General features: G+C 53.1%; 2 protein-coding genes across 3 annotated transcripts; both read left to right on the top strand.

Moving 5' to 3' along the window:
• Nucleotides 1-8,086: 8,086 nt before the first annotated feature.
• PROM2 (prominin 2) lies at nt 8,087-21,608 on the top strand. The gene is made up of 23 exons (XM_060117498.1): nt 8,087-8,330; nt 8,998-9,047; nt 9,463-9,665; nt 9,761-9,881; nt 10,176-10,239; nt 10,464-10,553; nt 10,839-11,038; nt 11,435-11,509; nt 12,320-12,383; nt 12,853-13,012; nt 13,330-13,482; nt 14,471-14,594; nt 15,145-15,236; nt 15,364-15,448; nt 17,758-17,904; nt 18,392-18,463; nt 19,202-19,294; nt 19,430-19,483; nt 19,787-19,867; nt 20,091-20,159; nt 20,774-20,863; nt 21,090-21,196; nt 21,545-21,608. Exons 1-23 carry the CDS (start codon nt 8,087-8,089, stop codon nt 21,606-21,608), a joined length of 2,502 nt encoding a protein of 833 aa, XP_059973481.1.
• Nucleotides 21,609-43,398: 21,790 nt separating this feature from the next.
• On the top strand, nt 43,399-128,872 carry KCNIP3 (potassium voltage-gated channel interacting protein 3). Of its 2 annotated transcripts, XM_060117052.1 has the most exons (9): nt 43,399-43,413; nt 43,821-43,986; nt 120,620-120,744; nt 121,196-121,265; nt 121,524-121,594; nt 126,610-126,717; nt 127,454-127,558; nt 128,308-128,370; nt 128,825-128,872. In XM_060117052.1, the coding sequence occupies exons 1-9, from the start codon at nt 43,399-43,401 to the stop codon at nt 128,870-128,872; spliced, it is 771 nt and encodes a 256-aa protein (XP_059973035.1). The 2 variants fall into 2 exon arrangements, with proteins under 2 accessions (XP_059973035.1, XP_059973036.1); XM_060117053.1 differs by lacking the exons at nt 43,399-43,413; nt 43,821-43,986 and adding an exon at nt 93,835-93,937.
• The last annotated feature ends 11,356 nt before the right edge of the window (nt 128,873-140,228 follow it).

Raw genomic sequence — 140,228 nt, 5'->3', positions numbered from 1 at the left:
GGGAGGATCCCACATGCCGCGGAGCGGCTGGGCCCGTGAGCCATGGCCGCTGAGCCTGCGCGTCCAGAGCCTGTGCTCCGCAACAGGAGAGGCCACAACAGTGAGAGGCCCGCGTACTGCAAAAAAAAAAAAAAAAAAAAAAGAGTCCCGGAAAGGCAACTACCCAGTTCCCTCCTGCAGAGAGCGTCCTGCCCCCTAGAGGGTGGTCACTGCAGACATACTTCTCAGGGGCCTGCTGCAGGGGTGCAGGAGTGCCTGTGACCTCTTGGGTGTCAGGGGGGTTCCTATGTCCTCATCCACGGTCTAGGGGGACCCTGACGTGTTCAGCCCCATCGTCAGCCTGGAGGACACACCAGCAGCATGGAAAAGGGGAAATGCTGCTGGCGTGGAGCCCCGGCTGCGTGTGCCTGACCTTGTCCTCAGTGGCTGTGACCAGGTTCATGGCCCGGTCTGCAGCGGGGCAGAGAAGGAAGGAGACGGGGCGGGGCGGGGCTGGGGGGACAGGCAGGGCAGGTCTCTTGGTTGCTTCCAGCATGGAAGACTGGAAGCCAACGGGGTATTTTCCCTGACTCTCCTGTCCTTTCTCCTGACCTCTGGGGGTGGTCCTCTCCTGGGCACAGGTGGCCGCTCCTGGCTTGGTGCTCTGGCCTTGCCTCACCTACCTAGTTGTGGCTGTCACGGGAGGGAGTTAAATTTCCAGAGCAGGAAGGGCTGAGCAGGCAGGGCTGAGCAGCACAAGACAATGGCCCTGGGCCTCGGCAGGGGGGACCTCTGACCTCTCAGGCTGGCTAGCATTACAAAGGCATCTTCGCTGTCTGACCTCATTATTGAGGTGCTACCTTATGCTACCTTGTGGTCAGCTGGCCCATTATGGTCTTTTTGTTTCCACAAACAGTTATGAATCTAGGAATCTGTTTGTGAATTGCCTATTATTGTTCTCCTGGCTCCATTTCATGCTGCGGGTTTGAACCCCCCCCGGTCCAGTGGATCGAGATTCTTTCGAATCCTCACTCTGTTATCAGGACCACACACCATTCCTCCTGGTCTCGCGTAGTCGATGTTGAACAGGAGACAGGTTCTGATTCAGAGCAGGCAACACACCACCTGAAACTACCCTGTGGACTTTAGATATCACTTTTCAACTCTCCACGATGTAACGCATCTGCTGGTCATGGTTGGGTGGGCTTGTCTTTTGGGCTTAACCCCCCTCTCCCAGGCCTCCACTCCCGGGGGGCCTCTGCATCTATGTGTGTCCTCACAGACCTGTCTCAAGGGGACAGAGGGTGGAGCCATCTTTTCCGAGGTACGATATAGGATCTTGCTCTTTAAGACTTTGGGTCTGGACCTCCTGGGCACCTGAATGTGCCCAAGAGGAGACTCAGGGGTCAGCAGAGCTCCTGAGGGGCCGGTCAGTGGTGCTGTCACAAGCACCCAAAGGGAAGCAATGGACGCATGGCACCTCCAAAGAGGGGCCATCAACAACCTTCCCTGGCACCTACTGTGGAGAAGGGAGGAGGCTGCACCGGAGAATAGGGCCGGCGGCCCATCTCCAACCTGGGCCTCCTTCCCTTCTAAGTCAGGCTCTAGGGGAGGCGCAGCCGGCTCCCGTGGTGCTCCTGGACCACACGACTCCCCAGATGGCCCCCAGGTTCTGCAAACCAGGCCTCTGTCTTCTCCCCAAGAGGCCATGGCCGCAAGTGCCACAGGGTGAGGAGGGAGCTGATGTCAGTGTCACATGAGGCCTGGGCCCTGACCTTGGGACAAGCCCTTGTCCCTGACCTTGGAGAGAGAGGGCAGCCGAGGAAGTCTGGCTCAGGCCAGAAGATGCTGTCCTCCCAACTGACACAGAGGTCAAGCCTTGAGGACATGGTGACCCTCAGGTCTCAAGGGGACTCCCCTGGCCATGCTGAGCCCACCCAGGGGCCCTGGGCTGCAAAGACTGAAGTCTTCAGCTGACCAAGAACCTTCCTACGGCAAGTCTGCCTGGAGAATCTGTTCACTACTGGGCTGCCTCTTCTGGAGGCTCATCCTGCCATGGCAAACCAGAGCGCGGCCATCTCTGTCTGCCTGGGCCCCTGCCCTCCTGACTCTGACTGCTTCTGACAAAGCTGCCTGCCTGAGGTCCTAACACACCTGCTGCCTTCCGGCCACAGCTAGCTGGCCATGTTGAAACCTGCACCCGGCCTGCAGCAGTGATCACTGCGATGCTGGAGCACTTTGCTGAAAGCCCCACGTGCTTCCTGTGGCCTCCCTCTGGGCTGCGCCCCATCCTTACTGCTGGGCAAGGCTCATGAAGACGTTCCCACGGACACACTCCTCCCCAAAGAGCCTACTCCCGTTCCCCACCCACCCCACCCCTTCCTCGCCAGCTTCACTCACCACCACGGGGAATTTCGGTTTGGGGAAATTCTCCCACATACTCTTTTTTTTTTTGCCACACCGCACAGCATGTGGGATCTTAGTTCCCCAACCAGGGATCGAACCCGCGCCCCCTGCAGTGGAAGCGCAGAGTCTTAACCACTGGACCACCAGGGAATTCCCCTCTCCCATCTATTCTTTTTTTTTTTTTTTTTTTTTTTTGCAGTACGCGGGCCTCTCACTGTTGTGGCCTCTCCCGTTGCGGAGCACAGGCTCCGGACACGCAGGCTCAGCGGCCATGGCTCACAGGCCCAGCCGCTCCGCGGCATATGGGATCTTCCCAGACCGAGGCATGAACCCGTGTCCCCTGCGTCGGCAGGCAGACTCTCAACTACTGCGCCATCAGGGAAGCCCATCCCATCTATTCTTGAATCACATTCACTTTCGTACTCTCTGGCTGCAAGAAAATCTTATCTTTAAAGGTTTTGAAATCTGCTTTCCTCAAGCCTAGGGAAACATTTATGGAGAACAGTCTGTGTGCCGGGGACTGTGCATGGGGCTGAGGAGGAGGTGAAGGTGAATAAAATACAACCTGTTGGTACTTCCCTTGTGGTCCAGTGGTTAAGACTCTGCACTTTCAGTGCGGGGGCCCAGGTTCCATCCCTGGAAGGGGAACTAAGATCCCACATGCCGCATTGCACTGTCAAAAAATAAATTAAAAAAAAAACCTGATGAATAAATACAGCTTGTTTATGTGGGGGAGACAGACTGGTGAACAGGTGATAGGGAAGCAGCCTGAAGGGGCCCCCAACTCAGCCTGGGGGTGCGGTCTGGGGAGCCTCCTAGAAATGACCACCAAGCCAAGTCTTAGGGGATGAACAGAAGTGGGGTGCAAGATGGGAACAAGAGTGAAGAAGAGGGGATCCTGTGGCAGGAAGAGGACGGGGGGAATGTCACAGGGAGGGCAGAGTACTCGGGAAATTGCCAGGGGGACCGAGGTGGGACCAGTGGCCCAGGGCCTGGTGATCCAAGTGAAGGAATTCACTTCTATCCCGAGGCTGGTGCAGGAGCCATTGGAGGGTTTGACGCCAAGGAGTCACATAGCCTGATACCCACTTTCGATGGTCCATTCTGAAGAAATGCCCAGGAGGGGGCACTGGAAGGACACTGTTGAGTGGCTGGATGCAGGTATGAGGGACGAGAAGTCAGGGATGCTCTCGTGGGTCAGAGTTCACGATGGTAGAAATTCTCCAAAATATACCCACAGTTACCCCTTCTCCTCTCATTGAGTTCTGAACCAAAAGCGTTTCAGAAGGATACATTGCTGGCTTTTTGGAACCAGAGTCCAGCTCCCATGACTGGGACCAACATCTTTCAGATGTTACCTCCTCCTCAGGGGACTGTCCCCGCACACACCCACCAGCCACCGCAGTGGGCCCAGCAGCAGTGACTGGACCACGCAAGGCTGTCTCCAAGGGCCGGACTGCAGTGGCCTGGGGGACGCTGTCTCAGGTTGGCACCATCGGTTTCTTCCGGCTCTGATTCAGGATGTGGCGTGCGGTGCTATGACCTCTGGCACCAGCAGACCTGGGAGAACAGGTAGCCTTGGGCTGGCAGCACGGCCCTCTCTGCCCTGTTGGTCTGCAGAGGATACCGGCCAGCGTGCAGCGGGGGAGGCCTCCGCCCAGAGACCCCCTAAGACAGAGCAGGGGGCACTCAGTGGGTTTCCTGTTCCAGCCCCAAGCCCTCCTGAGACCCGGCTCCACCTCCCATGCTTGGGCTCCTCAGATGTCCCATATCCCTATAGTAAATGCTCACTTTTTAAATCCTTCAGCAGGTCCTTCAGCGACTGAAGTGGATCTCTGATTCCTGCCATCAAAAGGGCGTTGACTAAGGCAACGCTGTGCTCTAGCCTCGATGATCTGTTCCCTGGGGTTGACTTACATCCCATTCCCAGGGCACAGCATCGACTCCTGAGACCAGAAGGAAGAAGAACCAGCCCTCTCATCTGCTGCTTCCTTGCTGGATATCTCCTCCTCTCTGTTTCAAGGGCGGGCGGCGTGAGGTAGCCCAGAGGGCCGCACCTGGTGTCCTTGGGCCCAAGTGCTTTCTGAATCAGGGCAGAGTCCCTCTCCTCACTCCCAGGTCTCCAGCTCCACTCTCCCCTCCCTGACCTCAGGGCTGTGGGGTTTGGGACCATCAAACTTCTGATGATGTTTGAAGTCAAGTGTGGGAAAGTGGCCCTGGGAAGTGTTCCCAAGGTAACAAGGACCAGCTTAGCCTAGATCAACCAAAGAATTTCCATGGGGCTTCCCTGGTGGCGCAGTGGTTGAGAGTCTGCCTGCCGATGCAGGGGACACGGGTTCGTGCCCCGGTCCGGGAAGATCCCACATGCCGCGGAGCGGCTGGGCCTGTGAGCCATGGCCGCTGGGCCTGTGCGTCCGGAGCCTGTGCTCCGCAACAGGAGAGGCCACAACAGTGAGAGGCCCGCATACCGCAAAAAAAAAAAAAAAAGAATTTCCATGGATGGTAGCGGGGCCCAGGAGCAGCAGGAGGAAGGGATGTGCAGGTGTGCCCAGAAGGGCGTGACTAAAAGGAGGGTGCAGGATAGAACCTCCTTTGGACCCCCTTCCCAACATCTGGAAGCCCTCCAGCCCTGCTGCCTGCCAGCCCCATGCCCTTAGAGGCTGCTGCAGGGGTATCCCTGCTGCCGAGGGGCCCAGCCCCACACAGTCTGCTCGGTCTGTTCCTCCAAGGAATTCAATTCTAGCAGCAATTTCATCTCCTCCTCTGCCCAGCACCCAGGGCTGACCCCTGAGCCCCACCTGCTCTCCCAGTTAGGGCTGGGGTAGGGGAGGAGACTCAGGCTGACCAGCCAGTTTGATGATAGATTGTTCCATCAGGATCTGGCTCAGGAAGGAGATTCCTGGCTTGGCCAATGCCTTGGGAAAATCCCTTCTTCGATGCCTCACTTTGTCCACCTATCAAATAGGCAGATTCAGTATCTTTATCAACCCTCCTGGCCCTATGCTAAAAAAGAGGCTTGGTATGTTTTGTTTTTTTCTTGGGTGAACGCTTATCTTCAAAGTGCAGTGCTTTTATTAGAGACACAGGAAAACAATAGCAGTAGCAACTGATTGGCTTAATTACAACAGTTGAGAAGAGTTTGGCGGGGAGACAGGACCTGGGGGCCTGGGCTGCTTATTTCCCAAAGCTCCAAGGATTTCTAATCCTCCCCAGGAAGCTGGGACCTCAAACCTCCTGCACTCTCTTGGGTGCACCCAAGTCAGAAAATACAAAAAAGCCTAAATGGCAGTTACTAAACCACATAGGTGGATTATATCAACTTGGGAAAGGGCTATTTCCATGCTGCTGGTCACAGGACTCAAGTTATTGACAGAAAGTGATGGCCAGAGGAGCCATTCCTTCTGACAGCTCACATTGGAGGAGAGCGAGGCAGGGCGGGCCGGCTGTGGGGAGACCAGCCCTTCCTGATGGCAGCTTCCAGGAGGCCAAGATACCCCCAGCACAGCTGCTGAGCTCAGGTGAGTCAGATGGGAAGGGTGAGGGGTGGGCACGGCCTGCGTTTAGCTTTTCAGCACAGTCAGAGGGTGGAGGGGTCAGGGGCCTTCCTCCATGACTGTGGTTGGGCTCCAGCGGTCAGTGCTGGCCCTGGACTGCACCCCCCGCCCTGGACCTGAGGAACTCGCGCACCCCCAGCCCATTCCCCACTGCAGCCGTGACCCTCATCTCTGAGTCACCCTTTGATGAGGTTCCGATTCCCGTCTGCACCCCGTTATTAACTGGACTATTCTTTCCACAACTGCGTACCCTTATCCCCCGGCTCTGAGAAAACTGTGAGGGCAGCAGTGGGAAGTGTACGCACTCTGCTGCAGGCCCAGCCGTGACTTGAATTTAAATCACTTCCCCCCACCCCCGCCAAAAAAAAGAATTAACAATACGGCTTCCCTGGTGGCGCAGTGGTTGAGAATTCGCCTGCCGATGCAGGGGACACGGGTTCGTGCCCCGGTCCGGGAGGATCCCACATGCCGCAGAGCGGCTGGGCCCGTGAGCCATGGCCGCTGAGCCTGCGCGTCCGGAGCCTGTGTTCCGCAACGGGAGAGGCCACAACAATGAGAGGCCCGCGTACCGCAAAAAAAAAAAAAAAATCACTTCCCTACTGCAGACTCCCGTGAGCGGCCAAAAACCCCTGTGCCCCTCACACACCCCACAGACCAGGGCTGAGCTGGGGGGATGCAGGGACAGGCCCAGCCTCCCCCTCCAGGGCTCCCATGGGGGCTGCTATGGAAACTCACAAACTTCTAATACTTCTCTGAACACAACTAATGCATGCTTGTTGCACACACATTAGGAAGCACAGATGAGCAGAAGAGAATTAAAAATTGCCCGTGATTCCACCTGGAGATGACCGTCGTTTTATGCCGTCACTCCGTGTATTCAGCCATTTGTCATCAGCTATTCACACTTGTTAGTGCACTGTGAGCATCGTTCAGGTCAAAAGAGCCACTTCCACATCACTTTCTTTAATGACAGCCCAGTGTGTGAGGTGGTCATTTCACCAATTTTTTCACGGTAGTGCCATCAGGGATGCTTCCGGTATCATGAATAATGCTGCCAGGAACATCTTCCATCCATTTAGCAATATTTTCCCCAGAGGCACCCTCTGGGTACTGGGCTTACAGCCACTGACAAAACAGAGGCCTGTGCAGACACATCTCTGGGCATATTCTTTTTTTTTTTTTTCCTTTAACATCTTTATTGGAGAATTGCTTTACAATGGTGTGTCAGTTTCTGCTTTATAACAAAGTGCATCAGCTATACATGTACATGTATCCCCATATCTCCTCCCTCTTGTGTCTCCCTCCCGCCCTCCCTATCCCACCCCTCTAGGTGGTCACAGATCACCGAGTTGATCTCCCTGTGCTATGCGGCTGCTTCCCACTAGCTATCGATTTTACGTTTGGTAGTGTCTATATATCCATGCCACTCTCTCACTTCATCTCTGGGCATATTCCTGATAGTTCTTTCAGCTGATGACTGGATGGGACATTGCTGGGCACAGCTTTGCTGGGATTCACTCTCCCAAAGGATTGTGCCTGTCTCAGTGGCCCCTCAGAGAGCCGCTCTGGACAAAGCCCTGTGGCCTCTGTGCTCCAGAATGACCTGGCACGGGCGCAGGCATGACCCGAGGAAACAGAGCAGGCCCCAGAGGAAGCTGGGGGAGGAGCCTGGTTCCTGGGCCCGGTGGCTGGTCTTGCCGCACTCTGGGCCAGACCTTCACGGGGTGGTTGTTTTCCCAGGCCCCAGATTTGGCGGCTGCGTCTGGGCGCAGGATGTAATAGTTGAAATTGGGCCATCCTAGATAACCCAGAGGTACTGAGGTGCCTTCCCCACCCAGCTCCGGAGGCAGCCCTCCCAGGAGCATCTGGGGAGGGGAGAGGGCGCCCAGGCTCCCACCCCAGGCCGCTGGGAGCGGGTATGGACCAGGCCCTGCCCCCCACCCCGCAAACCCCACCCCCAGCCCAGGCCTCCGCCCCTGCCCCGGCCGCGCTCCGGGCGGGTGCCCAGGTAGCCCAAACCTGTCGGGCCGGTTTCGAGAGCAGCGGGACGGAGGCTGGTGAAGGATGCACGGCCTGCCCCGTGCGCGGCCCGCACTCTCGGCCGCCTGAGCCCCGTCCGCCCGGCCCGCAGCCCACCGGCCGACCCCATGGTGCGTGCGCCCGGCCTCCTGGCGGCCCTGCTGGGCCTGGGGCTGGCCGTGGCCCTGGCCCTGCGGCGGGCGGGCGCGGCGGACTGCGGGGCCCTCGGCCCGGCGGAGCGCCTGGCGTTCGCCCCGGCGGCCAAGACCCGCTGGCTGGCCCCTCGCGTCCGCGCGCCGGGGCCCCTGGACCCCCTCTACGGCACCGTGCGCCGCTTCCTCTCCGTGGTGCAGCTCAACTCCTTCCCCGCCGGTGAGTGCGCTCCTCCCCCGGGCGGGCCTCGGCGGGTATTGGGTCCCCACTGTGCACCCTAATCTCCTCTCCACCGAGGGGCGCACCCACCGTCGGCAGGCACTTGGAGGGCAGGGTCCCCAGCACTCCCCAGCCCCATCTTCCTCCCCAGAAGGCCCGGGCACCCAGGGCATCACCTTCCTGTGTGACCTTGCACAAGCCCCTTTCCCGCTCGGAGCCGCGGTTTCTCTGTCCTAAGGTAGAGGAAGTTACAGTCTAAGCTCTCCAAGAGGCGGTTGAGCTTTTTCTCTGGGTCTGGTGGCGCCGTGGAGGTTGTGAGGACCAGGGTGGCCAGCAGGACAGCTCCCAGCCTGTCTCCTGCCTCTTAGGGGAAGAGCTGCTGCTAGGCCAGGCCCCTTCTCTGCTTTTAACCGGGCTGCCGGCTTCCCCGCTGCAGGGCCTACCTGGGGGGCGCAGGAGGCGGGGTGAGCCAGGCCTCCCTGCAGACACAGCCTCCTGTAGCCCGGCTGAGGCACGAGGGCTCCGGGCTGTGGTGACGCAGCCTTCTCCGAGGGTGCCCAGGTGGTGGGAGGACCCCCTTCGGAGAGCCCACCTTTGCCTGGCAGCGGGGGTGGACTCAGGGGCAGGGCAGTCGCTGCCCCCAGACCCAGCTTGACTCTTTTCCTAGAGCTGATAAAGGCCTTGCTGAATGAGCCATCCTCCGTGAAGGCGGATGAGGTGAGCGGCTGGGGGCTTTGCTGGGGGAGGGGAGGGCGTTCATCGGGGAGCCTGAGAAGGGCCTCGTCGGCTCAGCCCACCTTGCTGGGTGTGCCCCAGGGTGGGGTTTCTGGCATCCCTTCCCCTTCTCCGTGAGCACTGCAGTCCGCGCACCTGATTTCTGACCATGGAGCGGCTGTGGGGTTTGCAGGGAGCCCTACAGCCTCCCTGGACTTCAGTTCCCTTGTTTGTAGGATGGTAAATAACACTAAGGACCCGGTGCCCCTCACAAGAGTTAAAGGAGATGCAAGATGTGTGCATAGTGCCCCCGCCCCCGAGCGTGCCTCCCTCCCCTCGGGTTTCCCTCCGGAGTCAGGCGGGAGACGGCTGGGATGGCAGGCTCAGGACAGCCCTCATGCCTTGCTGCCCTGCCCAGGTGGTGCGGTACGAGGCAGGCTACGTGCTGTGTGCCGTGATCACCGGCCTCTACCTCCTGGTGGTACCCGCCGCTGGGCTCTGCTTTTGCTGCTGCCGTCGCCGCCGGTGCTGTGGGGGCCGAGTGAAGACGGAGCACAAGACGGCGGCCTGCGAGCGAGGCACCCTCGTGGCCTTCCTGCTGCTGACCACCCTCGTGCTGCTGTGAGGGGCGCCCAGGTCAGGCGGGAGGCGTGGGCCGAGGCCCAAGGTGCCCACGGGCATCCAGCCAGCCCCTTCCTCTTCCCCCATCCCTGCAGGATCGGCGTGGTCATTGCCTTTGTCACCAACCAGCGCACGCATGAGCAGATGGGCCCCAGTGCCGAGGCCCTGCCGGAGACTCTGCTCAGCCTCCGGGGCCTGGTCTCCGATGTCCCCCAGGTGAGCACCGAGTAACCCCGCACGTGCCCCCATGAGCGCCAGCCATGGGCGGGACAGAGCAGGGTAGGTCCTGCAAATTCGTGCGTAGCCTGCGAATTAGAGAGGGTGCTCCTTCCAGCACGCACCTGACTGCCCCCTGCTGGAGAGTCACTGTAATCCATGACGGCACCCACGGTATTCTCAGGACGGACGCCCAGCTGTGGCGGGTAGTAGGGAATAAGGGCTGGGGAAGGGACGGGAGCTGGGGTGTCCAGTGACAGGAAGGAGCAGCCTCACGGCCCTGTGTTTGCCTAGGAGCTGCAGGCCGTGGCACAGCAGTTCTCCCTTCCTCAGGAGCAAGTCTTGGAGGAACTGGATGGTGAGGGTTCCAGCTCAGGCCTGCCTTGGGGAGGCCTCTCATCCCCTCATCCTGGGCTCCACCTGGGAACACCCTCGCAGAGGCGGGGAGAGGGTCCAGCTGGGGGGCATGGCGGCCACTCTGCCGCAAGACCACCCTCCGGAACCCAGGGGAGGAGGATGGTTGGGTGGGGAGGCCCCTAGTCTCCTGGGGGCCAGCCCTGCAGACTGCCCTGTGCTCTCCAGGTGTCCACAGGAGCATTGGGAACACGATCCACACACAGCTCAAGAGCACCGTGTATGAGGTCCTGGCCTCCGTGCTCAGCCTGGGCCAGGGTGAGTGTCACTGGGGGGCAGGCCCTGCCCTCGCCCAGCCCTGCATTTCTTACACTAAGTCAGCGGTCCCCACCCCTGACTTTCTCACCGCTTTATCCTAGGATCCCTTCTGGCACCTTTGCCCACTCCTGGCTTAACGTGCCCCAGGGCAGTTTCCATTATAACTACAGAGATTAAGGATCACCAGTCCCTTGGGTTTGGGAGGGAAAGATGTTCTGCCTCCTGCAAGGTCTCCAAGGATGCTGTAGCATTGGAGACCAGTCAGTCCAAATGTGGGTCTCGCAGCCCTGCAGGTCGCCGTGGACCACCTCCAAGCCCTGAACGCCACCTCCGTGGAACTTCAGGAGGGGCAGCAGCCCCTGGCGCCGGCTGTCCAGGGGCACCGGGAGCGCCTCCTGGCCCTGCTGCAGGAGCCCGGCTGCCGGGGCTGTGCAGAGGCCCTGGACAGAGCCCACGCCTTGGAGCTGGGAGCCGACTTCAGCCAGGTGCAGGCCCAGGACTGAGGCCCCTGGGGCGAAAGGGGCTGCTCTGCCCGCTACTCCAGGAATCCCTGGGCAGCCTCTGTTCCGGGTGTTTCCTGAAGCGGACTCCTGATCCCTTTCCCTGGGCTGCCCCTCCCCTCTCCACGCACCCAGGGTTAATGATGGTCAGCCTGGCAGTGGGGTGAGAGCTTCCCTGGGCCACGTGCTGTGCCGTGAGCCTCATGTGACTTCGCTTCTTGAGCTCTCACTGCCACCCAGGGCCTTCGGGGCTGTGGTGGTGCCCATCTTGCACACGAGGACACTGAGTATTCAGAGACCTCTGCCCCCATCCTTTCCCCAAGGACCCCTCCCAGGCCTCTCCGTGGACTTTGTCATAACAACCCCCTCAAACCATTTCAGGTGCCCTCTGTGGATGATGTCCTGCATCGGCTGAAGGGTGTCCCAGAGGCCAACTTCTCCAGCATGGTGCAGGAGGTGAGTGCCTGCCCCAGTCTACCCGACTTCTTTGCAACCTGGCTGGGAACTCTGATGTGAGGGGCCTCCGTTTTTCTCTTTTGGGGTGGGAACCCAGTTGAACCTAAGACTTGGGTCACATCAGGGCCTCGCCTACCACGTGGCACCCTGGGCTGGAGGCTCGCGATGCTGGTCCTTGTGTGCACGGGTCTGGTGGGGGAGGCAGGCCTGGAGCTCAGAAGGAAGAGCTAGGACCCTCAGGGGGTGGGGTCTGGGGTTGGCCAAGGAGCGAGCATGCAAGCTGAGCCCCAGACGACAGGCGGGCTCTCCTGGGTGGAGACGGGCTGAGGGGAAAGGTGTAGCATGAGTCAGCACCTGTGACCCAGGGCCTGGAAAATGCCGGGGTTGGGGAAACGGTGAGTCAGTCGTGCTGGGTAACTAGAGCAGAATGTTCCAGGAGGAGGGAAATGGGTCCTGAGGCTGGAAGAATAGACTGGAGCTGGGCTTCAGGGAAATAGACCTGGTGGTCCTGTGCAGAGTGGCTGGGAGAGATAAGAGGATGGCTAGGAGTCTACTGCAGTAGTCTAAGCAAGAGGGGTGGGGACAGAAAGGAGCAATGTTTGGGGGAGTTGAGTCAGGCTAGGCCGAGGGAGGGGAGAAGAAGGCACTGACCAAGAGAGCAAAGGGAAGCCTGTTTCCTGATTTCCTGATTTCCTGGGCTGGGAGCACCGACGGGGGATGCTCTCCCACTGGACCTGGCGATGCAGGGGTCCCCCAAGCTAGGACACCCGGGCGGAGAGCAGGAGGCACAGCTGCATTTGGTTCCGGCAGGAGAACAGTACCTTCAACGCCCTCCCGGCTCTGGCTACCTTGCAGACGGCCGACGTGATCAGAGGTGAGGCCCTGCCCAGGGGCCAGGCTGGCTGCCTAGGATGCCCCCCAACCCACCCCTACCAACGAGGCTTCTTCTTTTTTTTTTTTTTTTTTGCTGTACGCGGGCCTCTCACTGCTGTGGCCTCTCCCGTTGCGGAGCACAGGCTCCGGACACACAGGCTCCGCGGCCATGGCTCGCGGGCCCAGCCGCTCCGCGGCATGTGGGATCTTCCGGGATCGGGGCACAAACCCGTGTCCCCTGCATCGGCAGGCGGACTCTCAACCACTGCGCCACCAGGGAAGCCCCAACGAGGCTTCTTGAGAGACGAGTTGGGTCGTGGGGTGGGGGAGGTGAAGGCTGTCCTCTTGGCTGGACCTGGATGGACAGTAAACCATCTCTGTGCATCCCAGATGTTCTTCCTGTGCATCCATCTCCTCCCTGGGCCCCTGCGGGTTTTCCCCATCCCATAAGCCCCTGCTGCTTTGGGCAGAGCTGAAGAAGGTGGTGGCCCAGCAGCCTAGAGAGCTGAGGACACTGGCTGAAGCATTCCCAGGCTGGGAGGCGGCTTCTCGCTGGAGCCAAGCACTGGAGGAGATGGAACAGAGCAGCCGCCCCTACCTGAAGGAGATGCAGAGATACGAGAAATACAGGTGCCTGGGAACCCGTGGGGGGGGTGGAACGGGCAGCTCCGCTTCTCAGCCACCCTGGAACCAACTTCCAGCCCTCATCAACCCTCCTTATACTAAGTCTCCGCCTCCATTTAAGCCAAGACCCCTCTCTCATTGGGCCTCCGTGTCCCCACCTTGGCTGTGTGCCCTGGGGAACTGAGCCTGGGGACCCTATAGGAAGTCACACTTCTAAAGCCTCAGCCTTGGGGTAGTGGCCCCACCCAGCCACTAGGTCCTCCACCAGCCCCTCCTGTGCCCACTGCTGCCCTTTCCGTGACGTCCCAGCTTCTCTGTGGCAGGTGGATTGTGGGCTGCGTGCTGTGCTCCGTGGTCCTGCTTGTGGTGGTCTGTAACCTGCTGGGCCTCAACCTGGGCATCTGGGGGCTCTGTAACGGGGAAGACCCCAGCCACTCGGAAGCCAAGGGCAAGGCTGGAACCCGCTTCCTCATGGTGTAAGAAGGGCTGGGGAGAGGAGGAGGGTCTCTCCCACCACCCCCGGGCTGGCACATTCCTCTCATGCCCATGGACAGCTTCTGGTGTAGCTGCCGGAGCGAGTCCTGGGGATCAAGAGACTGAGCTGTGGTCTGGCTCTGGGCTGACTTGCTGGGTGGCCCTGGGCCAATGATAACCCAGTGGGGCCTCAGTGTCCTCGTTTGTATAAAAGGGTTGGCCTAGAGCAGGAAGGCACATAAGAAGCACTTCCCCTTCCCACACCAGTGGCAACTTTAATAATTAATGGGCACCTTTTCTCTCTGAGCCCAGATACAGCCTCAGAATCCTGCTTAACCCAGTGTCCAGGCAGCACTACCATTAGGAGGTGGTACCAGAGGTAGAGTCTGTTTGCCAGCCGTGAACTAGATAGTCTCTGAGGCCAGGGCTGCCACATTCAGCTGTGCAGGAGGGTCACTGCATAAAGGTGCCTGGCCAAGGGGGAGAGTGAAATCCAGCCCATGTTTCACTCTCCAAGCCTCAAATCCTGGCACGGGGCCATATGCCTGTCTCACAAAGAAGCCTTGGTCGGTGGCACAGCTCCTACTCAGATGCTGTAGGTTGCTGCCTCTGCTGGTGGGTCATGGCTGGCCATGCCAGGTGGCCCTGTCGAGGCCGAGCTCTGGAGCTGGTCACCTCCATGTGTCCTCGGCCCAGAGGCCAGCAGCCCTGGCTCTTTGAGCAAAACAGCTGTGCTCTCCTCTAGGCTGCCAGGGCCAGCCAGGGCAGCAGCGGTAGGGTGGGGATGGGGGAGGATGAGGTGGGGACGGTGAGCGGTTCTGAGTCCTCTCTCCTGCCCTGGAGGCTGACTCCTCTGGCTCCTCTCCCCGAAGGGCTCTGCCCCGGGGCTGACTCACTGACCGTGCTGGCCCCGGGATGGAGATGGGGATGGAGGGCGTGGTCCAGGGCATCCTCCCTCCTGTCTCAACCTTGTCCCTCCGCCTTCCCCAGGGGCGTGGGCTTCAGCTTCCTCTTCGCCACGCCCCTCATCCTCCTCGTCTTCGCCACCTTCCTGCTGGGTGGCAACGTGCAGACCCTGGTGTGCCGGAGCTGGGAGAGCGGGGAGCTGTATGAGGTGGGCCTGCCCCGCTCTGGGACCCAGGGGGATGTGGAGAGAGCTGTGGGCAGAGCAGGAGGTTTAGAAGGAAATAGGAGCCCGAGGGGTTAGAAGGGAGAGAGAGACAGGAGAGATGATGGAGACGGCCAAGGAAAGAGATGGAAAACCCCCAGTGAGAGAAGAGAGCTGGTGAGTCCCCGGAAGGCTGCCCAGGCCCCAGGCAGGGACCTCGAAGGATGGCGCCCAGACCTGAGGCCCTCCGCCCTCCTAACGCTGAGTCTGGGAATTGGGGATCCTTGTTCCCTGTTGCACTGAGCAGGTGAGCCAAGATGCTGGCCTGGGTCCTTTGCTGAAGACCAGGCTGGCCACCCTCCTGGAGCGTCACGGGGAGGGTCCCTGCCAGGATTTAGGGCCCAGGAGTGATCTGAGTGAGAGGCAGGTGTGGGCTGGAGTCACAGGGTTGTGGTCTCTGCTGTGCCAGGGCGGCGTGGGACTAGGCCCTGGGAAGCTGGGTGGCCTTGCCCCCCACTCCCTGCTTCAGGCCCGTTCCTCTGTGTTCCTACCCCAGTTTGCAGACACGCCGGGGAACTTGCCGTCACGCATGAACTTGTCCCAACTTCTTGGCCTGAAGAAGAACCTCAGCGTCCTCCTGGCCTATCAGTGAGGGGGAAGCCTGGGCTGGGGGACGGGGTGTGAGGAGGGGCTGAGGTGGGCATCCCATTAGGATGACATCAGCCCCCACCTGCCCTCCCTCCTCTCACCTCTGATGCGTGTCGTTCCTCCCCAGGCAGTGCAAGCAAGGGGCTGCGCTCTGGACGGTCCTGCAGCTCAATGACTCCTATGACCTGGAGAAACACCTGGATATCAGCCAGGTGAGAGAAACTTCTGGAACACAGTGGGGACCCCTCCTGCAGATCCCCCCTCTTCTGATCTTGCCTTGTTGAGGGACCATCTCCTTGAACCCGAGAAGTCTGCAAGAGCAGTTGAGGTGCCTCAGGGGCAGAGAACCCAGGTGCAAGCTCAGGACCTTGCCTGGGGCTAGAACCCAGGGCAGCTTCCAGGGTGTGTGGGTGAGTGCATGCATGCCTGGAGGCTCGGACCAGCTCTGAGCACTGTGCTCCCGGAAAAACTGAACACAGGTGAGGTTGAGGCCGGACAGGGTGGTGACAGTGAGTGAGAGGACTAGGGTGTGTGTCCTGACTGAGGACAGGCATTGGTTTGGATGCTCCAGTTGGGAGCGGGGTGGGGGGTGGTTGGCGAGGGAGTGTGACAGGAAAACCGACGGTGATGAAGTTGGGTGCCACTGGAGAAGGGCTCCCCACAGCCTGTTCCCTAACCACTGGACTTTGCCAGAACTTGCTATGTAGAACTGGAGAGATTTATTCACACTGGCAAGAGACAGTTCTAGAACAAAGAAAAGGAAGTGCTCCTTCATGAGAGGAGCCGTACTTTGAGAACGTGGTTCTCCTAAGGGTGCACAGAAGCTGTAAAACACCCCCTCCTTTCCTCTCTTCACGCCTAAATGAGGTGGGAGGAGAGCTGCCTTGGCTCCCAGGGTCCCCCAGGAGCCCTTCCCAAGCATATTCTGGGAAAACCACATTTCTCCCACCTGCTTCTCCCCCCACCCCTCCTAAACTGCCAACTCCTGATTCTGCCTTGTCTCCGGAAACCTTCCAACTCCTCTTGAACCCACCACCTGCCCCTAGTCCGCAGGGTAGCCTAGCCACGTGGTCCAGATTTCAGTCCCAACTCCACACCTTAAACTATAACCTGGGGCAGTTTCCTTAATGCCGTAGCCATCTCCTCTTTCAGCGTCTCTAATCAGAGGAGAGGTCCACTGAGCCGGCACCGTCCTGGTGCAAGGCCACGGGGTGAAGGCTGGCCACGGAGGGCTGTAGGAGGGGGCCCTGTGCTCTTCTGGCTGAAAGGGGAAGGCTCTCAGCCCTGGTCCAGGGAAGGGAGGGGTCCAGGTCACAGAAGAGTCTGGACAGATAGCGCTTCAGGTCCAGAGGGACTGGGCAGTCCTTGGGGGCCATCTGGCAACAAACCAAATGTGACCTTAGGAGAACTTGTCCTCGAAGGAGATAATAGTGAGCTGATGATGCAGAGATAATTAAGACAGGTGTGCTTTCCCGGCACCAGGAGGACTCTGCCCGCCTTGAGACCTCTCCTTTACCTGTGTGTTACTGGTGCCCGAAATGCTGCTCCAAGACCCCTGCCTGTGAGAGGATGGGCCTTTTCTCCCCCTGGGGAAGGCGGTGAGGGATGGTGAGAGGTGAGCTGAGCTGGGCTCCATGCTCTAAGGTTCCTCCCTGTCTTCAACCTCTCACCTGTGAAACGTGGGGGCTGAATTTCGTGCCCTTTAAATCTCTCCCAGCAATGGTTGGAAAATGTCGAGTCCCTTTTTTTTTTTTTTTTTTTTTTTTTTTGTGGTACATGGGTCTCTCACTGTTGTGGCCTCTCCCGTTGCGGAGCACAGGTTCCGGACGCACAGGCTCAGCGGCCATGGTTCACGGGCCCAGCCGCTCCGCGGCATGTGGGATCTTCCCGGACCGGGGCACGAACCCGTGTCCCCTGCATCGGCAGGCGGACTCTCAACTGCTTCGCCACCAGCGAAGCCCTCGAGTCCCTCTTTAAACTGTGCTCTGTCTTAGAAATGTGATCGTGTCTATTCACTCATGCATTCATTCACTCATTTTTACACATTCAACAAACCTGTACGGCACCCACCACGTATGAGCCTCTGCTCTAGACGCTGAGGGTTTGGTACAGAGTGGGCAGGTGAGGTGCCATTCTCATGGAGCTGATGGCAGTAAACTAGTACCCAGATAAGTAAATAGCACACAGGTGCCGTGAAGACCTTAACACAAGGTGACGTGATAAAGATGGGCCGGGGAAGCTATTTTTCTTCCGGATGGCCTGGGAAGGTCTGTGCTGCTGTCCAGTAGCTAGATAGGTGCTGGAGGAGAGCTGGGTCTTGGTGGGGGTAAGGTGGAGTCAGGGATGGGTGGGGAGCAGAGACCTGCTGGGAGCCTGTCTGGGGCTGGGAGTGTCCAGGATAGGGGCCCTGGATATCCAGAAGGAGGGCGCTGAGGGCCTGCTGACCCCTCACCTAGGATAGCAGCTCTGGGGACCTGGCTCAGCCACTGAGCACCGCTCCACCCTGCTCCCACTCTCCCAGTACACTGCCAAGCTGCAGCAGGAGTTGCAGAAACTCAAAGTGGACGTGAAGAATCTGGACCTGCTGAGCCCAGCCGCCCGCCAGGACCTGGAGGCCCTGCAGAGCAGTGGGCTCGAGAGTATCCACTACCCAGGCTTCCTTGTTGAGGTCAGCAGTGGGCACCTCGGGCCAGACCACGGCAGAGCAGAGGGGCCCGCAGAGGAGCTGGGGGTCGGGGAGCTGTCTCGCCTTGTCTTGGGCTTCCACTGTCCCTGGACTCCTCCACGTGCCCCTGGGGCCTCTTCTGCTGGGGGTGTCTCCAGACCACATGCCCCAGCTGCCAGCACATGGGCTGGGCGAGAATGAGTGTGCCTCCACCCAACAGTGTATGTTGCTGTCCATGGTCCTGAACCCACTGCTGTGGCGAATGCTGGTGGGACGTCACCTCTCCGTTGGGTTACACCAGAGGGCGCCTCATTTTTTTTTCTTTCCTAATGGAAAGTGTCTCATATGTTTCACAATTTCAGGTCAGACCCACTGTGACTGATGTGTCACAATAGACTTAGCTGGTGTGGGTGCTTTTGAGAAGACTGGGAATTCTGGGGCTGGGGGAGCCGGGGTTCATCCCCTCTTGGCCTCTCCTGTCCGTCTCCAGATTCAGAAGCCTGTGGTGAATATCAGCGTGGAGAAGCTGGCCCAGGAGCTGGAGGGACTGGCCCAGACCCAAGTGAGAAGGGAGCAGAGACCCCACTTGGCAGACTGGAGCCAGAGGCCTGGGAGGGGGGACGGGGTGGGAGTGCCTGGATTGGGGAGGGGACTGGGGGCCCCTGCCACCGAGGGCTGAGACTCTGGACCCCCGGCTGGGATGAAGGGTTCTGTAGCATCAGTTCTGGCTCAAGCTCTACCACCAACTGGCTGTGTGTGGCCTTGGGCAAATCATTCCTCACCTCTGGGCCTCGGCATCTTCATCTCTAAAGTGGATTATCACCCACCTCAGATCAGATGACATCAGATGTGGTCTGACATCGCACAGCTGGGCAAGCATTGCTAGGTGCACACTGCTTGTGGAATCTGCTGGGACAGATGCTGTGAGGGCAGCCCGATGGATCAGATATCATGACAGTTGCCTTAGCTTAAAATGTACTGGGAAAAGTAGCACTTTGTATTTATAAATATAGAGAGTTTAAAAAGTTCTCTTCAAGACATCTCATAGACACCCCTCCCCTACCCCCAACGATGTGCAGAGCAAGCTAGGGCTGGACTTGGAACTTGGGCTCAGGCCCCCGAACCCAGATCTGACCAAGGAACTTAAGGAGGCCTCAGCTTTCTGCCTCTGAGCCCAACCTCTGATTCCAGCACTTTCCACATCCTTCCAGTATGTCTGGTCGAACGGTTTGGTGAAGGATGTGTCGGCCAATCCTGTCTCGGCCCGGGCAGAGTGCCATTCTGGTCTGTCTCCCCTCAGGACAATACTGTGCTGGGGCAGCAGCTGCAGGAGGAGGCCCAGGGGCTCAGAAACCTCCATCAGGAGAAGCTCCTCCTCCAGCAGAGGCTTGTGGTAAGTCTGGAGGCTCAGGGAGGCCGGGACCTGGAGAGGAGATGAAGGCAGGGGGCAAGGAAGAGGAGAGGGATGCTGGGCACGCTCCCTCCTACCAGTTCCTTCCCCTGACCAGCCCTGATCTCTTTTTCACAGGCTCAGCTCAACCTCAGTGTCCATGCCCTGGCCGCCTCCGCCCCACTTCTCCAGGTGGCTGCTGGGGGTGGATGTGGGTGGGGGGAGCAGGTGGGCAGCAGAGGGAGGAAAATGGTGCGGGCCCAGCTGGCTTGGGGCCTCGCCTGCTCTGCCCAGGCGTGCTGGAAGTTGAGGGTGGGGTGGGAAGAAATGAGGGTGGGTGGGCAGCTCCTTGAGGACCACCATAGGTGCCCTCTGTCCTAAGGGCCTAACACCGCCCACCCCAAGGTGAGTATGTTGTGTGTCGTACGTTGAGTTAATGAATGGCTGAGTGAACGAGTGGCTGTCCCCTGACTGAGCCCCTCTCCCCTCCCCCAGCTGGAGACCTCAGATGTCCTGGACAGAGTCACTCACCTGCAAGGAGAGCTGCCCACCTGGGCCACCCGCATCCTGAAGAATGTGAGTGGGAGGATGGGGCGGGGGTGGGGGTGGGGCTTCAGAGTCAGAGGTGAGTTGAAGGGTTAAGGCTCGCAGGGCTCCCACCCCAGGATTCTCCAGCCCTGCCCCCTCACCGTGGCTCCCAGGAAAGCCAGCTTGGCCTGTTCTGATGGTGCCAGGCATGGGGGGCAGGGGTGCTGGCCCTGGGACTCCGACCAGCCCAGGGCTCCTGTCTTCCCTGCAGGAAAGTGAGTGTTTCCTGACCCGGGAGATGGGCTACTTCTCCCAGTACGTGGCCTGGGTGAGAGAGGAGGTGAGTGGGGGCTCAGAGCCTCCTGGCCTCAGGCAAGCTTCCAGCGGTGCCAGCTGTTTGACCTCCTCTGCCCCCCGAGAGCCCCTGGGGGTGCCCTAGGCCTGCAGGATTGAACCCAGACTCCCAAACCTGGCATCTGGCTGGCTGGGTTCTGCCCATCCCCCAACGTCTGCCACAGCCCTTCTCTGAGGCCTGAGCATGGACCGGGCTCTCTACCACCCACACTGGACCGGCAGGGGTCTCGCTTAACCCTGGGTGTGTCTGTACATGCGTGTGCGAGTATGTGTGTGTGCAAGTATGTACGTGTGTGCAGTGCATTGTGTGTGTGTGCACACGTGTTGCCTCCCAGTGAGAGTGTGACTTAGAGAACAGCTCTGGGCGCACAGTAGGGGCTTAACCCAGGCTGGTGAACAGGGTGGGAAAGGCAGGAGGTGAGCGATGAGCTGACGGCAGTGTGTCCTCCCTTCTCTGTGTTGCCACATTCGTGTGTCTGTACAGCCGAGCAGTGGCTCCCCACTGTGTCCCTGGGCCTGTCTGTGTCCCTGTCAACCTCCCTCTGAGCACCTGTGGGTCTGGGTGTGTCTGCATGTACCTGCCTCACGTTGACACCACAGGTGACTCAGCGCATCGCCACCTGCCAGCCCCTCTCCACAGCCCTGGACAATGGCCGTGTGATCCTGTGTGACATGGTGGCTGACCCCTGGGTGAGTGACCCCCAGCCCACCAGGGCTCGTGGACGTGGAGGCCCCCATAGGAGGAGCAGCGTGAGCGGGGCCCTGCCCCGGGCCGACACCCCCGTCCTTTCCCTCAGCTCTGAGAATGCGTCCCCGTGCCCCACACTGAGTCAGCGGAGGGACTGGGGGTGCAGAGTGGGGTGGGAAAACGCCACTGCCCAGACACCGTGCGCTGACCTCCCCTGCTCTGTTCCAGAACGCCTTCTGGTTCTGCCTGGGCTGGTGCACCTTCTTCCTGATCCCCAGCGTCATCTTTGCTGTCAAGACCTCCAAATACTTCCGTCCCATCCGGAAACGCCTCAGGTGAGGAGGCTGCCAGGACTGTGGGGTGCAGCAGGGGCCCAGGAAGGAGCTCTTCCAGCTGCTGGGCCCGAGCCCTGCTGCACCCCGTCTTGAGACCTCCAGGCAGGGGAGGCTTACGCCTAACCCTGAAGAGTCACACAATCTGAGGAGCTCCAGGGCCAGAAAGTTCTTCCATGTGTCTGCCCCGAATCCTTCTTGCTGCAACACATCCGCCAGACCTAACTTTTGGGCACTCTTGCTACCCCTGAAGAGCTTCTGAGGCAGGAAGCTCCGGGCTCTGGGCTTGTTCCTGTGTCGGGGCTGAGGGCCTGGGCCTGGGGGCCTCACTCACTCCCTGTGATGCTTCAGCTCCACCAGCTCTGAGGACACTCAGCCCTTCCACATCCCCCGGGTCACCTCCCTGAAGCTCTAGGACCCCAGTGAGTGAGTTCCCCCCCGCTTAATTCCTTGGTGCCAAGGGTGGGGCTGAGAAGGGAAGGGAAGGGTTTGGGATCTGGGGTCTCCAGGGCCCAGGAGGGCAGGAAGGTTCTGGGACTTGGCTGGGACTGATAGGCCTGAGCTCAGCTCCCCCCTCCCCCTCCCCTGTTTGTTCTTAATCCGCAACAGGGATATGGCCGCAAGGTGATGCATGGGGCTGCCTGCCTTCCCTACTGACTTGGCCTGGACCAGAGGATTTCTGTCGCTTTTGCCACCAGAGCCCAGGCTGGCATCCAGGCCTGGATTGTCCCCCAATTCCAGTTACCTGAGCCCATCTTGCTACTCCCTTTGCACCCCTTTTGCTCATGACCCCTTCATTCATGCTCAAAAACACACTTACCTTCTGTTGAATCTCAGAGCCAGCAGGTTCCTCCAGGTGTGTCTCCCTCATCCTCCTTGCTGCAATATGTTAGCTCCAGGAAGAGCCTGTTCTCCACCCAGTGGAACCTCCTCCTCAGCCCCTTGGGTAGGACAGAGGCCCTGCCCAGCCCCAGTCTGTCCCATCTGCCCCTCCCCCTGCCTCCCACACCTCTCCAAGCTCCTTGCCCCTTTTCCTCCTCTCCTCTGACCCCCCACTTGCCCCACTTCACTCTATCCCCTCCCCAGCCCTCACTTCCTCCCCCCAGGGAAGCCCTTTCCCCGCTTTGTCCCCTCTTTACCATTTGCCACTACCTGTCGGCCACAGGGACCCCTCCTGCCCAACCACATTAATCAGGTAAAGCCACCAAGCAGGCCAGGAGCCACCATGGCCTGGGCCTGGGCCGGCTGCAGGCTCTGCCTCGTGGCCCCTGAGCCCTCCACTGCTCAGGGGGTGGGACCCCCCACAGACCCCGGCCTGGATGTCTGGCCCCCAGGGGGTGTGGGACGCCCGTGGGAAGGCTGAGCCCCCGTCTGCACCTTGGGCTGGAAGTCACACTGCTGTCCTCGGCTTAGGGAGCATTGACTCCCTAAGAAGGGACCTGGGATGTGGGCTGGAGCGGGGGCTCCCCCTCGGCTCCCCAGAAGGTAGCTTCTTCGACAGTCACCACCCAGCTTTCCCAGGAGAGATCTGGTGGCCACAGAGGATTTTGCACTGTGGCCCTTACCTCTTCTATCCTGTGCCCGTGACTGGGCATCACCTCTAGTCCATCCCTGTGCCCTCCCTGCATGCTGGACCCTGCGTTCCAGAAATGGGGAAGAGGAAGGGAGAGGAGAAGAGGTGGACAGGACCTCGGATCCATTAAAGTGTTCTCACTTGGCTAAGTCTTGGCCTTGGATCTTTCAGCTCTCCCAGGCTAGGGCCCTGGATGTGGTTGGTGCTTAGTGAGTGTTTGTGGAGAGGAGAATCCAAGGCCTCCTCTGACCACAGGCATCCAGGGGTCCCCCGAGTAATCAGCAGGTGGGGAGTGGGGGCCCACACTGAGAGCAGGCAGACCTGGGTTCACACCTGGCTCTAACGTTTGGTAACCAGGGTGCCTTGAACATGACCCATGGGCCCCCTAGACCTCAGTTTTTCCACCTATAAAATGGGGAAAATAGTCATAGCCGCCTCCTAGGGTTGTGAATAATGTGACAATGTGTGGAAATCCCTTGGCAGGGGCCTGGCACAAAACAAATACTCAAATGCTGCTTTTTTTTTTTTTTTTTTTTTTTTTTTGCCATGACTGCTCTGGGCCAGGGGCAGAGCTGGGTCTGGGCAGATACAAGCAAAGAGGGAGATGGGTACCTGTTCAAAGGAGCAAAGCCCTTCAAGATTAGAGTCTGCTGAGTTTCAGAGGGTGTCTATGTTTAGTTGCATCTTACAAACCAGCAACAAATTTGCTACTAGAAATTAAGACGGTGCCTACACAATGTATTGTCACTATTGCACGCACACTCTCAGACCAGCATCCTTGAATGTAGCACAATCGCCTCTTTTGGGCTTTTCCCAGAGGATTCTTGGCTTGCTTTCCATGTTGCCCTGTGTGGGGCACTGTAGCACCCTGCATTTTAAGAATGAGATTGATGGGATAAAAATAGAACTAGAAAATGATTAAAAAATCATTTCTAGTTCTCTATCAAAATTGCCTATCTTATCTTTTATGTATCTGAGCAAACTAAGTATGGTTATTTTAAAGTTCAATAACTCCCTGATATGGAGCCTTCTGTGAGTCTGTTTCCAGTGTCTGTTGTTTCTCTTGGTTTTTGTTAGTATCGTCTTGTCTCCTCGCATACTTGGCAGAAATGGAGTGCCACACATTTTATATGAAAACCTGTAGAAATAATTTGAGGCACAGAATGAAATTATCTTGCTCCATGAGGATTATGTTGACCTTGGGCAGATGCCTTGGGATCCTGCAAACCAGGTTGTTTTACTTTACTTTCAGGGACTGAGATGATTTGCAGTCCCTTGGAGCACTTGTCTATTTCTAGTTCATTCATATTCTGGGGGTGAAACCCTCTGGGGTCCCAACCCAAAGCATGAAAGATTTGCCGGGTACCCCCTGCTCTTGGTGGGCCTAGTTTTGACCTCCTTAGTCCCAGAGGCTGTTAACAGCTCTGCTCAGCACCTTTGCAGTATCTTCTGGGATCAGCAGACCCCCTAGGGAGAAAGCAACCCCAGCTGCCAGCACACATCTCTGGGTTTCCTTCTTTTCCCAGATCTTGGCCCTGTGATGTTTTTACTGCCTTGTTTGTTCCCTGATACCCCTGAATCAAACTTTAAAAAGTATATTTTTTGAGCAGCTTTTAGTTGTCCTCAGTTGGGAATTTAGTCCAAATTACCTAGTCCAGCATGATCAGAAGTTAATAGTCCTAAAAAATTAACTGATTTTCCCCCTGTGAATTGGGAAAGGCTGCCACTCATTGAATTTAGTATCCAGAAACCTTGGCCTAGGGCATTGCACAAGGACTTTTCAAAGGAGCTCAGTTCAGAGAGCATCACCCTGGGCTCTGGTAACCTGGGGGTGGGGTGGCACTCAGCAGGTGACAGGCAGAAATAGCCACAGAGAGAAATAATATTACATATTTTCCCAGTTTTAAAATGCTGCGATCCCACAATGCTCATCCTATGTTATGTGTGAAACAAAGCCCCTTCGAGGTCACAGTCTCATCTGTTCTTATGACATTCCCTGAAGCAGGTGGGGCTCGTCATCCTTGTTTCACGGTTGAGCAGATGAAGCTCTGAGAAGCTCTGTGGCTGATCCAAGGTCCCATAAGTTGAAGCCCCGCCAGGCCTTGATTCAGATGCCCTGACCCTGGGCCCTGGAGGTTTCCTCCTGGGCACGCTGTCAGCCGCGTTCCCTGTGGGTGTGTGGGAGGGAGGCTCCGTCTCCCAGGAGATGTGATCCAAGTGTCCTTGCTGTCCCTGTAGCAGGAAGGATGACAGATTGGAGGCCCTGGGAGTTCTGCCAGCCTGGCCATCCCAGAGCAAAGGCCATAAGCAATGAGTGGCAGATTCTGCCAGAGAAATGCTACATGGGCCAGGGTGTCGGGTCCCAGGTGGCTGGCCAGTGTAGTTCTGTCTGACTCCAGGTGTGCAAAGGAAGGGCCATACGGTTAGGGGCCTGCTTAGGCTCCCTGAGGGGACAAGCAGAGTTTCATTTATTGAGCTCTGAGTATAAATCAGGAAGTGTGCTGAGGACTCACATGTATTAGCTACGAGATAGACACTGTTATTTACCTATTTATGGTTGAGAAAACTAAGGCACAGGACTGGATGTGGGCTGAGTAGAAAGGGCACAACGTACCCCAAAGAGTCAACTGATAAGGGGGGCACTTTATAAGTCAGGTGATACCTGAATTCTCTGGGTGGTCAAGGTCAGCGTCCCTCTTACCCTCCTGGACCCAGGGCCTGTGCTCTGAGTTCCTAGTGCCCTGTCTCTCCAGACCTGAACGCAGGGACTGAACCAGGAGGCTGGTGGCCAGCCTGGGCCACACCCCAGGATGCTGGAATGAAGCCTCTTCTCCACGGCCCCTAATCCTTCCTTGCACTTCACGGATGTGCCACCCCTGGAGCAGTTAGCAGTTACCCATCTTACAAACAATGAGCACTGCAGCACCGGGGGAGGGGAAGGCAGGGTGTGCACAGAGATGACCCCACCCGGCCCCTGACTTCTGCCCAGCAGCGATGCACAGTTTCAGCAGCCCGAGCCCTCACCATACTGAGGGTACCCAGGAGTCAGGCTTTGAGGCTGGGGGAGAGATTTGGGGGAGGTGAGATGAGCCCAAGGGGAGGGGTGGGGGACCCTCCCTTGGCATCAAGCCAGAAGGAAGGGGCTTTAAAGAAAGCCTTCTGAGCCTTCCAGGTGTCCCCTGCAGTTTGAGAAATCCAGCGGACGAGTCCCAGCCCCACCTGCGAGGCCTAAAGCTCAAGAGACAGGCTGGCTGCTTCGCTGGCAGAGCCAGGAAGAAGGCTGCTGGCCCAGACAAGGGCCTCGTGGGAGGGAGGGTCAGCTGGAGGCTGCCTCGGGGGGTGGACAAGCCTCAGCTGTGCGGAGATGGAGCTGCCTGGGGGGGTGGGGCTCCTTGGCACCCCTGAGACCTACGTGAAGTACGCTGGTCAGGGGGAAGCTGCAGAGGTGCCCAGTGGTGGCCAGGCTCTGAGGACTCAGGGAGGTGCCCGCAGGAGGGAGAGGTATAGTTTCCAACCTCTGCCAAAGCCAGAGTGACGTTCAGGACAGCTCCAGTGGGAGGCCCCAGCCCACCTGAGCTGGGCGGAGGCCTGGGCTGTGCAGCAGGAGGGCTGGCCTTGAGCAGGGCCTGGACCTCAGCTGAGGCTGTTGTGTGAGGTGAAGTGACCCGCCGTATCTCCCTACCAAGCGGCATCCCGGGTCTGCTAGGTTTCCATCCAGCCGCCGGACGGCGGGCAGCGGAAGAGGTTTCCAGGGCCAGTGGAAGACACAAATAAGGCTGCATTCGGTGGCTTTCCAGTTCCACAGCTGTGCCAGCTCATGGTGACACCTGAGTGCTGTGGTGTCCGGGGAAGCACTGTTTTGGGGCAACAGACGTTTCTTGAGCTCCTGTGGGGAGGGGCTTCCACATGCCTGGTGAGACCCACCTCCACCCAGAGGGGGCCTTCCTCACAGGCAAGGGCTCTTGGTGGAGCAAGGGCCCAAACCGTGAAACTGTACTGAACATCCTTCTGTCTGTCTCTGTCTGTCTGTCTCTCTGTGCCCCTCAGCCAGGGGAAGGCAGAACCAGGGCCCGAAAGGGTCCGGAAGAAACATACAGACTGGGGACTCCGTGGGACCAGGTGTGGGGTACCGAGGAGGAGGGGTTTGAACTTGGGCCTGGAGTGGAGAGGATTGTGTGTAACAATTGAGGAAGGTCCGGAAGACCCCCAAGGCTTGTGGGTAGGGGTGGTGTGAGCCCCTCACCACGATGGGATTAGAGTGAGGCCCTGAGCCAGCTCAGATGGCACGCCTCTTCTCAGATACAAGCTACTCAGCCTTCCTCCAGGCTTGAAATGAACCCCTCCTTCCCCCTTCCAAACTCCCGCACCCTCGGGCTCGCCACTTCGCAGTGTGAGGAAAACCACAGCTGAAGCCCATCAGGCTGAAGAGTTCGTGGCCGACAAGGCAAGGTCGTCCTGAAGCCTTCCTTAATCTTTTTTGGGTCTGATGCGCTGCCAAAGAATCTCCGGAAACTCCCAGACATTCTCAGGGAGAGTCAGCTGCTGCCCATGTGCCCACAGCACTGTCGGGCCCGCTGAGGCCCACGTGGGGAGCCCTGCTCTGGGGTGTCCTTGACCTCCATGCTCTCCTGCCCTTTCTCATCCCTGCATTCCCCACAGGCCTGTGTGGGACCAGCTGGAAGCGCTCTAGAAAAGCCCCCGAGGGCTCTGGGGGAGGAGGGAGGGTGGGGGGTACAGATCACGGCGAGCCACCCCCCCATGTGTGTTTTATGAGGTGCACCCCCTTGGTGGCAGCTGAAGTGGGAGGTACCCCAGGCCCAAGGGCATGGGGGCCTGGTGGGGGAGGGCGGCTGCCCTGTTTTCTTGTAGCTGGAAGCTCATTAGCTTGTTAATTCAGAAGAAAGCATCTCTGGGTAGTGGAAGTTCAGTCCTGACGCCAAACCCGGGGTCAGGGGTCTTCTCTGGTTCTACCTCCGAGCACCAGGCCATAACCAAGGCCAGGCCTGTCCTGGACAGCACAACTGGCAAGTGTCCAAGTTGATGTATGGAGCGTGGGAAGTTTGGCGGGTCTGAGCCATGTGTTCACTTAGGGGTGAAAGGAACAGGCTTTCTGCACCAGCTTTGTCACTTTCTAGCCTATGACCTTGGGCAAATCCTTTAACTTTTCTGGGTCTCACTTTCGTCATCTGCAGAGATAATGACACTTCCCTGCCAAGGCCACTGTGAGGACTCAACATGTTCAGGGAATCCCTGCTTGCTCAGAGCCAAGGTCACCAGGTGAAAAGGCCCCCAGGTTCTCAAGGAGCTCGGCCTCTGAGCCTGACCCTACAGCTGCCCTCACGTCTTCCAGGACACAGCCATGGGCAGCGGGGAGTGGGGCCAGGGTCTGCTGAGTTCCTGCCTGGCATGAGGCCCAGGCGGTCCTGGAAGTCCAGTGGGGCCAGACACACGGGCTGCCTCCTGTCTAGAAATATTCCTCCTCCCTCCATGGGCAAACAGCTCCAGACTATTTTCTTCCTCCCACGATCTGAAAGTTGGAGCTGATTGGCTGGCTCAAAAAAAAAAAAAAAAAAACACCCAAAAACAAAAAACAAAAAAAAAGAAGGACGTGCAAGTGCTCTTGTGTGCCCAGAAGAGGGGGTGTCTCAGGGCTCTGTTTCCAGGGGAACCAGTGGCACAAGCTGGCTCCTTCCTCAGGGTGCAGAAAAGAGAAACTTGGCTGAGGTTTCAGGCACCTGGCTCCTGGGTGGTTTCCCTGGGGGCTGAGCAAATGCCCAGGAGTCTGCCCTCCTGAGGGGCAAGGGTCCCCCCTCCCCAGGATGCTCAGGGGCCCTCACCCCTTTCCTCCACCACCACAACCCCCAGGAGGTCTGGTCAGGTCCCTCAGCTGCCCTGATGTGGTCCCAACCTGAGACACAGACGATGGGAACAGATGCCAGGCTCCCTGGAGTGTATAAGGAGCTCAGGTTTGGAGAGGGCTCCCCTACGGCAAGGCCCCGCGTGCGGTGAAAGGAGATAAGTAAGGGTGGGGCACCCATGAAACTAGTTGAAGGACCCCTGCCTGTGACCCACGTGACGTGGCCCTGGTAGCCATCACCATCTCTGGGTGGTGAGAGCCCATCAATGGGGCCATTGAGGGCTCAGTGCCCGGAGCGATGTCCCCACCAGGAGGATGCTCTGGATACCAGGGGTCATCTGCAGGGTGGCTGGAGGGACACCAGGGAGATCCCCCTCCACAGCCCACCTTGACTGCAATGGCCTGAGGTCATGAGGGGGGTGTCACTCCACCTGGTGTCCATAGGAACCAGTAGGATGAGAGAGGGGGCAGCGAGGAGGGGAGGGCTGGCCTCCCCGTGCTGGGATAGGAACTTGTGCCGGAGCTCCCTGCCCCCAGCCCGGGCTCTCGGCAAGCCCCCACCCCTCCCCGCTCCAAGGCTGGGGAGCAGAGTGTGTGCTACAGACAGACGGGGCGGGGGAGGGGGACACAGAGAGAGAGAGAGACCCCCGGCGACAGGCTGAGAGGGCAGGGTTAGGAGTGGTTTATACCCAGAGAGTGGGACGGAGAGCCTGGGAGAGAGACGGAAAAGATGCGAGAGGGAGAGGGAGAGACACACACGGGGTGGGGGGAGGTGGAGCGGGGGAGGAGACAGAGCAGAAGGGGCGGAGCTTAGGGTAGAAGCGCGCAGGGAGGGCGGGTGGACAGGGGGCGGGCGCGGAGCCGCCGGTAACAATTACGTCTGGGTCCCAGCAAACATGAGGCAGCTGCCAGCCCGGCCTGGCAGTCCTGTTCTCCTCGGCTGCGCGGTGGGGAAGCCGGCAACAGTTTCCTCTGGTGCCCAGGATGCAGCGGGCCAAGGTAGGCGCCGGCGCGGGTGGAGAGCGGGAGCTTCTGGGGGTTGCCCTGGACCAGGGAGCGTTGCTGTGCCTCCTCCTTTGACCCCAGCCCCTGCTGTCTCCTGTAGGGTCGCTTTTGGGAAAGTAAGTGTTGGGGTGTCCTGGCTGGGAGGCTAGACTCCTGGGGCCCCGTTTGGACGGCAGGGGCTTTAGGTATTTGTGGAACAGAAGCTGGACGGAAGAGGAGCTTGGGGTAAGCCACCTGGTTCAGTTAAGTCCCTGGGACGGGTGCCAGAGTGCTGACCCTGAGCCTGGGCCCATGGCCTTTTGCGTTGGGGGAAGGCTGAGTGCTGGGAGGCGGTGTCTTACTCTTGAAGGCTGGTCAGTGAGTGCATCGTTAAATTATCCAAGTAATTAATGAATATCCACTTCCTAAAAGGCTAGGAGACCCCTGACAAGGATGAATGTGATTAGTTCCTACTCTGTGGGGCGCTTGGGAGGTTGGAGACAGAGAGTGCAAGGAAAATGCCTGGAACAAAGTTCAAGAGATGGTAGCGAGGTGTTGGGAAGGATGAAGGATAATTAAATGAAAAATAAAGAGGGAAAGGAAAATAAGCTAACCCCCAGAATAGTTAACACTCAGAAAATCTGTCCTGATGCCTTGACAGCTCCCCACGTGTTTGGGACAGTCTTGCTTTGGAGGGAAGAAGACAGACCAGGATTAGATCTGGCTGCTCGTAACAGAACAAATAACAGTGGTTTGACCAAGGTTGCTTGCATTTCTCTCTCATGCAGAAGTCCGGAGGGAGGCAATAGAAGGCTGGCACGGAAGCCCTACGGTCAGCAGGGACTAGGCTCCATCTGTCTCACTGGCTTCTATTCTTGAGGTTACTTAAGGTCCAAAATGGCTGCTGGAGCTCCAGCCAGCACATACAGGCAGCAGGAAGTAGAAAGAAGGGCAAAAATAAATCTCGACTAAAATCAGGGTTTTATGGGTGAGGAAGAATGGATACTGGGCTGGCATCTGGCAGTCTCCCCCGGCTCCACCCCGCCCCCCCAGAGATGGATTCCTGCCTCTCTGTCACCCATGAGGACAAGCAGCCCAGAGTGGGCTTGTGGCTGCTGATTCCAGGCCACACTACCCCAGAGCCCCAGGCCACCCCTGCTCTATCTGCTCCATTGCTCAGGGGTGCCAGGAGGATTGGCAGAAGTGCTGACAGGAAACCCTTCGAGGTTGGCGACAGGGCATGTTGAAAAGGTATTTTCTCTCCAGGCACCTTAAGTCTCTCCCACAACCTTCAGGCAGACAGGGCAGAAGTAGAGAGACTTAGCGCCTTGTTGCACGCACGCTCACGTGCCATGTGCTCGCTGCACAAACGTGCCACAGCTGGCACAGGTCCCATGCATCCAGGGTCGTCACTATGAACGTGCAATGCACAGCCACGCCCTGCGACCGTGCCCACAGCTGCCCGTGCTGCACAACCTGTGTGCACACAGAGGTGGGGACTTGTACAGAGTCAGGCGGCACGCAGGTGTGCACACAGCCCACTCCGTCCACCAGGCATGGGACAATCCTCCTCTTGCCTTTCCTCTGCTGGCCCTACCTGCCAGGAGGCCACTCCCTGTCCCTGCCGGATGGGTGGAGTGAGTGGCTCAAGTCCCGCAGGTGCATATTCCCCTTCCCTTGGCCATTGTGACCCCACACTGGCCTCCGCCTTCCCTCACAGCCTGGCCCCAGCGGATCTCGCGGTGCCTGCCGGGGGCCTTCCTGCAGCTGGGCTGGCCAGAGGCTGGAGTGGGCCCCTCACCTTCTGGTGCTGGGCCAGGCAGGGCCAGCAGTCTGAGGGAAGCCACCATTGGGTCCCTCACCAAGGTCAGCAGGAGGATTATGAAAATCACCTTCCCCTCTAGTGGCAACAGGGACTACAGTTCAGAGCACAGGCTGGGAGTTGCCTGACTCAGCCACCCTCAGTGCCTGTCACTGTCATTTGTGGATCCTCACAGTGTCCTGGGAGGGCAGGCACTGCCACTTCCCCTTTCACAGACACGAGGCTCCAGTGTGGTGGGGACGGGGGGCGGTGGGGGGGGGGGCTCGTCCAGCCCAGCACCAGGACTTGAGCTCCGTGAACTCTTTGGAGAAAGGAGCAAAGAGAACTGCAGGCTGTGCTCCTGGGTCTTCAGGGAGGGATGTCTTCATGACCCGGCATGTCCATTGGGACCCACTACCTGCCCCGGTTCCTGCCTTCTTGCAGGGCATTTGTGGGAGGTGGACCCTAATCTTCTCCCCTATTTCCAAAGTAATCAAAGCCCTGAACTGTAATGGGGAGTGTGGTGGCTCTGACTCTTCTCTGGGTGGAGCCTGGGACAAGGTCAAGGCTGAAGGGCAGGAGCCCTGAGGTGGCCACTCCTCCCTCCATGGTCTTCCCAGCAGGCTCTGCACCTGCATTTTTCCCCTGGACCCCCAGGCAGCCCTGAGGTCGCTCTTGGTATTGCGCTCCCTTTACAGATGAGGAAACTGAGGCCCACCCATGATTGCAAGCTATAAAGTGTTACAGCTGGGATTTGAACCCTGCTCTGTCTTGCTCTAAAGCTCAGTTGCCTAGGGCTTGGGGGGATGGATGGGGAGGTCATGGGAAAAGGCTACAGGGAGAAAGGGGCGTGCCTGTGACCAGGCAGCTGAGGAGGTGCCCCATCCCTGTGGGGGCTGGCTCCATGGAGTTGTGGCCTGTTGCATCCTCCGAATCCTTTGGAGAGTGCACATAAGTCAGATCCCGCCCCTGGCCACATCTCCTGGTTAGCCATGTGACCTTGAGCCAGCCACAGCCCCTTGTCTGGGCTGCAGATCCAGAGCTGCAAAGGAAAGGACCCCAGCGTTTTGAAATCAGGAGCCCTTTTCTCATCAAAGTCTTTTGCAAGAGAGGGAGCTGCTTTGCCACCTCGGGCTGGCTTGCGGCCCATCTACTCTCCCGCCCCACCCCAAGGCATCTCTGGTGATGGCCAGGAGCAGCTGCAGAGCCCTGAATGTGGCCTCTGTGAGGAAGAGGGGCAAGTTTGGTTTCCAAGGCAAAGAAAGGAGAAGGGAAAGAACTTGGCAAGTCTTCCTTTGCTGGTCCTCCAGCCCCGGGCCGGAAGGAGACAGAACAGAAAGGAGGGTGCAGTGTGGAGTGAGTCACTGTGTTGCCCTCCCCATCTCCCCATCCCCAGCTGACTGATGTTTCCCTGGAACGGGTGCATCTGTCAGCTGTGATCAGCCCACATCCTAGAGCGCCACAGAGCGGCCATGTGACAGGGAGAGAACCAAGGGGACCTGCAGGCACCAGAGTTGGAGGGGGATTGCTGAGCTGAGCTGGGCAGGACAGCTGAGAGGGGCCTGTCCCATCTCCCGGTTGGCCCAGCCTCCCTGCTCTGATCTGTCGCCTGAAGTCTCTGCCCAGCTCTGCCCTCCATCAGGCTGGTCCTCTGCCTCAGCTAGGCAGAGCAGCTGCTGGCCTTTGCCGGCCTCATCTCTGGCTCTGCGGCCGCCCCCGGTCCTCCCCTGCTTCCAGCACATGCCTCCGGGGCAGGCAAGGGGTAAATCCAAATTCTCACTGCTGGTGCTGTGCCTGGCCCTGTTTTAAGATCCCCTCTCTTGGGACTTCCCTGGTGGTCCAGTGGTTAAGACTCCACGCTTCCATTGCAGGGGGCGTGGGTTCGATCCCTGGCTGGGGAACTAAGATCCCGCATGCTGTGGGGTGAGGCCAAAAAGAAATCCTCTCTCAAGATGGGCACTCTGGGCAGTGAGCCCAGAGAGCCAAATTCTAACCCCAACCCTGCCCAAGTGACTCCGTGAGCTCGGGCAGGGTCCATCCCCTCCCTGGGCCTCAGTCACCCCATCTGAGCCTCAGATGCACTCATAGCCTCTGCCAGGCCCCCACTTGAGGTCGGGCCCTGTGCTGAGCAGTGGGGGCTGGGTGTAGAGGTGGGGAGGCCACCACCAACAGCTCCAGGATGCTGTGGTGCATGTCGCCCCGCCCCACACATATGCCTCCTGGCCTGTCACAAGGCCCACCCCCGCTATTTGTAATTGACCAGCCCGGCCAGGAGCGAAGGTGGCTGCGGAGATAACACAGCTGCGCCTCACCAGCTGTTAGCCCAGCTCTGCATCAGCAGATCTGGACTCAGTCCCAGCCCCCTCCTGCCCTAGCTGTGTGTCCTCAGACAAGTTATTTAGCTCCCCTGTTCCATGGTCTCCTCGTTTTCCAGGAGGAAATATCATCGACCTCCTAGATACATAGGATCCTACACCAACCCGCTGAGCATAGCCCCTGGCGCATTGCAAGAGCTCCGTAAATGGTTGGAGTGTCAGCGTTATCATTTTGGAATTACTGAGTAGAGCCTGGGAAGGGCACCCCGACGGGAGAATGCTGTCAGTGAGTAGCTCAGAGTCCACCCCTGGGTCGATGAGAAGCCCTCATTGCCTGGGCAGCAGAAGGCAGGTGAAGAGCTAGTGTCCTGGCCGAGGTGGCAGCATGAGAGGCAGGGCAGGGACAAGCCAGTCCTCCCCTCCCCTGCTCCAGTGCTCTGGGAGGGGCGGCACCCAGGCGCGCGCACGTGTGTGTGTGTGTGTGTGTGTGTGTGTGCGTGTGCGCGCGCGCGCACGCCTGTGTTCTTCAGGGACTCGTGACGATCTCAGCTCCCCTCTCAGGAGGCAGGGCGCCTGGCCCGTATCTGTTGGTGCTCAGGGGTGGAAGGAGAATCGAGGCTCCCCGAAGCCTCCCCATCCCAAATCCTTGGGGCCCGCACGACACAACGCCCATTGCCACTTCCTGCCATCTGTCCCAAGTGCTGGAAATAGAGCAAGCAAAGATGAGTGGGCGCTCAGTGAGCTTGCCTGCAGGAGCACCCATGGATGGGGTCAGGGCGCCAGGCAGCCCCACAGCTCAGCAGGGCTACACGTCCCCACTGGCCCAGGCTCTGGCCTCGAGGCAGCCCCAGCCCCGCCCCGCCCTCCCCCCCACCCCGGGAAGGAGGGAGATTGCGAACCCCAGAGTCCTTCCTCCCACAGACAAGGCCCAGAGTTTCCTCTCCGTTGGGATAAGCACTCTAAACCTTAGCTGCACTTTCAGATTGGCTGAGGAGCTTTATAAAAATAGAGCAGCACAGGCCCCACTGAGTCAATAATGCAGCCCCCGGGCAGGCAGAGATGGGGAAGCCTCCCAGGTGATTCTCATGTGCAGCCAGCTGAGCGGAGCGAGTTGGGTGTCCCCGCTGATGTCACTGGGCCCTGGGCTTGGCCTGCCCCTTGCACTGAGCATCAGAAGGGTGAAGAATAGTGCTAATCACTCCTGCTTGGGGGGGTTGTATATGTCACCTTGTTTAACCTTCTCCATGGTCCCATGAAGCCCTGTTATTATCCCCATTTTACAGATGAGCAAACTGAGGATCAGGGTGGTCAAGTACTCTGTCCAAGGTGGCCCAGCCAGGAGGTGAGGGTCCAGGAATCAAGTCCCTGTCTGGCTGACCACAGACCTCTTCCCACTGTCCTGACTGCAATAACATCAAGCAGCTTGAAATTCCCCCTCCTCAGCTAAGTGTGTCTCTGAACCAGCATCCAGTGGGTCCTGGTGGCTCTTACGAAACTGTTCATGCTGTGTCTCCTGCATAAATGCCTGTAAACATTTGGGAGAAGTTAGCTGTGCCTTTTGCATATGCATTGACTCAATAACATTACCTCTGAGGAAGGGAGCCTGGATGTTCTCGCCCCAAAGGCTGCCACGTGCCCACAGGTCACCTCTGCCGAGCCTTCTCTGAGATACTCTTTGGGGGTTCTCTGGAGCCCAGCTGACGAGAACCACAGAAGCTGAGCCAGCTGCTCAATGGTCTGGCCTTGGAGTGCCCCTAACGGCCTGACCAGATGGGCTTCCACAGGACGGAGCTGTGCACGCTGGGCATGGGGCAGTGAGCAGGGGCAGCCACCCTGTGGACTACTGGCCTTTCTGGGGGCCTGTTGGGGCTGAGGAGCCACCAGGTGGGATGTCCCGGTCCAGGTGCCAGTGGTTTGTTTAAAGTGATCTGGCCTTTTTCTATGGGGTGGTGAAAACTCTCAGATGATGGTTGAGAATGGAGTATCCTTGTGGAGAATCTGGACCATATGTGTGGGGAGCTGGAAGGCATGAGGGGTTGTTCCGCTTCCGGTACCCATCTCCATGGTGATAGTGTCACAGTTACTGAGAAGTCAGCTTGACCCCTCCATCACTACCTACACCTACAGCAGATCCTAAATACTCATCACACTTGTATTTCCACCACCCATCCCATTGCCTGTGCCTGGCTCAACCCTCCCACCGTCGTCCCCTCAACTTGGGCAGCCCCCCAAGTTAACCACTTGCCTCGTTGTCCCCCAGTTTTCCTCCACACTCCACCAGACCACCTTTCTGAAACAGCTCTGACTGACACTAGCCTGGACTTGGGTGGGAAAGGGGAGCTGGGGTCAGGGTGTGCCCTGGCAGTGGGAGGCTGCCCCAAACCCCCCAACTGGCGGCTCTGAGAACCATCTAGAACAGTGCTGGCCAATAGGAGTGCATTACAAGGCACAGGTATCATTTTAAATGGTCAGGCGGACACATTAAAGAAAGTAAAAAAAAATTATTTTTAATAATATATTTTATTTAACCCAATGTAAATATTATTTCAACGTGTAATCAATATAAAAATTATTAATGAGCTATTTTACATTCTACGAAGAAGGATTTGAAACCCAGTGTGTATTTGCACTGATGGCACATCTCAGTTTGGACTAACCCCATTTCAAATGTTCAGTAGTCACACGCAGGGAGTGGTCACTGAACGGGACACCTCAGTCCGTGATCAGACTCCAAATTTACTAGCTGTTTGTACTCTGCCTTCACCGATTTGGTTTTTGTTTTGTTTTTTTAAATTTTATTTATTTATTTATTTAGGCTGTGTTGGGTCTTCGTTTCTGTGCGAGGGCTTTCTCTAGTTACGGCGAGCGGGGGCCACTCTTCATCACGGTGCGCGGGCCTCTCACTGTCGCGGCCTCTCTTGTTGTGGAGCACAAGCTCCAGCCGCACAGGCTCGGTAGTTGTGGCTCACGGGCCTAGTTGCTCCGCGGCATGTGGGATCTTCCCAGACCAGGGCTCGAACCCATGTCCCCTGCATTGGCAGGCAGATTCTTAACCACTGTGCCACCAGGGAAGCCCCCGATCTGGTTTTATCTGCCACAACCTGTGCTATTGTTTCTTATTTTTCCTTTAAATTAACTCACATTTTAAATTTCAGTCAGTTCATTTAAAAGGGAATCTGTAAATCATTATCGTAAAAGGACAGCTAGTAGCTGAGGTAACCATAACAACGCCATGAAAACAAAGCAACAGCATTAAATTCCAGCCCCTCCCACCCTCCCCCACTATGTGGGCTGCTGAGTCTCAGAGCTGGAGCTAGAGGGATGCTACGGGCACCCAGAGTCTAACTCATCCCCTGTACCAGGCACGAGATTCTCCCAGATGCTCCACCCCCTCCAGCCAAAGCCCAGCAGGACACACCTGAAGGTGAACAAGTTGGTTGACTCCTTGTTGCCCTTGGCCGAGAGAGAACACACACCACGGGTAACGTGGTGAGCTTGGTGAGAGGGTGTGAGAAAGTCCTATTACAGGATTTGGGCTTCAGCTGGGCAATTTTGCAGGAGGGCCTACGGAACCTCGAAAGATTGGTGTGAGCGTTAAATAAAGCACCCAGCTCAGTACCTGCTGGAAAGTAGGGGCATCGCCAGTGCAGTGTCCTTTCCGTCCCTCCTTTGCTGCCCACAGACCCGGGGACTTGGAAGGAAGCTGAGACCTGCCCTTGGACCCCACTGGCTGGGCAGGAGCTGCGAGTCTGGGGTGAGTGGCCGGAAATGGCTCAGACCACCTGCAGCCCCTGCCCTGAGGGGACCTTGTGAGGCTCCGAGGAGACTGCAGGTCCCTGGGGCCAGCCTAGGGCCATTTCTGGGACCTGGCCCACAATGCTTACATGGCCAGATGTACTGCTGGGGACGCTGTGTGACCTCAGGACCCAGATCTTCTGGCTTCACTGGTCTCTGCCACCCAACTCTGACCATCCCCTGAGGCCCATGGAGGGTGGAGGGATGGCTCCATCCGCTGTTAAATGCATCAGGCAAGAGCAGGCGGGGAGAAGGTCTCAGGCAAATTATGGCGAGAGCATTAGGGGGCTTTCACCGGGGCATTTTAGGATATTTATTGAAAAGTTTGTGTGTGTTTGTATTTTTTAAGTATTCTTTTTTTTTTGTATGTACGAGAGTATTTTTTTAATGGAAACTTTATTGAGATCACTGTAGACTCACTTGCAGTTGTAAGAAATAAAACAGCCCCTAAGGCAGGACAGGAATAAAGACGCAGACATAGTGAATGGACATGAGGACACGGGGAGGGGGAAGGGTAAGCTGGGACGAAGTGAGAGAGTGGCATGGACTTATATACACTACCAAGTGTAAAATAGATAGCTAGGGGGAAGCAGCTGAATAGCACAGGGAGATCAGCTCGGTGCTTTGTGACCACCTAGAGGGGTGGGATAGGGAGGGTGGGAGGGAGGGAGACGCAGGAGGGAAGAGATATGGGGATATATGTGTATGTACAGCTGATTCACTTTGTTATACAGCAGAAACTAACACACCATTGTAAAGCAATCCTACTCCAATAAAGATGTAAACTAAAAGAAAATAAAACAGCCCCTAAATACCCTTTACCCAGTTTTATAATACATGCACTCATGTGTGTGTGTAGTGCTGCTCACTTTTATCACATGTCGATTTGTGTTTCCACCACCACAGTCACAGCACAGAACAGTTCCATCACCACGAGGACCCCTTGTGTTGTCTTTTTATATCCACACCCACCTCCCCCCATCCTGAACCCCTGGCCCACTAATCTGTTCCATTTCTAAAATGTTATTTTGAAATGTTGTATAAATAGAATCATATAGTATGTGACCTTTTGAGATTTTAGCCGTTCCCATGGTACGAGTGATATCTCCTTATGGTTTTATTTGCATTTCCCTGATGGCTAATGATGTGGAACAACTTTTCATGGGCTTATTTGCCACCTGCATGTCTTCCTCGGTGAAATGCCTGTGGCTGTCTTTTGCCCATTTTCTAACTGGATGCTTTGTTCTTTTACTGTTGAGTTTTGGACGTGAGGGTCTCTTGGGTGTCGGACTCTGTGATGCGGAAGAGCAGCGCACACAGCAGGCCAGGGCCAGCTCTCAGAGCTGACATTCCAGGAGAAAAAGAAAGAAATGCACCAGGAAACAAATAAATAGGGTAGGTTCATAAGCAGTGTGTTGGGAAGCACAGCAGGTGTTGATATGGATGATGAATGGCAACCTAGAGAGTGGGGTCTCCCATCACCTGGTCTGACTGAGGCCTGACAGGGAGAATGTACAGGAGGAGTGGGTAGGGGGGAGGAGTGCGCAGGGGGGAGGAGTGTGCAGGGGGAGGGGGGAACAGTGTGCAGGGGGAGGGGGGAGCAGTGTGCATGGGGAGGGGGGAGGAGTGTGCAGGGGGAGGAGTATGCAGGGGAGGGGGTAGGAGTGTGCAGGGGGAGGAGTGTGTGGGGGGGAGGAGTGTGCAGGGGAGGGGGTAGGAGTGTGCAGGGGGAGGAGTGTGCAGGGGGGAGGAGTGTGCAGGGGGAGGGGGAAGCGTGTGCAGGGGAGGGGGGAGGAGTGTGCAGGGAGGAGTGTGCAGGGGCGGGGGGAGGAGTGCGCAGGGGGGAGGAGTGTGCAGGGGGAGGGGGAGGAGTGTGCAGGGGGAGGGGGAGGCGTGTCCAGGGGCCGGGGGAGGAGTGTGGAGGTGCGGGGAGGAGTGTGTGGCGGAGGAGCAGCAGGTGCACAGCTGTGCGGTGCTCCAGCCGGGCATGCGGGCACGCGCAGAGCAGCTGAGGCGGGCAGTGGAGGTGCGATGGACTCGCAGGGTCAGGCGGGGTTGACGGAGGGCTCTGCAGGCCCGCAGCAGAAGCCACGGGGGCCTCAAAGCAGGCTGGCCGGGGATTTAATTTCTGTTGCTGTCTCCTCAGCAACCCAGGCCTCGTCAACTCTGTCACCTCCCTGCACAGAAGCGTCAGGGAGCGAGGTGGTGTCCCCTCGCGGGGCTCCCCCCTTCGATGCCCGAGAGCCCCCTATTCAGGAGGAGGGAGTGGAGTGGCCATTACCGTTCCCTGACGGCCCCGGCAGACCGTCCCTCAGACAGACGAGTGTCAACTAGTCCTGAGGATGAGCCGGTGGTCACTCCCCCGGCCTCCTCCCTCCCCCAGCTTCTGATGGGCCAAGTACACGGGCCTCGGCCCCTCCTGGCATTTGTGTGGCCCTGCTCGTGCCCAGCCCCTGTGGGCCCTCCCTCTCCTCGCTGTCAGGACCCCCTCACCCATTTCAAGTGGGAGGCCATCCCAGGCCCTGCCTGTGGGCCTCACAGCGGGGTCCTGGCCCTCAGCCAGCTGGAGGACATGGCCCAGGGCTCCTCCACCCTCGTCCACCCTCTCCACCAGGAGGGGTACTCCTTAGCCTGGGATATTAGTAAACCATTACTCTGACATGGCTGGGGGGCTTGGGAGCCCCTCCCCATCTTCCAAGGCCTGTCAGGGGCCTGGCCCAGGAAAGCTAAGCAGCACAGCCTGTGGCCAAGACTGCCTGAACTTTGGAACCAGGAGGCCATGAGTGCAGTGTGACCCTGGCATGCCCCCAAGCTTCTCTGAGACTTAGTTTCCTCATCTTTAGAATGGGCATGGTGTTGCCAACCTCCTGGGGTTGTCATGACAACGAGGTGACCTTAAGGCCCAGAATAGACATGCATGAGGGGGGCTCTCAGCCCCGCCCTGTGGGCCCTCCCAGCCATCCCAGGAGGACAGAACCCTGGGCCACCAGCTGGGTCTCTCCACGTCAGCTCAGGCCTGGCTGCAAGACAGAGTGCCCAGGACTAGCCGCAGGCTCTGCCAGGGCGGCCCCTGCCAGCAGCACCAGCGCCGTGCTGAGATGGGGGGTGGGGTCCCTACAGACAGCTCCTGCCTGGGATGCTGAGGGCCACCTCAGTTTCTCCCTCTGATGTTCTCTCCTAAGCCCATATTCAGAGCCTACAGCAAAGAATTCAGGAAATAACGAAGCACCAGCTGCCTGACTTCCCCCTACCCGCCTCCTGGACCGAAAGAAAGACTTTATTCATCGAGGCCATTTCTCTGCTGAAGCAGATCATTAATAATGGAGAAGGTCTCTCTCTCTGACAGCCTGGGCAGTGCCTGTGTGCACGTGTGCGTGTGTATGGATGTGTGTGCATGTGCGTGGATGTGCGTGCGTGTGTGCGTGGATGTGCGTGTGTGTTCACGTGCATGCATGTGTGTTCATGTGCGTGCGTGTGCGTGCATGTGTGTGTGGATGGGCTGCGTGTGTGTGCATGTGCGTGTGTGGGTGCGTGTGCATGTGTGTGCATGTGTGTGGATGCACGTGCGTGTGTATAGGGTACCTCCCTCAGCATCCCTGGCACCCTGGGGCCCCTAGCCACCCCCGCTCACCCCCTCTTTCTGCCCCATTGGGATGGTGAGTGCCCACCCTAACTGCAGCTCTGGGCACCACTAACCACCCCCCCCCATTGGCAAGCTGAGCCTTGGAGAAGAGGAGGAATGTGGCGGGTGCCACCGAGGGTGTGTCTTGGGGAGGTGGCTTGTGGGGGTGATGACTTCAGGAGGGAAAACCGGCAGCTGGGACCTGGCTGGAAGGTCCTGAAAGTCAGGATCAGGGGTTTGGGTGTTGTCCTGTCTAGACGGCCACTTCACCGAAAGCTGACCAGGAGGCCAGTCGCCCAGCCCCAAATGTGGACGGGCCTCATGGGGTCATGAGCCAGCTCAGCACCTGGACAGTTCTCCCTCCTAACCAGAGCCTGCAGGAGGCCATGCACCAGCCTCCCCTCACCTGGGCATTCGCACAAACTCCACAATTTAGGGGATATTTGTAGGGTTTTTCTTATTCCTCAAGGTCAGGAAAGCCTCCCTAGAGGGCATGAAAGAACCTAAAAGGCCAGAAGCTTGCTTTCCCAGCTCTCCTTGCAGCCAGGGATTAGGCATATGACCTGGGCTGGGACAATGTGACCCCTCTGCTCTTGACCTTGAACCTGGAGCTAGGGCCTCAACCGAGACTCCCCCCGCAGCAGCCTCCAGGTTCCAGGGGCAGCAGGGCCATCACACCCGTGGGGGGTCCCAGGCCCAGCGCCCCTGGGATGGCAGTGCTAGCCCCGGGGTCGGGTTATTCAGCAGCAGTGGAGGTCCCCTTGCTGTCCTGTGGGTGAGCATGGCTGAGGTCTGGCTATCCAGCAGCCTGCTTTTTGCTCTGGTCTGTCTTCCAAGCCTGGGCTCTCTGTCCTTCCCGGGGAGGACCGGCCTGGGCTCCCCACTGCTGATTCCTTTCCAGTTACCATCAGCCTGGGTCCGTCTCTCTGTTCCTTGTACCTGAGAACCTGACCGAGGCAGGGGCTGCGCTGGGGTCTCAGCATCTGCAGAACTTGCTCGAATGTACATCTGTTTGTGATTTATTTCAGACACCCATATACTCTTCAGGACTGTACAAATGTAGCCCACGTGACACCCCACAACCCTGGAGGGACATCACCAACCCGTCACCCCATTGGCCATTGTCCTGGCCAGTCAACCCACCCACTCAGAACTGGTACCCACGGGGGTGCGCTGCTTTCTCCCACGTCCGGAGCTCAGACCGCACATCCTGGGTACCATGGACCTGGGGCTACCTGCGGCAGCGACCCAGCGGGCCAGGCCACACCTATGGCACAGCCGCCCCAAGCACAAGGGCAGCAAACCAGACTCAACAGATGCCCAGAGGGCCATCCTGCTGCCGGCCTGGGCACTGAGGGTGGTGGGCCACTGGCAGGCCAGGTGCGGGTGCTCAAAATATTGATGTAGGAAAACAATTCTCACCACTCCGGGCCTCCACTGTGACCCCGAGCTGTCCTTTCCCTAGCCACACTCACAGCCCGGCATCTTAACATCCCACCCACAGCTCCCTCTTCCAAGATTCTACCCGTCAGTTTTGTTTTTTGGGGTTTTTTTTAAAAGTCTTTATTGAGTTTGTTTCAGTATTGCTTCTGTTTTATGTTTTGGCTTTTTGGCTGTGAGGCATGAGAGATCTTAGTTCCCCGACCAGGGGACCAGGGATTGAACCTGCACCCTCTGCATTAGGCGAAGTCTTAACCACTGGACCACCAGGGAAGTCCCTCCCCCATCAGTTGTTTGAGTCGTTTCTTCAGATGGTTGCACAGAGTACAGTAGTGGGTTGCATCCATGTGCCCCCTCCTGGGGAGGTCCTCGGGCCTTTGATGCGGCCTTGATTTGCCTCCAGGTGAAAAAAGATCAAGGGCTCTGGCGTGAAGTGAGGAGGCCAACTTCGCTGTGTGACCCTGTGCAGATCTGCTCCACTCTCTGGGCTTTAGTCAGTGAGGGGTTTGGACTGTGATCTCTAAGGGACTGTCTGGCTCTGACAACCAGGCCCGTGCCAGGGTCAGGGGTGTTGATGAGCAAGTCTGGACCCTCACCTCCCTCCTTCCAGGGACCCCATCACGTAACAGACCAGGGTGCCCAGTGGGGGAAACCCTGCCCATAGACCCTGCCTTCAATCGGGAGTTCTTCCAGCAAATTCCCACTTCACAGTCCGTGCTGTTGTGGAACTATCGATGCAAGGACAGACCCAACTCCCTCAGCTTTAGAAGCCAGGGGGGCTTCATGGGGGAGGTGACTTGCTAGCGGGATCTTAAAGCATGAGCAGGGCTCAAGTGTGGAAGGGGTGTGTTCACAGAGCAGCCTGGTGTGGCTGGTGGGGAGTGTGTGTGGGAGCACAGGGTGCACAGAGCCCCACGGTGGCCTTTAACGTCTTTCTCAACCCACTCCTCCAGCTTGGATCACTGGCGCAGCTTTTTCTATCGGACACTGTCCATGCCTGCAAGGTGGCCTCGCCACGCAGTGACCAAGGGCTCTTAGAGAGAGAGTGGGGCTGCTAAGAAACCAGGCAGGAGATGACCAGGGGCGGGGGCAGCAGCGGGACTGCGGGCTCCTGGCATGCATCCCTGAAAGGCAAGACCCTGGGAGGAGTGAAGGACCCCCTCACAGCTGGCCTGGGGACGACCTGGAGGTCCCCTGGGGGAGCAAGGGCTCAGGGCCACTCTGCCTGTTCCTGCTGCAGGAGGTGATGAAGGTGTCAGACGGCAGTCTCCTGGGGGACCCCGGGCGCACACCGCTGAGCAAGAAGGAGGGCGTCAAGTGGCAGCGGCCAAGGCTCACTCGCCAGGCCCTGATGCGGTGCTGCCTGGTGAAGTGGATCCTGTCCAGCACAGCCCCGCAGGGCTCAGGTAAGGGATGGGCTGGCTGGGAAGAAGGTGGGGGTCTGTTCTGAGCGCAGAGACCTACCCTGGGACCCCAGCCTGGGCCACACCACCTCTGCCTCTGCGGGGACATGTTTCTATTCATTCACGCCTGTTCCCATTCATCGGTGCCTGCTCTGCGCAGGGTGCTGACCTCAAGGCGGGACCCAGGGAGGTGGGGACAGATCATTAGGACTGTGCTGGAATTTTCCCAGCTGGGAGGATGGAGCGGGGCTTCAGAGCCTCACCGGCCGGTGACCTTGGGTGACACAGTCTTCCTTTCTAAGTCCTCTGTGAAAAGGGGCGCTGATACTCACCTGCAGGGTGCAAACACGTGACGGGGCCTGGTGAGGAGAAGGCCCGGGCTTCGGCCCCGCCTCGGTCCTGCCCAGTGCAGCCCAGGGGCTGGGGCTGGCTCTTTACCTCATGCTGCGTTCTGGGAGTTTGTGGCAGAAATGGCTGGCCGGCACTTGCTGTTGGTGACATTTGGTGTCTGTGATGCAGTAAGAGATGCAGGGGGGGACCTCATGCAACCCCTATACTCTCACACACATACCACACACTCACACCTGTGCACACCCACCAAGTGTGCACATACCACCCACTCACCCCTGTGCACACCCACCAAGCACATGTGGGTGCACACACATCACACACAGGTGTGCACGCCACACACACACCATGCACACTCCTGTGACCACACACATAGGCGTGCATGAGACTCTGCCTCTTTGACTTTAAGGAAAAGGTGCAGACTTGGATCCTGACAGCTGTGTCTTGTTCGTTGTCTCAGACACTGTGTTTTCCAGGGAGCCTCAGTCCCCTTGCCTGGAGAATGGGTATATTCATGCCCCAGCCTCCCAGGCTTGATGGGGGTGGGGCCAGCAGTGTGTGCAGGCCAGGCCCCTGTCCTTTACCTGCACACCCACTCTAGGGCGCTCCCAGCATGATTCCAGTCCCCTGCCTTCTGCTTCCCTGAGCCCCTGCCCCCTGTGCTGCTCCGTCACCCTTTTCTGACCGTTCCGTTACCCAGAGCAGCCTCCGTGGAGGCCCTGGGGCCTGTGAATACACATGTGGGGTCCATGTGCGCTCTCTCTCTCCAGCTTCTTGGGCCGATGCAGAAACATGAGGTTACTACAATTTCATACAAGCAGCTTAACTGGGAAGCTCACATCTTCACAGGGCTGTTTTTCCGCAGCAGAGTAAAAGCAATTGTTTTCCATTAGGGTAGGAACAGGGAGCAGAGGTGAGCCATGGCGCCCTCGTGTGGCCGGCCTTGTGCGCCCGACAGGCTCGGGTGAGCTCTGATGGACCCAGCCTCGCCTCGCTGGAGGCTCAGATTCTTTTTTTTTTTTATTTTAGATTTACGATCTGAAGAATTTTATTTTATTTCTTTACTTATTTATTTTTATAAGCAGGATCTTATTAGTCATCAGTTTTATACACATCAGTGTATACATGTCAATCCCAATTGCCCAATTCATCACACCACCAATTTTATTGTAGTATAGTTGATTTACCATGTTGTGTTACTTTCTGCTGTACAGCAAAGTGACTCAGTTATACATATATATATTCTTTTTCATATTCTTTCCATTATGTTTTATCACAGGAGTTCCCTGTGCTCTACCGTAGGACCTTGTTTATCCATTCTATATATACTAGTTTCCATCTGCTAATCCCAAACTCCCAATCCCTCCCTCCTCCACCCCACCTCCCCCCTCAGCAACCACAAGTCTGTTCTCTATGTCTGTGATTCTCTTTCTGTTTTGTAGATAAGTTTGTTTGTGTCATATTTTAGATTCCACATATAAGTGATATCACATGGTATTTGTCTTTGTCTGACTTACTTCACTTAGTGCGATAATCTCCAGGTCCATCCATGTTGCTGCAAATGGCATTATTTCGTTCTTTTTTATGGCTGAGTAGTATTCCATTGCATATATGTGTACATCACATCTTTCTCCATTCATTCGAGGCTCAAATTCTTACCGGCCTGCATCTCCAGGGTCTTCTTGGCAGCAGCTCAGGCTCCTCCTTTTCCTCCTGTGGATCTTGCAACCCCTCCGTGACCCCGGTGTCTGTCTCTCCCTCCCCGGTCCTCGGCATCCAGCACCCACCCCACTCCCAGGCCTCTCTCCTGCTGAGCCCTGGCTCCAGCTTCCAACTTCCAGCAGAAACATCTGGCACACGGTGGTCTTCAGGATGGGGCTGGGGTGTGGTGTGCCCCCCTTTCTGAGGCCTTTTGCACACCTGAGCGTGCGTGGACACAGGGAAGAGCAAGCCCAGGGGGCAGGCTGGGTGTGTCTGGGGTCACAACGAGAGGAAACGGGGCCGAGGGGACCACGCCCACAGGTCCCACCTTTAGCTCGGTGGGCTCCTAGATGGCAGCGTCTATTCCCGTCAGCTCCTTCTAGTGCCGTGTGGAAGCCTTTGCTGAATGGCTGGTCACGGCCATGCAGCAGTGGGGGTGGGGAAGGGGTGCAGGGCCCAGGACACCACCAAGGGCTCTGCCCAGCCCTGCCCATTCCCCTGATGACATGTTCACCAGACACCCTGCCAGGCCATGTGGAACATGGAAAACACAATCCTTAGTTGTGTGAGGCTGGCACGGAGGGTTACTCTGTTTTACTAAAAGTAGAAGAGCAGACAGACCCTCAAGAAGGTCACACGAGTCAGCGGGTCCCACGGGTCAGGGGCTGAGCGAGGTCTCTGACCTGGAGCGTCTTCCATGTGCTGCGGGCAGGGCGCCCACCCTGATGTGCGTCTTCCCTGACTTTTCTCTCGGGAGCTGCGGGAAGGCGGGGCTTGGGATCTGTGGAGGCTGCAGCCACCCTCCTTGGCAGAGGAGCCGGGACCCCAGTGCACCCCTCTCTCCACTGAGCATTGCTCTGCAGTCCCATCACATCCCTTGAGGACACCTTGCTCACACCAAGGGCTCCGTGTGCTCGTGAAATGATCAGCCATGTGCAGACGAGGTGCCTCGGCTCCTCAGGAGCCTCCCGGGGCTCTGGGTGCAGAGGACAATCGTGCCATTCAGTGTGGCTCTGTCCCCGCGCTCAGCCTGGCCCAGCTGGGTGTCCTGGGCTGGCGCCTGCGGAAGGCGGGCAGGTGGCCGGGACACTGCACCCTTGTTGGCGGTAGGGGTGGTTTCCATTCAGCAGAAGCGGCCTGAGCCACAGATTTCTGGGACATCTTAGAGCAGGACCCGAGGAGCGTGGCCCAGTGGAACACGAGGGTGGCCTGAGCCTCGGCAACTCGGCAAGAAGTGGGCGGGACTCAGGGACCGGGTGGCACCAGGACAGGGGGCCAGGCCAGCTGCTGCTGCTGCGCCCTGGGGGTCACTCCTGGGCTGTAAAACCCCAGCATGGAGTCGGGAGCCAGTCAGCAGCGGTGGCCTTTTAAGATGGGTGGGCCTGGGACCGGGCTGCTCAGAGCTGTTGGCATGGCCCCAGAAGTGCATCCCTCCCCAGCGCTGGGAGGCCATCCTCAGTGACCCAGAGGCTGGCACTCTGAGCTGCTCTGCTTATCTCCCCGGCACCTGAAAGTCCTTCTGGGTGATGTCCTTCTGACATCAGAATGTCAGGCCCCCTCTCCAGGGGCACGGCTGAGCCACCAACCGGACAGACCCGCTTCTCAAGTCTGGCTCCCACGAGGACAGTGGGACTGGGTGCCTTTAACTGTAAGCCTGGAATAATGATATCACCCACAGAGTAACCTGGGGTCTTCGTGGCAGACGCCTGAATCCAAGCTGGCTGGTTTAAGCAGAGAGGCATTTACTCTCGGCTGTTGGGAAGTCTGCAGAAACTGCAGGACCAGAGAAGGAGGCCTGGATGTGACAAGGCCAGGGCCCTGCCTGCCGCTATGGGAAACGCCCCACGTCCCAGCCCATTCCGGTAGGGACGCCGGAGCTGCAGCCACATGCTCCTGTGTGACACGGTGTGACCATTCCCCACGCCAAGGGACACATTCCTGCGCCTTCCCCCAAAGTGGAGACCCAGATTCTCAGCCACCGCCTCCATCTCTGGGAGATACTCATTTCTCCTGGGGTTTTGTCACCTCCATGTAAAATCATAAAGTCACCACCACCACCACCAGCACGCATGATAAAAGAGTGGTAGTAGATACCAAATGTGAAATAGATAGCTTAGTGGGAAGCAGCCGCATGGCACTGGGAGATCAGCTTGGTGCTTTGTGACCACCTAGAGGGGTGGGATAGGAAGGGTGGGAGGGAGACGCAAGAGGGAGGGGATATGGGGATATATGTATGCATATAGCTGACTCACTTTGTTATACAGCAGAAACTAGCACAACGTTGCAAAGCAATTATACTCCAATCAAGATGTTAAAAAAAAAAGAGTGGTAGTAGAAAGGTATGGTGATGAAAAGGTAAATTAGCTTGTCTATAATACATAAGGATATAAAACTATATACTAACAGGATTTTTTTTTAATTAAGAAAAATTTTTATTTATTTATTTGGCTGTGTTGGGTCTTAGTTGCGGCACACGGGATCTCCGTTGAGGCACGTGGGATCTTTCGTTGTGGCGCTCGGGCTTCTCTCTAGGTGCGGCGTGAGCGTTCTCTCTCTCTAGTTGTGTCGCGTGGGCTCTGTAGTTTGCGGCATGCGAGCTCTCTCATTGAGGCGCTTGTGGCGTGTGGGCTTCGTTGCCCCGAGGCACCTGGGACCTTAGCTCCGTGACCAGGGATTGAACCCACGTCCCCTGCATTGGAAGGCAGATTCTTTACCACTGCACCAGCAGGGAAGTCCCTAACAGAATTTTAATGTGTTTGAAGCACCAAGATATACTCAACATCATGTTTCAAAGTGAGATGCCAGATCAGGTGCAAATTTTCAAGGATTTATCTGAAAACTGTACATGGCTTTTGAAGCTTTTACCCTTATCAAAAGTATAGAAAGTTGAATGGTTAGAGCCTGGCGGGAACATGATTTGTGAAGAGGATTTCTCGGGAGAGTTCAGCACCCCCCAGTGTGAAGGAGAGATGCTTCAGTTACCTTTTGTTACCTAACAAAATACCCCCAAATGTAGTGGCTTAGAACAACCACCATTTTCTTCTCCCAATTCTGTGGGTCAGGCATTTGGGCGGGCCCCCCCTACCTTCCCCCCGGATGGTTCTTCTACTGCACATGGCATCAGTTGTGATTACTCACTTGCCTTTGCTTAGCTGGTGACTGGGCTGGACTGGGTGGTTCAGGAAGGTTCCACCCACACGTCTGGTGCCTCAGTGCCTGTCTTTCTCCACATGGCTGCTTGAGCATCCTCACAGCATGGTGGACTCAGGTACAAGATGGCTGACTTCCAGGAAGGGGTGTTCCAATAAGTAAGGCAGAGAGTTCTTGAGGCCGAGGCTCTAGAACTCACACAGCATCACTTCTGCTGCATTCTATTGGTCAAAACAATCATAGGCTCAGCCTAGGGGAGGGGAAATAGACTACCTTTCCGTGGAATTGCAGTATGAAATCTGTGGCCATTTTTATCCACCACAGGGCCCTCAGCTAAGAACCAACCCATGGTGGAGTGATCCAAACTCTCATTCTTGAGGGCTCTGAGCCCTTGGTCATCCTACCTATAACTCCACCCCACCTCCACTCACTTTGATCCCTGGATTTGGCAATATGAATAGGTTGTGTGGTGAATTCACTAGGTCTGAGACATAGTTCCCATCCTCCACCCCATGTAGGGCTAACACCTTCTCCCCTGGATAATCAGCATCATTCATCCCAGCCAACGCCCTTTCATGTCAGTTGGCCGGAGTGGTGTGGGGAGCCCCAGATGGTCAGGGGACAGTCTCAGCTTCCAGTTCAGCAGATGCACTGGTGTCTCCCCTTTGGGGAAGCATTCTTCTCCTTCTCCCTCTCCCTCTCCCTCTCCCTCCCCCTCCCCCTCCCCCTCCCCCTCCCTCTCCCTCTCTCTCTCCTTCTCCTTCTCCTTCTTTTGCTTTTTTGGCCGTGCAGTGCGGCATACAGGATCTTAGTTCCCTGACCAGGGATCGAACCCCCGCCACCTGCATTGGGAGTGCGGAGTCTTAACCACTGGACTGCCAGGGAAGTCCCAGCATTCTTCTTTAGGGATCTAAAACCTCTTATCCAGAGCCCAAAGTATTGCAGATGAGAAGCAAAAATGCTGCAAGTATGTGGTTGGGGGCTGGTGCTTCCCTTGGTTCTGGACCCATTCTTCTGGCTGGAGGAGCAGCCCCATATATGGTGGCACATCCAGGACAGCACCTGAACCTCACCACTGGCGCTGGAACCAGTGTACGGTGGGCTCTTTCACTGTTCTGTAAGTCCAGCCGCTTCTGGGCATGGGCAATAGGGGGAGGCCCGTGGGTCTTGTAAGCACTGGCCTTTGGCCACAATTCTTTGCTGTAAAGGGAGTCTTTGAGTCAGTAACAATGATGCGTAAGACACAGCAATGGGCGGTGTTGTTGGCAGAAGCAAGGTGGGCAGAAAGCGAGGCCTGTACTCAGAATGAATGTCAATTCCAGACAGAGTATATGATGGTCCCTGCCAGGGTGGAGCTGACCTGCCACCTGGTGGCTGGCTTGTCACCCTGCTGGCAGGCTGGGCACCCGATAACAGCGGTAGCCAGATCAGCCTGGTGAGGGGAAGTTCATTTCGTGTACCCACAAGTAATCTTAGTCCCCCATGGCCCTTTGTTCATGGCCAGGAATACAGGCTGACTGATGTGCACGGACAGGCCATCTTGTCCACCAGACGCTCAGTGCCTCCTCAGGCCTGGCTGCCCTTTGGACAGCATCCACAAAGGACTGTGACATCCTCACACCTCCTAGTCACCACTCCTCCAATCTTCTTCCCTCCACCTCCTTGACCCCTGAACGCATGCTTAGTACCCACCCCTGAGTCAATGTCCATCTGTACCTCAGGCCACCCCTCCTTCCAGACAACGTGAGCAAGCAGATGGGCTCAACGTCCTGCCCACCAGGAAGAGGTCCCTTCTCCACTGCCCCTCCCCACTGAGTGGGCTGCCATTTCAACTTTTAGTTGGTGCCAGCATTTCTTGCAGCTCTGTCTATAAATTACATACACGTGCTTTTCCTCCTCAAACGGTCTTAGGACTCCCCATGAGGCCACAAGTGTGGGTTGAGGGGAAGGTGGTGATGCAGCTGTTACCATGGGGGTCTGAGCCCCATGTATGAGCAGACACCTACCTGAGCCTTCTAGACCCCCGACCCTGAGCTTATACATAGCACCTGTGTGTGATGGTGGTGTGCGGTGCGTGCCCCTTTACAGCTGAGGGAGAGGTGGACACTTAGTTCCTGATGGGCAGCTCAGGTCTCAGGGTCACCTGGTGTCCCACAGTCAGGCCTTCCATCTCCCCGAGGGCCCAGGAGTGAACCAGAAGTAGTGTCAAAAGAAGAAGAGATTTCTTCCAAAGAAAGCATGGCTTTGCTCAAAAGCAGAGGCTCCTATCGGGGCCTACCCTGGGCCCCGCAGAACACCCTAGCTTTCCACAGACACACTGTGCACCACTGAATGTGCTGGGTCATCAGGCCCAAGGGGAGAGCTGCTTGTACGCAGCCTGGACCTGCCGCACAGCCTTTGCTTGTGCCTGGAAACAGTCTGGAGCAGCACAGCACCTGTGGTACACGAGAAGCCCCTTGGGTACGTCCTCTCACTGGCTAGGAGTGCAAGGTACAACGGTTGGTCTTTCACTTTGGAAGGAATGTTTTTACTTGCCTGCCAACAGAAACCCCAAACAACAGTAGCTTAATTTAGACAGAGGTATGTATCTCCTATCTGAGAAATCTGGGCTAGGCAGTGGCCGGCACTGGTTTAGCAGCTTGGGGATATCAGAGTCAAGGTCTTTGGGGTTTTTTGCTTCTTCCCTCACAGGTGCAAAGTTGTTGCTCTGGCTCCAGCCATCATGGCTTTGTTCTCCACAAGAGAAAGGAGAAATCAGGGGAAAGGAGGAAGTGGTAATGCCTACATCAGGAAAGCAACACTCTCACAGAAATCTCTGGAAGATTTATGCTTACATTTTACTGGCTAGAACTGAGCCACCCGAACTGCAAGGAAGGCGGGGGATGGCGTTTTTTTTCAAGCTGGGCATATTTCCACCCCCAACGAAATCTGAATTCTGTAGGTGAAAGAGCAGAGGAGAATGCTGCAGTGCTGTTCTCCACCCCACGTACCTCGTGGGGTTGTTTTGATGCCCAGAAGGGCCTTAGCGAGCTGCCTGCGCACACCGGGTGCTCCGAGAATGTGGGCTGTGGGTCTTCAGCAATGCCTGCTCCAGTCACATCCTTGGTTTTTCCTTATCCCTCTCAACACAGGGATCCCTTCCCATCTCCCCTTTCTCCACTCCACAGAGGCACCCGCAGGGCTGGGGGCTGGGGTCAGTGAGCAGAGGGCAGAGGTGAAGAGCTAGCCAAAGGCCAAGGCCCCACTCATCCCCCAGCTCTGCCCAGGGTCCCTGGCCCCTGAGCCTCCTGGGCTGGGAGCAGGGCTGTTCCCTTTCTGGCTGCACAGCAGCCCCAGGACCTGGATGAGGCCCCTGTGCAATGAGATCACAGCCTCAGCCGAAAATCACCCCAGGGGCACCTCCCCCATTGCTGCTGGGAGCTCAGGAGCAGTGCCCACCCCCGCCCTCATGCCCTCCCAGCCCAGGAAGCCACAGGAGCCCTTCTGCCTCCAGGGCGAGTGATCACAGGAGCCAGGGGAGTGGCCGGAGCCAGGGGAGTGGCCGGCCCTGGGGCAGGAGCAGGGCTGACCCCAGCAGGGCACCAGCCGGCCCCCGGGGGCTCTGGGCTGGGCTGAGGGACAGGCGACCCTGGGAAAGGCCGAGAGAGGGCAGAGGGCAGGGCCAGAGATCAGAGGAGAGAAGGAGAGGCCAGAGAGGCCGAGACACGGAGGGACAGGCTGAGACCCACAGGACTGGTGCTGAGACTGAGAGACAGACCAGAGGCGGGAGAGAGAGAGGGTTCTAGAGGAAAGACAGTGCCAGGCTGGGGAGACGCAGGCAGAGGAGGCACAGAGCAGGCTGGGGGGGCCAGTACTGTGGCTGGCTGAGCAGAGCGAGGGCAGGAGAAGGGCCCCTGGGCCAGGCCTGGCGATGGCGGGGCGCGGCGAGGCCCCTGGCCCGGCCCAGGGGGCTGCCCTGAGGCTGCAGGTGTGCCAGCACGGCTGCAAGAAACACCTGGGCAACATCATCAGTTTCTCCTTCCACTTCATCTCTGGGAACCTGGCTCGAGCTGAGGACTGCTCTGGCAGGACTGGGGACAAGGGGGCCGGAAGGGGCAGGCTTGGGGTTTAAAACTGTGCCCACCTTGAATGGGGCAGGGGGGACGGGGGACAGCGGTCCTGAGAGCAGGACTGGAAGGGACGCCCAGCCTTGGAGTCCTGCCCTGTGACCGGTGGACGGTGAGTGCCAAGCCGGGGCTCCCCCACCCGTGGGTCTGGGGAGGGAAAGCAGGTGGGAGGGGGGCTTCCTTCTCCAGGGAGCACCGGCTCAGGCACAGCGAGCATAGGCTGGGAGGGAGCTGGCGGCTCTCGGGCCGGGGGTCCTCTCCCCTCTTCCCTCCCTCACTGGGGACCCCTCTCCTCCCTCAGCAAAGACAGATATGACATCTGTAGCAAGGATTAAATAAAACGAGCAAGCGTGTAGAAAGGCCTGTGTCTAGAAAGTGCTCAATCAGTGATAGCCATCTTTCAAAATCTATAAAACCCACCAACCTGGAATTTCTAGCAGGGATGCAGCGGGGGGCTCCCCTGGAGCCTGTGCTCTCAGACTCAGGCCTGCGGGAGGAGGCCTGAGTGGGAGTGACTCCAAGCAGGCTGGGTCCCACTGCCCCTCTGAGCCAGGTGCTCAAGGGCTGAGCAGGACGTCGTCCCAGGCTGGGCCATGCGGACCATGCAGACCAGGCACAGGGAGAGGGGCTCCTGCATCTGGGGCCCTGCAGTTTCCTTGGCAGGACGCCCCAGAAAGGGGTGGTGTCAGGAGCTTCAGACCCTGGAAGGAGAGACCCTCAGCAGCTTGGGTCTTGTGTGTCCTTTTGTTCTATCCTGTTATTGGAGGAATGCGAAGGAAGCTAAAGAAATCACATGATTCCCTAAAGAGAAATCAAATTCAATCTCTAAAACATAAAGATGAGGCAGTGTAGACATGTGACATGTTGGCTTTTCAGCCAAAGCTGAAAGCTGCTTATGCTGCTCAAAGAAGCTCATGGACACTGAGGGACAAAGGGCCAAGGCCGAGCGGGGCTGGGCTGGAAAACCTGACCTTTGTCCCCTCTCCAGGGGCGGGTCCCCCATCTTGTTCCCTGCCCTGTCCCGAGTGCCTAGCACAGAGCTTGGTGCTTGCCTAGCACAGGCCCCAAATACTTGTCAAATTAATGAATGCTATTTTAAGAAGGATCCAAATTAAAAATTGAGCATATAATCAATCATCTCAAAATCGGTCGAATAATAATGGTTTAAAACCCTCAAAAGCAATAATAAATCTCTAGGAATCAGAAGACAGGATTCTGATACAGTGAAGGTTCGCTGAGGGATCTCAGATGGGAATGTGAGTCTAAGGCAGAGGGGCAACCTCAGGGACCTCCGGGGGGCACTTGGACCACCGCTGCTGCTGGGAATGGGAGCCCAGGGTCACCCCGGGCTTTTCAAAAGAAGGGAAATGCCGTCTCTGCCCATGATGCCTCTAAGCCCTGCCTTCCAGCTGCTGAGAATTCCTCTCTCCAAGCTGTCATTTTGGGGGAGGATGGAACTTTGAAGATGGTGGTCCTTGAAGAGAGATGCCTGGGGGCTGGGCCCAGGGGCAGAGGGAGGTGCCTGGCGTGTGTCTCGAAGCCTCTGGCCATGATCCTTCTAGCTACTCCCACATACTCCTGCTGGCTGGTGATTTGGAGCATCTCTCCTGCCCACACTGAGCCCCCTCCTCATCTGTCCAACCCGGCAGGGGTGTAGGAAACGGCACCTGCTCCGCAGGGCATCTGGAAGGGTCAGTGAGCGCCCTGGCTTAGTGGAGCTTCAATCCATGGGTGTCTTTACTGCTGGTAGCTTTATGCACCTTTTCTAAACCTTCTTACCCGTCTGATATCGCTGCAGGCTCATGGGTGCTTTCTCTTGCTCTCTCTGTCTCAGTCTTTCTAGAAAGGGAAGGAGGGGATACTGCAGGTCTGTGTCACCTAAGGGTGCAGTCTGCCTCCCGGGCCTCAGGTCCCTCATCTGACAACAATCACAAAGGCCTGGGCTTGCTGGTCTCCCTCTGAGCCCCTTCCAGCTCCAGGGAATGCTGGTTCCGGGATTCCCAGGATGGCCAGGGTGGGAGGAGCTGCCTGGGGGCAGGAAGCGGGGAGGTGGGACGTGGGTGGCTGCTAAAGCACAAATACTTGACATCAACGCATGAAACAAGCTGGAGGAAGCGCGCCTCTTTGTCACCTCTGAGCCTTTCAGTTTGCTCTGTGGAATTGCTCTTCCCAGCCATTCAGATGAAATATTGTGCACATCCTGTGGTCATCTTTCAGGTGTTAGCGGGTACTCAGGGAAGCCTTAGAGCTCCAGACCTTCATTCACCCCGGAATCCCCTCCCCCTGACTGTTTCAGGTTTAAGGCTGGAGCAAGAGGGCAGGGCGTGGGCATCTCTGAGCATCTCCGCTCTTTCTCCACTCTGTTCCTGCGGGGTGCCGGGGCCAGGCCAATGCCACCGCCCAGTTGTTGTTTATCACACCCAACTGTTGAGACTTCCCCTCTCCAGGCAGTCTTTCTTGGAGGAGGATGGGCCCCCAGCTCTCTTCCACAGGGTCCAAGGGAGCCCTGCAGAAACACACCCTCTGCCTCCATGACTGTTGCTATGTGGGTATCCACGTCCCTCCCATCACCCTGGCTACTTCTGACCAGTGTAGCCATGACAATCACCCTGACCTCTTCCAGGTGTGGGTCAGACCGACCTGGCCCTGCATCCCCCAGACTCCAGGGACACGTACCCAGATCCCCACAGGCTTCTCAGAAGCCCCTCACTTGGACAGAGGACCAAAGCCCCCCTGTGGGAGGAGGAGGGGTGACACCCCAGCACACCAACCAGCCTTTCCAGAGACATTCCCTTCCTTTGCCTCGCCAACCTTTCTCTTCTCTGGGTGAGGAGGGGTGAGTCACAGAGTCAGTTTCTCAGTCCCCTAGTGTGACCTGCAGAGCTGATCTTTGCCTTTGGACCTCTGCCCAAACTCAACAGGAAAAAATCACATTTAATACCTGGACATGAGACATGGAGTCCACACTAAGACGGGGAGAGCCCTGTCTTCTGGGCCTCTCACCGCACCCTGCAGCAAGTGCCCAGGCCTGGGGCTCCCAGGGACAAGGCAGGTATGGGGCAGAGGCTGGGAGGGGCCAGGAGAGAGGGCTTGGGCTCCAGACTGAGATGGCAGAGACCCAAGGTTACAGACAAAGTTGGGCACAGCTGGGTTGAATTGTCAAAGCATCATTCTCGATGTGTTAAAAATATCATTCTCCTACAAATAGACAGCGTGTGTCAGGTTCTATTGAAGTCCTTAATGAGGCAACCAGCAGAGTGACAAAGCTGATGCAAAAGAGAAAGAAACACAGGGAGTTTTAGAGAGGATGGAAATAAAAGGAACACAGAGGTATTACTGCTCAGGTATGAGACTAAGAAAGATCCAGGGCAGTGAAACCACCACCCTCTGCCACAGAGAAGAGGAAATCATCACATCTTACCAGCTTTACAAGCTTGTACAACATCTGGGCCCTAATCAATTGCACTGCTTAGTTCTGCTCCCCTGGCCAGTCAGATGCTCCGGGCAGGCAGGGCCCGGAAGATCATGCAATGCTCTTGGGCTTTATTTCCACATTTTAAAAACAATTTTTAAACAGCAAAGAATCTTAACTCTGCCACTCATAGCTGTTAAAGGGTAAAAGGTAAAAAACACACTAAACATTTCAAGGGAGTTCCCTGGTGGCCTAGTGGTCAGGATTCTGGGCTTTCACTGCTGTGGCCTGGGTTCAATCCCTGGTCAGGGAACTGAGATCCCACAAGTCCTGCCGTGTGGGCAAAAAAAATTCAAGAGTTTATTTGAATTGGGTAGCACCAAACCAAAGGTGGTTAGGAGTGTTCCACTGACAGGAGCTAATGGGGAGGTTTTTATAGAGAAGTTGCAGAAGCAAAGCAAAGCAAGGAAATTGACTGGTCATAGCTTAAGCAGTTGTCTTATTTGGGAGAGCCTCTCTCTGATCAGTTGTTCATAAGTTGCATTTTCTCAGATTTAAGTGTATTGACTCTGGCTTAGGTTTTGGTTTGTTTACATAAGCTACCAAGGCCTTAGAGGCACCTCAGTCCAACAGCCTCTTAAGTACTTTAACAATTCCTCCCTTTTGGTCATCCTCTCATGCATGAGAGACTGACCAACAATTTGGTATTACTGCCACTGTCCATCACCCTCAGGGGACTTATCTCATCGTGAAATTCATAGGTTATGACGTCGGGCCATGGGAGAATTGTTTCTGCTTTTCATCTCGTTGTCCATCTTGTTCCTGTTTCTGACTTGCTTCACTTAGTATGATCATCTCTAGGGCCATCTATGTTGCCGCAAAAGGCATTATTTCATTCTTTTTTATGGCTGAGTGGTATTCTATTTTTTATATATAGAGAGTACAGTACATCAGATGGCTTCAAACCTGTATTTAAGACCCCTAAGAGAACATAGGTCCCCAGGGAGACTACGGTGGTGAATGTCAGGAGGATAATACCAAGAGACTGAGTGTGCTCCTTAGCCAGGGTCCCCATGAACCAAACCTGTTGGTATCAAGTAAATCAAAGAACATACCTGAAGAGGCATCAACCTTTTTAAATCAAGTGGCTTGTTTGCTAATTTCTTGTATTTGAGTTTCTACTATACCAGAGCTGTTGATCCAGGTACAGCAGGAGGTCATTGCTATGGCACAGACTGCTTGTTCAGCCAGCAAATAATCTAAAGCAGTTCTGTTATCTGAAACCATTTTATCAGCTCAAAATAACCCATAAGCCAAAGAGGCACATTTTGGGGCGGCATAGTTTGTTACCCTGTGTTCCTTGCCTTTGAAATTTCTCCAAGAAGTCTCACAGTCTAGAGTTCGAGTTGGTAGATGTCTCCATCTCACTGAACCAGTCTCTTATTCCTGACAGCACGTCAGTTCAGTTAAACAGTTGAGTCTCATTTCAGGAAGAGGTGTTGCTGGTGGGTTTCCAAAATTAAGCCTATATGGTACAAGCAATCGTATTTAATAAGACGTGTTTCTATGGAAACAAAAGAAAAACAAAGGATAAGGGTTGGAACAGGTTATAGATCAGTTTCTGAGTCCAGAGGACAGCCAGTCGAGAAGATTTCTGGATGCTGGGTTTCTAGCTGTTGGGCTGGAAGCATCTTTTGTAGTTTGAATGTCTCTGGTGATATCATTGGATGTTCTAGTGAACTTTCTTAGTGGACCACACAACAACAGGCACAAAGTTTATCCATCCATGAGCTGGTGTGATGATTTCTCTGAAGTTCGTATCACGTCGTTCAGCTGTAGTTTGCAGAGCTTGGGGAAAAGGACAGTTTTTGTTCTCAGAGATTCTAAGTCAGAAGGGTGGAAGAAAATTGGAAACATTAGTTTGGAGGGTTGTAGCCAGATATTGGAGGAAACTAGAAGAATTTAGGATCCAGTGCAGTTTACAGGTAGATAACAAAACCTCGAGACAATGAATCTGACCTCCACAAGGGGGTGTTAAAGTTTTCTACAGAAACATAATTTTTCTCTCTACAATTACCCCTCTAATCACAGTAAGATGAATTTCTTTTCAAAATAAGCCTAGTCTCATTGAACTTGGCCTGATTATTTGCATAAAAGCAGCAAGAATAGTGATTTTATGCCTATTCTTTTTTTAAAATTTATTTACTTTATTTATTTATTTTTGGCTGTGTTGGGTCTTCATTGCTGCACACGGGCTTTCTCTAATTGTGGTGAGCGGGGGCTACTCTTTGTTGCGGTGCGCGGGCTTCTCGCTGCAGTGGCTCCTCTTGTTGTGGAGCACGGGCTCTAGGTGCTCGGGCTTCAGTAGTTGTGGCTTGCAGGCTCAGTAGTTGTGGCACGTGGGCTCAGTACTTGTGGCTCGCGGGCTCTAGAGCACAGGCTCAGTAGTTGTGGCGCATGGGCTTCGTTGCTCCGCAGCATGTGGGATCTTCCCGGACCAGTGCTCAAACCCGTGTCCCCTGCATTGGCAGGCAGATTCTTAACCGCTGTGCCACCAGAGAAGCCCCTATGCCTATTATTATTATTTTTTTTTTCTTTTTGCGGTATGCGGGCCTCTCACTGTTGTGGCCTCTCCCGTTGCGGAGCACAGGCTCCGGATGCGCAGGCCCAGCGGCCACGGCTCACGGGCCCAGCCGCTCCGCGGCATATGGGATCCTCCCAGACCGGGGCACGAACCCGTATCCCCTGCATCGGCAGGCGGACTCTCAACCACTGCGCCACCAGGGAGGCCCCCTATGCCTATTCTTAAATATGATATTCCACTTAAAGCTTGGTAATACCTCGGGGCTTTATTGGCTCAACCCTAGTTTATTACATTTTTAAAAGCCTCTTTAGTCTAAGAAGCCACGTCAAGGACTTGTCCAATTTTGTCCTGTTACAAGGAGGACAGATTCTTATTGAACTTTTGCAAATACCTACATTGTCATAAAAAAATAAGAATATTCAATAAGAGTTTCTGAATCCTGCAGAGATCAGGTAGAGAGAAAAAGATAAATATATACCATTTCTGTTTACAAAAGTGTAGTTTACCAAATTGCTATGATATAGATTACTTAAATGAAAGGAGAAAGGGGGTTCTTTAAATCTGAAAACAAACCACTGAAAAATCAGCAATGTTTCAAAGTCATAAAATTTATAATTATCCTCATCAGTTCATTCATTCTCATGTAATTAATTCCTTTCCTTTTCTTTTCCATTATGGTTTACCACAGCATATTGAATACAGTTCTGTGCTATACAGTAGGACCTTATTTTTTATCCATCCTATATATAATAGTTTGCATCTACTAATCCTAAACTCCCAATCCATCCCTCCTCCACCCCACCTCCCTCTTGGCAACACAAGTCTGTTCTCTATGTCTGTGAGTCTGTTTCTGTTTCCTAGATAAATTTATTTGTGTCATATTTTAGATTCTGCCTATAAGTAATATCGTATGATATTTGTCTTTCTCTTTCTGACTTACTTCACTTAGTATGATAATCTCTAGGACCATCTATGTTGCTGCAAATGGCATTATTTCATTCTTTTTTATAGCTCAGTAGTATTCTATTTCATATATATATATATATACCAATCTTCTTTATCCATTCATTTGTCAATGGACATTTAGGTTGTTTCCATGTCTTGGCTATTGTAAATAGTGCTTCTGCGAATACATTGGGGTGGATGTATCTTTTTGAATTAGAGTTTTCTTCAGATATATGCCCAGGAGTGGGATTGCTGGATCATATGGCAACTCAAGGAACCTCCATACTGTTTTCCATAGTGGCTACACCACTTTATGTTCCCACCAACACCATGTAATTAATTCTTGATTAGTACTTGACCTTGGGTCAGTAGTTTTGTGAATTCATCAGTTTCTCCATCAGAGTTCTGAAAATTCTGATTCAGTTCAGTGGTATGATCTTAAAGTTATCAGAAATCTGTACTTGTAAGAATTCTTTCCATGAATCTCTTTGAAGAGGAAGCACTTTTGCAATTGGATCAGAGTAAAACCATAACTGTCAGTAAATGTCAAAAGACTTAAAAGTGGCCATGGCTAAATATCTGATGAGAGTTCATTATAATGCAGTTAAGAAGGAATTTTTATTGTTTCTGTGATGTACATTTTAAGATAATAACTAGAATTATGATTATATTATGCCAGGACATGTCAGATCTCTAGGAATTTTATACAATTTCTCATTCTAAAACAACCAGTTATTCTGCTTTAAAACAAAATAACTCTATTTTCCCTTAAAATTGCATTTCCACATTCCATACCTTTTCTTACCAAAACACATCCTACTTTTATTGTATACAGAGTCATTTTTCTTATTACTTCTTGTAGTTTTGATTACATATATTGATTAGAATTCTTAACCCTTAGAAACCTTAATTTCTATTGAAACCAAGAAATGAGCAATTGTGGACTATCTGTTACACCAGCATTCTGTACATTGGCAAACTTATCAATACATTTCATAATTTCTAGAAGCATATTCTTCCTCATAGTGAGATAAAATCCTGAAACATTAATTACTGAACATAGGTTTATCTACTTTTGGCTTCTTATTACAGAGGGACTAAAGATATTTGGGTCTATTAATAAACATGTTTTGTGTTTCATTATTTTATCTTAGGTGAAAGTTGTTTGGGAAGGCAGTCTCATATATGCAGTCTTTTGAGCCCCTCACTCAGCCGCATGAGAATGGGCCTTGGACCCAGAACACTTTTTACCAGGAGATAAAGAGCTCACACAGCTTGTGCTGGGCTTTTCACCTTGTATGGGAATATCCCTCCTTGTTTAACTTTCTGAGTATTCCTTTGTCTCTGCTTAAAGCGTGTGTGTCCTATGGTAGCTGGCCGACCCACTGTTGTATCTGTCCTCTGCAAGGAGGGGACAGGGTTCTTCCTTTGTGGCATGAGAGGAGGGCTCATAGGTCAGTTGCCCTGTGTCCACTGCCAGGAGAGACCTGCTGGCCAGGGGGAACCAGCCTCCATGATCAGAATCTATCTTGCCTGGTCTCTTCTCTATGTAAGTAAAGCGTTCCATCCAGTGCTTGACCGTGTTGTTTTCCTTGGAGACGCCAATAGAAGAAGATGCAGTGGGCAGAAGTGTTTAGAATCCTTCCCTGGGATTGGAAACCAGCACTGTGTGCTGTTCTCCCTTGGGACTGGTGAAAAGAATAGGTGGGCTTTGAATTGCTTCTATAGCTGCTTTTTCTGTTCTTGTAAAGACGCAATTTGAAAGGCAAGAGCACTCGTTTTCAGTTCCTCAAAGAACTGGGTTGCAGCCTAAATGATATCAAGGGCTGGACCCACCCATCCAACTTGCTTCTTTATATCAGGGAGATTTCCAACTAAGATGGAAATTAAAAGGTTTCTATGTTCTAGATTTAGAGCTGTGTATCTTTGGAACGTTTTAACACATGATTCCACAGAGGCTTCAGAATACTGTCTTTCCCTCTGGATACATAGTTCTATATTATTTTATTGTATTTTTATTTTTGGCTGCGTTGGGTCTTCGTTGCTGTGCGTAGGCTTTCTCTAGTTGCAGTGAGCGGGGGCTACTCTTAGTGGCGGTGCACGGGCTTCTCATTGCGGTGGCTTCTCTTGTTGCGGAGCACGGGCTCTAGGCGTGCGGGCTCAGTAGTTGTGGTGCACGGGCTTAGTTGCTCCACGGCATGTGGGATCTTCCCAGAACAGGGCTCGAACCCATGTCCCCTGCGTTGGCAGGCGGATTCTTAACCAGTGCTCCACCAGGGAAGTCCCATAGTTCTATTTTAGCTTAGGAAAGAAGGCTTCAAAAAAGTTCCTATCAGGCTCTGAATATCAGTCTCCAATTCAGCCAACTTCTGACCATAGAGTTCCTCTTAAAGAAAAAAATCCTTTCCAATATCTTACCATCAGGTTTTAGCCGGGACAAACAGTAAATATTCCTGGCAGTACTGAACTCTTTAAAAGAGACAATTTTGATTCATTTAGTCTCAGAAGCTTCTGTGTACCAATCAAAAATGCATCCCATTTTTCGGGGGGAGTTTTTCTGGGGGGCTCCTTTAATCTCTAGGGCATCTCGTAAATGGATAAGCTTATCTAGTTAAAAGTTCCCCACTGCAGCCACTGTGATTCAAGAATATCTTTAGTTAGGTTAACCCACTTGTTCAGACAGACACAGGTTCTGGGCCTGTAATTTTTATACATATAGTTAGCCCAGATAGGGGAGTCCCAGACTCTTTGGACTCGGAGGGACCCATTTTCTCCTTCCTCTCCTTTCCTTAAAACAAAATTTTGCTTTTCTGAGGCCTTAGTCCAGTTTAAGTTTGACCCATTCCAGTTTAAGTCAGAGAAACATTTATAATGTTTAAGGTGGACCCAGTGCAACTCTGGACCCAGTCTGGTAAGAGAAATGCTCAAAGTGAGGGAGCTCATGATGCATAGACTGTGGAGCTCAGTTATCCAAGAGGGACTTACCCATGACCTTTAGGTGCATTGAGAAAGCAGTGAGTGCAAAGGGCTCAGCAGGTGGCTATGCCTGGTTGCATGTTGCTCCAGGGAACCACTGGCGGGAGGTCACCTTCATATCCCACTTTTGACACCAGAGCCGTTAAAAGGTAAACATAAGCACACTAAAATTTTCAATAGTTTATCTGAGCAAACATTGATTTGAATCAGGCAGTGCCAAACCAAAGATGGTTGGGAGCACTCCACCAACAGGAGCTAGGGGAGTGGTTTTGTAAAGAAGATGCAGGAGTGAGGCAAGGAAATTATTTGATTGGCTATAGCATACGTGGTTGTCTTATTTGGGAAAGCCTAATTCGCTGTTTGTGATTGGTTGTTCTTAAATTTTATTTTCTCGAGCTTGAGTACATTGACTCAGACTAAGGTTTTGGCTTGCTTCCATAGGCTACCAAGGCATTAGAGGCACCTCAGTCCAATGGCCTCCTTGTTTAAATATTTAACCAAGCTCTGCACGAAGCAAATTGCTTCTCACCTCTCTGAGCCTGTTTCCTCCCTCATCTGTAAAATGGTTACAAGAATAATGCGGTCGTTAAGAAGACTGTTGTCGGGACTTCCCTGGCAGTCCAGTGGTTAAGACTTCGCCTTCCAATGCAGGGGGTGCGGGTTCGATCCCTGGTCAGGGAGCTAAGATGCCATATGCCTCACAGCCAAAAAACCAAAACATAAAAGAGAAGGAATATTGTAACAAATTCAATAAAGACTTTAAAAATGGTCCACATCAAAAAAAGAAATCTTAAAAAAAAAAAAAAGAAGGTCGTTGTCATATGCACACGGAAACCTCTACACCTGTGGCATGGCTATTTACCTTCTCCACTGTGATACCATGGTGGTCTCCTGTACTGGCTTACCTTTTGTTGGTATGTGGCTTTGGGCAAGTTATTTGGTCTCTCTGAGCCTCAATTTCCTCATCCATTGAATAGATACAATAGAGGGTGGTTTTGGGGATTCTACCAGAGTCTGTAAAGGGCTAGGGTCACGCTATCCCTTGTGGTTTTAGAGGCATCGCTGGTGATAGTGGGGATTTCCTGTGTGACTCTGAGCTGGAGTTTCCCCCCTTTCTGAGCCTCAGTTTCCCTATCTGTGAAATTAGAGCTGGAGAGGGCAATTTTCAAGGCCAAGAACCAGCTCGAAAATCTGTGATTTCTCCCCATCCCCTTTACCCAGGCACAGGGGCCTGGGAGCTTGGGATGTATCGGGCTGGCCCAAAAGTTCATTCGGGCTTTTCTGTAACGTCTTGCAGAAAAACCTGAATGAATTTTTTGGTCAACCAAAATATCTGTGACTCCTGCCTTTATAGCCACTGCCCATTCCTGCCTCTTCCTGGCTTCTCCTTAGATGCTCCTTCTGGGTCCTGAGAGACTCTGTGCCCTTCCAGCATTCAGAACGCCTCCCAAACCTCTTCCCAGGGCCTTGCTAACAAGGTAAAGTTCATTAAAAGTCAACCTTGAGCACCTTGACTCTCTTCCTCAGCGTTAGCAGGGAGGTTGGCATTCTCCAGACGGATATAATGGGCTGCTGTGGTCTCCACCTCTGCACCGGCCTCTGCCCACCTGGCCTCCCCCACTGCCGGCCTCCAAATGTCCATATCAGAATGGGCAGGGGGCTTCCCTGGTGGCGCAGTGGTTGAGAGTCCACCTGCCAATGCAGGGGACACGGGTTCGTGCCCCGGTCCGGGAGGATCCAACATGCCACAGAGCGGCTGGACCCGTGAGCCATGGCCGCTGAGCCTGCGCGTCCAGAGCCTGTGTTCCGCCACGGGAGAGGCCACAACAGTGAGAGGCCCGCATACGGCCAAAAAAAAAAAAAAAAAAAAAAGGCAGGAGGGGGTGGATGGGGATGCAGAGGAAGGGGTCACTGGGCACTGACTGGAAGGGTGGGCAGGGGGACCCTAGAAAGGTGTTTGGGAGCCACCCGCCCAGACACAGGGGCCCAATGGTCCTGTGTCCACATGGTGTGTGTACTGGGGAGGTGGCCCTGCAGCTGTGGGAGCCAATTCCCTGCCCTCTGGGGTGGAGGAAGATTGGGGGTTATTTGGGGTGGTGGGGAGGGAAAACAATAGCTTCCAGATGCTCCAGGATGGGAGGAAACGTTTGTGCTGCACTTGGGGCGGCTCAGGGAAAAGGCAGAACCCTGGTGACCAGGTGGTTGGAGCTGCCGGGCAGACGCTTACAGGCTGGCGAGCCTGGTGCCCACTGGCCTGGCCACCACTGCCTGCCTCACTCCTTTCCTGCCAGTCTCTCTTGATAGGCATTCCCCCATGTGCCCACCAGGGGGCAGAGACCAGCATGTCCACCATGCAGGACTATTTTAATCTTAAATCACCAGCTCTGTATTTTCTGCCACCAACCTGCCCCATCCACCCCGCATCTTCACACCTTTGGGGCTTAAGGACAGAGGGATCTGGGCTTCCCGGGCTGTCACCTCTCTTCCAGGACACATCCTGTCTCCTGATGCCCTGAGCTAAGCCCAGGGCTGGCTGGGGATCCTCTCCCCAACAGCCCTCCCCTCCTGCTGCTGCCCATGAAGTCACTGAGCCGGGGTGTGCCTGGGTGGCACTGCTACCTTCTCAGGTCACCTCCAGAGGCCTCAGGAGGGCAGGGTGGGTCATAGCGTGTCACAAAGCAGATCTTCTTTAGCTGTCCTCCTCCTGTGGATAAGGGACCAGGCTCGGACAGGAGCCATGGGTTTGTGCCAGATGGGGAGTGGGGGGAGCCTATAAGGATCTGATAGGAAATGCTTCCCACGATGGACAGACCAGGCTCCTGACTGCCAGTCCGTAGGCTGGTACGGGTCTCCAAGGTGAAATTCAGAAAGGTGGGCAGTGAACTGTCAGTAAACTAAACAATTTCCCTTCTTCATTCTCTTTTGAAATAATGTTGAAGGTAGAGAGTAGTTAGGGTTTTTAAAAATATGTTTGTTTTTCCTGCCCTTGCATTGCAAAATAAAAGACAACACTGTTATGACCTCTTCCCAGTGTGGAGGGAAATATGAGGGGTCTATAGCCCTGCCTGGCTGAGGCTGGGCTGGGGGGTCGAAAGGGGGCTCCAGTGATAGGAGCGACAGGCAGCGACCAGGGACGAGGTGGGGAGGGCGGGTGTGCTGGCTGGGCCTCCCTGCAGAGCAGGGGGCAGCCATGCTGGTGGGTCCACAGGCCTGGGCCCCCCACTCTGGTGACCAAGAGCTGTCCCTCCCAGAGAAGGACAAGCTTAGGATCGGTCCTGAGCAGTGACCAGAATCCTGGGACTGGGGAGGGGAGTGACAGACACCACACCGGCCTTGGAACCAAGCACAGCCCCGAGTAGGTGAATGAATGAGGGAATGAGGCCGGGCAAGGGAGAAAGGAGAAACCAAGGAAGCAGTCGTCCAGAGCATTGACCCAGCACAGCCCAGCAGGAGGGAAAAGCTAACGGAAGCCTCGAACCATCTCCAAGTTTGCAAAAGAAAAGAGAAAGAGAGCAGTGACAGGGTGACTAGAAGCTCACGAGCCATGGGCAGCCCTGGGGTCTGGCTGAGAGCGGGGCGATTGCAAGCGGGGGGGGCCCCCAGCCGGAGAGGAGGCTCACAGGGCAAGGCTACCACGTCCCCTCCCCACCCCCAAACAGAGGGGCTGCCCCCAGAGGCGAGGGAGAAGCCAGGGTGGGGGCAGGTCAGGAGTGTGAGGGTTTGGGGAGGCCAGGGCCCCCCGCCAGGTCTGCTCCATCAGCCAGTAACCCCTGCGGACCAGTTCACCTGTGTGAGCCTCTGGCCGCACTTGTAAAGGTGGGGAAAGCACCTGAGGTTAGCTGCTCGTTCCTCTCTGCCTCTTCTCAGTTCTGTCTCTCCTGCCAGAGGCAGCTTTGCAAACTGAAATAAGTCACTCTCTTGCCAAACCCCCCTGGTGGTTTCCCTTGAACCGTGAATAAGTTCTGGCCCCGCCGTCGTCCTGCTCTTCCCCGGGAGGATGTGAGACGGGGCCATCCTCTTGGTCTTTCTCCCCCTTCGAATGTCAGCTCCTCCAAGGACTTGCCCTGTCATATCACCACCATGCCTGGCACATACCAGGTGCCTGATCAAATGGCATTTGCAAAGATCGCTCTGTCTTTGGGGGCTTCAAGCCAGACTCTGTTCACTAGATCTAGAGCTAGATGCACATCTAGGAGGCTGCTCATCCAGTTCAGTTTTGGGGACCCTGGGTCAACTAGCCAAGGCCAGACGTCCTGCCAGTCAGACTATACTGCTGCCTATGCGTTACGCTAACCACGTCCACTTCATCTCTGGCCATTCATTGCCACCGCTTGGCTTTGCCACCTAGGATCCTCATGGCCCCATTGCATTCAGGGATCCCAGTTCAATGACTCTGAGGTGACAGGCAGGCCCCCTGCTGGCTCACTCAGGAAACGTGCCTGCACACGCAGGCACGCACATAAACACACCTCCTGGTACACCGGGAAGCAGGGGGCATTGTTTCATTTACAGCCACAGTCTGTGCGGCTTTGAGCACCTGCTGTGGCCTGAGCAAGGGGCCGTCCCAGGTGAAGAGGGGACCGGAGTGGTCAGGTGCTGGTGCCCACGCCTTTGCCTTCAGCTCATCCTCACGCTGATCCTGCAAGGTGGGCATCACCATCACCCTCGCCTTCCAGGAGCGCCTGAGGTTGACAGAGGGAAGTATCTGTCCATCCGTCCAATGCACGTCTATAAAGCCCCTACTGCACCTGGCACAGAGCAGGGCTTGAGGACAGCTGGGAGGGAACAGGAGCCGGGGAGGCCTTGCCCTCTGCCCACCCCATGCCTGCAGGGCCCCATCGGACCTGTCCCCCCAAACACACCTGGAACCTGCTGTGGTTGGGCTGCCGGGGCCTGGCCTTCGTTGGGGATATTTGAAGACCTGCTGCTAGCCTGTGCTGGACAGATCTGGAGCTCCGGGTGCCCTGCACCCTCTAGGGGGGATGTGGGGACCGAGGCAAGGGTCTGGGAGCAGTTTATCCTCGCCCCCCACCAGGATCTCAAAATCCCCCCTCCCCCATCTCCCCTGGGCCTGGGAAAATGCGTCAGATATCAATACAACGGCAGCCTCCGCCCCTCCCCTAGCCCCTGTTGCCTTCCTTACTCTTGGACCTGCTGAGTTTTCCTGGTACAAATGGAGAAACAGGCCTGGGAAGACAATGTGAACTGGCCAAGCTCTAGATCTGGGAACTCCCAGGACCGTGCTCTGCCCTCTACTCCACGCAGCTGTCTTAGCCTCAGTGTCCCTGTTTGGGAAATAAGAGGGACCCAGACAGGGAGGCGCTTTGAGCAGGGCAGTGGGGTGTGCAGTGGGTGGCTGGAAGGTGGCTGAGGTGAGTCTGTGGGGCGGCTGGAAACCACTACGCGCTGTCTCCGCCGCGTGGGTGTGCTCATGTGTACGTGTGTGAGAGTGTGTGTGTGCATGCACACGTGCTCACCATCTACATGTCCGCTGCAATCCACGTGGGCTTCATTGAGGAAGAGACCAGGTGCTTTTCCTTGAGCGACATCCTCAGTCCACAATGAGAGGGTCCTTATTTTTTTAATTTAAAAAAATTTTGGCCACGCCGCACTGCATGCAGGATCTTAGTTCCCCAACCAGGGATCGAACCCGCACCCCCTGCGGTGGAAGCGAGGAGTCCTAACCATTGGACCGCCAGGGTGGTCCCGAGAGGGTCCTTAGAGATCAGTTGAGCGCCCCCTGGGACAGCCTGGTCCGTGCAGGCCCCCTTCCAGCATGGATCTCGGGTGCAGGGGCTGCTGGGTAGAACACACCTGGCAGAGAAATAAACAGAAGACCGGCCTTTAGATATGCCCTCAGGCATGTGGGCGGCTGGCTGGGGCTGGGGCACCTCTTAGTGGCCTGTGGGAGGAAGACGGGGCGCCACGGAGGAGGAGGAGAGAGCAGAGAATGGGTAGGTCCCAGCGTAGCCCCGGGGCTCCTAGAAAGGGCGGGAGGGACCTGGACTCCAGTCCTAGCTCTGCCACTTACCAGCTGTGTGACCTTGGGCAAGTCACTCCACCTCTCTGAGCCTCAGTTTCCTCATCTGTAAAACAGGGAGTGAAGACAAAGAACTCTCCTTTCTGGGCTGCTGTGAAGACTAAATAAGACGCAGCACTTAGCCCAGGAGTGTCTGGCACACAGTGAGTACATAGTAAATGCTCTGGCTCCCGGCTCAAGGCCAAGCCTCAGGGCAGCCCCACACCAACCATCTCACATTTCTGGGGCTCCTATTTAGAGCACCCCACTTCTGAGACTTAAGCTGATCCTGTATTTTAACTGAGCAAGGGTCCAGGGTAAGACTGGAGCCCCAAGCATCTGCTCCCAGGCGGGCCTCCACCTCCTGACCCACTGGGCCCTTGCCAACAGGACTTGCATTTACCCAGTGCTGACCTCCTGGGCGCTGCACTGGGAGGGCTCACGTGCGCTGAGATGGGCCTCATCAACCCATTTCACAGATGAGTCCAGAAGACCCGGGAGGTTGAGCAGCCCGTGAGATGTGACCAAGCACAGCCTGTGCCCCCCGGGGAGCTTATGTCATGGAGGCCCCTCACACAGGACTGGCCAGTCTCCAGGGGGTGCATCCCTCTGGGCAGCCTGATGGGGGTCTGTTGGGCAGGACCCTCCCCCCCGTGTTAAGTACGTGGCTGGCGCACAAATTCACAATTAAGCCGAGTAAATATTTGCAGCCATTATGGCAATTGATTGCCTTCGATCCCGTGCCCTGCTGTGAGAGTCCCGCTTACTCACGCTTTCTTAAAACCGGCCTCTTCTCTCACACAGCTTTAATAATTCAGCTCCCAACACAAACCCGAAAATGCCAACTCAGGGCCTTTCTCCCCACTCGGGTCCTTCTCTCGTCCTCCCTGCCGGGGGCGGGGGGTGGGGCCCTCACCCGGGTTCTGCTGCAGACCCTGCCCCCCTGCCTGGCCTGCGATCGCTTCGGGGAGGGGCCCAGGTTTCCGGTGTTTCCCCGCTCCGGCTGCTGTGGCCACAGGGAGGAGCAGCTCAAGCTGCTGAGCTTCAGGGCTGAGCTGGGAGGGGCAGGAAGGTGCGGCTACAGCCCTGCAGCGCTGAAGAATGGAGGGGAGGGGCGAGGACACCAGCTTTCTTGGGGTGACAGGGGAGGCCATCCTGAATGGGTCGCTGGAAAAGCCTCAGGCCAGAAACTTCTCTTACCTGGGCCAGGGGGCTGCGGGTGGAGCCAGATCAATATTATAGCATCTCCGGGCCAGGTCTCCTGTGCTGGGTTTCCCGGCTGGCGGTGCTCTCCAGCGCCCTCTGGGGGCCATCTCCATAAAGGGGGGACCGGGGGGCTGCACTGGATCCCATCCCTGCCTGGCTGGGTGAGCAGGGGCTACTAGAAGCACCACTCTGAGCTCCACATCCCTTCTTCCTCGAGGTCCAGCCAAGCTGACACAGGGGTGCTAAGGAAGAGTTACCTGATTCCTCAGGCAGAGCATCTGCCCGGTGAAATCCTCATGGCCACTTGGGCCAGGCCCAGCTGGGCTGGACACCATGGTGGGAGCAGTCAGGAGGGAACCAGCGGTGGTGGCCTGTCCTAGGCCAGCACCCGCTGCTGCAGAACAACTGGGCCAGGGCTTCCCATCCCAGCGAGGTCTCTGGGCTGGTCCTGGCCCCGTGTAAACTTCCAGGACCCCCTGCCCTCCAGCCCCAGGCCAGGCTGAGAGCATCCAGTTGTATTTTCACTCTGCAAACCCTCGAGTTTGCTTACCAGGTGCTGTCCTGGGCCCTGGGGACACAACAGGGAACTAGACAGATCAAAATCCCCCTAGAGTTTATAGGATATAAAATGAGTGATAAATAAATGATAGTTAGAAAAGAGTAGGGCTATAGAGATTACACAGGGCAGGGAAGATGGATGGGGGCTCCCAGGGCAAGGCTTGGAGGGAATGTGACATTTGAATACAGACCTCAGGCGGTGACAGAAGAGCCAGAGGGGAAGCTTTGCAGGCAGAGGGAGGGCCAGGGCCAAAGCCCCAGGGTGGAGGCAAGCTGGTGTGTCTGTGGAACAGAGAGGTGGCCCGTGTGGAGATGCTCAGAGAGCCTGGGGGCAGGTGGAGAAGCACCTGTGCGCCCCTGTGGAGGCTCCAGCTGTTCGTAGGAGTGAGGTGGAACCCAGGGATCTGAGCAGCGCTGTGCCGGGAGCTGCCTTCCGCTCTGAGCTGCCCCTCCAGCTGCTGGTGGAGAATAGGCCGCAGGGGCTGGGAGGGTGGCCGGGCTGTTCGATCACCGGTCACCAGGCACCACGGGTTGGGGCAGGGTGGAAGTAACAGAAGTATGAGAGGCAGGCGGGTCCTGGAGGCATTTTGAAGGTGGAGCTGAAAGGATTTACCGATGGACAGCTTGTAGAGCATAAGGGAGAAAGAGAGGAGTCCAGGATGACGGATGGGTCAAGGTTTTTGTCCTGAGCATCTGGAGATCTGAGCGCTTATTTACTGTGGTGGGAAAACCCTCCGTTTCCCCATCGCGGGTGGGGCGCGGTAGCTCGGCTCTAGTGTGTTCAGTTTGAAACATCTAAAAACATCCTACCGGAAGTATTGAGTAGGCGTTTGGCAATTGGCATATGAAAGAGGTTGGGACTGGAGAGAGAAAATTGGGAATCATTAGCACTTAAAGGTCTCTGGCTCCTGTGCCCACCCCCAGAGCTTGGCCCCTGGCATCTGCAGAAGGGTTCTGTTGTTCATTCTATCCAGAAAAGCACTTATCCGTGTTCCAGACCTTCATTTTGTGCTACACATTGGTTGGGATGAGGGCCCCCAGCTTTTCACATGCTTTTTGGTCTAGAGGTGGACCCCCGAACCAGCCGTCCAAGTAATGGAGGGGAAACTCCACGGGCAGGCCAGGCTGGGCCAATGACAGCCTTTCTCGGATCTTTTGACAGTGAGTGGCCCTAGGTCTGGAACAGAGAGGCTGTGACTTACAGGCCTGGTGTCTTCTAGTAGCCACGTGGAAGAAGCCATTTGGGGAGAGAGAGGCTGACATGCAGAGTCAGAAGGTGAGACCCAGTTTGAGCCCATGTGTCTGGTCATTCTTGTCCTTTCTCTTCCTGCAGTTTGGTTTAAGGGCTGATAAATCCCTTTGCTGAGCAAGTTCGATCTAGGGAACCCTAATACAGCATCTCAGCAGTCAGATGGAGAGAGGAGGCGTGGACAGGGGAGCCAGGGATGCCCAGAACACAAGGGAAAGACCGACTCTCCTAAGCTCTGGACAGATTGCCCAGAGCCAAGCCTAAGAGGAGCATGCGATACACCAGTGGTCACTGAGGCCAGGGCAGCCTTCACTGGGAGAATGTACTGGTGATCCGATTGTACTCGGAGTCCACTGTTTTAAAATATACATAAGGCCTATCTTGGTTCATTTGGGTTCCCGACAGAGGTCTGACTTTCCTTGTTTGTTCATTTCCTCCACTAAGAATCAGGGAAATGATGAATATATGGATTAGGTTCATTTGCAGGTAATGGGGGTCCTTTGGGGGTTGAAGGTTCAGGGGTGCTCCCTTCGCATTTTGGGCTCAGGCCTTTACAAGGTCCCTTGTTTGGTGCATCCTAAGCAATGGATAAACCAGACTGCATGCACCTGGAGAGCTGAACCGAGATGGGCATCCCTGCTCAGGGCCCAGCACACACCAGGGCTCGGCAAGTGTCGCTTTCGTGAGTCTTTCTCACAAACCTCAGAGAGGTGGGAGTTACTGAGATCAAGCTCCTATTGCTTTACGTGTTAGGAGACGGGGCCGAGACAACACGCTGCATATGTGCTTCCAGCTCTCCTAGAAAGGCAGAAAAGATAGCCAGAAAAGAATGTAGAAGGGGTGCCCTCAGTGGGCCAGAAATTATGAGGAATCCCCAAAAGGCAGAAGGCAGGTGGGATCACACTGAAGAGGGAAACCACCGAACAAAGGGACATAGAGAGTGCCGCAGCCCTTGGACTTGGGCGGAGGCAGAAGGGGTCCAGAAGGAGCAGCGTCCCGCTGAGGACCGCCCCTACCACCTACCTGTCTGTGTGTGGAGGTGCCCACACCAGACCAGAGCTAAGTGTGGGCATGTGGACCTCAGAAGCAGAGTAGTTGCCTGGGGTGACTGGCAACGCCCCAGAAGCACAGGGATCCTAGTCCCAGAAGACGGGCCACGGGTACACCCCATGCTCCGCCTACCCCACCTCCCCCATCCTCTCTGCAGGGGTGGGTCCATACGCGCTTTACAAGCAGATGTGGACACAGGCCCGAGAGCCACCCAACATTTGAGGAAAACCAACAACATCAAAGAGAGGTGTTAAGCTCAATGAAATGAAGATAACACAGAGTTACTAAGACCAACATGAGAAAAAGTATAGAACAGAATGAGTATAATTAATATTCTCAGAGATCCAAGAAGAGGTTATCTGCATACAAAAGCATCAGCGATCTTAGAAGTGAAACTATAATTGCTGAAATGTAGAAAATGTCGTAGATGGGTTGAATAGCAGAATGATTACCCTAAAAGGCAAGGCACTGTAGCCTAGAATTTCTATCAAGTTATATATACTAAAAGAGAAAGAGATGAAAATATGAAACAGAATTAAAGGTCATGGAGGAGATTTCAGTAGGTCCAATTTTCATCTAAAAGGAGTTCCAGAAAGCAGGCATTGGGAGAACAGAGAGAAGGAACTATTAATAGAAAAATTCTGAGCGTCATTTTATTTAATTTTCGCAACAAGGCAGTGAGGAACCCAGAGGAGATGGGAAAGGGGTTTTCCAGGTCCCCACAGCTAGGACGAGGATCTGCCCCCAGGTCTGCTTGACTCCAGAGCTGGGCTCACGCTAAGACACACTGGCTATTCCCTACAAGCTTACACGGGAGAACAGTTTCTCCAAGTGTGGGGCATGGGTTCTTAATATGTGTTCCGTGAAAAGGGTTCTGTTGCAAACACATTTGAGAAGTACTAGCAGAGGTGGTTTAATGAATTGATGCCCTCTTTATATTTTGAAAGCAATGTGGTGGCTAAGAGCCCTGGCTGGCTTTGGAATCAGTCAGACTTGGGTTCTCAATGTTTCTCTGCCTCTTTCTTTTTTTTTTTTTTGGATGACGTTTGGGAAGACATTTTGCACCACCACCCTACCCTCCCACCCTGCCAGGCCTCAGTTTTCCCATCTGTTAAATAGGAATCATAGTTACATCCCTGACATCCCTGGATGTCTTCCAGGCTTTAGGGGCCAGAGGAAATGTTAGCTGTGAAATTGCCCCTAACGTATAAGATTGTTCAAATACAAAACATCCTGTCTCCCGTGAGTTCTGTCACTAAATCCTCTGTCTACTTGCTGCTTCAGGCTATGATGGGCAGCTGTACAGACTCAACATTTCACACACAATTTATTTGGACCCCAGTCTGTTCTTTTGGTAAACATGTGAGTGATGAGAAGAGGCCAGGATGCTCACTTCAGGGAAGCCCTGGGCGGCACCTGTCCTTGTGCCCTGGACACTGGGGTACAGCACAGGGCAGCCAGAGGCCCGTCCCTCCTGCTGCCGCGGTGGCGTGGGCTGTGCGTGCTCCCCCCACCCCCTCAAGCTGCTTCCAGGTTTTATTTATTTACAGTAAGTCCCCTACGTACAAACCTTCAAGTTGTGAACTTTCAAAGATGCAAACGTGCATTTGCACGTCCAATCACGTAAGTTAGTTCACGTGTCTGGCATACATTGTCACGTGCGTGCATCCTCTACAAGTGGTTGTACTTTTTGGTCCTGTACTGTAAGATTAAAAATGTTTTCTTTATTTTTTGTGTTTGTTTGTTTTTTATGTATTATTTGTGTGAAAAGTATTATAAACCTATTACAGTACAGTACTATATAGCTGATTGCGTTAGTAGGGTACCTAGGCTAACTGTTGGACTTATGAAAAAATTGGACTTACAAATGTGCTCTTGGAATGGAACTCGTTCGTATGTAGGGGACTTACTGTATTTAGTTAGTTAATTAATTAAAGTACAATTGCTGTACAATATTATATAAATTATAAGTATACAATATAGTGATTCACAATTTTTAAAGGTTATGCCCCATTTATAGTTATTATAAAATAGTGGCTATATTCCCCGTGTTGTACAATATATCCTTGTAGCTTATTTTTTATTTATTTATTTATTTTTGCGGTATGCAGACCTCTCACTGTTGTGGCCTCTCCCGTTGCGGAGCACAGGCTCCGGACGTGCAGGCTTAGCGGCCATGGCTCACGGGCCCAGCCGCTCCGTGGCATGTGGGATCTTCCCGGATCGGGGCACGAACCCGCGTCCCCTACATCGGCAGGAGGACTCCCAACCACTGCGCCACCAGAGAAGCCCCCTTGTAGCTTATTTTATACCTAATAGTTTATACCTCTTACTTCCCTACCCTTATATTGCCCCTCCCCACTTTCCTCTCCCCGCTGGTAACCACCAGAATGTTCTCTATATCTGCAAGTCTGCCTCTTTTTTGTTATACTCACTAGTTTGTTGTGTTTTTTTAGATTCTACAGTAAGTGATATCACATACTGCAGTTAGAGTGGTTGCTATAGAGAAGGCAGACCAAATGCTCCTTTGCCCCCTGGATGAAGCCCTGTCCCAACTCAAGCTTGACCCTGGGCCCCTCCCTGGCCCAGCCTCCTACTCCCCCCGCAACCTCGGCCTCTGCTCACTACAACCACGCTACCGGCACCCCTTCAGTCCCACACCGCACCCACCCCTGCTCTCGCGCTGTGGGGCACTCTTCTGCCCTGGAGCTCCATAGCCTGGCCCATCCGCTCCAAATCCTCCTCTCACCCTTCTTTGCCTTCAGACCTCTACCTGGACACATCCAAGCTCCCTCTGGGAAACCTGCTCTGGGCCTCGAGTCTGAGATGGGAGCTCCTCTGTTGTATTTCTCCCATCACGGTCTTTGCCATGTCGATTATAACTGTTTCATTGTCTGTCTCCCCTCGAGAATGTAAGCTCCTTGAGGCCAGTGGCTGTGTCTGCCACATTTAATACTGTATCTGCCAGGCACAAGGTAGGAACTCAGTAAAATATATGTTGAATGGGTAAACGCACGAATGAAGACTCTTCTAACTCTGAACTCGCCAGATTGAAGGAAGAATCAAAAACCATTTTTCCTCCTCTGGGTCTAGCTAACAGACTCCTCTGGGCCCTGACCTCTCCTCCGTGATGGCCTCACAAGGACCCGCCCTTGGGCAGGCCCTCTGAGAAGGGAGAATGCTTGGGTGTTTCCAAGGAACTTCTCGGTGCGCGTGTTCAGGTTAGAATCCTGATGCTTCTGGAGAGCAGTACGCAGGGCAAGTCCTGCAGCTTCTGTTATTTGCAGTTGTGATTGGGGATACTGATGGGGGCGTTGTGAGGATTAAATGCTATGATGTATGTCAGTGCCTAGGAGAGTGCCTAGCGCACAGTAAGCACTCAATAGATGAAGCTGCTACTATGATTATTATTACCCAATTCCCTCACTTCACTGAGCTCAGAGAGGAGAATGGACAGGTTGGGGCCACAGGCTGGAGGCAAAGGCTGGACTCAGATCCTGGACTTCCAGCTCCCAGTCTGGAGCTCTGGCTTCTCCCCTGCTGTTTTCTATCTCAGATCCCAAGTCATTCATCTGCATCCAGCTGACTCAGAGCATCTGTAATAAACATACCTCCCTGAGCTGCCCGAGGCCACCGCAGAAGACGAGAAACAGGCACCAAGCATCCCAGATGGAAATTCCCCAGGACACCCTTGGGCCCTCAGCTCAAGTTCAAGCAAAGAAATGCTTATGTCCAGACATCTTCACAGATCAGCAACAAGGATGTGACTTGAGAGCACTTAGCATCGGTGTCATAAAACATGAGGATTGATGAGCCCCTGTGACTGGGGTGAATGCCAGGGGGAACAAGCAGACTCTGAGTTGGCCAGTGATGCTTCCCGTGTACCTTTTGCACACAGGGCCCCGGCCTTAATTCAGCGTGGCGTTAAAATACCACGACAGTAGTTATTATGTCCATGGACCCCCTCAGTGCAGAGAGCACTCTCACGTGCCTGGGCGCACTTGAGTCTCATGAAAACATAAGAGGGAGTGTCCTTGGGATTAAGGAATCGCCGACTTTGGAGATGAAGAACTGAGGCCCAAGGAAGTGAGAAGCAATGTAACTTAGGTTACACAGCCCTAGATCTCCTGACTAACCATTACCCAATCCTCTTGCCAGTACAGAGAGATGGGAAAGCCAAGTTCAGCCAAGAAATATAAATTTACCCAAAGAGACACAAATCAACATGGTGGACATTGCATAAACTCTTAAGGGTCTGAAGTGAAGTTGCTGAGAAGAGCTACGGATGGCTTTATCCAGTCCTGTCATTCTGGAGCTGGTTGGTTCCCCTGGGCTGGAGCTGGGTAAGGTTAAGAAAAGACACAAGAAGAGATGAGAAGTCCTCCAAGTGACAGAGGGAATGGGAATTGTCCATCATGGTGGACCAGGGATAGGATGAGGGGCCCTGAGAACAGGGTGCCCTCAAGCATCCCTCCTTCCATCACTCATTTAGTATTACTAGACTCTTGTAAACCCCTGGGACATTAGAAGGGGATTTGGATATGCCTGGTATAGGGATGGAGGCATGAAGAGAGATCCTCTCCTTCTGACCAAGGGGGAATCAAACAGGTCACTGGACAATCAAAAGAGAGTTTTCCCTTCAGTAGGCAGTGAGGAGTCCACCATCACAGTGACACTTGGAGATGTGTGCGCATGGTCAAGTAGCTCAGTTCTCTCATGCCTTCTAAGTCTTTCCAGACCATGAGAACCGTGGGACCTAGAACTGCTTAATTAAGGAACAGGAAGTTCCTTTCCTCCCAGAGACCACTGGCCCTGATTCTGGTCCGAGATGCTGAGAGATCCCATGATTCCTGTGATGGGCAAAGACTTATTCCTAGAAGCTGGTTCCAACATGGGGAACTTCATCTCTTTAGTACTTCTTGTGGAACATGTCTACTGATGACAAATTCTCTCAGTTTTAAACTCTGAATGTCTTAATTTTTGCTGGGTATAGAATTATAAGTTGGCCAGTTTTTCCTCTTTGAGTACTTTGAAAAAAGTGTTATTCCATTGTATTCTGGCTTCTATGATTTTTGTTGCAAACTCTATCATCATTTGTACTGTTATTCCCTTGGATGTCTTTTTCCCTCTGGATGCCTTTAAGGTTTTCTCCTTCCGTTTGGTTTTCAGCAGTTTGGCCATGACATGCCTAGCTGTGGTTTTCTTTGTATTCATTCTGCCTGGGTTTTGTTGAGCTTGTTGAAACTGTCTGTTGATATCTTTCATCTGTTTTGGGAATTTTTCTACCATTATTTCTTCAGATTTTAATTCTGTCCCTTTCTCTCTCTCCTCTTCTTCCGGGACTCTAATTACACATTTGTTAGGCTTTTTAAACTTTGCCTTTGTCCCATATCTTCCTTATATTCTTTTCTGTTGTTTTTTTCTTTTTTTTGCATTCATTTTTCATCCATTCACACGTAATTATTGTTATGGTTGGATTTACCTCTGCCATCTTACAACTTCTTTTCTTTTTTTTTTTTTTAATTAATTTATTTATTTATTTATTTTTGGCTGTGCTGGGTCTTCGTTTCTGTGTGAGGGCTTTCTCTAGTTGCGGCAAGTGGGGGCCACTCTTCATCGCGGTGCGCAGGCCTCTCACTATCGCAGCCTCTCCCGTTGCGGAGCACAGGCTCCAGACGCGCAGGCTCAGTAGCCGTGGCTCACGGGCCCAGCCGCTGCACAGCATGTGGGATCCTCCCAGACCAGGGCCCGAACCCATGTCCCCTGCATCGGCAGGCAGACCCTCAACCACTGCGCCACCAGGGAAGCCCATAACTTCTTTTCTAATTGTCTCTTTTTTGTTCTCCCTTCCTCCTTTACTGCCGTTTGTTGTATTAAACAAATATTTTTTTACTGTACTATTTAAATCCCCCTATTGATTTTTTAAAATATTATTTTGAGTTACTTGCTTAGTGGATCTTCTAGGGATTACAGTATACATTTTAATTTATCACAGTTTACTTCAGAATAATATTAAATTAATTCCAGTAAAATATAAAAACATTCCTTCAATATATTTTCTTTTTCTCTCTCCTCCTTTTATCATCACATATATTGTATCTATGCATGTTATAAGCCAAAGCATACAGTGTTATAATTATTGGTTTATGCAGACTTATGTCTTTTAAAGAACTCAAGAGTAGAACTTTTTTTTTTTTTTTTTTTTTTTTGAGGTACGCGGGCCTCTCACTGTTGTGGCATCTCCCGTTGCAGAGCACAGGCTCCGGATGCGCAGGCTCAGCGGCCATGGCTCACGGGCCCAGCCACTCCGCGGCATAGGGGATCCTCCCAGACCGGGGCATGAACCCGTATCCCCTGCATCGGCAGGCAGACTCTCAACCACTGTGCCACCAGGGAGGCCCAAGAGTAGAACTTTTAAAAAATATATTTATGCAGTCTTTTAAATTTATTCACATATTTACAATTAATGGCACCCTTCATTTTTTTCCTGTGGATTTGAATTATTTTCTTTCAGCCTGAAGGACTTCCTTTAGTATTTCTCATAAGGCAGGTCTGATAGCAATGAATTCTCTCGGTCTCTGTTTATCTGGGAATGTCTTTATCTTCATTTCTGAAGGATAGTTCTTGCTGAATAAAGAATTCTTGGATGATAGTTTGTCTTTCCTTTCAGCACCTTAATTATGTCATTCCACTGCTTTCCAGCCTCCATAATTTCTGATGGGAAATCAGCTTAAATTCATATTGTTGTCTGTATATGATGTGTCAATTTTCTGTTGCTGCTCTTGAGCTTTTCTCTCTGCCTTTGTTTTTCAACTACTGACTATGATGTGTATAGGTGTGGATATCTTCATGATTATATTTTGGATTATTTGAGCTTCTTGGGTCTGTAGATTTATGTTTTTCATCAAACTGGGGGATTTGGGGCTAATATTTCTCCAAATATTTTTTCTGCTCCTTTCTCCTATTCTTCTGGGACTCTCATCACATATATGTTGGTATGTTTAATATTTGCCCACATCTTTTGGTATGTTTAATATTGTTTAATTTGGTATGTTTAATATTGTTGGTATGTTTAATATTTGCCCACATCTTTTCATCTTTCTTCAATGTTTTCTCTCTCTGTTCTTTAGTTTTGATAATTCCTATTAATCTGTCTTCAAGTTTACTGATTCTTTCTTCTACCAGTTCAAATCTGCTATTGAACCCTTCTAACAAATTTTAAAATTTCAGTTATTTCACTTTTCATCTCCAGAATTTCCATTTGATTCTTTTATATTTTCTATCACTTTATTGAGATTCTCCATCCCCTACGTCATTGGTCTTTTTTTTTTTTTTTTTTTGCGGTACGCGGGCCTCTCACTGTTGTGGCCTCTCCCATTGTGGAGCACAGTCTCCGGACGCACAGGCTCAGTGGCCATGGCTCAAGGGCCCAGCTGCTCCACAGCATGTGGGATCTTCCCGGACCAGGGCACGAACCCGTGTCCCCTGCATCAGCAGGTGAACTCTCAGCCACTGCACCACCAGGGAAGCCCATTGGTCATTTTTTTTTTTTTTTTTTTTGCAGTACGTGGGCCTCTCACTGTTGTGGCCTCTCCCGTTGCGGAGCCCAGACCCCAGATGCGCAGGCTCAGCGGTCATGGCTCATGGGCCCAGCCGCTCCGCGGCATGTAGGATCTTCCCAGACCGGGGCACAAACCTGTGTCCCCTGCATCGGCAGGCGGACTCTCAACCACTGCGCCACCAGGGAAACCCTTAGCAATTTTTTATTACAAGCTGAGAATTGTAAATGATATGTGGTAGATCCTCTGGATTAGGTTCTCTCCCTGTAAAGAGTGTTAAGCTTTGTTTCGGCAGGCAGTTAAATTCCTGGCAAATCACACTAATTCTGTCAAAGCTTGCTTTTAGGCTTTGTTAAGGCACGTCTGTTTCAGCTTTTTTCCTTATTTATAGACTGTAGCTCTTTTCTTAAGGCATGGTCTTAATCCCAGAGTGTGGCCTTTCTGGGATCTCAAAAGAAAGCACAGGGGTTCACCAGTGTCCTCCATTTTGGTTGGGCCTGAACCTCAGTATTTCCTTGGAGCTGTATGACCTCTGAAATCTCTGTTCAGCAATCAGCTTCTCCCGCAGTTATTCTCTGCAAGCCATCTTGGAGTCTCTCCCTGCTCATGCACAGCCTAAGAATTGACCAGGAATGCAGGGGATAGTTTCATGTAGATTTTTGGGGCTGATCTTTGTCAGTGGCTTCTTCCTTTCCAGACCCCTGCCCCCTCAAATCATGGCCACTTTAACAGTTCTGAACTCTGATCTCTTTTTCCTCCACCCAGTGTGACCACCAGTGCTGGGAGGTTTTACTGCCCAGCATTTTGGAAAATATGCTCAGGGATAAAGATGAAATGAACGTGGGAATCATTTAATGTGATTCCTTCTCTCAAGGACCGTTACTCTGTGTTCATTGCTGTCCAGTGCCTGCATAGAGTTGTTTTACATATTTTGTCCAATTGTTTTTGGTGGTAAGATAAGTCTGATGCCAGCTAATCCATTGTGATTGGAACTTCCTTTTCTGCACTCAAGGGAGCTGAGGTAGTGGCATTTGTATGGTTAAAAACACCGATGTATGCAAACTCACCCATGTTCCTGCTTGGTCTCTGAGTGTCATTAGGATGTGCAATAAATCCTTTCTCTGTAATAACAACAGAAGCTACAGCCCTCAAACTGGCAAAGGACACTGTTCTAAGTGTTTTACATGTACTAATTTATTTTACCCTCACACTCACTCTGTGATATAAGTATTACCATTCCCATTTGTAGTTGCAGAAACTGAGTCATATTGAGGTTAAGTTACTTGCCTAAGATCACATGGCTAAGTGGAAAAGCCAGGATTTGAACCCATGCAGCCTGACTACAAAGCCTGCACTATTAACCTCTACACCTCACTGCCATTTAAAAACAATCTCAAATTTTTTTACCATTTTGTTATAAATAGTAAGTTATGAGAAGATCACTGTATCGCTGTATCAGCAGCAGAGACTTAAAAGCTACAGCTTTTCCTCCCCAGCTGCCTTTGGGATGTGCAGAATCTGTCGGCTTCATACATTCTCTCAGTGAGGTTCCCTCCTGTCCAGACCTTCCGCCTCTCCCTCCATCCAGGCCACCCTCATCTTTCAGCCAAGCTCTCCTCTGTCCTCACCGTGGGCTTCTGTGCCTCCACGGTTGTTCTTGGAGCAGCAGGGCCAGAGAGGAAAGGCAGGAAGTTAGGCTGGGGAGTGCTGATGAGGACTGGGGCCAAGAAAACCCACTCAGCCACTGGGCTAGAGAGTGGGGCAACCTGGAGGTGGTGAGGAGCAGAAGGACAAACAGCTGGAGACCTCAGGTGGGGGCTGGACCTTTAGAAGGAAGTTCTCACCTCGAAGACTGGCAAGGAAGAGGCCTCAAGGACAGGATGGAGGGGAAGGGCTTGTGGGGCACACAGCCATGTCTCTGTGGCACTGACTTTAGAGTGACTTCAAGCCCTGGCTCTACCTCTTACCAGCTGGGAACACTTGGGGTACATCTCGTGAGCCTCAGTTTCTCCTCAGCTTCATGGAACAGAAAACCTAAGTAATGATGACTTAAAGGAGATGGGGTTAGTTTTCTCAAATAATGAGAAATCCAGAGGTAGGTAGTTGTTAGGTTTAGTTTGGCAGCTCAAGTCAGCAGAATCCTGTATTCTTCTCTCGTGGCTCCCGGTACAGCCATCATAACCCCATTCCAGAAAGCAGCGGGGGAAGAAATGCAAAAAGGCATATGTCTGTCCCACTCCCTTTAGGATGGTTTTCTAGGAGCCCCACCCAATGCCTTCTGCTTATATTTCATTGGCCCAAATTGAGTCACATGGCCATCTCTAGCCACAAAGGAAGCTGGGAAATGTAGTGTTTTTTTAGCAGAACACATGGTTACCCCTCTACAAAATTAGGATTCTGTTAGAGAGAAAGCAAGGAAGAACAGATACTAAGTCTATGTAACCAGAAGTCTCTGCCACAAGGGTAAATGATGTTGTTTCCTCCATTGTTAGGGTTGATGTGGGGATGAAACCAGGTAATTCTTATAAAGCATTTAGTAGGTACCTGGCTCAGTAAGTGGCAGTGAGTATTCTTGAACTTGAACTTTTGTAATGGCCCATCTAAGAAATGTCTTCACAAGGGCTTCCCTGGTGGTGCAGTGCTTGAGAGTCCGCCTGCCGATGCAGGGGACACAGGTTCATGCCCTGTTCCAGGAAGATCCCACATACCGCGGAGCGGCTGGGCCCGTGAGCCATGGCCACTGAGCCTGCGCGTCCAGAGCCTGTGCTCCGCAACAGGAGAGGCCACAACAGTGAGAGGCCCGCGTACCGCCAAAAAAAAAATAAATAAATAAGAAATGTCTTCACAAGAGGCTGACTCCTCTGCAAACCGCTCACCAGGACCACCCATAGAGTGAGGGCTCAATAAATACTGCGGCATTGACTTGTCTAAGCCCCACCCAAGGAGAGGCCTATCAGTAGAGGCTGGTGAGACACAGCCCTTTTTAAAACTCTGCATTGGAGGAAGTTGACTCTCTTTTTTTTTTTTTTTTTTTTTTTTTTTTTTTTCTTTTTTTTTTGCGGTATGCGGGCCTCTCACTGTCGTGGCCTCTCCCGTTGCAGAGCACAGGCTCCGGACGCGCAGGCCCAGCGGCCATGGCTCACGGGCCCAGCCGCTCTGCGGCATATGGGATCCTCCCAGATCGGGGCACGAACCCGTATCCCCTGCATCGGCAGGCGGACTCTCAACCACTGCGCCACCAGGGAGGCCCGGAAGTTGACTCTCTTTACTCAATATCTCTTTACTCAGAGGGTAGAGGGGTGAGACCTTGGGCCTTGGGCTTAGATACTATAAGGAGAGGGGTATTAGTGCAGACAGTGTTGCTTATTTGCCCCAATCTACCCCTTACCTTCTCCCTCTTTAGAGAGCTCTGGTTTCAGCCCCAGATTCAACCATGAGAAGAGCTGAGCCTTTTTCCTCGCCCCAGGGGGTAGTCCTGATTGATCTGAGCCATCACATTTGTATTAATTAGGGTAGCTCAGGTGCTGTAACAGTGAGACGCCCAAAACCCAGTGGCTTAAGAACAAAGAACTTTATTTCTCTCTCCTTGACCATCTTGAGCTCTGTGTTCAGGTTGGTCGGAGACTCTGCTCTATACAGATATTCAGGTGCCTTCCACCTTGTGGCTTTGCCAACCCCTAGAGCTGTGTCACTGTTACGTGGTTAAGGCTGGTCACCACCGCCTGTGGGCTCCAGCGGTAGGGTTGGGGAGGGGAAGCTAGGCCCAGTGCAGTAAGGGCTCCACCCAGAAGGGGCGCACTTCACCTCTGCTCACATTCTGCTGGAGGGAACTTAATCACATTCCCAGGCCATGGGCGTTTTGGAAATGCAGTCCCAAGCTCCATGTGTTCAGGAACAACTCTGTTGTTTGTCACCACAGAAGGGTAGAATGAATTTTGGTGGGGGACTGGCAGTCTCTGTCCCTGTTCACCAGCAAACACCTGTGCCCATCCTTCTTCCATGTCTATAGCACACTTCCTCCCAACCTAAGGGAGATAAGGTAAGAACGGGAAACACACAGTAGACAGCGGTCCATTGCAACTATCAAATCCTGCTAGATGGAAGTTACAAATAGAAGTATCATTGCTATCCAAACTCAGGAACTGCACAGATTCAGATAAATGTTTGAGCTGTCTTTCCTTCATGGACTCTCATGTTTGTTATCCGAAACTCAGGAATCTGATAGATTTGGATAATACATTACTCATGACCTGAACTTGTTGCAGGTAGGGCGACCCCATCCAGGGCCCGAGAGTGGGCTCTTCTCTAACACCTGGAAATGAATTGTCTGAGGAGACAGACGTGCTGACAAAGCAAAAGACTTTGTTGGAAAAGGGCGCCTGGACAGAGAGCAGTGGGGTAAGGGAACCCAGGAGAACTGCTCTGCACATGGCTCGCAGTCTCAGGTTTTATGGTAATGGGGTTCGTTTCCAGGGTGTCTCTGGCCAATCATCTTGCTTGTGCCCATATTTGGTCTGACTCAGAGTCCTTCCTGGTGGTGCGTACATCTCTCAGCCAAGATGGATTCCAGCTCGAAGGTTTCTGGGAGGTTGGCAGGACATGTTATGGGCTGATGTCTCCTTCCTCCTGTTGGCCCCTCCCGAATTCTTCCAGCTGGCGGTAGCTTGTTAGTTCTTTGTTCCTTATTGGGACCTCCTGTTGTGAGATACCTCATGCAAGCTGTCCTTATCCTGACTTGCCAGGGTGGGCGGTTTCAGTCAATGGTTCCCTAAGAAACTCACTAAAAATAACTCACTATCTGACTTCAGGAAACACGTAGAGTGAGGATTTGTATAGTGAGGATTCCTGGGCTACCTGCCCTGGCAGTGAAATGAGAAAGCTCAATCGGCCCAGTTCTGCTCTCTGAGACCACCCACCATGTCCCCTCCTCCAAGGTCCCAGCCTTACCCTCCAGGAGGACCTCCCCTCTCCATTTCCCATTTGTGTTCATTTGGCCACATTGGAAGTAGGTGTTGGGACGTGTGCCCTCCTTTGAGGCCATAGAGCTGCCCAAGTTTTCTGCTAGTGCAAGTTGGGAGGCCCAAGAGTTATTGTAAGTCTTAATTAGTCACAGGCTTCTGGGGACTAGGCTTCTGACCACAATATAATTCCCTCAAAGACTTGGTCAGTTTCTGATCCATTTGCTTCCAGTTGGTTCCTTGGTCAGTAACCATTGCCAAAGTTCTTTTCCGAATATAGTTCTGATAGCTGCTCTATTTCTTGGCTTCCTTGTCCTACCCATCACTTCCTCTCACCTTTGTTTGGCTAAATGTTCCACTGGTGAATCTTTATTTTTTTATTATAAATTTATTTATTTATTTTTGGCTGCATGGGTCTTCGTTGCAGTGTGCGGGGTTCTCACTGTGGTGGCTTCTCTTTGTTGCGGAGCATGGGCTCTAGGCACGCGGGCTTCAGTAGTTGTGGCATGCGGGCTTCAGTAGTTGTGGCACGTGGGCTCAGTAGTTGTGGCACATGGGCTTCGTTGCTCCGCGGCATGTGGAATCTTCCCAGACCAGGGATCAAACCCACGTCGCCTGCATTGGCAGGCGGATTCTTAACCATGGTGCCACCAGGGAAGTCCTGGCTGGTAAATCTTAAAGGACCCTTGAAAGATGCTTTTTTTGCACTGTTCTCTTCTGTTTGGTCCAAAAGCACTTTCCTTTTCCAGCACTGTGAAGCCTTCAATATCTGGTATTTCCCTCTTCTCTTCCACGTCTACTTTCAAAACAGCCAACTTTCACTTGAGCTTTTTAAAAGTTTATTTCTTTCTCCCTTAACAGCTCATGGTGAGTGGACCAGATGGGTGGGAGGCTGTGCTCCATGTGGTCATTCAGGGAGCCAGAGCCCTTCCATCTTGTGGCGCCATCCCCCCAGCCCCCTCCCAAGTTTGTCATGATCTACATGGCTGAGTCTGGTCATCAACATGTCTGGGTTCCAGCCAGTGGGAAAAGAGAAGAGACAATGAGTAGGAGACTTACTCACTGTCTTAAGTGACAGTGTGCCCAAAGCAGCCTATCATTTCCACTGGCAAGAACTTAGTCACATGGCCACCCCTAACTGCAAAGGAGACTGAGAAATGCTGTCACTATCAGGCAGCCATGTCCCTGGTTAAGACATTTTTTTACTGTAGAAGAGAAGAGAATGAGCTTTGATGGAGGGCTAGCAGTCTCTGCTACAGTGGTGGTCTCACTCCTCTTGCCAGCAGCTGATTTAGGGATGGCATGTGAAACAATTCCAGCCAATGAAACATGAGGGATCGTTCATGAGAAGCTTAATGGAAAAGTTTTCCTTGCTGTAAGAAAGAGACATAGGAAGAGATGGTCCCTTCTTTCCCAGGACGTTGTCATGTCAAGGCGTGATGTCTGGAACTAGGCATTCATCTTGTGATCATGAGGTCAGTATGCTGTGGGTAAGGTAGATGCTCTGTGGCTGGCAGTGTAGGTAGATACAAGATCCCAGATCCTTAAATATGCTGCTGGATCTGAGCTGACTGCCCCTGGAGCCAGCCTCCTACTGGACTTCCTGTGTGTGACAGGCTATAGTTCCTTATAGTTTAAGCTAATGAATGGAGGTTTTCTGTTACCTGTGGCCATAAATCTCTCACATTTCATCTGAAGCTGGGCTGGAACAGACCTTGTGTGGATGGGTTCTGTGTGGCCCCACGGGTCTGTTTGATTGCAGCGCTTGGGTGATGCTACAAGGCAAAGAGAACTGGTCCTGGCTCCGAGGAAGCAGGCTCCTTCAGGAACAAGGTCCCTCATGTGTGTTTTTGGATTCTTTCACATCCATCAGCTTATCAGATGCTCATAGCTCATAGTGTGACAGGCAGGTAAATGTCAGCAAGTTACCCCATTTTGCAAGAAGGAAAGGAAGGCTCAGAGAGGTGGTATGCCTTGGCCAAGTCCATTAACAGGCTAGGGTTGGACCTAGGGACTTGGCCCTGGTTCTCCTGGACTCCCAGTCTAATGCTCCTGCTAGTGACACAGGACACCCTCTGCTGTAATAATTGGAGAAAAGGCATCATCTGCCATCTTGCAAATACTCATACGAGGCAGGTAATACCTGTATCTTCAGGAATGTTACAATCTCGTGGGAGAGCATAACAAATAAGTGAACACACAAATAAATATCTAAGTTCACACTGTGATAACTGCAAAAAGGGAATGGGATGGGGGCCATGTAGAGACTAATAAAGGGGAGGAGGGCAGGGAAGTCACCTCTGCAGACATGACATTAAGCTGAGAACCAAAGGACGAGTAGGATGTGTGTAGGGGAGGAGGAGGAAGGGTTCTACAGCTCAGGGAAGAGCCTGCACAGAGACCTGGGGATGGGAGAGTCCTGGTACCTGCAAGTGTGGCTGGGGTCACATGAGCAAAGGAGAGGAGGAGGAGCCTGACCACATGGGTCTACAGGGACAGGGTGGCGTTGAATTAAAATCACAGGCTCTGGGGCTTCCCTGGTGGCTCAGTGGTTGAGAGTCCGCCTGCCAATGCAGGGGACACGGGTTCGTGCCCCGGTCCGGGAAGATCCCACATGCCGTGGAGCGGCTGGGCCCGTGAGCCATGGCCGCTGAGCCTGTGTGTCGGGAGCCTGTGCTCCACAATGGGAGAGGCCACAACAGTGAGAGGCCCACGTACCGCAAAAAAAAAAAAAAGAAAAAAAAAATCACAGTCTCTGGAGCTGGACTGCTTGGGTTCAAATCCTAACACTGTGGTTTATCAGCTGTGTGCCCTTAAACAAAGCATTAACCACTCTGTGCTTCAATGTCTTCCTCTTGCCAAGCCCCTGCCTTATCGGGATCTGTGAGGAATGAGGGACATGAGCTGTGTTGAAGTGCCTGGTACACAGTAAGTGTTCAGAAGATGTCCGCTGCTCTTATGGGGCTTGTTATGGATTTTGGTCTTTGTTCTGTGAGTAGTGGAAAATGCATTCATCAGGACCATCTTGGTTGCAAGGGACAAAAACCCAACTCACACTGGCTTAAGCAACAATAGGAGGATTTATTGGCTCCTCTAACTGAAAGATATAGGTTTGAATGTGCCATCAGGCACAGCTGGATCCAGGGACACAGTATTGTGTACCGGACTCAGTTTCTTTCTCTCTACATTCTGCTCTGCTTTCTCATGAGGCGACTACATTCTCAGGCTCGCTGTCCTCACATGGTGGTGGGGTGGACACTTAGCTGCCATAGTAAGAGAGAGTGCTTCTCTCCTGCTTGTCCAGGGCCAGTCCCGTGAGGTCTCTCATCATCCTGGCTCCCATGTGGTGGCCATTCCTGAGCCAATCACATGGCAGCAGAGGGGTGCTGTGGAGTAGGAAAAGAGGAACTGATGCTGATCGACCGGTCATATCCCCAAACCCCTGAAATCACTGGCCTGAGGCTGGCAAGGGCAGGGGGTTCAACAAAGGAAATCAGGGTGCTGTTACCAAATCAGGGGTAGGGATACCAAGCAGGCAAACACAACCAGTGTTGAGTCAGAGAGCCACTGGAGATTACCAAGCCAGGGAAGGATGGGACCTGACATTCACCTTGAGATGACCATCCTGGCTGCCGGATGGAGAAGAGATAGGAGGACAGAGTGGAGGTGGGGAGAGGCATTGGGGCAGCGGGTGATGTCGCGAGTACAGGGGAGAGGGACGATGGCGTGGCTGGGCCGGTTGCCACCGGGAGCAGAGATGGATGAGAAGGAGGCACGGTGCCAGAGCTAGGTGACAGACCGGGCAGGAGCGGGGACAGGCAGAGCCCAGTCTAAGAGCCGGGGTTTGGGCCTGAGCAGTCGAGACAGGGAGCTTGAGGAGGGGCTGGTGTGGGGCAAGACTGAGCGTTGGGCTTTGGCTGAGCTGCATTTGAGGAGCCCTGGGACATCACGGGGAGGAGTCCTAGAGGCATTTCTTTGGCCTGTGGAATTCTTGTCTGGTTGTTATGAAATATGAGAAGGATGAATAAATTGCATGACGCCTGCTCTGCCCAGTAGAATGCACTAGAACCAAGGGAGGCCTGCCCTCCAGAGAGTTGGGACAGGAACAACTAACTTGCTGGGCTGTTTGCAGGCAACGTGTCCCTCTAAACAGCATGTGTCCGTCTCCATTCCTCCCTTAAGAGTCAAAAGGCCTCTTGAAATCCTTGGGCAGCTAGGTGATCAGGAACAGCAGGCAGGTGGCATCCAATGAATGTTGGCCAAACTGACAGGGTCCCTGCCCACAAGGGCGGTGGGGCAGCACGGGTGACATGGAAGACGTCTGGGCGGACACAGCTGAGACACACAGCGCAGAAGGAGTGGCCCGCAGCAGAGGCCTTGCGGGTTCAGGGGAGAGAGGGTTAATGCAGGTGGTTGGTGGTGTGACCCGGGCTGGTTTCCTGGAGGCACAACTGGAGTGGCATCAAAAATATTCCAGGCCGGGGCCTCCCTGGTGGCGCAAGTGGTTGAGAGTCCGCCTGCCGGTGCAGGGGATACGGGTTCGTGCCCCGGTCTGGGAGGATCCCATATGCCGCGGAGCGGCTGGGCCCGTGAGCCATGGCCGCTGGGCCTGCGCATCCGGAGCCTGTGCTCCGCAACGGGAGAGGCCACAGCAGTGAGAGGCCCGCATACCGCAAAAAAAAAAAAAAAAAAAAAATTCCAGGCCACAAACACCCCCCAAAATTCCAGGCCCAAGGAAAACCATAACCTCAGGCGTCGGGGTGCAAGCCTAGGTTTAGAGGGCACCCCACCCAGCTCCGAAGCAGGTGGGTCTCTGAAACGTTCTAAGTTAGGTCAGGACACCAGTGCCCCGGGGACCTCGTCCACCTCTTGAGTTCTCCAGCGAGGGCTCAGGGCCCTCCAGGCTTCCCCCGTCATCTGAGGAAGAGCCAATGGCTCCCTCTTATTTCTCTACATCTGTGGCAGCCCTCAGCCCCCTGCCCGGCAGAGGTTTCTGTGTCTGTGCCCCTCCCCCGAGCCTGTCCCTCCCCCAAGGCAGGGAGCTGGCAGGGAGCACTGCCGACACCCAGCTTGCCTTTGGGGGGTGGGGGAGGGGTGAGTGCATGCCAGGGCAAATGCCCCCCTGGGGGGAGCTAGAGGCAGCTGAGAAAGGCCTGGCCTGGCACTTCATGGGTGTGGGGAGGAGGTATGGGACTTGGGGGATTGTCTGCCAGCTCCCCTCTCCAGGTCCTGGGCAAGAGCAGGGCTGCCGGCACAGCCTCAGTGGACCTAGGTTGGCCCCAGAGCTGGCAGGCCCCGGGCTAGTGAACGAGCAGGGGAATCAGCTTCCCATCCATTAGGCCCCTGGCCCGGGCTGCTAATGCCGAGCGGACATTCTGCTCTCAGCCCTGGTATCCACTTAGGCGTCGTTAATATTTTACACCGCAGAGCCAGAGATCGATGTCTCGTTTCTAGCTCACTGTTTATGGGCAGTCACTGAAGCTTTCACAGGGGAGATGCTCGGGAGCACCAGGGGAAACTGAGGCAGGGAGCAGGGCTGGGGCAGCTCAGGAGGACCTGCCCCCCGGCCCCCCCCCCCACAGATGGCTTCCTTTGCTTGCTGTCTTCTCTGCCCCACCTGTCTTAGGTCTGGCACCCTGTACACACCCTGCTCCAAGAACAGGGGCCATCGGAGCCTGCGACACATGCCAGTCCTTGTCTTACTCAATCCTTTACAAGCCCCTGGAGAGGTTGGATTATCACCCCCATCTTATGGATGAGGAACAGGCTTAGGGAGGTTTCGTATTGCTGGGCTCTTAACCAGGCTGTTGAGCGAGGATTGGTGGGAACTAGCTGCGACACAGGCTAGATTTTGCTCAGCACTTAAGTGTGTAAATTAGATGGCAGGAGGCTTTTTAACCTTTCTAGACTTTTACACACAAGCAACTCATGGGCTCTAACAGAACCACATTCTCCTGCAGTCGTTAGCATCTCTACTTAGACCTCTTGCCTTTGGTGGAGACTCACCACATGCCCACTTAAATGGAACTGAAAGCTGTGCATTTACAGTTCTTTAAAAATATCTCCAATAACTCAGTCTTTTAACCAGGTGTGTTAAATAGTGAGGTTGAACTGCACAGGCGGAAGGAGACGTCACAGCCTCTCTCTGCTTCAGCGTCCACCAGGAGCAGTGCGGTTCCCTGGGACAGCATCTGCTCTGCAATCCAGCAGGCCTGGGCTGCACCTATATCCCCTTCCATAATCCACCCTCTAGGTCTCGGTTTTCTCACCTGTAAAATGGGGGAAGAGGAATGCCCACTGGGGGAGCCCTTAAGGATTACAAGTAAAGCTAAAGGCTTGGCTCACTTGCAGCTTCTGCGGGGCCCTCAGCGGCGCACGCGGCGGTTTCCCGCCCCGCCCTGCCCTACCCTGGGAACTGTCCCCTGCGCCTGGGACGCAGTACACTCTCAGTATTTGTTGAATGAATGACAGAGTGGGTAGCGGAGGCTCCATAAATGGAAGCTGCCATTCTTCAGGCCCCAGGTCCAAACAGGGTTAACGCTCACAAGCGTGGTACGGGGCTGGATTTCCCCCTCCGCTAAGACAACAGAGAAAAGGAGAACTTGGTGTTCACAGCAGCGCACGCTTCCAGCGCTTGGAGTCTTGGGCTGGTGAGGACACCGCGGTGCGGAGCGCCCGCTGGAGGGCAGCAGAGAGTCACGGCTCCGGCCCTCAAGTCCCGGAGTTTGGGGGCTTGGAGGATTCCGGGCTCCGCCCTGCCACGCCCCCTCCTCTCCCCTTCCTTTCTCCTTCCTTTCCGCGGCTTTCCTTTTCTACCCAGTGTCCCCGGGCTGGAAGAAATCGATCCACAGACGATTTAGCACTCCCTTTCGCTGCCCGCGCGTAGCACTTGGCATCCGCTCAGCTCTTTCCCACAGCCGGAAAGGCAGGCACCAGCCCCTCTTTGGGGAGGAGGAGGAGGCGGCGGCAAGTCCGTGACTCGACCAAGGTCACGCAGCAAAGTCAGAATTTGAACTCAGCTCCATAGACTCTAATGCCAAAGCCCAACTCCCTCCTAAAGCCTCGAGCGCATGCGGGTTTCCAGAACTGGAGAACTTTGGATACCAACTTTTCCATTTTCAGCGGGGGCCAGACCCGGGCCAAGTTCAATCTCCGGCCGTGGGCTGATGGTTGTGGGAAATACCCTGGGGCGAGAGGACCTCCCGGATCCTCCGAAGGCCAGCTCTGCGCTGGGCCGCCGGGCGGAGATTGGCGGTGGCCAGGCTCAGTGCTCCTCCGCCAGGAGAGGGGAGCCCCGACTCCCCACTGGGAGCGGCGCTGCGGCTCCCTTCCTCTCCGGCCCCGGCCCCCTGCCCAGCCACTCGGCCCCACCCTGCACGGGCGGTTCGGTGAAACCGCCGGCTACGCGGCCTCCCGGGGGCTGGCAGGGTAGCGGTGGCTCGGAGCCAGACTCCGTGTGGGGGCTGGCCCGTGCGGGGCGGGGCCGCCTCCCTCCGCCCCTTCTCGGGCTGGCGCGGGGGGGCCGCAGGGGACTCCTCCCCGGGTGGTCGCCGCTGCTAGGCCAATGAGCGCGCCGGGAGCCGCGATGGAGGCTGGGGCGGCCGGGAGTGCCCGGGAGCGCCCGGGACCCCCGCAGCCGCCGCGCCCCCGCGCCCCGGAGCCCGTGAGGCTGGAGAGGGGGCGAAAGACGCGCGGCGCCCGCGCCGGGCATGGAGGCACCTCTGGCCCGCGCCGGCCGCCCGAGCTGCGCTCCGCGCCGCCGCCGTCGCGCCTCGAAGTTTGCCGGCTGACTCGGAAAGTTGCGCTCTGCTCGGCCGCCGCGCGGGGTCCAACCTCCTGGCCGGTCCCAGCTCGCCGCCGCCGCCACCCTCCGCGGGGCCCCGGCCCCGCCGACACCCGCAGCCCCGCCTGCCTGGGGCATGTGAGCCGCGGTCTCCCCTAGAGGCCGGGCAGGCTGCACCCGCCCCGGTGCCTCCAGAGGCAGCGCGCGGGCGAGGGGCACGCCCCGGCCCCAGGTAGCCCGGGCCGCCATGGGCATCCAGGGCATGGAGCTGTGCGCCATGGCCGTGGTGGTACTGCTGTTCATCGCCGTCCTCAAGCAGTTCGGCATCCTGGAGCCCATGTCCATGGAAGGTAACGCACGGCCACCCGCCCCTCCGCTGCCCTGCGCCGGGGGCCAGCGGTCAGAGGGGAGGGAGCAGCACTTGCGCTCCGGGGTGCGGGTTCCCGGGTGCGGCGAGGAGCGGCCCTCAGGGACGCTGCGCTCCGCGGCCCTGCCCGCCTCGGCCGCCGCCCCCTCCCGGCTCCGGAGGGCTGGCCTGGGACTAAGGGGGCAGAGAAGGCTCGGACTCTGAAGAGTCCCAGAGGGGATGGAGCCGCGGCGCTTGGGGTGGGTGTGAGTGAGATGCCCGGTGACACCTTGAGAGGGCACCCCTGGCTGTCCTAGGCCCGCCGGTCTTAGCCGCCCCCAGTGAGCACGGCCGGCTTGGCCGCCCGGTGGTGGGGGGTGGCACAGGGTGAAGATAACAGGAAGGACCCTCAGCCCAGGGCGTCAGGCTGCAGCAGCGAGTAACATAAAACCTCTGCTGAGTGATGGGCCGTTCCTTCGACTCTTAGCCCACAGTCCCCTTCCCCAGGCAAGGCTCAGGGATAGGTAACCAAACCCTCAGGCGCCACATTTCGGTCCCAATAAAATATTAACTGAGGAGACAGACCTACCCTTAAATCAGACACTGATGGCCTCCCTGGGACCCCTGACAGGGACCCTTAGAGTTGCTTCCCAACCCTAGGCACCTCCCTCCCACTTCTGGGCAGGTTAGAAGGAGCCCCTCCAGGGCACACCCATTGTGAAGGGGACCTTGACCCACCAGGGCTGTAACTTATCCTCTGCGCCCTGAACCTCTGCACTGTGGGGAAGGGGCCAGCCAGTCCTGCTCCTGTCACCTGTGTGCCCCTGCTGTCCTCTCAGAGGAGGATGGGCATCCTGCCTGCCTCAGCACTCTGCTGACCTTGCCAGGCTCCAGCTCCTGGGACTGAGACCCAGAGGCCCAGAGAGGGGAGGAGGAGGAGCCTGTCCTTGCCGCTGGACTACCCCGCAGCCCCTCTCTCTGGCCTAGGGATGCGCCCCAAACCCCTGCAAACGGCTGCTGAGGGCAGGAAGGGGCCCAGGGCCAAGAAGCAAGGCCCGGCTCCATTCAGAGCCCAGGGCTGGCTCTTTACCTGAAGTCCACGGCCATGTGCCCTTCAGAAGCCACTGGGCGGCATCACACCTTTTCTAGGTGAGTTCAGGAGGCCCAGAGAGAAGGGACTTGCTCAAGGTGGCTCTGAGAAGTGCCACCTTGAACTTTACATTTTAGTTGGGGAAGAAAATTGCCCAAACTGGGCCTGCACTTGGCTGGATGGATGCTGACGCTGGCAGGAGGAATCTATGACAGGCGACTCCATAGGCAATACAGGTAGGGGTAGGTGGGCATCCCACACTGCTGTGCCATGAGGACCCATGCTTCCTGGGGGCACTAGCGTGCCCACTATCCCCTATCCTTTCCCCATCTGGAGACTGCAGTGGGGTGGTTGGTACTCGGGAAACCAAGGCCACTATGTTGCCCTTTCCCCATTTCCTGGGCCCTCCTGGGACCACCAGAGGCCGGGAGCAGCAGCCGATCTCACTCTACTTAGTATACAAACCCTTCTTAACCGAGCCCAACATGCTCACAGGTCTGGCAGCCTGAAGTTTACCTTTGTGATTTCTAAGGAGAAGGGATTTCTTTACAGGGTGGGTCGGATGTGCAAGACTACAGATGGTTTATTCAACTTGCTAAAAAAACCCACTTCGGGCTCTAATGAGTTTGTATTTTCTGGTATATTTGCCCATTTGTGCCCCTTGGAGTTCTGGGGTCTCGATGCGGTGGGAGAAGCACAGAGCCTTAGAGTCAACCAGGTCTGAGTTGGGATCCTGTCACCCACACATACTGGCCGTAAAGCTCCTTAACCTGTCTGAAACTCAGCTTGACTATCTGTAAAGTGGGGCCAATAATTCCTGCCCCCTGGAGCTGCGGCACACTTTAGTCAGTAGGGCTTTAGTGGCCCCCAGGATTGTTCTTGGTGTGTAATAAATGCACAAACGTTGTGAACCATTGCTATCACCAATAATTAGCGATAGAATGATTACTCTTAATAGAAGAACTGATTCACAGATGAAAACATTTCTCACTCAGACAGGCCTCCCCTGCCTGCGTCAGAGGGAGGGAGTTATAAGTACCAGATGTTCCATGTTGCTGGGGAGTGGTGCCCGCTAAGTGCCTGGAAGGACCCATTGGTCAGGCAGTGTCTAAGGGGTGGTCATGGACTGGGAGTGGCCCAGACCCTTCGGCCCCAGCCTGGAGGTGAGCCGGCACTGAGGGAAGGGGGCTAGTGCCCAGCTCCCCTCCAGGCCTTCTCGTGCGCAGCTGGATGTGCCCTTGTCCTCTCTGAGCCCCCGTAGTTCTCATCTGTAAGGGACCAGAGTTATGGTGCCCCTGGGGATTGTTAGGAACTAATGGATTTGAGTTCTAGGAACGCAGGCTTCCAGAAGTAGATGAAGTTGAAGGACCTTCCTCTCTCCGCCCTGTCAGTCTCTGTCTTGGGGCGGCTCCATCGGGGGGAGTTCCAGCCGGGGTTGGCCACTAGCTCACTGGGTGACTTTGGTGCCTCTAAGCTTCTGGAACCTCCATTTCCTCATCTGTAGAATGAGGATAATAACAGAATATTTTCTCTTATACACCTCACAGGGGTGTGGTGAGCTGACGCACTTTGAAAAAGTTACAAGCGAGACTCAAATCTAAGGGATCTCAGAAGTGCGGGCACACTGGTAAAAAGTGAGCCTGGGCTGGTAAGCCTGGTGCCTGTTTGCAAGGCTGGCCCAGCCCTGACACCAGACTTGTTGGTCCACGTCTGTGGCCCAGGGCTTAACTTTGGCTGCCGCCTCTCTTATCTCGGTTCAGATTTCCCAAGTTCTAGACTAGTAGTTCTCGACCGAGGGCAGTTTTGCTCCTCAGTGGACATTTGGTAAAGTCTGGAGGCGTTTTGGATGTCACGGTTGATAGGGAGGATACCACTGGCATCTAGTGGGCAGAGGCCAGGGATGCTGCTAAACACCCTGCAAGGCACAGGCAGCCCTCACCATAAAGAATGGTCAGGCCCAATGTCAGTGGTGAGGATGAGCATCCTTGCTCTAGAAGGAATTCTGACCTGGGGCTAGGAGAACCGCCTTTCAGCTCTGATGTGGTCCCTGACGTGCTGTCATTAACTTGGGAAAATCACTTTTCCTATCTGAGCTCTGCTTCCTTGTCTGTAAGTGGGCGGTTGGATTAGAGGCACCATCTCCCCTGGGAACTTGCCCTGACCCTTCTGGATCCCTGACCCTCAGGTTGTATTAGACGACACCATCCTGAAATTTTCTCACTGTCCTGAAATTTTCTATGTCCCTGTCCTCACCAAATGTGAGCTCTCCAAGGGTGGCACGGTCTTGTGTCCATGAACTTGTGGCCCCAGAGTGTGCCCAGCACTGCCTGGCAAACAGCGGGTGTTGAGTCTGTGTAAACCATATGCCAGTTTCAGCCACAGTTGTTGGGCACCCATTGTATGCCAGGTAGTGTGACGCTGCCAGGAATGCAAGCAATGCAGGATCTTGACCCTCCCTTTAGGGCAGCCCTGGGAGGTGCCCTCTGAGGGAAGGGTCCCTCTGGCTGGGGTGGCGTCAAGGAGGCTGGATTGTGAGGGCCTGAGTACAGGTAGGTATAGAGGGCAGAGCAAGAGAGAGTAGTGCCCACGGCAGAGATACGCACAGCCTGGCCCACCACCCTGTTGCTCCCTCTGAGTGGCGGCCCCAGCCCTCTGCAGCTGTCCTCTGCACAGCTGCCCATGGGGACCTGGCCTTGCAAAGGTGACCTGGGAGCCCGGTGGGTCCACATACTCCTACTCCTTCTCCTGCTCTTCCTCCCCCCAACACCCTCTGCTACCTTTGCTGAGGGCGCGGTGATGTTCTGAGCATCCTGGATTCCCTTCTCCTTGGCGGGGTCCACCACTCTTGGTAAATTGCAAGTCCCTCACGACTCCTGCAGCCCCTGGGCAGAGTTTCCAGATCTGGGATGCTAATGACAATGACAGTAGCCGGCATCTAGTGAGCGCTGTCTGCACTAGGCACTTGATACACGTCATAATTTTGTCCTCAACAGCAGGCCCACTTTACAGATGAGGAAACTGAGGCTCGGGGAGTGGCAGAGCTAGTACCTTTTCGAACTCTGGCACACCCATCCTGGATGCATCTCTAACTCTGCACGGCTAGGGCGGCTTTGCACACAGCTCTGTGTCCCAGCCTCCTACAGTGCAGGTGTCAGGAGTCCAAAGTGGAGGCAGCTGTCTGGGTTCATATCCCAAGTGGGAAAAGTCTCCCTCGTAGAGCTGCGTGAATGTGCGCAAAGCTCATAAAAGCAGGGCCTGGCGTGGAGTAAGTGCTGTACGTGTTAGCTGTCGTCATTTCTTACCAAGAATGTCCTAGCCCCAATTCGGGAGAGGAGGGTGCACTGGACAGGCACTTCACCACGGTGGGTGTCCTTCACTGTGTGCTCTGTAAGGTCCTGGCTCCTGGGCCCCCGGGCCTGGGAAAGGGAAGGAGAGAGGCAGGCTCTGTGTGGGTGGCTTCTGCAAGACAGGGAGGTGGGCTGGAGCCCAGGCCTGATGTTGCTGTGGGCTGGGGGACTTAGGCAAGGCCCCCTCCCCACCTCCCCAAGTCAGTGCCTCGATGGTTGCACATCTAGACACAGTCAGAGGTTTCAAAGCAGCTTGATGGAACCTCAAAAGAAGCCTTACTTAGAAGCCTGTACCCCCGACACATAGAAAGGGCGCTGCTCAGATTGAGAAGGGAGTCTTGCTCCACAGGCCTCCCGTTACCCCACGGCAGTCCCTGGGGCTTCTCTGTGGGACCCCAAGATCTAGGTGTCACTTGACCAGCAGAGAATGAGAGATGAGATCCGCCAACTGAGTTCAAGAGGGGCTGGAGCCGGGGAATGTGAACCAAGATGGCCATGGCTGGAGGCGTCAAGAGGAGATGCCGCAGCCTCAGGGGAGCCTTGCAACGGCGTCTGGAGCAGCCCAGAGAGTCCACGCCAGGCCCATGCATTGGCGTAGACCAAAAAGCGCCTCTCACCCACAGTAGGGCCGGTGGGGGCCCGTTTCACTGTGTGCTGGAGGCCTAGCCTCCTATTCTCTGAGCCCTCGTGAACCGTCAGCCAGAGGCACCTGTGGGCAATACCAGGCTCATCTGTGGCTCTTGGGAGCCGAGCTCTTGTATCCCTAAGAGGCTGGTTCCCTGGGGCAGTGTTAGGACCGTCTTCCCTCCTGGTCCCCAGAGGCTTAATTTGGATCATGCAAAGTCACCGCAGCCTTCTTCCTCAACCCACACTCACTAAGGAGGGGTATGATGTTAGGTCACTAGTGTGGGGACCACATGGAGGACTCAGAGGCCCCAAGAATGCAGGGACTATAGAGCCTCCCATTGGTAAATCAAATTAAGCTTCATGTTGTAACCCAGCCTTGGTGTAAGGAAGTCCCTGAGCTTCCCCCTTGATGACCACATGGATGTCTTGTGAATTTTCAAATTCGATCACAACACAGCCTGGTGCCCCCGCCTCGCTGGCACCCTGATCCGGGGCTGGTCTGCCTGTTGGCTGTACCAGTGCCCCCACCCCTGGTTCCTACATGTGCTAAGTCTTCGGCTGGATGTGCCCATTCACTGCAGGCTGCAGGAGTGCACCGCAGCCCACCGAGGGCATGCTGACCAGAAGCTGGGTTCAAGGGGGACTGGAGCCATTGAGTGTGGACAGCAGCTTGGAGCTTTGCTGCCAAGGGAAGCAGAGCTGGGTGCTGGCTGGCAGGAGAAGCAGCCTAGTGGGAAGCCTTGTAGAGGTGTCGGGGCAGACAGGGTTGTGGGAAGGCTCCTGCACGGGGGCAGGTGAAAAGAGCCCCTCACCCAGTACCTGGTGCCCTTAGCTCAGAGAATGAAAGACTCGGAGCCACCTTTCCCAGGCCCCTGCAGGTGGGTCCTGCGCAGAGGGGGCTGCGTGGAGTGGGGGACGGGAACAGGGACTGAGACTTTTACACAGTGGGAAGAAAGCCTGGTTTGTAACCTATCAGGCTATGGTACGACCTTGAGACGTTTAGCCTTAAAACAGTTCTCTTCAAGCCTCATGCTTTCACTCCTTTGACAAAATGCTTGTTGGATAGAGAGGTGAAATCTGTATTGCTGACCCTCTGGTTATCAATGAATACTACTTAATGGGGAGGGGATGGCCCCGGACTAGCCCCTAGAGAGGGGAGGGGAGGGCTGAGCGCAGGGAGATGATAGAGGCAGGTTGACTTCACAGTTTTGCCAAACAAGGCTCCTCAGGGGGTTGAGGAAAGCCGTGCAGGTGGCTGTTTAGGTCCGTTCATCGCCGGTGCACCTGTGATTGCAGAAGGAGGGTGTGATGTCTTGGGCAGCTCCTAAGAGATCTGGCTGCGTCTCCACTGAAACTAACCAAAGAGGGAGGAACCTGTGGATTTCTCCTGTGCAAGAGGCAGGAGAGGCCTCCAGCGCCCCTGGGAGCAGGTAGGGTCCCTGGCGCCTGGCCTGACGCTGTGGGCGTCAGGAAGGAACCGGGCCCCCTGCTCCTGAGACGACCCCACAGAGCCCAGCGTGAGGCCAGCGGGCTGGGCAGGATGCTGTGGAATCGGGCTTCTGGAGGACGGGGCAGCCAGCTCCTCAGGAAGGAGGGTGGGGAAGGGTCCACAGAGCCCGGGAGTCAGGTGGGCGTAGAGAACTGGTAGCTATTTCCCAAGCCAAGAAACGGGGGATTTCCTCTGCCTCTTGTATTCTGCCGGCCCAAGTGCAAGTGTCAAAGTTAAAAACTTCACGCTCACTTGTTTAGGGAAAAGCAGGAGAGCAAAGCTGTTTCAGAAACTGATGCTACATAGGAATCAAAACTGGTTGATGTCCCAAAGGGCAAATTAATAGCCAGTAACGTTAAGGGCCATATTTTCCAAGGATGGACATCATTCCGCCCCTAGTGGACACAAGTCATTTGCAACCTATCAGTCTGGTTGACATCTAGCTTCGCAGCACCTGGGCCCTGATGGATAGAACATAAGTCAAGCAGAGTTTCCTAAAGCAAGTGTTCTAGTGTGACATTGTAAAGCCCTCGGCGATCTTCCTGCCTTATCTTCCAGTTCTGGGTAATCAACACCCGCGTCTTGGTGGAAGGCACCAGCAGTCACTTAGTCTCCCAGGTCAGAAACATGTCATCCTGGGCTCTGCCGGCCAAGCCCTGGTCCACTTGGTAGCCAGGGGTAGTGGCTTCTTCCTTCTTGACACCTTCTGCCAGTCTCTCTTCTCTGTGTCACCTCATTTGACACCCAAGGCCAGAGTGGCCACTCTGGAATGAAGATCAGACAAGCCCTTCCTCCGTCCGCTCTGGCCCTTCCGTGGCTCCCGTGCCCATATATCCCTTGGCTCACCTTAGACCCTCTGCCCAGGGTGCCCTTTGACCGTTCTGTCATTGCACCTGAGTCTTGGAGTATCACCTTTCTCTCTGATTCCCCACCCACTCCCTGCCCAACAGGTGTGAACCACACGGCATGTTGCTTCAGGAGGTAAGCCTGGACTAGAGACGTTAAAATGGACCCCCAAGGCAATAATCCATGAACCCACCCAAGCAAACATAGCCATGGGAGATCCGCCCATCCAGCATGTGCTACAGAGCGTGCCCCACATACAGGTACTGTTCCAGGGTTGGGTGCAGCAGAGGGCAGGCAGGAGAGCCAGTTGTCTTGTTCTGCTCGGGCTGCTATAACAGAATAGCACGGACCAGGGGCCTTAAACAACAGAAATTTATTTTCTCACAATTCTGGAGACCGGAAGTCCCCGATCAAGGTGCCAGCAGGGTTGGCTTCTGGTGAGGCCTCTCTTCTTGGTGTGCAGACGGCCACCTTCTTGCTGTGTCCTCACATGGCCTTTCCTCCCCCTCATGTTGGAGGGGGAAATCACTCTTCTTCTTCTGATAAGGTCACCATCACCTATTGGATTAGGACCCCACCTTTATGACCTCATTTAACCTTAATTACCTCCTAAAGACCTCATCACATTGGCGGTTAGGGCTTAAACATATGTGTCGGGGAGAGAGGGACACAATTCTCTCCATCGCACCAGTAAACAGAGAACTATGCCTATGCCAGGGAGTCATGGCCAAATGAAGAAAGTAAAACAGAGACGAGGGATAGATAGGAACGCGGGGTGTGTGTGACACCCCTGAGGAGGTTATGATTGATCAGAGGCCTGAAGGAAATGTGGGCTCCAAGGGAAGAGCATTCGAGCCAGAGACAAGAGCGAGGGAGTGTGCCTGGTGGGCTCGAGGGGCCAGAGGGGCCAGCGTGGCTGAAGGCGGGGGGGGGGGGGGGGCGGGCAAAGGGAGGGACCTGGGAGATGAGGTCAGAGCTGGGGGCGGGGGAGCACATTTACCGGCCATTTAAGGACTTTGGTGCAGGAGGTTGTTGCACGGAGGGGTACCTGAGGATATGTCTTCAGCAGCTTCCTCCAGCACGATTTCAAAAATAGACCGATGGGATCCAGGGCAGAAGCAGGGAGAGAAGCCGGGAGGGATGATGGAGCTCTGGAGCCTGGTGGGGGCAGTGGAGGTGCCAGAGGGGCTCAGAGGCAGGTGCAGGTTGAGGGTAGCGCTGGCAGGGTTTGCGTGGGGATTGAGGGTTGGGAGGAAGGTCTATGCCCAGGGTTTCGGCATGAGCCCCCACAGGATGGAGTTGTCGTCCATTCTTGTACCAGCCTCACAATTTTTATTACAGTGATTATGAATATGTGTTAGTATCTAATAGGGAAAACTCCCTCTTTACTCTTCCTTTCTAGATTTTTATGGATTTTTAAATTCCTCGTTACACATTTCAGAGTAAATTTACCAAGGTCTTCAAAAAATCCAACTGGATTTTTGATTGAGATGGTGTTGAATTTACAGTTTATTACAGGAGAAATAACATCTTTTATAATGTTTTTATGGTCCTATCTAAAATAGAATGTCTCATTTATTCAGATTATCTTTCTATATAGCAGTCCTTCGAGTTTTGCTTAATACTTAGATACTTTTCATTTTTATTGCTCTTATGAATGTTATCTTTTTTATTATATTTTTTAGGTGGTTTTTACTGGTGTAGAAAATTGCTATTGATTTTCATAAATTAATCTTGCATCTGGCAACCTTACTGAACTCTCAGGTATATTGATTCTTTTTGTCACTGTAGGGACCATACCATCTATAAATAGTGTTAGTTTTATCTTATACTTCCCAACTCTTACACTGTTTGGGGTTTTTTTGTTGTTGTTTTGGGGTTTTTTTTTTGTTTTTTTGTTTTTTTTTTTTGCCATTTTCAAGATTTCCTTAGAGCATTGGCCAGACATCAATTAGTGGTGACTGTGGCCAACCTTGGCTTGTCCCAAATTTTAAAGAAAATGTGTCTGAGCCTTTACCATTAAACCTAATATCGTCTGTAAATATATGGTTTGCAAATATAAGCTGCATCAAGTTCATAAAGTTCCCTTTGATTCTTAGCTTGCTAAGAATTTTTGTCTATTTATTTAATTATAAATAGATGTGGATGTTTATCAAATGCCTTTTCTGTATTAGGATTTTCATATGATTTTCTCTCCTTATACTCTTACAAATAAAACCTTCTTGATCCTGGTGTACTTTAAAAGAAAAATACAGTTGGATTCAGTTACCTGACATTTGGTTTAAGATTTTGCATCTATGTTCAAAAGTGAAATGGGCACATAATTTTCTTTTTGTTTGTTTGTTTGTTTTTCCAGCTGTATTGAGATATAATTAACACGTAGCATTGTATACATTTATGCAATGATCACCCCAATAAAGTTAGCTGATACATCCATCACCTCACATAATTACCATTTTTGTTGTTATTGTGGTGAGAGCAATTAAGATCTGCTCCCCTAGCAACTTTCAAGTATACAATACAGTTTTGCTAACTGTAATCCCCATGCTGTACATCAGATCCCCAGAACTTATTCTTTTTTTTTTTTTGGATAGTTACATTTTTTTTCTTTAAATTTATTTATCTATTTATTTTTGGCTGCGTTGGGTCTTCATTGCTGCACGCGAGCTTTCTCTAGTTGCGGCGAGCAGTGGCTTCCCTTGTTACGGAGCATGGGCTCTAGGCGCACGGCCTGCAGTAGTTGTGGCACACGGGCTCGGTAGTTGTGGCTTGCGGGCTCTAGAGCGCAGGCTCAGTAGTTGTGGCACACGGGCTTAGCTGCTCCGCGGCATGTGGGATCTTCCCGGACCAGGGCTCGAACCCATGTCCCCTGCCTTGGCAGGCGGATTCTTAACTGCTGAGCCACCAGGGAAGCCCCAGAACTTATTCTTGTACCCTTTGACCAACATCTCCCCATCCCTCAATCCCCACTGCACCCCCACCACCACCATCTCCTGGCAACCACCAATCTACTCTCTGTTTCTTTGAGTTTGGCTTTTTTTTAGATTCCACATATAAGTGAGATCATACAGTATTTGTCTTTCTATGTCTGACTTACTTCGCTTAGCATAATATCCTCAAAGTTCATCCACGTTGTCACTACTTTTCATTCTTGTGTTGTCCTTGTATGATTTAGGAATCACGAAGACTGTACTGATCACTGGATTAGCAATATGGAGATCACTGGTGATCTTAGAAAAGCAGTTTGCGTGGCGCGGTGCGGCAGATGCCCCATAGAAGTAAGATCAAGGGAGACTAGGAGGAGAGGAAGTGAAGACAGTGAGTTAAAGGACAGAAAAAGGCACTAGCTTGAGGGGAAAGTAGGGTCAACGGAGTTTTGTTTTCTGGATTTTCGATGAAAGAAATAGCAGCTGGCTTGGGATTTTTGTCTTATTTTATTTTTGGCCCCCAGGGGCAGAGGATTAAGTTAATTGACTCCTTACTAACTTCTCGAGACAATATCAGTCTTGACCCACTTCAAACCCATCTCTTGTTTATTTATTTTTTTCCCTTTTATCCCCTCCTTTCCCTCTTTCCCTAGAGGCAATTATTCTAAGTTTTATTTTATTTTTATTTTTTCTAATTTATATACAGTACACTTTGCCTTTTTTTTTTGATGTCCAGTCCATGAATTTTGGCAAATAGATAGTCATGTCATCACTACCACAGTCAAGATATAGAACAATTCTGTCACCACAAAAAATCTCCTCATCCTGTCCCGTTTGGAGTCAACCCCTCCCTTAACCCCCAGCCTCTGGCAGCCTCTGATATATCCTCCTTCCCTGTGATATTCTATAATTTTATCTTTTCCAGAATGTCATATAATTGGAGTCATACATTACGTGGCCTCTTGAGTCTGGATTCTTTCATTTACCTAATGCATTTGAGATTCATTCATGCTGCTGTGTGTATCAACACTTTGTTCGCTTTTACTGCTGAGTAGTATTCCACTTTACGGAGGTACCAGAGTTTGTTTATCCATGCACTAGCTGAAGGCTATTGGGTTATTTCCAGCTTTTGGCAATTGTGAATAAAGTTGCTCTAAACATCTGCATAAAAGTTGTTATATGAATATAATAGGTTTCATTTCATTTGGGTAAATAACCAGGCGTGGGATTTCTGGGCCATATGGAAAGTGTGTGCTTATAAGTGACTGTCAAGCTGATTTCCAGAGAGGCGGCGCCATTTTCATTCCTGCCAGCAAAGTGTAACTGTTCCCGATACTCCAGATCCTTACCAGCACTTGATATTGACAATATTTGTTATGTAAGTGATTCTGATTGGTGTGTAGTTGTATTTTATTGTGGGTTTTTGTTTTGTTTTGTTTGGGGCTGCGTTGGGTCTTAGTTGGGGCACACGGGATCTTTGTTGAGGCATGCGGGATCTTCACTGTGGTGTGACGGCTTCTCTCTAGCTGTGGTGAACGGGCTCCAGAGCACGTGGGCTCTGTAGCTTGGGGCACACAGGCTTTCTAGTTGAGGTGCGTAAGCTCAGTAGTTGTGGCGCGTGGGCTTAGTTGCCCAGCAGTATGCGGAATCTTAGTCCCCCAACCAGGGATCAAACCCGCATCCCCCGCATTGTAAGGCAGATTCATTACCACTGGACCACCAGGGGAGTCCCTCAGTGTGGTTTTAATTTCTGTTTCCCTAACTGAAAATGGTGTTAAACATCTTTTTATGTGCTTATTTGCCATCAGTATAGCCTCTATGGTGAAGTATTTGATCAGGTTTTTCATTAATTTGAGTTGTTTGTTTTCTTACTGCTATATTTTGAGAGTTCTTTATATATTCTGGATGTCCGTTGTTAGAAATGTGATTTGCAGATCTGTAGTTTCTCTTTTTATTTGATAATATCTCTTACAGAGCAAAACTTTTTTTATTAAAAAGTACAGTTTTCAGTGTTTTCTTTTATGGATCATGCTATTGGTATCATGCCTAAGAACTCTTTGCCTAAGTCCAGGCCATAAGGACTTTCTCCTGTTTTTTTCTAGAAGTTTTATAGTTTTACATCTTACATTTAAATCTATGCTCCATTTTGAGTTAATTTTTGTATAAGAAATAAGGTTTAGGTCAAAGTTCGTTTTTTGGGTGGATGGATGTCCAATTATTCTAGCACCATTTGTTGAAAAAAATTAAACTTTCTCCATTGAATTGCTTTTGCACATTTGTGAAAATCAGCTCATCATATTTATGTGGATCTATTTCTGGGTTCTCTGTTTTGCTCCATTGATCTGTGTGTTTATCTTTTCTCCAACACCACACATTCTTGATTACTATAGCTATATAATAAGTCTTGAAATTAGATAGACTGATTTCTCCCACTTTATTTTTTTACCTAATCTATATTCTTTGCCTTTGCCTGATTATAAAACCATTAAGTTTTATAATTAGTGTGTCTGTATCTATGAAAAAATTGTCCTGGGATTTTTATTGGAATTATGTTAAATCTGTAAATCATTTTGAAGATAATTGACATCTTTATGATGTTGCATCTTCCAATCCATGAACACAGTGTGTCTCATCACTTATGTGATTTCTGTGACTTCTTTCAGCAGCATTTTGTAGTTTTCAGTAAACAGATTATATGCATGTTTTGTTAGATTTTTTTACCTACTTATTTTTATATTTTTATTTTATATTATCATTATTTATATTTATTTTATATTTTTAACCTATTTTCCCTATTTCATTTATGGGGTGAGTGATTGTAATTAGTATTGTTTTTAAAATTTTGGTCTCCAGTTGTACATTGCTGATCTGTAGAAATGTGATTGATTTTTGTGTGTTGACTTGGTATCCTGTGACCTTGCTACACTCACTTATTAGAAGATTTTTTTTTTTTTTTTTTTTTTGCGGTACGCGGGCCTCTCACTGTTGTGGCCTCTCCCGTTGCGGAGCACAGGCTCCGGACGCGCAGGCTCAGCGGCCATGGCTCACGGGCCTAGCCGCTCCGTGGCATGTGGGATCTTCCCAGACCGGGGCACGAACCCGTGTCCCCTGCATCGGCAGGCGGACTCTCAACCACTGTGCCACCAGGGAAGCCCATAGAAGATTTTTTGTATATTCTTTGGAATTATCTACATGGACAATCAATCATGTCATCTGCAAATAGGGTTAATTTGGTTTTTTTTCTTTCTAATCTAACTGGTATGCTTTTTCTTGCTTTCTTTTTTCCACCCTTTTTGAACTGGCTAGGACTTTCATTATGATGTTTAATAGGAGAAGAGAGAGCAGATATTCTTTTTTTTTTTTTTTTTTTTTTTTTTTTTGCGGTACGCGGGCCTCCCACTGTTGTGGCCTCTCCCATTGCGGAGCACAGGCTCCGGACACGCAGGATCAGCGGCCATGGCTCACGGGCCCAGCCGCTCCGCGGCATGTGGGATCCTCCCAGACCAGAGCTCGAACCCGTGTCCCCTGCACCGGCAGGTGGACTCTCAACCACTGCGCCACCAGGGAAGCCCGAGAGCAGATATTCTTGCCTTGTTCTCAATCTTAGGGGGAAGACATTCAGTCTTTTGCCATTATGTTACCTATAGATTTTTTGTAGATGCCTTGTATCAAGTTGAGGACGTTCCCTTAGATTCCTAATTTTCTGAGAGTTTTTTTAATCATGAATGGACATTGAATTTTGTCAAATGCTTTTTCTACATCAATTGATATGATCACATATTTTTTCTTCTTTAGACTATTAGTAGAATAGATTATGTTCAATCGGAGCGCAGGGAGAGGACTGGGGCTGGCGGCAGGAAGAGAGCCTGAAGGGGTTAGTGCACCACGGCTAGCCCGGAGGGAGTCCGGGGAAAGGGTCTGGAGCTGCCGAAGAGGCAAGAGACTTTTTTCCCTTTTGTTTCCTGGTGCGCGAGGAGAGGGCATTAAGAGGGCTGCTTGGGGAAGCGACGGAGACAGGCGCGAGCCGCGGGTAAGACACGGACCTCGGAGACGGGCGTGGGCCGCCGCCGCCGCCCGCCGCCGCCGCGGGGCCTGTGTGCAAGCGCGGGTCACTGTCCGACCCGCCTTCCGGGGGGCCTGTGCACCCCACCACTGCCGGGGTCCCGAGACCCGGGGACGGCTTTCCCGGGAAAGCGCACGGAGCGCCACGGGCTGCTGCAACGTCACGCCGGCCTCTGCCGCCGCAGGCCCGCCCCACACTGCGCGCCCCTCCCTCCCCTCTGCCTGAGTGAGCCAGAGCCCCCGAATCAGCGGCTCCTTTAAACCCGTCCTGTCTGAGCGAAGAACGGACGCCCTCCGGCGACCTACGCGCAGAGGCGGGGCCAGGTCCAAGGCTGAGACCCGGGAGCTGTGAGAGCAGAGACAGGGAAATCTCTCTGTGCAGCCTCGGAGGCAGCGGATTAAAGCTCCACGGTCCATTTGATGTGCCCTGCGTCTGTGGAGTGCATGAATGGACAGCGAATCATCCCAAATTGAGGAAGTGGACTTTGAGGACAAGATTTAAGACTTTCCCCCCTTTTCCTCTTTTTACAACGAATTATTCCAAATTAAGGAGGTGGACTTAGAGAGCAAGATTTCAGACTTCTCGCCCTTTTCCTCTTTTTACAACGAACTATCCCAAATTGAGGAGGTGGACTTGGAGAGTAAGATTTTTGATTTTTCCCCCTGCTCTCTTTTTGTGAATGTGTATGTGTAATCTTCTGTGTAAGATTCTCTCTGTATAGCTTTGCTTCCACCATATGTCCCAGGGTTCTATCGGTCCGTTTTTTTTTTTTTCAATAATTACTTTCTAATTTTAATAACGCTACTATATTTCATACTTTATTCTATTTTACTTTACCTGCTCTTTCTTTTTTTCTTACCTTCCCTTCCTCCCTCCCTCCCTCCGCTCCTCCTTTCCTTCGTTCTTTTTCTTTCCTCCCTCCCTCCCTCCCACCCTTCTTCTTTCCACTTTCTTTTTCTTTCCTTCCTCCCTCCCTCCCTCCTGTCTTTCTTTCTTTCTTTCCTTCCTCCCTCCCTCCCTCCCTTCTTCCATTCACTCTTCCTTTTGCTTTCATTCCTCCCTCCCTCCCTCTCTTTCTTTCCTTCTTTCTTTCCATCCTCCCTCCTTTCTTTCTTTCTTCCTTCCTTCCTTCCTTTCTTCCCTTCTTCCTTTCTTTCCCTCTCTCTTTCTTTCTTCTACTAATTATTTCTTTCTACTTTTTCTCCCTGTTATTCTGAGCCGGGTGGATGAAAGGCTCTTGGTGCTGCAGCCAGGAGCCAGTGCTGTGCCTCTGAAGTGGGAGAGCCAACTTCAGGACACGGGTCCACAAGAGACCTCCCAGCTCCACATAATATCAAGCAGCGAAAATCTCCCAGAGATCTCCATCCCAACACCAGCACCCAGCTTCAGTCAACGACCAGCAAACTACAGTACTGGTCACCCTATGCAAAGCAACTAGCAAGGCAGGAACACAACCCCACCCATTAGCAGAGAGGCTACCTAAAAACATAATAAGGCCATAGGCACCCCAAAACACACCACCAGACATGGACCTGTCCACCAGAAAGACAAGATCGAGCCTCAACCACCAGAACACAGGCATTAGTCCCCCCCACCAGGAAGCCTACACAACCTACTGAAACAACCTTAGCCACTGGGGTCAGACACCAAAAACAACGGGAACTACGAATCTGCAGCCTGCAAAAAGGAGACCCCAAACACAGTAACATAAGCAAAATGAGAAGACAGAAAAACACACAGCAGGTGAAGGAGCAAGATAAAAACCTACCAGACCTAACAAATGAAGAGGTAATAGGCAGTCTACCTGAAAAAGAATTCAGAATAATGATAGTAAAGCTGATCCAAGATTCTATTTCCAAGATCCATAATCTTGGAAATAGAATAGACAAAATGCAAGAAACAGTTAACAAGGACCTAGAAGAACTAAAGATGAATCAAGCATCAATTAAAAACACAATAAATGAAATGAAAAATACTCTAGAAGGGATCAATAGCAGAATAACTGAGGCAGAAGAATGGATAAGTGAGGTGGAAGATAAAATAGTGGAAATAACTGATGCAGAGCAAAATAAAGAAAAAAGAATGAAAAGAACACAGGACAGTCTCAGAGACCTCTGGGACAACATTAAATGCACCAACATTCGAATTATAGGGGTTCCAGAAGAAGAAGAGAAAAAGAAAGGGACTGAGAAAATATTTGAAGAGATTATAGTTGAAAACTTCCCCAATTTATGGGAAAGGAAATAGTTAATCAAGTCCAGGAGGCACAGAGAGTCCCATACAGAATAAATCCAAGGAGAAATACACCAAGACACATATTAATCAAACTGTCAAAAATTAAACACAAAGAAATCATATTTAAAGCAGCAAGGGAAAAACAACAAATAACACACAAGGGAATCCCCATCAGGTTAACAGCTGATCTCTCAGCAGAAACTCTACAAGCCAGAAGGGAGTGGCAGGACATAATTAAAGTGATGAAGGAGAGAAACCTGCAACCAAGATTACTCTACCCAGCAAGGATCTCATTCAGATTTGATGGAGAAATTAAAACGTTTACAGACAAGCAAAAGCTGAGAGAGTTCAGCACCACCAAACCAGCTTTACAACAAATGCTAAAGGAACTTCTCTAGGCAAGAAACACAACAGAAGGAATATACCTACAATAACGAACCCAAAGCAATTAAGGAAATGGGAATAGGAACATACATATCAATAATTACCTTAAATGTAAATGGACTAAATGCTCCCACCAAAAGACACAGAGTGGCTGAATGGATACAAAAACAAGACCCATATATATGCTGTCTACAAGAGACCCACTTCAGACCTAGAGACACATACAGATTGAAAGTAAGGGGATGGAAAAAGATATTCCATGCAAATGGAAATCAAAAGAAAGCTGGAGTAGCAATTCTTATATCAGACAAAATAGACTTTAAAATAAAGACTATTAGAAGAGACAAAGAAGGACACTACATAACGATAAAGGGATCAATCCAAGAAGAAGATATAACAATTGTAAATATTTATGCACCCAACATAGGAGCACCTCAATACATAAGGCAAATACTAACAGCCATAAAAGGGGAAATCGACAGTAACACAATCATAGTAGGGGACTTTAACACCCCACTTTCACCAATGGACAGATCATCCAAAATGAAAATAAATAAGGAAACACAAGCTTTAAATGATACATTAAACAAGATGGACTTAGTTGATATTTATAGGACATTCCATCCAAAAACAACAGAATACACATTTTTCTCAAGTGCTCATGGAACATTCTCCAGGATAGATCATATCTTGGGTCACAAATCAAGCCTTGGTAAATTTAAGAAAATTGAAATTGTATCAACTATCTTTTCCGACCACAATGCTATGAGACTAGACATCAATTACAGGAAAAGATCTGTAAAAAATACAAACACATGGAGGCTAAACAATACACTACTCAATAACGAAGTGATCACTGAAGAAATCAAAGAGGAAATTTAAAAATACCTAGAAACAAATGACAATGGAGACACGACGACCCAAAACCTATGGGACGCAGCAAAAGCAGTTCTAAGGGGGAAGTTTATAGCAATACAATCCCACCTTAAGAAACAGGAAACATTTCGAGTAAACAACCTGACCCTGCACCTAAAGCAATTAGAGAAAGAAGAACAAAAAACCCCCAAAGCTAGCAGAAGGAAAGAAATCATAAAGATCAGATCAGAAATAAATGAAAAAGAAATGAAGGAAACGATAGCAAAGATCAACCAAACTAAAAGCTGGTTCTTTGAGAAGATAAACAAAATTGACAAACCATTAGCCAGACTCATCAAGAAAAGAAGGGAGAAGACTCAAATCAATAGAATTAGAAATGAAAAAGGAGAAGTAACAACTGACACTGCAGAAATACAAAAGATCATGAGAGATTACTATAAGCAACTCTATGCCAATAAAATGGACAACCTGGAAGAAATGGACAAATTCTTAGAAATGCACAACCTGCCAAGACTGACTCAGGAAGAAATAGAAAATATGAATAGACCAATCACAAGCACTGAAGTTGAAACTGTGATTAAAAATCTTCCATCAAACAAAAGCCCAGGACCAGATGGCTTCACAGGCGAATTCTATCAAACATTTAGAGAAGAGCTAACACCCATCCTTCTCAAACTCTTCCAAACAATATCAGAGGAAGGAACACTCCCAAACTCATTCTACGAGGCCACCATCACCTTGATACCAAAACCAGGCAAAGATGTCACAAAGAAAGAAAACTACAGGCCAATATCACTGATGAACATAGATGCAAAAATCCTCAACAAAATACTAGCAAACAGAATCCAACAGCACATTAAAAGGATCGTACACCATGATCAAGTGGGGTTTATTCCAGGAATGCAAGGATTCTTCAATATACGCAAATCAATCAATGTGATACACCATATTAACGAGTTGAAGGAGAAAAACCATATGATCATCTCAATAGATGCAGAGAAAGCTTTCGACAAAATTCAACACCCATTTATGATAAAAACCCTGCAGAAAGTAGGCATAGAGGGATCTTTCCTCAACATAATAAAGGCCATATATGACAAACCCACAGCCAACATTGTCCTCAATGGTGAAAAACTGAAACCATTTCCACTAAGATCAGGAACAAGACAAGGTTGCCCACTCTCACCACTCTTATTCAACCTAGTTTTGGAAGTTTTAGCCACAGCAATCAGAGAAGAAAAGGAAATAAAAGGAATCCAAATTGGAAAAGAAGAAGTAAAGCTGTCACTGTTTGCAGATGACATGATACTATACATAGAGAATCCTAAAGATGCTACCGAAAAACTACTAGAGCTAATCAATGAATTTGGTAAAGTAGCAGGATACAAAATTAATGTACAGAAATCTCTGGTATTCCTGTACACTAATGATGAAAAATCTGAAAATGAAACCAAGAAAACACTCCCATTTACCATTGCAACAAAAAGAATAAAATATCTAGGAATAAACCTACCTAAGGAGACAAAAGGCCTGTATGCAGAAAATTATAAGACACTGATGAAAGAAATTAAAGATGATACAAATAGATGGAGAGATATACCATGCTCCTGGATTGGAAGAATCAATATTGTGAAAATGACTCTACTACCCAAAGCAATCTACAGATTCAATGCAATCCCTATCAAACTACCACTGGCATTTTTCACAGAACTAGAACAAAAAATTTCAAAATTTGTTTGGAAAAACAAAAGACCCCGAATAGCCAAAGCAATCTTGAGAACGAAAAACGGAGCTGGAGGAATCAGGCTCCCTGACTTCAGACTATACTACAAAGCTACAGTAATTAAGACAGTATGGTACTGGCATAAAAACAGAAAGGTAGATCAGTGGATCAGGATAGAAAGCCCAGAGATAAACCCACGCACATATGGCCAACTTATCTTTGATAAAGGAGGCAGGAATATACAGTGGAGAAAGGACAGCCTCTTCAATAAGTGGTGCTGGGAAAACTGGACAGGGACATGTAGAAGTTTGAGATTAGATCATTCCCTAACACCATACACAAAAATAAGCTCAAAATGGATTAAAGACCTAAATGTAAGGCCAGAAACTATCAAACTCTTAGAGGAAAACATAGGTAGAACACTCTATGACATAAATCACAGCAAGATCCTTTTGGACCCACCTCCTAGAGAAATGGAAATAAAAACAAAGGTAAACAAATGGGACCTAATGAAACTTCAAAGCTTTTGCACAGCAAAGGAAACCATAAACAAGACCAAAAGACAACCCTCAGAATGGGAGAAAATATTTGCAAATGAAGCAACTGACAAAGGATTAATCTCCAAAATTTATAAACAGCTCATGCAGCTCAATAGCAAAAAAACAAACAACCCAATCCAAAAATGGGCAGAAGACTTAAATAGGCATTTCTCCAAAGAAGATATACAGACTGCCAACAAACACATGAAAGAATGCTCAACATCATTTACCATTAGAGAAATGCAAATCAAAACTACAATGAGATATCATCTCACACCAGTCAGAATGGCCATCATCAAGAAATCTAGAAACAATAAATGCTGGAGAGGGTGTGGAGAAAAGGGAACACTCTTGCACTGCTGGTGGGAATGTGAATTGGTACAGCCACTATGGAAAACAGTATGAAAGTTTCCTAAAAAACTACAAATAGAACTACCATATGACCCAGCAATCCAACTACTGGGCATATACCCTGAGAAAACCATAATTCAAAAAGAGTCATGTACCAAAATGTTCACTGCAGCTCTATTCACAATAGCCAGGAGATGGAAACAAACTAAGTGTCCATCATAGGATGAATGGATAAAGAAGACGTGGCACATATATACAATGGAATATTACTCAGCCATAAAAAGAAACGAAACTGAGCTATTTGTAATGAGGTGGATAGACCTAGAGTCTGTCATACAGAGTGAAGTAAGTCAGAAAGAGAAAGACAAATACCGTATGCTAACACATATATACGGAATTAAAAAAAAATGTCATGAAGAACCTAGGGGTAAAACGGGAATAAAGACACAAACCTACTTGAGAATGGACTTGAGGATATGGGGAGGGGGAAGGGTAAGCTGTGACAAAGCGAAAGAGAGGCATGGACATATATACACTACCAAACGTAAGGTAGATAGATAGTGGGAAGCAGCCGCAGAGCACAGGGAGATCAGCTCGGTGCTTTGTGACCGCCTGGGATGGGGAGGGTGGGAGGGAGGGAGATACATGAGGGAAGGGATGTGGGAACAGATGTATATGTATGACTGATTCACTTTGTTATAAAGCAGAAACTAATAAAAAAATAGATTATGTTGATTTATTTTCAAATATTGAATCAACCTTACATTCCTGGAAAATCCATTTGGTGTGGTGTATTATTTGTTTTATACATCAATAGACTCAATTTGCTGAGATTTTTTGCATTTATGTTAATGAGAGATATCAGTTGGAACTATTCAGGTTATCTCTTTTATCTTGGGTGAATTTGAGTAGTTCGTGATGTTTTAGGAATTAGTTCATTTTATCAAAGTTATTGAAGTCTCTGTGAGCAGAGACTTGTTCATGATATTTCCTTTTTAACCTTTTAATGTCTGGAGAGTGTATACTTACTTCCTCCGTTTCATTCCTCATAGCAGTTATTTGTGTCTTTTCTCTCTTTTTCATTTTTGCTAGAGTTTTATAAATTTTATTGATGTTTTGAAAGAACCATCTTTTGGTTTCATTGATGTTCTCTACTGGGTTTTTGTTTTCAGTTTCATTGATTTTTTAGAAATATTTATTTATTTTTGGCTGTGTTGGGTCTTTGTTGCTGCGTGCGGGCTTTCTCTAGTCGCGGCGAGCAGGGGCTACCCTTTGTTGCAGTGTGTGGGCTTCTCATTATGGTGTCTTGTTGCGGAGCACGGGCTCTAGGCGCACGGGCTTCAGAAGTTGAAGCATGCGGGCTTCAGTAGTTGCGGCACGCGGGCTTCAGTAGTTGTGGCATGTGGGCTCAGTAGTTGCGGCTTGCGGGCTCTAGAGCACAGGCTCAGTAGTTGTGGTGCACGGGCTTAGTTGCTCCACGGCATGTGGGATCTTCCTGGACCAGGGCTTGAACCTGTGTCCCCTGCATTGGCAGGCGGATTCTTAACCACTGTGCCACCAGGGAAGTCCAATTTCATTGATTTTTGCTTTTCCTGTTTCCTTTCTTCTGCTTGCTTTGGGTTTATTTTACTCTTCTATTTCTAGTTCTTTAGGTGGAAGCTTATATTATTTATTTAAAATCTTTTCTCTCTTCTAAAATAGGCATTTATGGCTTTAAATTTACCTCTAAGTACGGTTTTAGCTGCACCCCACAAATTCTGATATATCTTTTCATATGCATCCAGTTCAAAATATTTCTGTTAGCTGCCAGTTATTTTCCTGCAGAACTTGATTTCCATTTGATGTCATTTCCCTTCATCCTGACGTTCTTCCTTTAGCATTTCTTGTAGTTCGATTCTGCTGGCAACAAATTCTCTAGCCTTCACTTATCTGAAAATGCCTTTATTTCACCCTTTTTTGAAAGATCACTGAACATAGAATTGTAGGTTAATAGATATTTTTCTTTAAAGAATTAAAGTGTTGTTCCATTGTCTTTTGATCTACATCATTTCACATGAGAAGTTAGCTGTCTTTCTTATTGCTGTTCTCCTGTAGGACCTCCCCTTCTCCAGTGGATACTTTTAAGATTGCCTCTTTATCTTTGGTTTCCATCAGTTTGATCATGATGTTCCTATGTGTGGTTTTCTTTTTATTTATCCTTTTTGGGTTCACTGAATTTTTCGAATCTGTGTATTGATATTTTTCAACAAATCTGGGGAAATTTTGGCCATTATTTATTCAAATATTTTTTATGTTCCACTTTCTCTTTCCTCTATTTCTGGTATTTTAATTACATACATATTAGGCTGCTTGATATTGTCATTAAGACTCTATGCATGATTTTATTCATATTTTTTTCTCTTTGTTTTCAAGTTGGATAATTCCTATTGACCTGTCTTTATGGTCACTGACCTATTTTTCTGTAGTGTCTAAACTTAAGTTCATCAAGTGAATTTTTTTTTAGATGTTGAGGTTTTTTTTCAGGTTTAGAAGTTCCATTTGGTTCTTTTTTTTGTTTTTTTTAATAGTTTTTACTTCTCTGCTAAGATTCTCATCTGTTCACTTTTCTTTCCCTTAATACTTTCAATGTATTGGTAGTAATTGTTTTAAACTTAAATAATAATTCTAATAATTTAAAAACCTATTAATTCTGATGGCTGATTTATCTCTTGATCATTGGGTTACATTTTCCTGCTTCTCGTGTCTTTTCATTTTTTATTATATGATGGCTACTGTGGGTGGTATATTGTAGGGAATCTGGACTATATTATCTTCACATAAGGCCATTGAATTTTAGTTTGACAGGCACTTAAATTCCTGGCAGATCCCTTCATCTGCAGCCTTTATTTTAGACTTTGTTAGAATAGGTTTGTTTTAACTTTGTTCTTAGTTCTAGAGCATGGTGCTTTCTCCCAAGGCATGGCCTTTCTGGGGTTTCAGCTGAATGCCTGAAGTTCATAGGGAAGTAGCTCCATTCTAGATGAACCAGAACTCCCAACTTTTTTCATCATTGCATGAACTCTGATATGTCTTTTCAGGTCTCTGTCCTACTACCCCCAACAGCTGCTCACAGCTGGGCCTTACGGAGTCTCATTCAGAACATGTGTAGCCCAGCTCTTGGCCAAAGCCCCAAGGGAAATGCCACACAGACTTCTGGGGCCCCATCTCTGTGCAGTTCCCTCCTCTCCAGGATGCTGCTCTGCAAGTCCATCTGTCTCAGCAGCCCCAAACTCTGATCTCTGCCTCATCAGCATTTCCCCATGTCACAGAAAGTGTCCCCAGCCCATATCCAGGGTGAATGTGGAGCTCACTTCATATGCTTCCCTCCTCCCAAAGGTTGTAGTCCTGTGCTGTAGTCCAAAGCCTGCTAATACTTGCCTCACATATTTCTTCCAGTTTTCAAGTTGATTGTGGTGGGAAGGCAAGTCTAACACTCACTACCCCTTCATGACCAAAGGCAAAAGTCTAAGCAGTATGTTTTTTTAATTGAGGTATAACTTACATACAATACAATGCGCAGATGTTAAATGTTCAGTTCAGTAAATTTTGACAACTGTATACACCCTTTTAACCACCACCTGCTGTACTGCTTTCTAATGCCATGCATTACTGTTACTTGTCCTATAATTTCATATAAGTGGAATCATAAAGTATGAACTCTTTTATCTCTGCTTTTTTCTGAGCATAATTTTTGAGATGCATCCACGTTGTTGTATATATCAGTAGTTCATCCTTTTTAAAACGGAATATACTATTCTGTTATGTCAATGTGCCACAGTTCCATTCTTCTGTTGATTGAGTAGTTTCCAGTTTGGGACTGCTTTTAATAAAACTACTATAAATATTCTTGTACAGGTCTGTTTGTGGATATATGTCTTCATCTGTCCTAGGTAAATAGGTTATAAGGTTGATGTATGTTTGACTTTATAAGAATCTGCCAAGCAGTTCTCTAAGATGGTTACACCATTTTACATTTCCACTGATAATATATTATATGAGAGTTCCAGTTGCTCCATATCTTCACCAACATTTGGTGTTGTCAGTGTTTTTGAAATGATAGATCCTTGGGTATTTTGCATTGGAATATCTGCATTTCTTTGACAATGAATGCTGTCAAGCATCTTTTCCTGTGCTTATTGACCAGTTGTATCTCTTCTTTTGTGAAGTGGTCTAGTCTTTTGCCTATTTTAAAAATTGAGTTATTAAGTCTTATTTCTGTTGATTTGCAGGAGTGCTTTCTATATTCTGGAAATGAGTCTTTGCCAGATATGCATACTGCAGATATATTTTCCAGTCTATGACTTGCCTATTGAGTTTCTAAATGACTTTATTGCTTTTTCTCTATGTTTGCCTGTTTTCTTTTTCATTAATTTCTACTCTTATTTTTATTATGTCCTTTCTTATAACTTTGAGTCTAATTTGCTCTTATTTTTAGATTCTAGAAGCTTATATCACTGGCTTTACACCTATCTTCTTTTCTAATAAAGGAATGTAAAGCTAAAAATTTCCTTCTAAACACAGATTTACCTGCATCCAGAAAATTATGGTATGTTGTTTTCATTATCATTTAATTCAAAATATTTCAAAATTCTCTTCGTGATTTTTCTTCTCTAACCTATGGGTTAATTAGAAGTGTGTTGTTTAGGGAATTCCCTGGTAGTCCAGTGGTTAGGACTCTGCGCTCTCGCTCTCACTGCCTGGGGCCTGGGTTCAATCCCCCAGTCGTGGAATTAAGATCCCGCAAGCCATGCAGTGCAGCCACAAAAAAAAAGTGTGTTTTTTAATTTCCAAATATTTGGGATTTTAAATATATCTTATTGTTTTAGATTCTAATTTAATATCACTTTGGTCAAAGTCTTAACACGCTGCAGGGTGAGCCCTGTGAGGCAGCCTCCCTGACGACCCACCCCAGGCCTGCAGAGCCTCACACACCTAGCCTGATCCGGCTGAGCCCTGTGCTGGGCCAGCTCTGTGCCTGGGCCTCTACCATGAGCACTGCCTCTCAAGAGCTCTCTGCAAATTACCCGGCAATCAGGCTCTGTTGCCTTGGTCCATCCATGCACTCATTCTGCAAGAGAGCTATTTCCTTCCTTCCTTCTCTCTAAATTTCCAGTACCTCCTCCCCCCCTCCCCATCCTTACCCTCAAGTTGTTTCCTACTTCACAGAAGAAAATTTCCCCAAGCTCCTACCATCACAGAGCCTTGAGTGCTGAGGCCGCGTTGCAGGGCTCACCCTGCAGTGGGAGCAAGCAAACAGCTGTGCAGGTAACCATGGGCTCACAGTGCCTTGGGGAAGAGGGGAGACTGGATGGTGACAGAGCAGTGGGGATGGCGCTGCCCATTTCAGTGGGAAGTTCTATACTATGTGAGCCTGCTACTCAGCAAGGGGGAGGTATTCAATGCCGTTTTGTTTATAGCTTTGTTTTACATTATAAACTTGATATGTGCCATACTAAAATAAATTAGGAAAATGTAAAAAAAAAAGCCCAAAAACCCATAAGTAAAAAATTAAAGATCACCTGAAATCTACCTCCCCTGCAAAAGGTAGCCATGGTTAGTTAATATTTTGATGCGTCGTTATTAAAAAAACGATCTGGTCCTTGCCCTACAGACCCTTGAAGTCTGACCTCCTACTCAAGTGTGAATAAAAGCCCCAGACCAAATGTTGGGCTGGATGAGCCAAGAGGAGTGCCCTCCCAATTCCTGGGGGAAATCGGGGCGGGGAGAGGCACATGGAGGAGGTGGTCCAGGAATTGGATCTTGAAGGTCGAGGTCCCCTGTGCTTGTCTTCTGTTTTTTTCCCTCCCACCTCCCCTTGTTCAGTGTCTCTCCAGGACAAGACCTGCTCCCAACTCTCATCCCCATCCCACCGTGTGGCTGAGAGGGTGGCACGCTCAAGGTGAGGCCAGCGGGCAGGGCCCACTCTATGTGAGGAGCAGGGCAGCAGAGAGACCAGGAGGCACAACTCATGAGTGTACTGTTCCTCTGTAGCCTGGACATTTGTGCAGTGCGCAGCCTGGGTGACCGTACATGGTAGTTGCTCGAGGAGAGTCCCTCCACCCCTTACTTCCGCCCCTTACAGTGCCCACACTGGAGCAAGATGGGGCGGGGCCGCATGTTCCACCCTCCTGGGTCTGTATCCCCCTCCAGACAGCAGCGACAGTGAGCTGGAGCTGTCCACGGTGCGCCACCAGCCGGAGGGGCTGGACCAGCTGCAGGCACAGACCAAGTTCACCAAGAAGGAGCTGCAGTCCCTCTACAGGGGCTTCAAGAATGTGAGTGCCCCCCATCCCCCCAGGAGAGGCCCTGGTCCCCCCGGCTTTCCTGTCCCTGGCTGCAGGATGCAGGCAGACCTTCTGGACACTTCGCATGGCACAGTGAATATCCCAGGGCCTTTATGGGGCTCAGGTTTTGTGGGAGAGCTGTCTGGGGGGGTAGGCCAGGTCCTAGAGTCAGTGTTCTGAAGGCACCACAGCCCCTTCTGTGTGTCTCGATGCTGGTGCAGGGGAGGAACCTGCAGAGGGACCAACCTGGCATGAGGGGACTCACCACCCCCTCCCGCCGTGCCCACCCCCCCAGGCTTTCCCCAGCCCGGGGCTGGTGGAGCCCAGCGGTACCTCAGGCAGCAGGTGTCCCCAAGAGGGAGGAGAGAGCCCAGGCCCTGTGGAGTCAGGGTGTGGGGCGGGGGTGGCTGGGATTACTGAGAGGGGTGCCTTCCTGCTGCAGGAGTGCCCCACGGGGCTGGTGGATGAAGACACGTTCAAACTCATTTACTCCCAGTTCTTCCCTCAAGGAGGTGAGTCTGAGGCCAGGCCCCCAGTTCCTCCAAAGTTCCCGCTTCCCTGTGGCAGCCCTGCAGAGGGTGGGCATCCCTTTTATGGGGAGGGGACCCTCACCCACACACACCTTCCCCAGCATCCCTTGCCGGGTGCTGCCTCTATCCGGCAGGCAGAGGGGGACTCCAGCCCAGGACTCAGCAGCAATATGCTGAGGGTGCTTGGGGTGGGGGCTCAGGCGGCCCCGACACTCCCAGCCTTGCCCTTGGTCTCCCCAGATTCCACCACCTATGCGCACTTCCTCTTCAACGCCTTCGATGCAGATGGGAACGGGGCCATCCGCTTTGAGGTAGGTCCCTGTCAACCCCTCCCGCGTCCCCTGGTCCTGAATCTCCCGGCCACGGTGCCACCCCCTCCGGGCCGCCAGAGGCTCAGACATGACCCTGGTGTAAACGGTCCAGTGTGTCACCCAGGGAACGAGTGGACTCTGCTTGGCTGGCCCTGGGCCTGACTGTGAAGTCAGTGAAATTTGATTTTGCTGTCTGGCCACCCTATTCTCAGCCTTTCCTTCCATGCCAGCCCCGCCAAGCCGAGGGAGCTGTTAAGGCACACGGAGTCGGTAGTGACCCAACGTGAATTTGCATTTGAAAAGGGGGCAAGGTTTAACTAGAGGTCTGTGCTAAGGGGATCTGGGCACCCCGCCCTGGAACTTATCCCCTTGCCCGAAAACAGGCAGAGCATCCCTGTCTGAGCAGGCTCAGGGGTCATCCCAGCAGCACTGTGAGCGAGCCTGCCTGTCCTCCCCACCCCCAGCTGCCTGCCCCCAGGAGGGCCCTGCCTGGGTTCTGTGCGGGCAGCACATGGGCTCCACTGAGGCCCCAGCTGTGGAGCCCAGGCCCCTAAAAATAGCTGCAGGAGAAAAGCTGAAACCTCTTCGGAGAGGAAAACCTTGCTGAGAGCCAGGCTTGATCGATAACCCCCCAGCTCGGCTTCCAAGGCCAAGGGCAGCTGACGGGAAATTGAGAGAGAAAGCCCCTGCACCAGCTGGGGTAATAATAACTCGAGATGCTTCTCAGCTTCCCTTATCGCTCCAGCTGGCCCGCTCACTGACCCTCGGCCGGGGTGAGGCAGCCCAAGGCCGCCGCCAGCTCTGTGACCACAGGGGCCTCACCTTCCCCGGGCCACACTCTTAGTGGATTTGTGAACTTAGAGTGTTTTCAGCCTTTTTGTTTTCAGTTCTGCCTGCACATGGTAAAAATCTAATCAGTACAAAGGAGTAAACAGGGAAAATTCATTTTCCTTCCCTGGTCCCACCCCTGTGGCCAGTTTCTTGTGTGTCCTTTAAGAGGTACCTGAGGCTTCTGGGAATGAAGTGTGAGAAGCAGTTGTGTGACAGACCCCACCAGGACTTTGATGATGGTTTCTCTTGTTCAGGAATCAGATGACCAGACAGCTTAGCAGGGCCCCCGCATAGTGGCGGGTGTCGGGAAGGTCTCCATCACCCTCCTGTGGTCGCCTCTCTCACCACGGTCCCTTTAAGGTGGTCGATGGTGGGTCTTTGCTGGGGAGGTGCTGTCAGTGGCTGAGTGGGGGGCGCTGGCACTGACCCCCTTCTGCTGGGCACCTTCTCAGAAGGTCATGCTTCTCTCTCTTGAAATTAATTCCTCCGATTTCTTATGGGGAGGTTTGTTTACCTTGGGGACCTTCTTGTTTGTTTACCTTTGGCATCTTGATATCCATGCTCTGTTCTAGGAGGCCTTTTTCAGGAAGGGAGGGGGGTGTGTATCTCCCAGGGGCCTTCCAACGGGCAGGGCCTAATCCTGGGTGCACCATGGGTGGGGATCCCTGTGGTCAGGAAGGATCCAGAGGGGTTGGGGGGAGACACTCAGCCCTCCTCGCTACCTCAGACCAAACGTCTCAACGTGCTCTTAAAACAGAAAGTCAGGGGCTTCCCTGGTGGCTCAGTGGTTGCCGATGCAGGGGGCACGGGTTCGTGCCCCAGTCCAGGAAGATCCCACATGCCGCGGAGCGGCTGGGCCCGTGAGCCATGGCCGCTGAGCCTGCGCGTCCGGAGCCTGTGCTCCGCAACGGGAGAGGCCACAACAGTGAGAGGCCCGCGTACCGCAAAAAAAAAAAAAAAAAAAAGAAAAAAAGAAAGGTCAGCTTATCAATATTTACAATGATCCCAATCCTTTGTGTATATTCTTGAGATAATACACATACATGTTAATTAGAGTTTATTGATGTGGTGAAATATTGTAACTTCCCTGCCCTCACACGAAAGAGTAAGTAAATGGCAGGACAAGCCGACCTCAGCACTGGTGGCTGCCCTGTCCGTTACCTGCCCCTGCAGTAACCTGCTCCCTGTGCCACTGGCCAAATGATGGCTGTGGCCAGTACCCTCGGGAAGGCCTGCAGCCCCGTGATCTAATCACCCCCGCCCCACACTGAGCTCCTGCTCTGCACTCTGGGGTGTCCCAGCCGGTGTCACTGAGGAGCCCCTCAGGGACAGTACAGAGCAGGGGCTGTGGATATGACGGGCTTCATACACCTCGGCATTGAGACCAAGCAGCTCTGACGAGCGACAGTCCCATGTGAAGCTGTGCTGTGTGCGGCTGGAAATTTAGAACCAGCAAGCACCTGGACGTGGGCTGGCTAGACTTGGGGTCATCTGTGTGTGATTGGGGATGACCAGTGGTCTCGCAGGGGACATTCCGACCCACCTCTCTCCTAGCACCGTCACTATCATACTACACACCCGCTAAGGGACACCGAGTAGGGACAGTCCTGAGTGTGGCTGAGTGTGGCTACACAGCATCTGAGGAGACTAGATAGGAGGACAGTGGTGCCGGGGTCCCCCCATGCCCACACGGGAAGAGTGGGTCCTGTGCGGGACCCGCTCGTTCCCTGGTGCCCAGCTTAGGAGTCCGAGCCTTTGCTTCCCACTGGGAAAGCCCGTCAGACCCCAGGGAAGAGGGCGTGATGTGGCATCAGGAATGCTCTGACTCTTCGCTACTTCTGTAAATCCTACACGAGCTCAGCTTCAGTAGTTGGCATTCCTCAAACTCAGGCACATAAGAAATATCACACTGTTTCTCCCTTCGTATGTCTTTATTTTCTTCACTTATACACACACAGGACTTTCAGGCTCCAGTAGACTTACAGGATGTGCTTTGGAAAAGCAGCAGTTACCACCCCCCAGATACACCCGAGGAAGCAACCACCTCCCTTGTTTTAGCCGATTGTCACTCTTTGTCTCCTTGTCGCCTGATAGCATCCTGTTATTGCTCCTTCCCGACTGCCCAGCTTTAGATGCTGCCCGTTGACTATCTGCATGGGTGAGCAGTTGGGTCTTCTGCACACACACCTTTCCCATCCCCTGGCTTTCCAGAAAGATGGAGTTCAGATTGGATAAGCCTCTCGGTTCACTCACGATGTGAATTTGTTCCCCAGCTGAGCCTTGCAGTGAGCTGTGACTATGTTCCCTTTTCCTGCACACATTTTTATTACACCTTCAGCTAACTGTGGTCCCAATTTGTCATTTGCCTGGGGTCTGTGACCTCATCAGTAATTCAACGCCATCCTTCTCCAGTCATCTGAATGGGCATCTCCCTAGCCTTTGACCAGCTCCATCATCCTGGTGCTGGGTACCCTCTGGGGACCTCTTCCCCTCTCTCCTGGGTTGGGTCTCCTGGTTCTGGAATCCTTCATCTTCTTCTTCCTTGCTTTACTCTCTTTTCAAAAGCACGTCTTCCAGGAGTTTCCTACAGAAGAGTACGTGGGAGGTCATTTCGGAGCCTTTGAACGCCCGGAAGTGACTTCGTTCCGTTCTCACTCTTGCTTGATCTGTTGTGTGGGACCAGAGCTACGGCGGAAGCCGTCCTGCTGATTCCCGACCCTGTGTACAGGACCTGATCTTGTTACTGTTGTTGTTGTTTCTGTTTGGTTATGTTTTTCTCTCTGGAAGCTCGTAGGATCCTGTCCTTGCACCCGTTTTCCCGAAGTGTCTCGTGATATATGCCTGCAGGTCACACTGTGGGCTGTTTCCCCACATTGTTAGGTCCTCGGCAGGACCTGAACACTCACAGTCTTCCCCTTCATTGCCTCTTGGACACGCTTCCCTCCGTTTCCTCCAGCTCTTCCTGGAACTCCAGCTGGTCAAGTTTCGGTCCCTCTGGAGTGGACCTCTCATTATCTGCTTTTCTCTCCTATTCAGCTCTGCCTTTTCACGCTGCTTTATGGAAGATTCCACGTGCTTTTCCAGCCCTTCTTCTGAGTCTGTCATTTTGCTTTCTCATTTTTAATTCCCAAGAGCTCTTTCTTGTTCCCAAGTATTCCTTTTTTATAGCATCCTATTCTTATTGTAGGGATGCCAGATATCTAATCTCTGAATCTAATGGTTTATGTTAAGTATTTTTTTCTCCTGGAATAATTTTTTGTTTCTTCCAAACTGCTTTTCTCTGTTTCCCTTAGTCTTCCTTTCTCATGATACAGGCTTCCTCTAATCCAGAAAATCTAAATTTGAGTGGAGGGAATTCCCTGGAGGTCCAGTAGTTAGGGCTCAGCGCTTTCACTGCTGGGGCCTGGGTTCGATCCCTGGTGGGGGAACTAAGATCCCGCAAGCCACATGGCGTGGCCAAAAAGATAAAAAATAAAATTTGAGTGGGACCAAGCCCCTTGGTGCAAAGCCCTGTCCCTCCACAGTCTGCTTGTCCTCCATTCCCCCCCATAGACAGCGCTTCTCTGCTCCCCTTGTCTCGGAGCAGCCTGAGAGGACCCCAAGGGGCAGGGAGGGCTTAACCTGCAAACCTTCTGGAAGAGGCAGGAAAGACTTGCTTTCTACCAACTGTTATAACAAAACAGTTGGAGTTTTCACACGGAAGCCTTTCGAACGTTCATTCACATTAGTAATAAACTATCTGTCACACCTGTGACTGCACACAGGCATGGCATGACCCCAGAACTGAGCACTGTTAGTTTAGTTTTTAAGCTGTAAGTTTTTAAGCACCTTGACACGCAGACACCCCCTTCATTAAAGGAGCACCCCGAGGCCTTCTCTGTCCGTGGCAATGCATTAAATGGGTCTAAGACACCATACGTTTGAATGTCTTTATTTGAGATGATCAGTTCCAGCCACTATGCCATCCCTGCCACACACATGCAGACACACAGACACACAGACACACACACACACACACACACACACACACTCACACTGTACGGACCTGATGGACACCATCTGCCCGCTCTGTGATGGAGGTGCCTCCCCTATGTAGGTGTGAATTTCAGTGGAAGCCACACCGCGAACTGGAAATGGAATCTGAGCGCTGGATTGTCACTCCTCCCCGTCCCCTTCCTCCACAGGACTTCGTGGTCGGTCTCTCCATCCTCCTGCGAGGAACAGTCCATGAGAAACTCAAGTGGGCCTTTAACCTTTATGACATTAACAAGGACGGCTACATCACCAAAGAGGTACGGGGGTGGCTGGGGAGGCTGGGAGTGACCTGGCTGCCCCCCACCCCACTGCTCTCTATCCCCAGCCTCTCTCCTCCTCTCTCCTGCTGCCCTGGCTTCCTGTCCCCGCTCCCTGGCCAGAGACACAGCTCACAGCCTGGCATTGGAGGGGACAGCGGCCAGGAACTCTCCTCCTGTCCCGGGCTCTCAGGCCTGGATACCTGGGTGCAGGGGACGTGGAGCTTGGTGCCCCTCCCCACGTGTCTCGATCCCGTTCAGCAGGTGTCCTGGATCATCCTTTCTTACGGAGAGGTCCTGAAGGAGACACAAGTGGGGAAGCTGGGAGCAGGGGTGGGGAGCTGGCCTTGGCTCCCACCAATTGAGGGGGAACAGTGCGGTCCCTTAAGGCAGGGTGCAGACGGGGGCGGGGGGCCCCTCACCACACAGGCCCACAGTCTGGTTCCGTCTGGCCCAAACATTTTTCTGTCTCTGAAATAGTTGCTACAATTTCAAATTCTGGAGATTGCATTAAAAATCTAGCTCCAGCTGCTCTTAGAGAGTTAGAAGCTTGCACTGGGCGGACGGGGTGAGGGTGAGCTCGCCTCCCTCCAGCTCCCACAGCCCCGGCCACTCACCCACCACCGCCCCTGAGGTGCCCCCCACCCTTGGATGCAACCCCTCCCCTCAGACCCTCGAACCCTCACCCCACCTCCTTACAGCCAGGCTCAGGCCAGCCCCTCCGGCCCCCCTGCAGGAGATGCTGGCCATCATGAAGTCCATCTATGACATGATGGGCCGCCACACCTACCCCATCCTGCGGGAGGACGCGCCCCTGGAGCACGTGGAGAGGTTCTTCCAGGTGAGCGCTCCAGCCCCGGGCTGCGCGGGGAAGGGCGGCCGGAAGGGGAAGGGGCTTCGGCTCTTAGGGCAGTTCTGGGCCTGCCACCCCCCTCTGAGGGCCTCCCCGCTCCCACGAGGAGGTTCAGCTTGCGTCCCCCATCGGGCTGGTTGTCCAGATCCCAAGGAGCGAATTAAAGCCATCCCCGCTCACTGATCTGCCAAACTGCGTCTCAGAGCAGGCAGGGGCTCACAGATTCCAAGGTCACCAACACTCCCCAGCAGGGTTCTTGTGCCTTCCAAGAGCTGCCCCCCGGTCCGCCAGGGACCTCCCTGCAGGAGGAGAGGGTTGGGGTGACTGCTTTGTATCCATGGGGACTGACGGAGCCAGGGCTCCGCCTCCCGCTTGCTGGGGGCCCTTTAGACATGCCTCCATCCTGACTTCAGCTGCTCCACCTGCCCCGGCTGCCTGTCAGCAAGGTGAGGGGGTCCGACGAGCACGGGGCTGCCTTCTGGGCAGCGTGAGCCCAGGAGAGCTGCCGGTGAGTGTCTGGGGTTGGGGACAGACTGGGGAGACTCCAGAGAGGTCGGCTGCGTGGTGGACGTGGCTGGAGAGGGCACTTTACGTGGACTGGATCCCGGGGAGGGGACAAAGGGGACGGGTTGGGGTGGAAGGAGCCCACCACCTGCCCCCTGGCATGTCCTCAAGCCTGGGGCGGGAGCCGGCCCCGGTGGGACACAGACTCACTGAGGGCATGGCTTGAGTTGCAGAAAATGGACCGGAATCAGGACGGGGTGGTGACCATTGATGAGTTTCTGGAGGCCTGTCAGAAGGTAGGTGGCGTCGGGGCTTGGGGACCCCTGTGGGGAGAGACGTGGAGCCCTCAGGACAGGGTCACACTGTAGGAAGGAGCCTGGAGCCCCCGGCATTGCTGCTGACGCTCTTCTGCAGAGCGCCGTCAGTGGGCAGGACGCTGGGCCTCCACTGGCCTCGGCCGCGGCCTCACCCCCTGGGCGGCCCCTCGGTTGCCCCCGGCCTCCATCTGGGTGCTCAGCCGGGGGTGGGGCGGCCTGGTCCATCAGCGAGTTAACAGCTCCCAGACGGCCTGACCATCAGGCCATGGGGCTGGAGACAGGCTGTGCCTGACAGTTCCCCCTTCGCCCAGTGAGACAGGCAGAGTCCCTGGAGGGCTCCAGGTCCCTGACGAGGATCTGCTCACAGTGACATTGGATTTGGGCCCTGCTAGCCCGGAGCTGACCGGGCCTCTCATCCTCTCTCCCCATGCAGGACGAGAACATCATGAGCTCCATGCAGCTGTTCGAGAACGTCATCTAGGACGCTTGTGGGGGAGGGGTGTCCCTGAGTGGCCGTTACCACCTCTGCCCCAAAGATGCCAGGAGCAGCCTCCAGGAGAAACTTGTTTCTAATATATTTGCACAAAGTGAATAGTTTGCTGCAGACACACACACACACACACACACACACACACACACACACACACACACACACACACACACACACACACACAGGCACATCCTTCCTCTGGGCTCGCAGGTGCGGGGGGACAAAGGTTAGGGAGGGGCTGAGTCTGGCTGGCACCTGGGTCCAGGTGACGAGAGCCACACAGCTCCCACCGGCCCCCTCCCAGGCCTCTGGGTGGGCAGCTGAAAGAGCCGTGTCTTCAGGCCACTGGCCGCTGGGTGTTGCCTCCCCTGCCGAGGAGGGTCCAGTCTCCAGAGCAAAGGCCGCTCCCGTGGGAGCCCACCCTTCTTTCCCACCACCCAGGGGCCAGGCTCCGGAGCCTGCTCTGGCCTTCTCGTTCCCCAAGCTACTCCCTGCCCACTGACGACCCTTCCAGGATGGCCCTGACTCCAGAACCCCGGAGGGGCAGCTGGGGGTCAAGGGAGTTCAGACTAGGAAAGAGGTGGTAATTAGACAGAGGCAGCTGCTTCCTGGAAACGTTTCCCTGGGTCCCAGGACGCCTGCCAGGCCACTGAGCTGGTGGGAGCCCCGGTGGTGAGGGGCCAGTGGGCTCTGTTCTCCTCCACCCCAGGAAGGGGGCTTTCTAGCTGGGGATGGGGTTTCTTGGTGGGGAATCTGAGGGGAACTGTCTGCCAACTCCACCTCCCCTCCCCCAGGCTGGCTCAGTGGGGATGCAGCAGGGGGTCTTCCCACACCCCTCAGGCACCCAGGTCATCATGGGTCCTGAGAAGAGGTCACATGGCTCAGGGCCTGGCCCCCAGGGAGCCCGGGGGCGCAGAGCAGGCCTGGGAAGGGACTTCTCCCTCCCCCTTTCCTGTTGGCCCCCTTCTCCCTGAGCCCAGCAGCCTGGATGAGCCCCCTCTTCCTGGTTAGGGTCCTGGAGCCTTGTAGCCATGCCTCCACACAGACTCACCCCAACCCCATACAAAAAGCACAAACGCCCCCAGCAGCTCAGGCCACAGCCCACGAGGGGAGCCCGGGCCCTCCTGCTGGGCTGAGGGCTGGGTGCCACCAGCCCCCATCAGATGGCCCCAGGGTTCTGTGGAGAGTCAGTTCTGTGCCTCAGAGCAGTGGGGGGCTTGAAGCCCACCCCCACCCCCACCCCTGCCCAGCCCAGCTCACCAACATTCAAAAGCACAAACCCCAGGGATTCTGCTTGGCTGGGTTCTGCTCTGAAGATGGAGGCTGGCTGAAGCCAGCCTGAATCCAGCGCCAACAATGAGGGCCAAGGGGCCAGAGGCCAGGTGGCAGGTCAACAGAAACTTCCAGGAGAGAGAGAGAGAGAGGCCGCTCCCACCTGCCCAGGCCGCCCCGGGAAGAAGCCCAGTCCCAGGCAGTACAGACCGTCCCAGGAACATTCTCAAAGCATACATTCCATCGGCTGCCGCCCCATCTCTGCTCAGGCCTGGCCCTAGGGTGAGCAGGGCCCTCAGAGGAAGGGCAGGGTGGCGGAGGCCGTGGAGATTGGCCTGGCTCGGCCGCAGGGACCCTTGGTACCCACACACAGGTGGTCCTCCCCCTTGGAGTTGCACTGACACCCGTCTCCAGTCTGACTGGGGGCTCCCTCTCCCCTCCTCCAGGAGGGCATCAGCTTTCCCCGGCTCAGGGATATTCTCCCCCATCCCCATCCCCACCCCCTCAGTCTAGCCCTCCCAGCTGGTGTGGCTTTGCTTCTCAGGGGCCAAGGCCAAAGGAGAGGGTCACCACCATGCCCTGCCCACCCTGGCCTTGGGTCAGACTGGCTGCACGTCCAACCAGGAGGGGTCTGGCTCCCACTCTGGGATGCGAACTGGCCGCATGTCTGCATGGCAGTGTCTCCCTTGGAAGCAGCCTAGGAGGGTGGTTCCTGTTCTCAGCACCCACCAATATTCAGTCCTGTATATTTTAATAAAATAAACTTGACAAAGGAGAGGGACTCTTGTTGGCTTTATCCCGACTCTGAAATTTGGTCCAGCCCCTCCCATCCCTGCTATGAGCCATGGCTTCTGCCCAGTGCCACGCTGGTAAATGTTTAACATTCCCCGAATTGTAGCGTTTGCCGACTTCCACACTCAATTTCAAGTTCCCAATGTGCCGGTCAGTGAAGGCGGAGCCAAGAAGAGTTGCCCACGGTTGGGAAGCCTTTATGTGAAGCTCCAGCCCTGCAGCCTGTACACAGAGCCGCGAGGTAGGGTAACTGCTTGAGGTGCCCTTTGTATTTCGTTCGCAAGTCATTTCTCTCTGCCAGTTGCAGGAAGTCATTTCTGCGTGTCCCCTTGGCTGGAGGGTGCAGCTCACAGGGCAGAAGCAGAATTTGCCTGAAGACATCTTCCTTTCCTGGGTCAGTGAGGGTTATGCTAGAGGAGGGGCAAGAAGTGAGAAGCTGAGGGGAGGAGAGGAAGGGGTTCCCCAACTCAGGGTTGGGAGACGGAGTTTCTGGGGGGTCTTGCTAGTGCTTCAAGGGCCAGCCCCCAGGCCATGTGACGTCACCTCCACTGGCTGATGGGTGTGTCATCGGTAACCGGGAGGATAGATAGCAGGAGCCCCCTTCCACCACCAAACACACCGAAGGCTCCAGTCTACCGGAGCCCCAGGGCCTTGGCACAACCCAGGCAAGGGAGCCCTGACCTTACTGCCTGGGATGGGATGTCCTGTGTTTGCATGGGCTGGCCACTGTGCTGAGAACGTTTGCCGTGGCCACAGCCTGTTGGGCACAGCCGGGAAAGCTGGGCTGAAAGATGTTGGGGCCCCCTCAGCCATTAAAGAGTGGAGCTAGGACTTGGACCCAGGCAGGTGGCTTCAGGCCAGGTGTCAGCACTGAACTGCCCATTTCATGATGGAGCTTTCTATTTCATCTTAAGCATGTCTTAACCTGGCTGAGCCTCAGTTGCCTCATCTGTAAAATGAGCAGAAGAACAATCTCTGATAGGATAGTTCTGATGATTGATTATGCTTATTTACCAGCTTCTTAATAAACATGAGCATCCTTCCTTCTTATCCCACTGAAGTTTTCATGCATTTTTCTCCCTCTCTATAGAAGGGTGATTCATATCGATAAGCCACCAGAGAAAGGACAGACCTTTCAGAAGGAGTTTCCAGGTGCTGCAAATGAATCTGTGATGGTCCCCAGTTGCCCTGGTAACCCCAAGGCCCATTTGGGGGCCAGCTGGCTAAGGCTATCCACACAGCCCACCCTCCCACCACCCCTCACTGCGTGGCCGCGCTGACCTGCCCAGGGCCAGGAGCAAGAGCTGAGCATCCCATGGGCCTGGCTTGACTCCTTCATTCTCACAAAGACCTATGGAGGAAGGCCCTTGTTCCAAACTTTACGGTATGAAAGGAGAAAAACGAGGGCCAGAGACACTGAGTAAGGCAGCCATACACTTCCCCACTCTGCTGTGCAGCACAGCTTTCCAGAGCATTGGCCAGTCTACGATTTAGAAGATCCACGGCTCCTGTTCCTCCACCTCAGGTTCCCTGGAGGCAAATCCTCTGGGTCCAAGTGCTTTGCTTCCTATTGACCACCAGGGGGCGACGGTACCACACACCAGCCTTGTCACCAACTTCTTGCCCTAGGATCGCCGCCTCCCCCACACCGTCCCCCGAAACCGACTTGGAAGGGAAGCTACTTGTCATTTCTTTCAAGGCCTCAAAGACATTTTCATATTCCAGCCTCTTTCACCACTTGGTTTTCCCTCAGAAAATTATATCAAGTCACAATTCCACAGGCACACACACAGAGTCCACTGAGCTGGGTCCTGGGAGTGAGGACACACCATCAGCCCTGTCTTATTAACTAGGACACATATAACTCTCATTAGACGGCATCACTGTTACCACACGGGGCTGATTTCATGCCAGCCCAAAGCACATAAAGTGCATGTTTGGATTAGCCAGCCTAGCCTTACCCGTTAGGCTTTTTTTTTTTTTTTTCTTTTTTCCTCTCGCTCTCTCTTTTTTTTTTTTTTTGGCCACAGAGCATGTGGGGATCTTAGTTCCCTAACTATGGATCAAACCCGTGCCCCCTGCAGTGGAAGCACAAAGTCTTAACCACTGGACCTCCAGGGAAGTCCAAGGCTTTTGAAAATCCTGAAAAGAAGCTTAAAAACCCCACTTACCCACTTACCAGGCTCCTGTAGGGTCTCGAAGGCCAGACAGGAGACAGTGCTCTGGGTACTGGCTGGAGGAACGTCTGGGCTGTCCGAGACCCCATGGGAAGGAGGCATGTGTTGCGTGTCTGTTTGGGTGCGTTTCCTACCTCTTCCCACCCACCAGGCAGTGACGCCCCAATGACCGTCTTCCTTGCTCCTTCCTAGTTCTGAGTTCCCAGGTCCACACGAAGGGAGACGTCATTCCACACTTAGTAAACACCATCCACACACCGGGCATGGGCTGAGACATGAGGAGACCATGGTGGATAAGACACGGGCTCTGCCTTCAGGATATTCAAGTCAGTGGGGACACCGAAGGCAAAAAGTCCAAGGCAGGAAATTCCCTGGCAGTCCAGTGGTTAGGACTCCACGCTTTCACTGCCAGGGGCCTGTGTTCAATCCCTGGTCACCAGGGAACTAAGATCCCACAAGCCACGGGGCACAGCCAAAAGAAAAAAGAAAAAAAACTCCAAGGCAGTGATTTGGCCCATGAGGGAAGCTACAGGCTGGGCAACCGAGCTGGCCGGGGAGGACTGCAGGGCACTGGGCCGTCTCATAGAATTGTGAAGAAAGCAAGAGGAAACAGGCTCAGAGCCAGGCATGGAGGAGCCCTCGTTAGTACAGTATTCGGGATGTCTGTTTACAGTGCTCGGAAGCCTTTTTTCCCTTGTCTGTCCCGCCTTCCCTCATGGACGTGGACACAGTCCAGACAGGAGCCGTGCCGCTGAGTCAGGAGGGCTCTGAGACCTCGTACGGGCCCTCCCTGAGCCAGGTTTTGTCATCCTAACATGGTCCCTCGTTCTTTTCGCTGCCCCCATCAACCTTCTCCATCCCAGACAAGCCCCCAAGGCCATGGACCCAGTTGCCAACCCAAAGTGGGTCCTGGGCCCCCTCCTAGCCCTCTCGCCAATTCACAGGGGCCCTGGCCCTTCGGGTTAGGGGAGCACCAGAGGCCAGCCAGCTCCGGTTTCACGTGATCAGCTGTAATCGCGTGGACTTTGCCTGAACAGAGAATGTGCAGGCTCTAGCTGCCTGCAGAGTGAGCTCTGTGGGGTTCAGAGACTGAAGAAGAGAGTGGGGTAGAGTCAGGGCCCAATCTGCACAGGGAGCAGTGTCTGTGGGCCGGAACCAGAGCCAGCCAAGATGAGGGCAACTGGAAGAAACTACTTAGCCGTCGGCCAGGGCCGCAAGGTCCTGGAGGGACCGTGTAATGGGAGTGGGCCTGGCAGGAAGGCCCAGTGTGGGCCTGGAAAGGATTCAGGGCCTGCTGGGCAGGCACCTGATCGTGGCCCTTTCTTGGGTGATGGCACCAGCCGGGGAACCATCCAACCCACAGATCCCCCCCTGACAGCTGCCCTGACTGCCAAGGGCCGCCAGCCTTAGAACTGGGCTCCCTGCCCACTGCGGTGTGCCTTTTTGTTCCGTCTGTTCCTCTAGGAGGAAAGCCCACCTCCCCTCTAACTCTCCTGCCCCAGCCCTACCTGTCTTTGCTCTTACACTGTGACCCAGGCACAGGGCTCCCTCTGTTCAGCTTTCTTGGCTGAACCCCTGTGGTTGCAGGATCTGTGTCTGCCCATCCCCCTGCCTGACATGGCCTCCTCCTTTCCCCTGGCAAGAAAAGGCCTCTGGGAGCTTCTCTCCCATCGATGTGGGCGCCATGGGGGCAATGAGGAAGGTCAGCTGATTGGACATCAGTCTTCTGCCTCCGCAGCATCCTCCTTCTTCTGGCAGCGCCTGAGGATCCCTCTTCCACTCTCTATCCGTGCAGTCCTGGGGTCCACCCGACCTCCAAGACCAGGCCCAAGTCAACTGGTGCATTACCCACCCCCCTACTCCCCAGTCACAGTGGCTGGCTGGGGGGCGGGCAGCCAACCTGGTTGCAGCTGATGAGGCCCAGGGAGACCTGTGCTGGGAATGCTGGGGAAAGACGCTGCTCCCTCACTATCTGAAGCTGAGGGGTGAGGCCTGGAGCTGTTGCTGCCGTTTTGCCACTGTGAGGAGGCATGGGAATGCAGCCAGTGCAGAAGATGGCCTGATTGAGGGGTGAAGAGGAAGAAAACAAGACTGGGGGCTTAGGGGGAGGGGGTCAGCCCTTGAGCTCAAAATCAAACCGCACCTTAAGCAACCCCCCACTCCCCAATCTCTAGACTCTTCAGTCATAGAGTCACTAATAGGATTCACCCTCCCCCCGAAGCCAGTTAAAACTGGGTTGACGGGCGCTTTCAGCTGAAAAATTCTCGACTGCTACGGCCACTAACGTCAGGCTATGGGTGGTGAACGTGCTTGGCAGACTCCAGCGGGCCCTGAAGGAAGTGGGGCCAGGGGCCAGCACGCTGTCTCCCCTGCCTGGCTGTGGACATCTTGCAAGCATTCCCCCCTGGAGCCCCCCACAAGATGGGCACCCAAGACAGGTGGCACAGGGGGAGGGGATTGATCAGTAAGGCTGCTGCACTGAAGGTCATGGGGAAGGAGGCCACGGGCGACAGCCTGGGTGGGGAGGAGGGAGGCGGGGGTGTGGGCGTCTCAGGCCCTGAGCCTGCAGGGTCAAGGGCCAGCTGTCAACGGCACCAGGGTCAAAATCTCTTTGAAACAACTCTGCTGGCTGGCAGTGTAGGGCACCTCAGCCAGCCTGAGCAACATTCTCCTAGCACCAACAAGACAATTCCTTAAAAGATAACATTCCTTCTTGATCTTGTAAGGGGCCACAATGACGCTTAGGTCTGGACTGTGTAAACTGTCAACAATGTGTCATTTAATCCAGCCCTCTGCCTCAAAAAACTGATACAACTATGCCTTGACTTCTAATGAGTGGAACAGTTCTCAGAGCTTTCTGAGATGCTGTTCCCAGGTTATAATCCTCCGTTTGGCTCGAATAAAATTTTTCATTTCTTTCTTAGATTGACTAATTTTTTCATTGACATGCACGACGTAGCTGGCAGGATATCAGAGACACCTGCCAGAGGGCACCTGGAGTTTACCCGGAAGCAGAACCAGCATGGCCCATTGAGGCCCACCGGCTTCTCGGTACTCCTCAGGTGTTCCGGGGAGTTCTCCTGATATCCGGATCTCATTGTTTGAGTGATGATCCTGAAATTTTTGAGCTGCTTCGCTTAAGACTTGGAGTCTTAAGAGGCACCCGTGCATTTCTTAGGCAGGACCTAGGGGGTTTGGGTAAGAGGCCCAGGGAAACATAGGTGGCTTTTTGTTAAAATTGGCTTAAATCGAAAAAAAAAAATGAGTTGATATATGGTCTGAACAAAACTTTTGTTACTGAAATGAGAGGCTGAATTCTTCAGCTCTGAAGAATAAGGGAGACCCAGTCAAACCTTAAGTAAATACTGCTCGTCCGGGTGGCAGCGAGACAGAGGCTGGTAACCTAGTGCTCCGAGCACCCCTGACGGTTTTAGGCCATCACACTGTTACTGAATTAAGTCGTATGGACCCTGTTCGGGCCCTAGCCTGGCCGAGGCTCTCTGCCTCTGCAGGGGAGGGTTCTTTTTCCCTTAGGGTTCAAGTAGGCAAATAACGAAACCTAAGCTGAGATGGACACAGCACAAGCTTCATTCAGTGGCCAAAGACTGGAGAAGCAGGAGCTAAGTTCATAGATCAACTTCTCACCCAGCTGGTGAGAGGGGTTTAATTTAAAAAAATAAAGCAAAGGGAGGAGGGAGGAGGCTAATAATGGGGCGGCATATGCATTAGTCTACTGGGAAAGGGGCGGTGCTTTCTCCACCCCCTTTTTAGCCTTTTTTGGTCCAGGTGTGTCTTTTTTTTTTTTTTTTTTTTTTTTTTTTTTGCGGTACGCGGGCCTCTTACTGTCGCGGCCTCTCCCGTTGCGGAGCACAGGCTCCGGATGCGCAGGCTCAGCGGCCATGGCTCACGGGCCCAGCCGCTCCGCGGCATGTGGGATCCTCCCGGACCAGGGCACAAACCCGTGTCCCCTGCATCGGCAGGTGGACTCTCAACCACTGCGCCACCAGGGAAGCCCCAGGTATGTCATTTAATATGCTAAAGTAGTGAAATCAACATGTAATGAGACTCAGGGTGTGTTGGAGGTCAGATTCATCACCATCTTGTGGTCCCAGCTGGTTCCATCTGGGGTTTGTTTGTAGCTTCCTTTCTTATCTCTGGACCCTTTAACTTAAAGGTTGACACTAACTCCGGCTAAAGGCGGGGTTGGCAGGTTTGAGCAAAGACCTGGAGCAGCTCTGGCAGCACCAGGGAGAAGCCAGGCCATGTAAAAGTGTCCAACTGACCCAAGGGTAACTCCTCAGCACACATGCAATCCACCACACTGTCCTCAGAGAGTTGTTCAGGTCGTAACTCATATCTGAATTAGGCCGCAGAATTAATACTGGGAAACTGTGCCTCAAAGGCCAGACCGCTTCCATGCACACAGCCACCTATGGGAATACCAGCTGGATTTATATATACTTGCAAGTACTTAATTGGGAACTAAAGGAAATCGGGCCCTAAAATGGCCAAGGTGGGGTTCTTTGGGCACTCCTAAACCATTTTGAGTGCACAGTTAAAGCCGGCAGTCTTCTGGATCTGCGCCTGCAGGGTCTACTGGAAACAACAGTGGTAAGTGTTTTTCACTTTTCTAAAATTAGGTTAGCAAGGAAAAACATGTGTAGGGCTAGCTCCTTGGATCCTTTGAAGTGGAGAAACATCTAAATTGCTGCAAGTTTAGGGAGCTCTCATCTTAAATTATTGTACCGTTTTAAATTGGTATGCAGAAGCCCCAAAAGGCCTCAAAATTCCAAAATAGCCTCACTGCAAGACTTGTACAGGCTAATCAAAGATTAATGATATAAAAGGTACCTAAAACTCTACTGCTCCCCTCTATCTGCCTTTACTGGAATACTCAATCTTCTGTCTGAATTGCCTTTCCACTCAGAAGACCCTATTAAATCATTACCTTTAGAAATGGAACCACCTGAGGCTGTAGGCAAATGTCTTCAGATCAAAGGCTGAACCAGGGGCCACAGTTAGTTTAAAGAACTTCTTAAACCCAGGGAGGCTCCACAGAAGTGTTTGTAAATGGATTACCAAAATGAGGGGCCACCGGTCTGGATAAACTGACCATAGCTGAAGTTTAGAGCCTGATAGGGATTTTTTTTTTTTGAGGGAGAGGAGGCTTTTCCCTTAAGCTAAATGAGGGAAAGTAAAACATTCCAGCATAGGTGAAGGGTACATCAGTCCTTTGCTGTCGTTGAGGAGGCCACCCAATTCTTTGAGGAATTAAAAACAACTATCCTTGTTTTACAAATCTAGTCTTTACAGGACCAGAGGTCTGGCTCCAGAAATAATCCAAAGCCCACCAATTCTTTTATCACATTGAAGAAAGAAATTCTATGAGAAGGTGTATGTTTCTAGAGATTATAAAATACATTCATAAGTGCCAATCAGGAAATCCTGATATGACAAACAGTTCACAATTACTTCTTGGTTTTCTCTAGAGGTTAAGGTTAAGAATTATAACATATGTAATAAAGCTACTAAAATAATCAGGGAAACATTTCAATATGCAAATAAAATGCGAGGCGTGTTTTCAGTGGAAGGAGGGTATAAAGAATGGAAATGCATTTTGTTCTGAGTTGTTGTTCCTGGGTTATAATCCCCAATTTGGCTCAAATAAAATTTTCCATTTCTTTCTTAGATCAACTGATTATTTTTTCGTTGACAGATGAGTAGGAGTGAGTCAGGTAAAGGGTTGGAAGGGTGGGGGGACAGCCCTGGCTGAATCAGGGGCTGGGTTGACGAGGCCAGAGCCCGGATCGTGGGCGCAAAAGTGGGTGAAATGGGGAGGGCAGCAGGACGGAGGCGCAGGCAGGGGGCAAGGTCCCCTGAAGGCTTCGGCCTGGTCCTGAGAACAGCAGGAAGCCACTGATAAGGGTACTGTCACATGAGTGTTTTTGAAAATCCCCCTCTGAGTGAAACTGGACACCAGATTGGAGGAGGCCGAGTGGATGCAGGGAACCAGCCGAGGGGCCTGATGTGGTCTGTTATCGCTGTAGAGCTGTCATGGATTATCATTACATCCCATAGTGATTCTGGTTCAAGGTCTCGTGTGCACTTGCGATCAGACAGTGGCTGGGGAAGGGGTCAGCTGATAGCTGCAGTGTTTATGGCAAATCAGGGTGGGAAGTCACCACGTCAGCCACTAGGACTGTGGAGCCTGTCCATACCCTCTTCTGAGATAACTACTCTCCTTTCGAGAAACAGCTCTGGCTTGCTCTTGGGCTTCGGTAGAGACTGAACACCTAGCCATGGGCTATCAAGTGGCCATGAGGCCTGAGCTTTCCAGAGCAACCTAGGTGTTGTCGGACCCCCTACCCAGAAGGTTGGACGTGCAGCAGCAATCTGTCATCAGTGGAAGCAGTAGAGAAGAGGCTGAGCTTCAGCAGGTGTGAGAGGTACAATTAAGTTATAGGAGCAGGTGGCTCAGGTTCCTTTGAACCAACTCCAGTCCCGCTGCCTCCTCTGCCTCAACCCGTGACTGAGGCTTCCTGGGATATTCTTTAGGATCAGTTTACTGAGGACGAAAAGACTAAGCACAATTTAAAGATGGGTCTGGGGCTTCCCTGGTGGCGCAGTGGTTGGGAGCCCACCTGCTGATGCAGGGGACGCGGGTTCGTGCCCCAGTCCGGGAGGATCCCACATGCCGTGGAGCCGCTGGGCCTGTGAGCCATGGCCGCTGAGCCTGCGCATCCGGAGCCTGTGTTCCGCAACGGGAGAGGCCACAACAGTGAGAGGCCTGCGTACTGCAAAAATAATAATAATAATAAATAAATAAATAAAGACGGGTCTGCGTGTTACGATGCTGACACCTCCCCAAAGTTATAAGCTGCAGCATGACCATTTCATTCAAGGATGACCCTGAAGGTCAATGGTAAAGAAAAAGCTTCCCTGTGGATAGAACTTGGGCAGCCTATTTGATTTTCTGGAGCAGCAGATGAGCAGAAGTTTGAATCTACTGGTCATTGATTCATGATCAGTTGCTGATGGTTTGGCTTCATGGTCAAGGACTTGGATGGAACAGGAACGGAAGATTGGAGAGTTAGTCAGGGTTCACC

The sequence above is a fragment of the Mesoplodon densirostris genome, chromosome 14 (genome assembly GCF_025265405.1).
Source record: "Mesoplodon densirostris isolate mMesDen1 chromosome 14, mMesDen1 primary haplotype, whole genome shotgun sequence".
NCBI classification, from domain to species: Eukaryota; Metazoa; Chordata; class Mammalia; order Artiodactyla; family Ziphiidae; genus Mesoplodon; species Mesoplodon densirostris.
This window is presented reverse-complemented; position numbering and strand designations above follow the sequence as displayed.

Bases quoted from the DNA above. Each gene is read 5' to 3' on its own strand.
- PROM2 (XM_060117498.1), top strand. From the start codon at position 8,087: ATGGTGCGTGCGCCCGGCCTCCTGGCGGCCCTGCTGGGCCTGGGGCTG. The intron at 15,449-17,757 runs GTGAGAGAAACT...CCACTCTCCCAG, and splicing joins AACACCTGGATATCAGCCAG to TACACTGCCAAGCTGCAGCA. The intron at 19,868-20,090 runs GTGAGTGGGAGG...TCTTCCCTGCAG, and splicing joins CCACCCGCATCCTGAAGAAT to GAAAGTGAGTGTTTCCTGAC.
- KCNIP3 (XM_060117052.1), top strand. The intron at 121,266-121,523 runs GTGAGTCTGAGG...TGGTCTCCCCAG, and splicing joins CCAGTTCTTCCCTCAAGGAG to ATTCCACCACCTATGCGCAC. The intron at 128,371-128,824 runs GTAGGTGGCGTC...CTCCCCATGCAG, and splicing joins TTCTGGAGGCCTGTCAGAAG to GACGAGAACATCATGAGCTC.